General features: G+C 43.8%; 3 protein-coding genes across 4 annotated transcripts; 1 reads left to right on the top strand and 2 right to left on the bottom strand.

Annotated features, from left to right (window-relative positions):
* The first annotated feature begins 30,103 nt into the window (after nt 1-30,103).
* Nucleotides 30,104-92,377, top strand: angpt4 (angiopoietin 4). Its single transcript, XM_066664395.1, has 9 exons — nt 30,104-30,688; nt 76,051-76,206; nt 77,293-77,414; nt 82,218-82,450; nt 83,238-83,356; nt 84,736-84,837; nt 87,132-87,298; nt 88,529-88,659; nt 91,175-92,377. The coding sequence occupies exons 1-9, from the start codon at nt 30,377-30,379 to the stop codon at nt 91,333-91,335; spliced, it is 1,503 nt and encodes a 500-aa protein (XP_066520492.1). The 5' UTR covers nt 30,104-30,376; the 3' UTR covers nt 91,336-92,377.
* A 4,567-nt stretch (nt 92,378-96,944) lies between these two features.
* On the bottom strand, nt 96,945-106,014 carry LOC136692621 (uncharacterized). The gene is made up of 5 exons (XM_066666176.1): nt 105,975-106,014; nt 105,841-105,872; nt 105,119-105,263; nt 101,970-102,140; nt 96,945-99,764 (listed from the first exon to the last, which is right to left on the bottom strand). Exons 1-5 carry the CDS (start codon nt 105,984-105,986, stop codon nt 99,075-99,077), a joined length of 1,050 nt encoding a protein of 349 aa, XP_066522273.1. The 5' UTR covers nt 105,987-106,014; the 3' UTR covers nt 96,945-99,074.
* A 3,951-nt stretch (nt 106,015-109,965) lies between these two features.
* On the bottom strand, nt 109,966-123,162 carry LOC136692787 (uncharacterized). 2 transcript variants are annotated; one of them, XM_066666463.1, is made up of 6 exons: nt 123,024-123,162; nt 118,776-118,832; nt 118,475-118,512; nt 112,524-112,912; nt 112,094-112,228; nt 109,966-111,707 (listed from the first exon to the last, which is right to left on the bottom strand). In XM_066666463.1, exons 2-6 carry the CDS (start codon nt 118,811-118,813, stop codon nt 111,696-111,698), a joined length of 612 nt encoding a protein of 203 aa, XP_066522560.1. In that variant the 5' UTR covers nt 118,814-118,832; nt 123,024-123,162; the 3' UTR covers nt 109,966-111,695. The 2 variants fall into 2 exon arrangements, with proteins under 2 accessions (XP_066522560.1, XP_066522559.1); XM_066666462.1 differs by having other exon boundaries at nt 109,966-111,711; nt 123,024-123,158.
* Between the last annotated feature and the right edge of the window lie 21,017 nt (nt 123,163-144,179).

The raw sequence follows: 144,179 nt of genomic DNA on the forward strand, positions 1-144,179 counted from the left end.
TTAAATATTCCCCCAAAATTTGGATGAATCCATTTTTATTATTCGGCTGTAACATGGATTTGTTAAAACAGTTTGATTTAGATTTTTACCCAACTGTGAATTTCCTCTGATTTAGTGGCTTTTCTATCCTTTACAATGTTTATAACTCTTTCTTTGACCAGTCAGAGCTGTTTTTCTTTAATTATCCTCAGTAAATAATATATAATTACATTTTAGAATCCAACTCTTTGGAGATTTAATATATCTGCTTTTCAGTAAGAAGCTCAATGTAAACACACAAGTGGAACAAGATGTCTTCAGTTAGTCCATGGCGGCTTTACATTTTTAAAATATTTGATGGTAGACTTTGTTTTTTTTCAGCACGTGGTCCTAAAATGCCATTGTAAATAAATATATCTGCAATACATCACATTCAAGTACTTTGTCTTTTTTTTATTTTACATATTTAGCAGTTGAACAATCTTGAAAAGCAGGACTCACACACACACACACACACACACACACACACACAGACACACACACACAGACACTTAATAATGCATTTCAGTTCAAAAGTTTGTAGTCAGTGAATTATGCAAATATTTGCGTACAGAGATTATGATCATTTTTTACAGGGTTCAGATAATTATTTGGATTCTAGAAAGTTATAAATAATAAAAAAGAGAGGTTGGACTTGTTTTGGATGATGAACAGGCTAAAGAAGTTTTTAAATTGACAAAAAAGGAGTGAATAAAAAGTATAACAGTGTATTTCCTGAAGAAAACGCACCGTGAGTGATTCTCGGGAGTTGCTCCTGCGCCTTAAGCAGCCGCATGGATGTTGTTACACGATACTAATGTGAAATAATTATTGCTAAGTGGTTGCTATGGATTTCAGGTGTTTGCTAAGGTGTCCCAGATGGTTGCTAATATATTTTAGGTGTTTGCCAAGATGTTCCAAGTCATTGCTCTGGAGGTTGCTATGGTATTTCAGGCGCCATAGTTTGTTTCACAGTTCGTTCCCCAGTTACAGGGCCAGGGCTATGTACAAACACCAGACATATTTCCAGAGCAGAATGCAGGGAATTATTATTGCATTAAAAACATTGCCATTAAGGAATATAAGGTTTATAAAATATAATTGTAAATAGGTAATTAATGTATTAAATATCATATTGTTTGCAGAGAATTAATGAAGTATTTAACTAACCCCCTATAAATTACTTTTATTAAATACAAAACAGTTATTAAAATTTATATTGATTATAAAAGAATATAACACACGAATATCCCTGAATATTTGGATGATTATTGAAGTTATGTAATAACATATGTCTGGAAGTAGGACCACGCCTGGCTCCTCCCCTCAGCCTTATATACACCCTGCGAACTCACGTCATTTCCGTGTCGGAAAAAACTCGCTCCCAGCTCCATCCCGTCTCCACCCTTTTTATTGTATTCATCTCCAATGGTGGGTTTGGCTTCATACGCATTCCGAAACCACTCTGAACTCCTCCCCAAAAATAGCTGAGTTCACCTCCCTGTTTAACCCTTTATGGGCATGGTCTGTACGAGTAAATGTGTCATTTATGTTGTGCACTCCTCTGCTGGATTGTTATGTTGTAAGATTAAATACAGTGCAGTGGTTTGAAGAAGCTGTTTCTCTCTGAGCTGGATGCAGACAGACAGTGTGTCGTGCCCCATGCTGCACATCTGTGTTTGATGGATAATGTCTTCATTCTCTCAGTGTGCGGTTGAGATGATTCTCTGTTGTCTCGACCCTGGACTCAAGTGTCTTCTTCAGGAGAGTATCTGAATCACAGAACTAAAGACCTCCAGACATGAAGAAAAGGTCATAGAGTTCAACATCGTTTACTCAACTTTATCCTCACATCTTACAGGCAGCTTTTCCCCCTCAGTCTCCGACCTAGAGGACACACCAAAGTGTGTGATGTAAAGGTACACAGGCCTTGAACTGATCCAATGGTGTCGTGTGAGATATTAGCGGAACAAAAATTACATCAAGGACAAAGAGAAAAGCAGAAAGCCTGCACAAAATAAACAAAAACATAACACTGAAAATCACTGTGAATGAACGTCTGTGTGTGAGTGAATGGCTCCGGTTTCCTCCCACGCTCCAAAAAGACACATTGGTAGGTGGATTGGAGACTCAAAAGTGTCCGTAGGTGTGAATGTGTGAGTGTGTGTCGCCCTGTGAAGGACTGACGCCCCCTTGTGCCTTGTGCCCATTGATTGCAGGTAGGCTCTGGACCCACCAGCATCCTGAACTGGATAAGGATTACAGACAATGAATGAATGAATGATATGATTGTGACACTCTTCCACTCTTTTGTCATTTTCTGGTGACTGTGTGTTATATTAAAATTACAGTCATCATTTTATTCAACAAAAATTTCCTAAAAATGAAGCTGTGTGCAAAGTGAAGAGTTTATTGGGCACTGCATTCGTTCTGAACTCCATCAGGAAAAAGCTGCAGAAGACTGTGATGGGTTTGTTCTGTTCTTGAGGATAATACCAAAAAAGTGTAAAAAAAAAAATAATAATAATACCAAAAAAGTGTCCAAACGTCCGTGTGAGTGTGGGTTTAGAAGATTTGAGGATGTGATTTCACCGTTAGTGTGAAGTTAATACTTCATATTTAGGTTATTTTTACTTTTTAAAATGAGAATTGTGATTTTTAACACTGCACTGTGTCTGTCTGTCTGTTTCTGTTTCTGTCTCTCTGTCTCTGTCTGTCTGTCTGACTTTGTCTGTCTGTCTGTCAGTCCCTGTCTCCACTTTTCCAGAGACAGGGTAGTGCTCCTGAGTTGTACAGTAGTCCTCAGTGATGCCTGAGCATCCAAGGTCAGGGGCCCAGGAGAGCGCTGTTGTCCTTCATGTGTCTGGGTGGGTTCACTAAAAAGAATCAACTTTGAATGGACATTTTTAAGCCAACAGGTTGCATCAAATTAAATCCTCTACATCCAGAGATATACTCTGAGTATTAAAACACTCTTTTTCATTTCGTTAATTGTAATAAGGGCCTCCCTAACACACCAGAGTCTTTGTTTCTTCTTTTGTGTCTGTTCTTCTCACAATAGAAATATGGGCACAGGCAGCTGTTTCTACAGTTGAAGCATGTGCTGCTCCCTGTGCGGCCGCTAGGTGACAGCAGATCCCTTCAAAACCCAAGTCCCATCTGGAGCTGGAGGAACCTTTCTATGACGAATTACAAACTGTAGTTTCCACCTTAAATCAGGTGTTACTTTATTAATCCCCTTGGGAAAATCACTGCATCACACACATACACCCACACACACAGTTTTTCTGCAGCCAAGGATACTGAGGGTGCAGAAAACACTGATCCATCACCCCCCACTCCCCTGTTTTTCCTGATGTTCCCTGGGGTTAAAACAGAGGCCTTTCAGGTCCCAAGCCCCCCACTCTCTAACCTTAAGCCTATGACGGCGTGAGAATGTTCTACAATTCCACAGTCTGATGACGCACTCCGTCCTCTGTGTGTTGTCTCAGTGAGCACTTAGAGGAGCATCACTCTTCAGGGCTTGGTCAGAACTTTATGTTCTCTGTCTTCTGCTTTTACTCCTGAGTATCTGGCTGATGGGCTCCGTCCATTCCGGAAAGTGTTAATATTGCTGCAGTAGCAGCGTGTGTTTCATGCTCATTTGGAAGTAGATTCAGACAGGATTAAATATCCAAAGGGTCCTGGGGTAACCTCTTATTTAGCAGAAGCCCCCCCTGTAGTTCCATTTGGATCAGCCATGCTGGTGTTCTCTGTCCTCCCCTGAGAAAATGACAGGTTGAAATACTCACCACACACTGCACTCGTCGGTTACTGCTGTGATAATCTGTTTTGGGGGGAGGATGAAGGGAGAGCTTGGGCGCTGCGAGCGCTACGGTCCGAGGGGAAATCTCCTATAATAACATTAATCTGGGCGATAACTGCCACAGGCAAAGAGTACCATCCATATCGGTATAAGAAGTGTTCATTATTTATAATATATATAATATGTAATATAATATAATATAATAATAATAATAATAATAATAATAATAATAAACATTTCACAGTTGCAAGAAAAAGCATATGAACCTTTTGGAATTTCATGGTTTTCTGCATAAATTTGTGATCGAATCTTCATCAAAATCAAGGGTATTGACAAATATAATGAGTCTAAAATAATAACCCCAAAAAACTCTGATCATTCAGGTCTTCATTGAGAACAACCATAAAAACCTCACAGTGCTACTGGATAAAGTGTGTGAACCCTTGGGTTAATGACCTCAAAAAGCTAATTGGAGTCAGGTATTAGCAAACCTGGAGAGGAGGTGTGGACTAGGTGTTGACTGATAAAAAACACTCCAATTGTTTGAGTTTGCTCTGCACAAGGAGGACACGCAAAAAGAGCTTTAAGAGGAGCTATGATCAAAAATTGTTGATTTATATGAAGCTGGGAAAGGGTTACAAAGTAATTTCAAAAGCTTTAGAAATTCAGCAGTCTACAGTAAGACAAACAACCCACAAATGGAGACAGTTTGGCTACTCTGCCAAGAAGTGGGCACCCAGTCAAATTGACCCCAAGAGCAGAACGGAGACTCATCAATGAGGTAAAGAAACGACCCAGAGTGACAGCCAAGGATTTGAAAGCACCATTGGTACAGGCTCACATCTGTGTTCACGAGTCTACAGTCCGTAAAACCTTGAACAAGCAGGGTGTCTGTGGCAGGACGCCACGAGGGAAGCCGATGCTTAATAAAAAGAACATTGCTGCACGCCTGACGTTTGCGAAAGACCACACAATGATACTGGCAAAATGTTTTGTGGACAGATGAAACTAAGACTGAACGATTTGGAAAGAACGTGCAGCGCTACATCTGGCGTAAAACTGCACATCACCATGAAACTATCAACCCAACCGTAAAGTACCGGGAAGGGAACATCATGACTTGGGCCTGATGTGCTGCATCAAGTCTGGGCCAGCTAACAACCACTGAGGGGAAGAGGAATTCCCAAATGTGTCACAAACTCTACAGGATAATGTGAGAGTGTCTGTACGTCCGATGAAACTCTGTAGAAGTTGGTCGATGCAACAGGATAATGACCCAAAACACTGGAGCAAATCTACAGCAGAATGGCTTATGAATGACAAAATCCACCTCTTGGAGCGGCCAAGTCAGAGCCCAGATCTCAATCCTATAGAGATGCTCTGGATTCATTTGAAGAGAGCCATACACATGAGGCGTCTGAGGAATATGACAGAGCTAAAGCAGTTCTGCCAGGAAGAATGGGGTTAAATCTCCTCCCGAACGATCCACAGCTACAGGAAGCGTCTAGTTGAGGTTATTGCTGCCAAGGGAGGGTCAACCAGGGTCAATTCCAAGGGTTCACTTATGAGTGTGTTTAATAAAGACTTGAAAGATCATGTTTTTCTTTGGGTTATTATTTTAGGCTCATTATATTTGTCAATAGCCTTGATTTGGATGAAGAGCAGATCACATTTGATAACAAATATATGCAGAAAACCATGAAAGTCCAAAAGGTTCAAATACTTTTTCTTGCAACTGTATATAACCACTACACACTGAAGAAGTCGCATTAACAATAAAGGTGTGGCACGAATGAGTAAATGAATGAATGAATGAACACTCACAAACACTCTCAACCACACTGGATAATATAGCATACTATTATTGATATAAATATATGTTATTATTGATACTATTATTGGCATTATTAGTATTATTACCATTAATAAATCAATCAATTATTTTTAAATATTTTTTAAAAATCATTCATTTTCATTCCAATCAATTGTAATAAAATCGTTATTTATTTATTTTAATATTATACTAAATGTAATAATAATAATGTATATATTATTTCATATTGCTATTATTAACTTTAATGAACAATAAATATATAACTATCACATTCATTACATTTATAGGAATATAAGGATTACAAATAATAACTAATAAGATGGTTGTTATATATTTTATTAATTTTTTTTTTCATTACGTTGTTGTGGACATTAAGCAGTATATCCACTAGAGGGCGCAGTTGTGAGTTAAAATTAAACCTCTGTTGTTTATAATCTGTTCCACCAGCAGAGGGCTTGGTTCCTCCAGCTTCGAGGGAGCTTTATCTACAGCTGTCGCCTTCGGCAGCTCACCCCAGGTTAATACTTTAGATGTTTGCTTTAATCCTCTTTCACCTGAGTCAAAGGTCTCTGACAACAGCAAACATGGCGAGGCTGGAGGAGGCCCTTGAATACATTGCATCATGTGGATGAATTGTGGATGATTGTGGACGTTTCCAACAAAACCTGCTCCGCCAGGTGTCCCCCCGACATCAAGCCTGAGAACTAGCACAGAGAATGAGGTGCGAGCAATTGGCTGCAGTGGCACTAGCTTTCAGAAAACACAAAAAACACAACGTAAATGACCAGAGTCCGGACAGAAGCTTCATCCGGATCCACACACAGCAGAAATGAGTCTTAATGGAGCTCAGACGTGAGCGAGCGTGGGTTTGTGTTCACAGGTCGTTTACACAGGTGTGGGACTGACAGTAGGGTAATAATCTGATCTCTTCTGGAAGCTTTAACCTCTGCCTGGTCCTCGCCTCCCTCTCCACAGCCTCTGCTCTATTAATGGATCTTAATTAAAGGAGCATGGTGGAGCTGTTTGTTCCTCGCTGCACACAGCGTTCCCCAACATTTATTTGAGAAATAAAAGAGAATGGCTGACGGGGTTAAAACCAATAAACAGGAGACCCACAGCAGAGACACCGTCAGCGGCTCAGCACCAGGGCTTTATTAACTCAGACAGATTGGCTCAGAGGTGGAGGGGGAAGAGCTTGAGTTACACAGCAGCGTTTACTCCTGACAAACCTAGTTGAGCACTGTACTGCTGTAGGTGAAAAAGTGTTTCCATCATAATCACATGCAGCTGTTTATAATTCTGAGTGCGTATAAACGACATTGATTTGTCGAGCAGTTTCCCCAAAACAACCTACTGTTTAACAATTATTTCCCCACAGAAAAAAACTTAAAACAGACCGGTAACACCCAACCTACCACACCAGGCACCACAGTAACCATTTAACACCCTAGCAACCACCTGGGACACCCAACATGAAATGTTCTAGTAACACCATAGCACTCATTTTGCAACAGCCCAGCAATCGCCTACAACGACTTAGCAATCGACTGACATACATAGCTAGCTAACACTTACAAATGCCTCATGCCAAATCATAGCAACCAATCGTAACACCTCAGCAACCACCTGAAATGCCATAGGAACCACACTCCAAACAACAAAAATAAGAATAGCAATGAACACCATATAATCCACCTAGAAAAATCTTATGCACAATCATAGCACCTACTTAGCAGCTACATGAAATGACATAGCAACCACCCTAGCAACCAATTCCATAACAACAACCAAGAGACACTTTATTAACACCATAGCAATCACCTGAAATGCCATTGAAATGCCAGTGACAAGCCTGGAATTCCATAGTCACCCTTACAAAGGGTTGTTTGAGTGATGCCACAGAAGAACTACTTTTGGTTCCATAAAGAACCATTCATTCATTCATTCATGGTCTGTAACCCTTATCCGGTTCAGGGCGGCGGTGGGTCCGGAGTCTACCCGGAACCACTAGGCGCAAGGCAGGAACACACCCTGGAGGGGGCGCCAGTCCTTCTCAGGGCGGCACACACTCACACATTCACTCGCACACTCACACCTACCAACGTGTGTTTTTGTAGCATGGGAGGAAACCGGAGCCATAAAGAACCATTTTTGCTGAAATGTTTAAATGGCTAAAGAACCTTAAAATCGAGTGATGGATTTTTAAACCTTTACAAGCTTCTTCACTCTCACACATTGCTTAAAGACACATGGTTCTTTATGGAACTAAAAGTGGTTCTTCTATGGCATCGCTCAATGAACCCTTTGCAGCACCTTTATTTTTAGGAGTGTAGGAATCACTTCAGCCTGCAGCAGAAATGCGCCACCTTCAGGAGATGCACTGTCCGAGCTGTGGAGCTGTTCACTCATTCACTCAGAAACTGTCATCTGACCAGGAGTGTCCACACGTGTGCGGACGACGGTACAGGGTCAGGGAGTGCGATGATAATCACAGAATAAAGGCAATAAAGTGCATTTTCGCACTGTAGAGTGTCGAGTGATGACAGATGTTGGGGAAAACATTGAAAACCCAAAGTGAGTGTGCTTTGATTGGCTTCTGATTGAAAAAAGATGGCTGTATTCTGCCCTTGTGCTGAGTTTATGGGAAAGATGCCTCTTTGTCGTCAGAAGTGTAAGTGTGAAACGACCTCGCTGGGACCATCTTAACTGGACCCTGAACACATATCAGCTGCATGGGACTTCTTGGATGTGTGTGTGTGTGTGTTAAAAGGGTAAAAGTTGGAGGGGGGGTGCTGTAATTTATGCACAAATAGCCTTGTACTCCATAAATTACAGCTCCCTTGAGAATGGTGTCGTTAGCTGCAGGAAGTTTCCTACTCTGAGGACGATTAATGGGGGAAGTTTGAACACTACACAGACCCCTATGTCCTACACACACACACACACACACACACACACACACATGTACACAACACACTAACCCCTAAGCTTCACTCTGGGTCTACGTCCACGAGAACGCTGCACCACCGCCAAACTCAACTGATATCAGTTGAAATCAGTGGTGAACAAAGTACACACTCCTCAAGCAGGAACACAATCATTCATTCAATCATATGCTCTTACCACTGCATGCCTGAACAGGGCTTCACACACTCACCCAGTCATTTGTTCACTCACACACTCACTCACACACTCACACTTGTGGACACTTTCACACACTCACCCAGTCACTCACACACTCACATCTGTGGACAGTTTCACACACTCACCAAGTCACTCACACACACACACATCTGTAGACACTTTCACCCACTCACCCAGACACTCACACACTCACACAGTCACTCACACACTCAAATTTGTGGACAGTTTCACACACTCACCCAGAGACTCACACACTCACACTTGTGGGCACTTTCACACACTCACCCAGTCACTCATACACTCACATCTGTGGACAGTTTCACACACTCACCCAGACACTCACACACTCACCAAGTCACTCACACACTCACCCAGTCACTCACACACACATCTGTAGACACTTTCACACACTCACCCAGACACTCACACACTCACCAAGTCACTCACACACTCACCCAGTCACTCTCACACACACATATGTAGACACTTTCACACACTCACCCAGACACTCACACCTGTGGACACTTTCACACACTCACCCAGTCACTCACACACTCATCCAGTCACTCACACACTCACCCAGTCACTCACACACACACTCACCCAGTCACTCGTACACTCACACCTGTGTACAGTTTCACACACTCACCCAGTCACTCACACACTCACCCAGTCACACACACACTCACTCAGTCACTCACACACTCACCCAGTCACACACACACTCACCCAGTCACTCACACACTCATCCAGTCACTCACACACTCACCCAGACACTCACACAGTCACTCACACATTCACCCAGACACTCACACCTGTGGACATTTTCAGACATGCAACCACTCTTTTGTTCACTCACCCAGTCACACACACTCATACCTCGGGACAGTTTCACACACTCACCCAGACACTCACACACTCATCCAGTCACTCACACACTCACCCAGTCACTCACACCTGTGGACAGTTTCACACACTCACCCAGTCACTCACACACTCACCCAGCCACTCACACACTCACTCAGTCACTCACACAGTCACTCACACACTCACCCAGACACTCACACAGTCACTCACACACTCACCCAGTCACTCACACACTCACACCTGTGGACATTTTCAGACATGCAACCACTCTTTTGTTCACTAACCCAGTCACACACACTCACACCTCGGGACAGTTTTACACACTCACCCAGTCACTCTCACACTCACCCAGTCACTCACACACTCACACCTCTGGACACTTTCACACATTCACCCAGTCACTCACACACTCACACACACACAAACACTTATGAGTTATTTGGGAGCATCTGAACACAACTGTGTCAGAGTGTCTTTTGTCTGATGCAGTTTCTCCTGAGGAGAAGTGTCAGGAGAGACAGAGTTAAGTCTCCTGAGCCACTGGCGAGAAATACTGAGCAAGGACATTGTTCTCAGGGTGGAGGCGTCGGAAGGAAGAACTAATGTAACGAATCTCAGGGGAAAATCTTTCTTTAACACAAATGTAAACAAAAAACCTGGGACGAGAAGGATTTGAGAATCCAGAGAGTCATCTGGCTCCTGGAGACAAGGTCAGGACTCAGAAAAAAGAGGAACAGGTGCTGCCTACTGGCCCTGATTCACTGAAGAGGAGCTCTGTCTCCCCCTGGTGGACACAATATATTACGCAGTTAATAATAAAGGCATCATCAGGTGGATCACTCCCAGTCTCTGGTCATATCTGATCTGAGCAGTGCGACAGTGGGTGTCATTCCCACTCAGCTGCAGGGGCTCGGGGGTCCTGGGTGGGATCCTCTCTTTGGGTCACTGTCTGTGAGGAGTGTGGTGTGTTCTCCCTGTGTCTGTGTGGGTTTCCTCCGGGTCACTGTCTGTGAGGAGTGTGGTGTGTTCTCTCTGTGTCTGCGTGGGTTTCCTCCGGGTGACTGTCTGTGAGGAGTGTGGTGTCTTCTCCCTGTGTCTGCGTGGGTTTCCTCCGGGTCACTGTCTGTGAGGAGTGTGGTGTGTTCTCCCTTTGTCTGTGTGGGTTTCCTCCGGGTGACTGTTTGTGAGGAGTGTGGTGTGTTCTCTCTGTGTCTGCGTGGGTTTCCTCTGGGTGTCTGTCTGTGAGGAGTGTGGTGTGTTCTCCCTGTGTCCGCGTGGGTTTCCTCCAGGTGACTGTGAGGAGTGTGGGGTGTTCTCCCTGTATCTTTGTGGGTTTCCTCCAGGTGACTGTCTGTGAGTAGTGTGGTGTGTTCTCCCTGTGTCTGCGTGGGTTTCCTCCGGGTGTGTGAGTGACCGAGTGAGTGACTGGGTGAGTGTGTGAGTGACTGGGTGAGTGTGTAAGTGACTGGGTGAGTATGTGAGTGACTGGGTGAGTGTATGAGTGACCAAGTGAGTGTGTGAGTGGTTAAGTGAGTGTGTGAGTGACTGGGTGAGTGTGTGAGTGACTGAGTGAATGTGTGTGAGTGACTGTGTGATAGTGTGAGTGTTTGTGTGAGTGACTGGGTGAGTGTGTGAGTGTCTGGGTGAGTGACTGGGTGAGTGTGTGAGTGACTGGGTAAGTTTGTGAGTGGCTGGGTGAGTGTGTGAGTGACTAAGTGAAGTGTGAGGGGTGTGGTGTGTTCTCCCTGTGTCTGCGTGGGTTTTCTCCGGATGTGTGAGTGACTGAGTGAGTGTGTGAGTGTCTGGGTGAGTGACTGGGTGAGTGTGTGAGTGGCTGGGTGAGTGTGTGAGTGACTGTGTGAGTGTTTGTGTGAGTGACTGGGTGAGTGTGTGAGTGTCTGGGTGAGTGACTGGGTGAGTGTGTGAGTGGCTGGGTGAGTGTGTGAGTGACTGGGTGAGTGTGTGAGTGACTGAGTGAGTGTGTGTTAGTGATTGGATCAGTTTGTTAGTGGCTGGGTAAGTGTGTGGGTGACTGAGTGAGTGTGTGTGAGTGAATGGGTGAGTGTGTGTGCGTGACTAAGTGAGTGACTGTGTGAGTGTGTGAGTGTCTAGGTGAGTGTGTGAGTGGTTGTGTGAGTGTGTGCATGACTGTGTGAGTGTGTGAGTGACTGCGTGAGTGACTGGGTGAGTGTGTGAGTGACTGGGTGAGTTTGTGAGTGGCTGGGCGAGTGTGTGAGTGGTTGTGTGAGTGTGTGAGTGACTAAGTGAGTGTGTGTGAGTGACCGAGTGAGTGTGTGAGTGACTGGATGAGTGTGTGAGTAACTGGGTAAGTGTGTAAGTGACTGGGTGAGTGTATGAGTGACCGAGTGAGTGTGTGAGTGGTTAAGTGAGTGTGTAAGTGACTGGGTGAGTGTGTGAGTGTCTGGGTGAGTGACTGGGTGAGTGTGTGAGTGACTGGGTAAGTGTGTGAGTGGCTGGGTGAGTGTGTGAGTGACTAAGTGAAGTGTGAGGGGTGTGGTGTGTTCTCCCTGTGTCTGCGTGGGTTTTCTCCGTATGTGTGAGTGACTGAGTGAGTGTGTGAGTGTCTGGGTGAGTGACTGGGTGAGTGGCTGGGTGAGTGTGTGAGTGACTGTGTGAGTGTGTGAGTGTTTGTGTCAGTGACTGGGTGAGTGTGTGAGTGTCTGGGTGAGTGACTGGGTGAGTGTGTGAATGGCTGGGTGAGTGTGTGAGTGACTGGGTGAGTGTGTGAGTGACTGAGTGAGTGTGTGTGTCACACTCACTGAGTGAGTGTGAGTGTGTGTGTTAGTGATTGGATCAGTTTATTAGTGGCTGGGTGAGTGTGTGGGTGACTGAGTGAGTGTGTGTGAGTGACTGGGTGAGTGTGTGTGCGTGACTAAGTGAGTGACTGGGTGAGTGTGTGAGTGGCTAGGTGAGTGTGTGAGTGGTTGTGTGAGTGTGTGCATGACTGTGTGAGTGTGTGAGTGACTGGGTGAGTTTGTGAGTGGCTGGGCGAGTGTGTGAGTGGTTGTGTGAGTGTGTGAGTGACTAAGTGAGTGTGTGTGAGTGACTGGGTGAGTGTGTGAGTGACTGAGTGAGTGTGTGTGGGTGACTGGGTGAGTGTGTGAGTGACTGGGTGAGTGACTGGATGAGTGTGTGAGGGGCTGTGTGAGTGTGTGTGTGTGTGTGTGTGTGTGTGTTCGTGTGTGTGTGTGTGTGTTCGTGTGTGTGTGTGTGTGTGTGTATGTGTGTGTCTGAAACTGTCCACAGGTCTAAGGAAATAAACAGATGGATTGAGACGTTCGATTCCACTCCACACCACTGCACAGAAATCCTTAATTTCATATAAACAACCTTTCTGTGCCTTTGTTTACGTCTGAAACTCTGAAATATGCAGAACGTGTAGATTTCCCTCTTAAAGCAGTGTTTAGCTTTGGTTAGACACAGTTCTGTCTTCTAAACCCCTACAAACTCACAGTAAACTCCGTACATGTGTGTGAGAGCACGTTTGGCGCCTGGACGTGACTCCTGCTGCTTGTTTTGAAAGCGCTTAAGCCCTGTTCTCCATCAGAAGGGGCCAGGAAACTCTCAGGAGAACGCCAATCAGAGCGAGATCACACTCTAAGATACACAGCCGAGAATTACACCTCAGAAACATACTGGGATTTAATGTGGCAAACAATGCGCTGCAGAAACAATGTCCTAGCCAAAGAAATCTGAACAGTGACTCTAATATTTCTCCTTCTGGGATTGGTACAGGCTCATTCACCTGTTTTACACAGATATAATGTGGAGTGTCTTATTCCACTGGGAGTCCACTAGAAGGAATATATTAATTTTCACTCATATATTCACTCATTTGCTCTCTGATCCTCCCGCCTGATTATGCACTTATGGTGACAGAGCTTTTAGTGTTGCAGGCCCAAAGTTATTGAACTCTATCCTGCATTTCATCTCTGTCTGTCACTCTCCACTTTTTAAAAACTTTTCTTTTTCATTCATTCATTCATTGTCTGTAGCCCTTATCCAGTTCAGGGCGGCGATGGGTCCAGAGCCTACCCATAATCACTGGGTACAAGGCGGGAACACACGCTGAAGGGGGCACCAGTCCTTCACAGGGTGACACACACTCACACATTCACTCACACACTCACACCTATGGACACTTTTGAGTCTCCAATGGTGTGGTGTGGAAGAACACACCACACTCCTCACAGACAGTCACCCGGAGCAAACCCACACAGACACAGCGAGAACACACCACACTCCTCACAGACAGTCACCCGGAGCAAACCCACACAGACACAGCGAGAACACACCGCACTCCTCACAGACAGTCACCTGGAGGAAACCCACACAGACACAGGGAGAACACACCACACTCCTCACAGACAGTGACCCGGAGGAAACCCACACAGGCACAGGGAGAACACCCCACACTCCTCACAGACAGTCACCCGGAGGAAACCCACACAGACACAGCAAGAACACACCACACTCCTCACAGACAGTCACCCGGAGTGGGACTCGAACCCACAACCTCCAGGTCCCTGGAGCTGTGAAAGAGACACGATCTGCTGCAGCACTGTGCCTCCACTTCAGAGTTTAATCAGCGTTGTAAGTTCTCTATTTTCTAACTGTCCACTTATGTTTTTATCTATAATTGTAATTTTCACTGATTTATTTTATTATTGTTGATTTGTTTGTGAAGGACTGGCGGCCCCTCCAGGGTGTATTCCCGCCTTGTGTCCAATAATTCCAGGTAGACCCTGGACCCACCACAACTCTGAACTGGATAAAGGTTACAGATAATGAATGAATGAATGAATGAATGAATGAATGAATGCACTGTAAATTGTCCTTGAGTATCCTGAAAGGTGCTTATAAATAACATTTATTATTCTTTCATTCATTCATTGTCTGAACTGTGAGTTTAATTAAAGATGAGAGGGTGAGTATCAGTGCAGGCGATGTCTCTCATCCTTGATCTGACAGGAAATAACTGTTAAATACCATTCATTCATTCATTTTCTGTAGCATCTTCCTCATTTACCCGGTTGCAGTGGAAATCGATGCCCTGTGGTGGACTGGCGCCCTCTCCAGGACGCGGGCTCAGGACTCACTGTGACCCTGACCGGTATGAAGCAGTTACAGAAATGAAATGAACGAATGACAGATGTTTTTACTTATTTATTTATTTATTTATTTTTTATTTATTTATTTATTTATTTAATGCAGCTGTTCGTAAGTGAAGCAGTAATATCGCTGCTTTGGTGATTTATGAGCAGATTTTAAAAGAAGCACTTACTGTGCTATAGAACAAATCAGACTCTTTAAGATAATGTCAGAAATTACAAGATTGATCACCTTTTCTACGAAAAACATGTTTACATTTTCTCCTATTCCCCCGGCCACTCTGAATATCTTTGGGCGCTCACTCCCTCGCCCTCGAAACGCAGCTCTAGCTGGCCTAATTTTGGGGATTTTGCAAAGAGAGCCAAGTGCAACAAGGCTCGTAGTGGCTGTGTTTACGAGAGCAGCTGATATCATAGGAACCAGCTCCAATCTGGTTAGAAAAACACAGATAAGATAGGACTTAAGCAGGGCCTAAAACCACAGCCAGCGCAGAACGTGGCAATGATCCAGAGCCGTTTATAATGAAAAGAAAAAAAAAAAACACCCCAAACAAGCTGACCGCAATAATACACTGATCACAGATATAAATTATACATTATAAAAGAACGCACAGCAGATACTGATGTCTCAGCAAGTGAAAGCTACCTACATTCACTCAATATCTCTACTATATTTTATTCTGAGATTGTTACATTATTATTATTTGATTCTGCACCTGTGTCCAGACTATGTCTCTATATTGAAGGGAGATATTATTAAAAAAACAAACAAACAAACAAAAACGTATTCAGTGCCTGTGCACATTAAAATAAGGATCTGGAGCCCACCAACCCACACACTGTTAAACAAGTCAGAAACACAGGATAAAACAAGTCGCTCTGATTCTGCTCCGCTTCTGACGTCAAGTGCAAAGACTTTAGAATGGCCCCGCCCCCTCGTCTGAGTCTGTCCAATAACAGCGCTGTGTACATGTGTGTGTCTCTCTCTCAGGGACTCCTGGGGAGTGGCTTTGGAATGATAAATATTAGATTTACTGGCTGTGATGTTTCCACCGCTACATAGTCAAAAACTGGGGGTCTTTATATCCCTCTGACCCATGCTTGGCACTGGGCATGATGTGCCTAGGCTCATGTGCAGCTGCTCTAATGTGTTTCTCAGGGTTTTTCTGTGTTGACTGTACAAGCTGTTGCTGTAAATGATAAAAATCAGTGGCTAATTTAAACACTAGGTGTCCTTCAGCATTAGCTGTAATTTGATGGCTTTTAGTATCTGAGAGGTTTACAGAGCCATGGTGATGGGCTGGGGATGTTTAGACTGGGGGGTCTCAAACTGTTTAATACCAGGAAACACAGAGCTGACCCTCAGCCCGCACCCTGGAAACCACCTCTCAGATTACACCGTGAAAAATAACAAATGTTCATTTAATCTTAATAAAGGAGACGTAGTATGATTAAATCCCTTGTTCAGTGCCTATTCACATTAAAGTGTGAACCTGGAGCCTACCAACCCACACACTGTGAAACAAGACTCACCCAGTCAGTTTTCTATGTGCTGTCTAAAAAAGGGAACACAGGATAAAACACGGAGAAAAAAGAGAACAGAGTGAAAATGGCTAAAAACCAGAGCTTCTGCTCCTCGCTCCTCACTGCTGTGCGCTCGGGGTCGGGGTGAACAGCGAGCGGCTCATTATCATTTAAAGGAGCAGGTGCTGGGGTTTCATTAAGAAACAGAACTGTGTTCCCTCATGGAAAATTGGTAGAATGCTCTATGTCCCCTTTAAAAATAGCTGGATCTATCCATATAAAGAGATGTCTACATATCAGTGCACTATTCCTCTCTGAGGTTGTGCTGTTGTTTTTCTTGTGGGAAAGGAAGCAGCAGTGTGAATTTATCTTGCATTTCTGCTGTTTTCATTCACATTTGTCTACGTTTGGACCCAAGCGACTAACCCTCGGTTCAGTCCAAACTGAAGGCCATTCACCTCAAGGACAGGAAACTTCACAGCCTCTGTCCCCTGCCTCTTATCCTCCTCAATCTCAGCAAGGCATCCGTCTACTGTGCTTCATCTCATAGTCTCCCTCCTTCTCTGGGTCCCACAGACCCTGCTTTCACACCTCAGCCAAACCAGGCGTGTCTGTTCAGCCTATTTTCCGTGTCAGCGAAGGAGGGGCCCTCCCGGTGAGAGTGGATCCCTTGATATAGATCACATCCACAGTGATAATAAACACACAAACACGCATTTATTTGTGGACTCTAAACTTAGTGAGTGTTAAAGTTGAGAGAGTGCTGCAGTGACATGGTGGAGGTGGAACTGGCTCCACTTCGGATGGAGTGAAAATGCAGAAGGAAAGGGAAAAGACGGTGAGGCAGAAGATGAACGATTCACAGCTATTTTTTATCTCTGGAGAAACCTTTAAAGTTTCCTTATTTCCTAATTTCATATTTGACTTTTCATTTCTACCTTAACACTAGAAACATTGCCCCTCTCTGGCCCACTGAGACCTGGAAGCACAGAGAGTAGCTGGTTTGCTGCTGAGGGTGACTCTGAGTGCCACTGACCTCCCTCCAACATTAAAACCAACACAGCACTCAGAGTAAAGTCAGACACAGCCACTCAGCGCTTCTAGGGTTAAATGTGTCACTAGTCAAGGCTGATGTTATCTTCCTTATCGATTTTCTCCTGTCCACCTTAAATGTCATTTTACAAATCTGATGTTTGCTGCTTATTCTTTATTTTCAAATCAAATCAAATTTATTTATATAGCGCTTTTCACAACTGATGTTGTCACAAAGCAGCTTCACAGAATTCCAGTAAGACAAGATTTGACATGAAATGTAAAGACAAATGTAAAACCCTCAAGTGAGCAAGCCAGGGGCGACAGTGGCAAGGAAAAACTCCCCCAGCTGAGGAAGAAACCTTGGGAGGAACCAAGGCTCACAAGGGGTGACCCATCCTCCTCTGGTCAATCTACTGGTGATGATAGTTAGTAGTCCATGAGAACTTCATATTGGATATTTTCATATCCAAACATTCATTTCCACCTTAAATGGGTCAGTTTTTGAGGCTAATACTGATATTATTGACCTTTCTGTTCCACCTTAAAAAGTTGAAAACCACACAGACCACAGACTTTACACCACTTTAATCCACACATATGGGTCTGTACTTCACTGAGGTACTGGAATCCTAACACAAAGGTGGATTTAACAAAAGGTTGAAAGGGGGCTTAGAAGAATAAGGTGAATTCTGTCTCTTGGAGATGAACAGCAGACACAGGAGGAATTGTGGGAAGGGTAGGGGCACAAGGTTTGAAAAGAGATCTGGTAGCATCTGGTGCAGATCTAATATTATCCTGTGCCCAGCTGATAGTACCTGGTACTGACCCAAAGGTTCTGGGTGCTGGTCAAATAGTAACTGGACCAAACTGTATCTGGAACTCACTTGATATCTAGTGCTCAGTGAAGATCATCTGGTGCTAACCAAATATCATGTAGTGTTCACTTAATGATCTCTTGGCCCGGTTCCATTTCATGGTGTCTACTCTGCTTTCCCACTCCTCCACCAGGTAAATCAGGTCCTAGTTCTGGAAGCGGGTTCTTGTTTAGTGGCTGTTCTCTCGTGGTTCAGAGTGAGTCGAGTAGGGACTAAACTGTGGCGTGTAAACCTTGCAGAGCGCTGATTGTCCAGAGAGAGTCGTCACTCTACGCCACGCAACGCAGACGACCAGCACCAACTCTCCATCTGTAAAATCTCCAGCTGCAGCAGAGATCACGTTTGTTTTTATCCGACTCACGACGGCAGCTCGTAAAATTACGCCGTGGTCTTTTGAAGAGGTTCAAACGCTCCTTGGATCAGTGGCCGACGAAAGAATCCAGCGAGAGCTGGATGCTGCAACAAGGAAGGAACAAACTCTACTGATCTGTCTGAACTGATGACGGAGCTGTGTTCAGTCCCAAACAACAACAACAACAACACGCCAATACACCATGAGTAAACACCGCTTAACGTTACCGCTGCCGTTGTTGTGGTTTCCAAAGCTCACTGTTCCCCTTAGAGACGGGGTTAGATACGACACTGATATATTTCTGGGTGGTGCTGTGGAAGTGGAAAACCCACCAGGGACCAATCAGAGAGTAGAGTCCAGTAGAGTAGGGACTAGTAGGGATCATGCTGTGGAAAAGCACCATATCATGAAATGAATGAGGAGTGTGTTTCTCGTCACTGCAGGAGCAGGCTCTTTACACCATATGTTACAACACTGCTGTGAGAATTTGATGGCAGCCATGGTGGCATTAGTGAGGTCAGGTATATTTGGCATGCCTACGTCCCCTGAAATGTGGAAGCTGTTTATAAAGGTCCACAGATTAAAGCTGACTCCTCATTTTCTTCTCAGGCTGATTGCTCCATTTCAAAATCCAACAACAGTTGCATCCCAGTCCAATTACTCATGGCCCGTGCTGTGTGTGTGTATTTGTGTGTGTGTGTGTGTGTGTGTGTGTGTGTTCACAGAGGAGCTCCAGATACAGTCACTGCCAGCAGTAAACACGCAGAGTGTCACTAACGGACTCTGAAGCCGATCTCGGAGTGTCTGAACTCTGCAGTTTTCACAGATATTGGAGGGAGTGCAGATGTTGGACCACTTCTCCTTCCTCGTCCCTCTGCGATCCCCCGTCAGAGTTTATCAGAGTCCTTTTACGGGAGTGTGTGTGTGTTGTGGGTGTGTGTGGGGGGCGGAGGTGGTGTGAGAACACATCTAACTCTCTCCTCTCATTTTAATGTTCCTATAATCACCGGCTCAAACAGTGAGCTCACAGCAATGGGACGTACACCTCAAGAGGCCTCAAGACCTGGATATGTTTAAGGGGTCATTACTTTAGAATAAAACAGTTAATATGTCTTAACGTTCAGCAAGGAGCAAGTATATGACACGACTAAGTATCGTGCTAAGTATCCAAATGCGTGTCTCTGTGTGTGTGTGTGTGATCATTATTTTGAAACATCTACAAAAACTTACAGAGCTTCCAGTAGGATGAAATCCCTAGTCACTTTGCTCTTTACTGAATCGGAAACTCCATAAAGCTGCTGCTCAGTTGTGTACTCACTAGATTTTACATTTGTAGTATGTGGTGTAGGTAAAATTTCAAAGCTGAGTGCCTAAGTCCACTAAACATACTTCACAGTGGTCAGTTTTTTACCACAATTTTCATGTGGTTGGATTGGGACATACACACTCACACATTGACTCACACACTCACACCTACGGACATTTGTGAGTCACCAATCCACCTACCAACGTGTGTTTTTGGAACGTGGGAGGAAAATGGAGCACCCGGAGGAAACCCACGCAGACACAGGGAGAACACACCACACTCCTCACAGACAGTCACCCGGAGGATACCCACGCAGACACAGGGAGAACACACCACACTCCTCACAGATAGTCAACCGGAGGAAACCCATGCAGACACAGGGAGAACACACCACACTCCTCACAGACAGTCACCCAGAGGAAACCCACGCAGACACAGGGAGAACACACCACACTCCTCACAGATAGTCAACCGGAGGAAACCCATGCAGACACAGGGAGAACAAACCACACTCCTCACAGACAGTCACCCAGAGGAAACCCATGCAGACACAGGGAGAACACACCACACTCCTCACAGATAGTCAACTGGAGGAAACCCTTGCAGACACAGGGAGAACACACCACACTCCTCACAGACAGTCACCCAGAGGAAACCCATGCAAACACAGGGAGAACACACCACACTCCTCACAGACAGTCATCCGGAGGAAACCCACGCAGACACAGGGAGAACACACCACACTCCTCACAGATAGTCAACCGGAGGAAACCCATGCAGACACAGGGAGAACAAACCACACTCCTCACAGACAGTCACCCAGAGGAAACCCATGCAGACACAGGGAGAACACACCACACTCCTCACAGATAGTCAACTGGAGGAAACCCTTGCAGACACAGGGAGAACACACCACACTCCTCACAGACAGTCACCCAGAGGAAACCCATGCAGACACAGGGAGAACACACCACACTCCTCACAGACAGTCATCCGGAGGAATCCCACTCAGACACAGGGAGAACACACCACACTCCTCACAGGCAGTCACCCGGAGGAAACCCACGCAGACACAGGGAGAACACACCACACTCCTCACAGACAGTCACCCGGAGAAAACCCACGCAGACACAGGGAGAACACACCACACTCCTCACAGACAGTCACCCGGAGGAAACCCACGCAGACACAGGGAGAACACACCACACTCCTCACAGACAGTCACCCGGAGCAGGACTCGAACCCACAACCTCCAGGTCCCTGGAGCTGTGACAGAGACACTACCTGCTGCTCCACTGTGCCTCCCCTGACAGAAAATTAGACAATTCTGCGGCAGAAAAGACAATCACAGCCTTGAAAACCCAGCCAACATTTAAATAATGAAAAGTTAGAATGCACTCAGCTTTGAGATTTTACATGCACTGCATACTACACACTCGAACACACTGAACACAACTGAGATGCAGCGTTATAGAGCTGCTGCTTCAGTAAAGAGCAAAGTGTCTAGGGATGAGTCCACTTTTTTCATACCGCTGTACCGTGTGAACATTGTCGATATCCAATCAAAAACATGTATCTCCATTTTTAGTTTTCTACATCATTTGAGCACAGCAGCTATACTTCACTCTGTGTGAAAATGTCACGATTAATGAACCAATAGAAACGCTCCAAAATCATATTTACATTCGCTTCCATTGAAAGTTAAGAAGGTATTTTCCATCTCCTGTAAAGTTACTACTTTTGGAGACAATCATTTTCAACTGGACAGTGACGATATATTAACACAGTATATGGTGTTACTGTGCTGTGGGGTGGGGGTCCAGGGGCGGACACGGTCTGTTGACATCACACACTGTGTTCCAGCGAACTGAGGCTCAAAGCGCACACCTTTAAAGGATAAAGCCTCTTATCTCTCAGCGCAAATCGACTGAAATGTATTGAGTTCCCAAACCCCCCCTTTTCAGATTGTGACTTCACCAGTCAGTGAGCTCCCACACTGCCCCCTCCCTGTGGCTCCCTTAAATGAACATGAATGAATGATTTTGCCATGTATTAATCAAACAGATGCTGGACACACCAGGACATGAAATCATTTTGAAATACCGTCCTCATTTTTAAATTCTGCAGTATACATTATCACCGTTAAACTTCCCAAACTTAACAGTGACCATGTGCACTATGTTGTCCTCGCCTCATTCTCAATGCAAAGGCCACCAGCAAATCAAATGCATGAATTTAAACTGAATGCTAATGCTAACGCTAAAGCAGTGTTTTCCCATATGAGGGGCTACTGGGTGACCACTGGGGTCCGGACATTAATCTTCTTTATCATCACACTCTGACGGCACAAACTGAGAGGACGACACAGAGACCGCACTCTTATTTTTGCAGGGTGTCAAGTTGCATCTGTTTGTGGTTAGGAGACTCCCCTTGTGTGTGTGTGTGTGTGTGTGTGTGTGTGTGTGTGTGTGTGTGTGTGTGTGTGTGTGTGTGTGTGTCTGTTTGTGCAGGTGGAGAACATTACTGAAAGTGTGAGACTTGGTGCTAAGAAAAGAGGGAGTGAAAAAAAAGGAGGAGAGAATTCAGCTGACAGCACCTTCTCAATCTTAGAGGCACATATTCAATCAAACGACGTGCTATTTTTTTAACTGACCAGTCAGAATATTTGTTATATAAACATAGGAATTTATGACTTTATAGACACCTGCTCATCTAACACAGGCTCTGAAATGAAGGACATTTATCAGGGGTTTGCAGATGTAGGGGAACATTGCTGTGAGAATTTGATGGCATTCAGGTGTTGAAGATGAATGATTAGTTCTGGGTCACACACACTACTACAGATCATCCCAAAGCAACTCCATCATTCCAGAGAACACAGTTCCACTGTTTCACAGACAAAACTGGGGTTACACTCTTGTAGGCTTTAGGCTCATGTCCTGTGTCACTGATGAAGGACTAGAGGACGATCGACACACACTGTGCAGTGACAGATGAGCTACTGTCTCTGACTTTACAACTACAAGGTGGACCAACGAGGGAGGAGTTTTTCACAGAGTGGACAGAGAGTCGACACAGGGTTTAAAAACTCCATCAGCACTGCTGTGTCTGATCCACTCACACCAGCACAACACACACTAACATTGTCTGTTAGGGCGTCGGTGGGTCCAGTGCCTACCGGAAATTACTGGGCGCAAGGTGGGAACACACCCTGGAGGGGGCGCCAGTCCTTCACAGGGTGACACACACTCACACATTCACTCACACACTCACACCTATGGACACATTTGAGTCTCCAATCCACCTACAAACGTGTGTTTTTGGAGCGTGGGAGGAAACCGGAGCACCCGGAGGAAACCCACACAGACACAGGGAGAACACACCACACTCCTCATAGACAGTCACCTGGAGGAAACCCACACAGACACAGGGAGAACACACCACACTCCTCACAGACAGTCACCCGGAGGAAACCCACGCAGACACAGGGAGAACACACCACTCACCTCACAGACAGTCACCTGGAGGAAACCCACACAGACACAGGGAGAACACACCACACTCCTCACAGACAGTCACCCGGAGGAAACCCACGCAGACACAGGGAGAACACACCACACTCCTCACAGACAGTCACCTGGAGGAAACCCACACAGACACAGGGAGAACACACCACACTCCTCATAGATAGTCACCCGGAGGAAACCCACGCAGACACAGAGAGAACACACCACACTCCTCACAGACAGTCACCCGGAGGAAACCCACGCAGACACAGGGAGAACACACCACATTCCTCACAGACAGTCTCCTGGAGCAGGACTCAAACCCACAACCTCCAGGACCCTGGAGCTGTGACAGAGACACTACCTACTGCTCCACCGTGACACCATTATTCTGTAAACAAAAGTCAGAAATCACGAGTCGGAACAACGTCTACTTTTGGAAATTCAGGTTCTTTCTTTGAGAGCATGTCTCTACCCCCACATTGTGAAGGTCTACAGAACCTGGCTTTAAAGGAACAATAGGTAAGATTTGGTGTTTTTGCTCATGGGCTCCCCCTAGAGTTGCAGAGTGTAATTCACTTTTACGGCACTGTGTTGAAATCAAGGGAGAAGGGGAAAGAATTGGAAGTTGTGTTCTACCCTCTTGTAAAAGTTACATAGTTATGTTTCTGCAGTGCTGAGCCCGGAGTAGCAACCACAGAAGCTCTGTTCTCCCTTTTACAGCTCAGTGGATGATCACAGTGATATTTAAGGTAAAAATACTAAAGCATCTCCTCATGTTTTTCCTTGTGCACAGAATTATTTGGTTATTTGGCCACCTGAACCAGTACAAAGAACAGACTTTGAGAGACTTGAGAGATTTAAGAACAAAATCCGATTGGCCCTGAAGTGTCAACAAAGCCGCATTTGCCCATGCTCTCTTCTCATAATCCTCCTTAATACTCCAGTCATGGCTCAGTGGCCACAGCCCAAACTGGAGATGAAACAACTGTGGGTCCATATTTAACCCAAGAGGTTCTTCAAGAGGTTCTCCTCCTAAAAAGCCTTTTACCACCATCATGGAACCGGTTCAGTTCTCGTTCTCAAACCTAGTTTGGTACATTTCCATGAAAATAAATAAGCTGGCGCAGCAGGTAGTGTCATAGTCACACAGCTCCAGGGACCTGGAGGTTGTGTTTTCGATTCCTGCTCCAGGTGACTGTCAGTGAGGAGTTGGTGTGTTCTCCCTGTGTCCATGTGGGTTTCCTGCGGGTGACTGTCTGTGAGGAGTTGGTGTGTTCTCCCTGTGTCCGCGTGGGTTTCCTCCGGGTGACTGTCTGGAGTGGGGTGTGTTCTCCCTGTGTCCGCGTGGGTTTCCTAAAGGTGACTGTCTGTGAGGAGTTGGTGTGTTCTCCCTGTGTCCGCGTGGGGTTCCTCCGGGTGACTGTCTGTGAGGAGTGTGGTGTGTTCTCCCTGTGTCCGTGTGGGTTTCCTCCGGGTGACTGTCTGTGAGGAGTGTGGTGTGTTCTCCCTGTGTCCGCGCGGGTTTGCTCCGGGTGCTCCCGTTTCCTCCCACAGTCCAAAAACACATGTTTTTAGGTTGATTGGCGACTCAAAAGTGTCCGTAGGTGTGAGTGAATGTGTGTCGCCCTGTGAAGGACTGGCGCCCCCTCTAGGGTGTGTTCCCGCCTTGCGCCCAATGATTCCAGCTAGGCTCTGGACCCACCGCGACCCTGAATTGGATAAGCGGTTACAGGTAATGAATGGATGGATGGATAATAATAATAATGCATTATAATTATATAGCAGTTTTCAAGATCTCAAAGTCGCTCACATGTTTTCAAAATACAAGAAAACAGTAAAGACAGACATGAAAACACAATCACAGAATCATAACATCATAGTACGACTTGGCTGGCTTAAGGTTGTGAACAGTTATCAGTGGTTAGAACTGTTTTATAAATGTGAATAAGTTCATTCACAGCTGGAAACAATGAACAGTCTGTTCTTCAGCAGGAACTGTTATGTGTCCGTGGATGAGTCAAGATAAAAAAGCTCCAGAGCCTCAAATAAAGTGGTACCGCACAGTGGTCATTTACAGAGTGTTACATCGTCCTCAGTAGGGTTCTGGGTAAAGACTAGAGAACCAGACGGGTTAGATCAGGTCTCTTTCTTCTCCGTTCTCACTCAGTGCTCTTATTTCTCTGCACTCGTTGTGTCTGTTTTGCTGCGTTTAACCTCGTCTTTGCGCTCTCACATGAACACGGGTCCAGTGCTGTGATTGGACAATATCAAATTAATTTTGTTTCATAATAAGTGTCCTTTCAAATAATAGCTTATGGCATTACAAGTCTGGTGTCTGGTAGGTTCTGACTGAACCAAGACTGTTCTTCACAGTAGATGGAGTACGTGCCAAAACCTTGATCCATGTAAAACCACTCAAAGGCTTCTTCTTGAAGGAGTCTCGTGAGCAATGGGTGAAAATGTACAGAGGATCAATCAAACTGAAGCATTCCCACAGGAAAGGTGAACACATTCGGTTACATTTCACTCAGAAAAGGGAAGAGAAAAGAGATCTCAGTGAAAATAGCAGAGAGAAAACTCTGGCGTTGGTTCCCTCTCTCTCCCACGTTTCCCATGAGAATAATCTCAGCTCGGGCAAGAAGTCACCAAGCTCGACCTCCTTCCCCGAGGAGCAGAGCCACGCCACCAACTCAACCCAAAATAAGTATTATGTAAAAATAAACAAATGGGCAAGGGGCACAGTGCATTCAAAAGTCTCATGAAAAGGAAGGAGAGGGATATCCGTCTCCACAGAAAGCACAGGCTTAAACTCCTTTAATGTGACTTCACTGTGAAATGTAATTTTACTCAGTTGTGCTTTCAACAGTCTTTTAAAGTGTTTTAAATTGTGTTCAATTCTTCACTCCTAAAAATCTAAGAGGTATAAAAGGTTCTTGCACTGGAAACTGCTCTAATGTGTTTACGAAGCCCCAGTGTCTGTAAATTAAAGAAAAAAACAAGCTTTCTAGGCCTGGTATGCTAGGCTCTCTCTCTCTCTCTCTCTCTCTCTCTCTCTCTCTCTCTCTCTCTCTCTCTGAGGCATCTGAAGTTGTTTTACTCCAAACGCTGAAAAGCACAAACCGAGATGAGGACGTTGCTCTATTCCTGCTCCATAGGGGGGTAACCCTGACTTATTTTTGCTGTTACAGTTACATTACTTAAGGTGGAAATGTCTCCAAACTCAGGAGACAGCTAACTGCATTAGCGACAGTGCTACAAAATTAAACAGCTTGAGTTACACGAGTTTCTATAGGAATTCAAGACAATTTACACTTCAGACAAACTACAGTCAGTTTCCTCTCAAACACAGAGCTCCACCTTAAAAGACACTGAGCTTAAAGTTGCATTGCCCCACAGTCTTAGGTGCAAAAGTGGTTCATCTATGACACTGCTCAAAGAACCTATTGTAACACCTTTATTTAGGTGCTACAAGTGTTTTATTATTTTTTCCCTGATGAAGCTTTACATATCGTCACTTACAGAAGCAAGCAGAACAGAAGGAAATAAACGTCATTTCAGTGTAATTAATGTAAAGATATACTCTTCCTTGTTCATTAAACACTTCATCCTGGTCACGGTCACAGAGGGTTACACACTCACTCAGTAACTTACACACACACTTGTGGACACCTGCTTGTAAAATCTGACCTATAAACACCACCAGCAAAAAACACTGAATGAATAAACTAGTTACTAGATACGTTCTACCATCTTGGAGTCAGGACAGAGACGAGTAGTGATGCTTGTCTTCCTTATTATTATTACGTTTTTGTTTTGTAACACTGTAGCCCTGTGGTGGACCAGTGCCCCTTCCAGGTTGAGTTCCTGCCTTGTGCCCTGTGACTCCAGGTGGGATCCAGACCCTGAACTGGATTAGTGGTTATAGCAATGAATGGACGAATGAATAAATGAATGAATGCCCAGTCTTGAATATTACTATATTTTCACTTCCTCTCACATCGCCAAGCACAACCCAGTGACCTGCGGTGCTGCAGTAACATTAGACACACTTACTCTTCTGCACTGCTGTAATTTCTGTATTGTTTCTCAGGCCCTGTTAGCTCTGCCCCTAGACGCTGTGTGGAATTCCAGCAGCAGGGAGATACTACATTATTGAAAGTTATAAGGGTGTGTAAAAAGTTACAATCCTATTTTCTAATCTCTGGGCCTCCACTAAATTACAGAAAGCCATTGTCTCCAAACGGAGAAAACTTGGAACCGAGGTTAATCTTCCCAGAAGTGTCCATCCTTTACACATTCCTTCAAACACACTCATCCAGGTCACAAAAAAACAGACATGCTTCTTAGGAACTGCAGACATCATTCTTTCAGATAAGGATAAGGTCAGCATTTATGGGTCCACTGTTAGAAAGTGATTTGGCAAAAATGATAACCATGGGGGACTTATCTTTCATTCGCCCAAAAGCAATGAAGACCCTCAAACCTGTTGGGATAGTAATCTGTGGCCTGATGAGCCCAGAGAAAAACTCTGAAGCCATATTGTACCTGAACACATTCAACAAACAGTGTTTATTGAAGAAGTTCATGTTCAGTTTACATGTAACCAACATGAAGGTGAGCGGTGTAAAGCCTTGGTGGTGGTAGGGAGAATAGTGTGGGGATGTCAGTCTGCGTCAGGCCTGGATGAAGTGTCAGGAATGAAAAAACTGTGACTTCTACTCTCTACCAGAAAACTCTGCAGGAGAAAGTGTGTCAAACTCTGTAACTCTCTGCTACTCAGGCCTGATTTTAGTCAATATTCTCAGTGCATTTGAGTCTGTTCCTCCGGGTGACTGTCTGTGAGGAGTGTGGTGTGTTCTCTCTGTGTCTGCGTGGGTTTCCTCCGGGTGACTGTCTGTGAGGAGTGTGGTGTGTTCTCCCTGTGTCTGCGTGGGTTTCCTCCGGGTGACTGTCTGTGAGGAGTGTGGTGTGTTCTCCCTGTGTCTGCGTGGGTTTCCTCCGGGTGACTGTCTGTGAGGAGTGTGGTGTGTTCTCCCTGTGTCTGCGTGGGTTTCCTCCGGATGACTGTCTGTGAGGTGTGTTCTCCCTGTGTCTGCGTGGGTTTCCTCTGGGTGACCGTCTGTGAGGAGTGTGGTGTGTTCTCCCTGTGTCTGCGTGGGTTTCCTCCGGGTGACTGTCTGTGAGTAGTGTGGTGTGTTCTCTCTGTGTCTGCGTGAGTTTCCTCCGTGTGACTGTCTGTGAGGAGTGTGGTGTGTTCTCCCTGTGTCTGCGTGGGTTTCCTCCGTGTGACTGTCTGTGAGGAGTGTGGTGTGTTCTCCCTGTGTCTGCGTGGGTTTCCTCCGGGTGACTGTCTGTGAGGAGTGTGGTGTGTTCTCCCTGTGACTGCGTGGGTTTCCTTCGGGTGACTGTCTGTGAGGAGTGTGGTGTGTTCTCCCTGTGTCTGTGTGGGTTTCCTCCGGGTGACTGTCTGTGAGGAGTGTGGTGTGTTCTCCCTGTGTCTGCGTGGGTTTCCTCCGGGTGACTGTCTGTGAGGAGTGTGGTGTGTTCTCCCTGTGTCTGCGTGGGTTTCCTCCAGGTGACTGTCTGTGAGGAGTGTGGTGTGTTCTCCCTGTGTCTGGGGGGTTTCCTCCAGGTGCTTCGGTTTCCTCCCACGCTCCAAAAACACACGTTGGTAGGTGGACTGTAGACTCAAAAGTGTCAAAGTAGGTGTGAGTGTTTGAGTGAATGTGTGAATGTGTGTCGCCCTGTGAAGGACTGGTGCCCCCTCCAGGGTATGTTCCCCCGTTGCCCCCAGTGATTCTGGTTAGGGTCCGGACCCACCCCCGCCCTGAACTGGATAAGGGTTACAGACAATGAATGACAACAGTATTTACAGATTAGTCCATATCTCCCATGTCCATCTCATACACTTTCAGGGTAAAATGTATGGCAGAAGTACATTATTGTCACTAAAGGTACAAACAATGTACCTTTAAAGGTGCAACCGTGTTTTCCCTAAAGGTTCATTACATTCTCTTCTCCAGAAGGAGAGGGGGATCTCTGTAACCGGTTGTTATAGAACTGTGTCCTGGAGAAGAATCGGGGCGAATGGGATCAACCATAGAATACGGTACAGTTATGTTCCCTAATTAAAGGTACTGAATATGTTCCCTTGAGGGTACCACCACTGTGAAGGTTTTTCTGACCGTGTACAAGGCTCAGGACACACTGTTGAACACTGTTGAGATGCTGTAGCAGGAAATTAACAAATAGTAGTTGATCGTTTAAAGCCCTGCAGTGTGGCTAAACTCGGCTGGTTTTGTTAAAACAGTTGGACTTATTTCCCACTACTTAGCATTCCAGAGATATTCTGTTGTATTTTATATTTCATGCCAGTGTAGTTTTCATAAAGTCATCCAGAAAAATTATCTAGTACCTGGTTAATGCGGTTCAGGACTGAGTCCTGAGTCTGTAAAAGAATGCATTAAGGAAACTCTCTGTCCTTCAGGCGAGCGACATGAGGAAATGCTTCAGTGAAGAGCAGAGAACAGAGCGTGTGCTAATAGACCTCCCTCAGCCTCTCTCTCTCTCTCTCTCTCTCTCTCTCTCTCTCCCTCTGCGTCTCTCTCCTCTCCTCCCCCACATGCTCCCTGGTTCCCAGATAAGAGGGCAGAACTGCCTCTTTCCTGGTCATTGCAGACAGCGCTTTGGGAGAGGAAGGAAAGTCCTTTCTCAAAGTTAAGTTTGACTTTTCTTGTTCTGAGTCTCAGCCTCTGTCTTTCTTCAAGGGCAAAGTTGAAAGGAAACCGGATCTGTGGAACCCCTTCACAGCCAAATCACAAACAGAGAAACAGCGAAAAAGAAGGAAACTGCAGAACAGCCGCCTGGGAGCATGTCCACTTTCATCTCCCCAGCTGTGTCCAGGCTTTGTGGCTGAGACAGAGATCGGAGGGCGACTTGGCATCAGCCCTTTAGCTGCAGGTGGCTCTTTCAGCCATGAAGCTGAGTCTCAAATGGAGTCTAGCACTGCTCCTGTTGGCCTTGATTGGTCCAGCCACTTCTGGAAGTGGGAGCGGGCAGAAACGAGGGCCAGGGGAGAAGAGAAGGAAAGTCCATCGGGTCCAGCACGGACAGTGCAGCTACACCTTCATCCTGCCCGAGATGGAGAGCTGTAAAAGAGGGTCGTCTCATTACGGAGGCAGCAACGTGGTCCAGAGGGACGCAGCTCCTGGAGAAGGAGACTGGTCGGTCCACAGGCTTCAGCATCTGGAGACGGCCATGGAGAACAACACCCAGTGGCTTCAGAAGGTAAGAACTACAGCCCCCTGCCAGATTTGGAAAGGTTAGAGCAGTCAAAATACCCCTGTGTGCTCTCAGAGTTCAAGGCATTGTACAGGTACATTACTGTCACTAAAGCTACAAACAGTGTAATGTTCAAAGATACAGCAGTGGTGTAAAAGTCCAGTTGTGTTCCCCCATTACAATGTTAAAATCTACAATTATAATATAATAATTTACAATTATGTTCGGTAATTAAAGGTATAGTATATGTTTCCTTGAGGGTATCACCACAGAGACACAGAGTTTTTTTCTGACAGTGTACATTTCCTCAATCCTGGAGGAAAGTGTGGGCAGTGTACATCAAAGGCACAGTGTATATCTACCTTTATATAAGATGTAAATATACATTTTAAAGTGTTTTATTGTGATGTAAAATTCAGAATTCACACATTCTCCAGCTCTTTGTAATTTTATGGTCACTGTTGTGTCGTATTAAATATGACAATTTTTACTTTATTCAACAAATAAACCCAAACAATTAAGTATTAATACGTTACATTCACAAACTGCTTCATTTTTAAGTTATTTTTAAATAAAATAATGACTGTGATGCAGGTGCAATGGGATACAATACAGTTCTGTTCCCAAACTTAAGACCCTTGAGGTACCACCACTGTAGCAGTGTCTGAGAGCGTAGAACAGGGTCCAGAGGAGTCAAATCAGTGAGTCAAATCAGCACATGTTTCTCTGTCCATTCCTCTTTTAACGAGGGGTCATCAGTGTCCCCTATTCATTCTTTGCATGGAGCCGTGTTAAAGACCCTGCTTTAGTGAATGAATGAAACTGTCCACAGGTGTCAGCCTGTGAGTGACTGGGTGAGTGTGGGATATTGTCCTCAGGAGGGTCCAAACCCTGGGCACCAGGGCTTACAACTCTCCTGCATTTTAAAATCAAGGCTTTCCACAGGGTTCCTACAGAAACGCTTGGTTCCACACAGAACACTTCAACACTCTTCACACACTGTTCTTTCAGAAACAGTTTAAATGCATGACTTTAATAATATGCTGCCACTATGATAAACTACATGAACCTTTAAAGACCATCTACGTTAGGATTGGTCTGAGATCCATACATCAACAACCATCACATTTACGGTTTAATGTGGATCCCCACTGCTGTGTTTTCCCCTGTATTCATCATTTGGAAACTTCTGAATCTTGTGATGAAGGGACCAATAGAAATGCTCCAAAATAACAATAATGTTTTGTAACATTATTTGGAGATACAAGGTTTTACCCTTAAGAACACCACTGTTTGAAGGCTGCAGTGTAAGTGTGTGAGTACACAGACTGTCTAAATAGTTGCTGTGGACACTATTCATTATTCTCAGTGCTTCTAGGGAAGAAAAATACTTTGAAAATATGTAGAAAAACTATGAATTGTTTAAAAGTTTCACCCTGAAATATTTCATAAATTTTTGATGGTATTTTGGTGAATTCAGTGTTCCACTGTGGAATTTCTCCTGTGAAACTAAACTTGGTCGACAGGTTTACTCTGAAGTTTGACTTCTTAAACTGTAAATAAATCTGAGCCTGGATCTGAAGTGGGAATTGTGACGGGAATGAAAGTGGAGCTCAAAATGAGTGTTGGCAAACATGAGCCGAGAAAACAAGTGCAGAGTGAGTCGACCAGACGAATGAGCTGAAAGTCGTGTGAAGGATGTCCAGAAGCAGTTGAATGGCTGCTAGTGATCATTCAGGAGATTAAATATTCTTTGATAGCATTTGGACCTACATCTGTCTTTTTTGCAGTTTGCATTTTTGGCCGTAAACACAGCAGTTCACATCAAGACGTATTGAAAAATGGGCTTTGCTGAATCAGCTAGGTTGTGCTTTCTCTTTGGTGATGATCTGGGTATTTTCTGGTCAGGTTGCTGGTTTAGAAATGAGACGAGGGAGCGGTCGGTTCATTCAGCCGACAATAGAGTGATTTATTACCACGGCCTCATTCAAACCCGGCCCTCATTCAACCACGAGCCTTCAATACTGCTCTGAGGAATTGATATGCTAAGTGTTTTGGATTCAGGTGATGAATAGATGAATATGTGTGTGTGTGTGTGTATGTGTGTGTGTGTGTGTGTGTGTGTGTGTGTGTGTGTGTGTGTGTGTGTTTGTGTGTGTGTGTGTGTGAGTGCTTTGAAGAAACAATCATGTCAACAAATGAAGTTCAAGAAGTAGGTCAAAAATGACGACACTTGATTTGTCTCAAAAGAAAACTCACAATCAGCGAGGATCCAATACAATTACACACTCAGGAGACAGTACGGGGTGTGACTGGGGCAGTGTTTCAGATCATTAATGTGGTGTGGAGTAGTGCAGTACTATATTGTGATTACTTTAAAGGGGCCATATTAAGGTACAAATAAGTTTAAAAGGTAAAGGTACAAATTAAGTATTAAAGTGATATTCTGTAGTGTATAACTGTAATTCATTCTCCAGCTCTTTTGTCATGTTATGGTCACTGTTGTGTCTTATTAAAAATGGCAATTCTCATTTTATTAAAAAAGAATAACCATAAAATAATGAAGTATTAATATGTTATGTTCACAATCTCTAACACTGAAATCCCCAACTGAAACTCGTCTAAACCCAAAATCCCATGTACAATATTATCCCCAAGAACAGGACAATTCCATCAGTCTTCTGCAGCGCTTTTTCCTGATGGAGCTCGTAACAAATGCAGCACCAAATAAACTCCTATCTCACTGTTTTCACACTGCTGAGTAAAATTGAGTGGTGAGATTACATTTCTGGGAAAGTGCAGTAAGAAATCTCATTCCATTCTGAGAGTATTAATGAGTAATGTGTAATGGATTACTTTGTAATGTACTTTGTAATGTTATTGTCCATCAATGTAAGAGACAAGTCTTTGTTCTCTCTATTTAAATGTAAAAATCTAAATATCATCAGATAAACAGCCAAGTCTTTGATCAACATATAAGTATATGACATCAGTGTTTAAATGTTGGGAAGGATCCCTGAAGCTAAATGTGGTAGGAATGAAACTTGGCAGTTTTCAAGTAAGACTTAATATGTGGCAATTTAATAATTGTGGACTTTCCCAATAAAGATGTCACAAATCTTTGTAATTTGTTTTGGTTTAGGGCAGGAGTTCTTGATCTGAGGGTCATGACCTCCTTGGGGGTTTCAGTGTGCTCCCCAGAGGGTCCTGAGAGAGGTTTTACAAAAATATACCAAAGCAAAACAATGTGCAGCCCTCCTGGAGCGGGGGCGGATAGAGGTATTGTTTGATACCATGACATACATGATTATTTATGCTGTGCAGACTCACAGACCAATCATCATCCTTCACTAAACCCACCAACCAATCATCATACTTCAGTAAACCCACTACCCAATCATCAGCCTTCACTAAACCTACTGACCAATCATCAGCCCTCACTAAACCTACCAACCAATCATCATCCTTCACTAAACCCACCGACCAATCATCAACCCTCACTAAACCCACCAACCAATCATCATCCCTCACTTAACCCACCAACCAATCATCATCCCTTACTAAACCCCCAAACAATCACCATACATCACTAAACCCACTACCCAATCATCAGCCCTCACTAAACCTACCGACCAATCATCATCCCTCACTAAACCCACCAACCAATCATCATCCCTCACTAAACCCACCAACCAATCATCAGCCCTCATTAAACCTACCGACCAATCATCATCCCTCACTAAACCCACCAACCAATCATCATCCCTCACTAAATCCCTTGACCAATCATCATCCCTCACTAAACCCACTGTCTCCGCCCATTTCTCCAGCAGGGATAACCAATGGAAAAGTGGAACTAAACTCTAAGGAGCGATGCTTGTTCCCGCTTCTGCATGCGCTCTGTACTCCATAAACACTGAAGAGTTTGTGTGGATCAATCTGTATTGGTTATAGTTTAGAAACTACTGGATGTTATAGGAAAATTCAACGAGCGGTTCCTAAATTGGGAGCTCAGTTCTGATTGGCTCTGCTGGACATTATAGGAAGGGTCAGTAGGTGGTTCCTAAATCAGGAGCCCATGTCTGATCTCCGCTGGGAGGATTCATCAGAGTCAACCTTTACTAAATTGAGAGATTGTGTGTGATTGGCTCTGATGGATATTATGGGAGGATTCATCAGCAGGATGGTTCCTATTGGCTCCGCTGTCCGAAATGGGTGGAGTAAGTGGGTGGTTCCTAAATCTGATTGGCGGTAGAGATTTCTCCTGACTGCAGGGCTCATACAGACTGATCTACTGTTGATGATGTCATCAGATTCCCCTGCACAGTTTCTGGTGTCAGAATCACTCTGACTGAGCCCTGGGAACAATGCCCTTCCGGTTTGCAGGAGGTTTCCTGTGCCACAGCTCCAATAAAATCTGTGTGATGTGGTCAGCTACTGACCAGTCTACTGCCTTACACACAACTGCCCTAGGGGTGGGGGTGGGGGGTTGTGAAATATTTGTGAGCCCAGAAAGCATTCTCAGTCTGTAAATGGTTAAAATCTCCATGTACTGCTGGTTTTCTGGTGTTTAGATCATTCTCAGGTCCTTTGTAGATATTCCCTCAAAGTGCTGACTCATGTTTTAGGTTCTTCAAGAGTTGGAGCACATCTGTAACACACACATCTGTAAGCAGCTGCTTACAGAGTCAAGCTATCAGGCTTCATGGGATACTTTCCTCATCATCTGGTGGGTTTTCTTTTGATGTGGCACTCACCAACATTTACCTGATAGACTACAAACAACAGAAAACAATCTGCATTCCTTAGAGAGAGGGGGAGGGGAGGCACAGAGAGAACAGAGAAGAAAGAAAGAGAGAAAGTAAAGAGAGAGTAGAGAAGAGGGATTAGTGAGGGAGAGATAGAGAGAGAGCGAGAAAGAGAGGAAGTAAGACAAAACAGAAAGAGGAGAAATTGATAGGGAATGGAAGAGAGTGGTAGAATAAGAGAGGAAAATTAAGAAGAGATAAAAGAGAAAAAGAAGAAAGAATAGAGTGGATAGTGAGTAGAGAATTAGAAGATGGAGTGGTGGAAAGAAAGAAAGAAAGAAAGAAAGAAAATGTTAGGAGAATCATAGTGGAATGGAAGGAGGGAGAAGAGAGAAAGAGAGAGAATTGAGAAATGGAGAAAGAGAGGTGAGAGAGTGTGAGAGGCCAAGAGGAAACAATGAGAGAGAGAGAGAGAGAGAGACAGACAGACAGACACAGTAAGAGAGAGAAAGAGAGAGAGAGAGAGAGAGACAGACAGAGTAAGAGAGAGAGAGAGAGAGAGAGAGAGAGACAGACAGACAGACACAGTAAGAGAGAGAAAGAGAGAGAGAGAGAGAGAGACAGACAGAGTAAGAGAGAGAGAGAGAGAGAGAGAGAGAGAGAGAGAGACAGACAGACAGATAGAGTAAGAGAGAGAGAGAGAGAGAGACAGACAGAGTAAGAGAGAGAGAGAGAGACAGACAGAGTAAGAGAGAGAGAGAGAGAGAGAGAGAGAGAGAGAGAGAGAGAGAGAGAGGTGGAAATGGAATGCAAAAGAGAGCCATTTGAAGTCTTTGCTTATGTTTGGGGTAATGGCCATAGACCAAAGATCTCTCTGGAAAAAGAGCCCCTCCATCATCAAAGAGCGGGGGTCGGTGATTGTACGTCTCATTTACAACAGTTTCAGATATGGCAGAGCCCCCCGGACCATAGGAGAGAAGCTCCACTGGAGGTAAAGGGACATTAAAGAGGAGCTTGTTTGGATACGCCACTCCACCTCGGCCTAAAGCATGCAACAGATTTTTAAAGCAACAATCAGCTATTTGACGTCTCCAGAGGGGACACAGGAACAGTCCTGATCTCTTTCTGTCTGGAGAAACATCGGAGAAGCAGGAGATATAAGATAGTATCCACTCTCTCTCTCCATCTGACCTCAGTGTTGTCCAGGAAACGCTAGAGAGGTATTATTCTTTGTTCGGTGCGTGTTCACATTAATGTGTGAATCTGGAGCCCACCAACCCGCACACTGTGAAACAAGACCCCAGTCATCTTTAAGGAGGAGCTAGAGATATATTAATGGATCAATCATGCTTACCTCTATACCTTAGGAAATCTGACTATGCTCCACGAAGTGGGTCTCTCACAAGGGGATGACCATTTTAAAAATAGGTTTAGAGCAGGCCCCTAGGTGTCAGTGTCAGTGTAATTACTCTTTTATAGTGTGAACTGACTGATTGCACCTATAAAGGTAAGATTTAGGTTCTTGTTCCTGGGGCTCTAACCAAAATATAATTCACATTTACAGCACTGTACTAAAATCAGTGGGAAGAGGGGTGGTTTGCTACCATCCTTCATAACAAGTTACATAGTGCAGCTTCTGCAGTGCTAAGCCCAGAGTAGCAACAGCAGAGACGCTATTCTCTCTTTTACAGCTCAGTGGAGCATCACAATGATTTTGAAGCTGTTATTTTAAGGTAGAGCATTTATGTAGTGTTCCTTTAAAGTATTTCAGTTCTGACAAACTAAATCAGTGGTGCATTTCTGTAAGAACATTTATCTGATGTGATTTTTAAGCCAATCTTTCTGCCTCTGGACAGCTTTCTGAGACTCTGTTTAGTTTACACTTGTTGTGCTTCAAAGCAAAACCGCTGCTCCACTGAGACTCGGACACTGAGGACATTATTTGCTTTACAGCAGATGTAGCTTTAAACTCCAGAGAGCAGCAATCATTTCTTCAGTGCTCTTCTCAAAAAAATGGGGGGTCAATAGAGTTCATGTCACAGATCTGTACACACCTTTATAATAAAGGAATTAATCTGCTTTAAAGTTCATTCACAGACTACATTCACTTCTGGGGAAAAGCATGGAATGAAACAGGATTCTCTGAAGCAGCTGCCCATGAGCCTGAGTCTAGATGGCTCTAAAGCCCCTCACCATTGTACTGGGAAGCACTGGACCTGTGCTGGAGAGCCATTGCAGCTCCAGCTCATACCCAGACTTCACTGATGTTAATGTGCTCAGATGCCATCAGATCTTCACAGCAAAAGTCTGACATGTCATCTAGGGTCTTTCCAGAAGAGGAAGCTGCTGTGATTTCCCTGTAAATCTGTCTGAGTGTGACAGGAAACACATTCATGAACTAAATGGACTTAACACACCGTGTTCCTCCTAAAGCTACAAGGCATTTACAGCCCCCCAGGGTTCAGTGCAGTGGGCTCTTATCTCCACTCCATTTCTGCCTTCACTCCTCCACTGGGATCAGAAGGAGAATGGATGGAGTGAGAGATCGGAGGAGAGAGGCTGGAAAGCATTTACGATGTCCTCATGTTGTCTTTTAAAGTCCGCAGATATGTGGTCCCACTGGGGTCCTCTAGGGGCCGTAATTACTGCCCTCATCAAACCGTCAAATCTGAGGAACACGGCCAAAAACCTCTGCCATGAACGATCATTCCAAGACTGAAATAAACAGAGGGAAGAGGGTTGATTGATGAGCTCTGGCTGATTGCTGTGGTGTGGATAGTGTTTGTAAGTTAACACTTTGTTGGTATTCAATAATTGGTATTTGAAAATGATGATAATGGTGATGTTGGTGGTGATGTTGCTACTGATGATGAAGATGATCTTGATGATGATGTTGATGATGATGATGATGATGCTTATGATGATGATAATGAAGATGATGGTGGTGATGATGCTGATGAAGATAATGGTAATGATGATGATAATGAAGATGATGATGATGATGTTGGTGATGATGATGATGGTGGTGGTGGTATTAGTGATGATGATGTTGTTAATTATGATAATGATGGTGATGATGATGATGATGATGGTAATGATGGTGATAGTTATGATGATGATGATGATGATGGTAATGATGGTGATAGTTATGATGATGATGATGATGATGATGATGATTATGATGATGGTGGTGATGGTGATATCGATGGTGATGGTGATGATAATGATGATCTTGATGATGGTGATTGTGATGATGATGATAATAGTGATGATGATGATGATGATGATGATGGTTATAGTGATGATGATAGTGATGTTGATGGTGATTATCTTGATGATAGTGATTGTTATCATGGTGATAGCGATGATGATGGCGATGATGATGATGATGATGATGATGATGGTGGTGATGAAGATGATGATGATAGCGATGGTGATGATGATAATGATGATGATGATGATGATGATGATGATGATGATGATGGTGGTGATGAAGATGATGGTGATAGCGATGGTGATGATGATAATGATGATGATTATGATAATGGTTGGAATGATGATGATGATGATGATAGCGATGGTGACAATAATGATGATCTTGATGGTGGTGATTGTGGTGATGATGATGATGATGATGATGATAGTGATGTTGATGGTGATTATCTTGATGATAGCGATGGTGATGATGATGATTATGATAAAAACAATGATCATGTTGATAGTGATGATGGTGATTGTGATTATGGTGATACAGATGGTGATGATGATGATGATGATGATGATGATGATGATGATGATAAAAACAATGATCATGTTGATAGTGATGATGGTGATTGTGATTATGGTGATACAGATGGTGATGATGATGATGAAGATGATGATGATGATGATAATGGTGTTGATGGTGATTATCTTGATGATGGTGATTGTGATGATGATGATGATGATGATGATGATAGTGATGGTGATGATAATGATGATCTTGATGGTGGTGATTGTGATGATGATAATAGTGATGGTGATGATGATGGTTATAGTGATGATGATGATGATGATGATGATAAAATAACGACGATCATGTTGATAGTGGTGATGGTGATTGTGATGATGATGATGATGATGATGGTGATTGTATTGATGATTTGATGAAGGTGATAGACCTGAGTGGTCTCTCTCTAATTTGCTGAGATTTTTCTGATTGTTCTTCTGTGGCTCGTGTTTGTTAGTTAACCTTCTCCCAAGATTCTTCTACAGAAGCTTTGGATTTGCTACATTTCCGAACCCTGTTTACCCTTGTTCCCCTGTCCTTCCTGTTGCTGCAATCTCCCGGACCCCCACAGAAGCCCCTCCCTCCAGTGTTGACCCCAGGGTACCACCCTCACTGTGATGTGACGTGAAGTGTGCCCTGGGTTTGGCCCTGATCACAGCAGAGGGCTGCGGTTTGTTAAACAAACACTTTGCTGGTGTTTATCATTCCCAGGGAAGTGTCTCGGAGAGCTCAGAGGCTGGTGGGCTTCACCGTGGGGGGGATGTCAGTGTGGTTGAGGTCAATGTTCCTGCCCCTCGACATCAGTCTGGATTAACGGACTCAGCCACGACTCCTCCACAGTGATAACACTCACTCTTCCATACGGATAAGTTTAACCTCTCTGCCCCAATGACCTCACCATGAAAAAGGAACAAAGTATCCAGATATAATTGTGCAGCATCTGTACCTGACCTGCCTAACTCTCTCCGGCCTGAGAGCCATCAAATCCTCACAGCAATGTTCCAGTATATAGTGTAAAGCCTTCTCAGGAGAGTAGAAACTGTCACTGCAGTGAAGAGGACGCCAACTCTGATACGTGGCTGTGATCTCAGAGCACACAAATCTTTATCCAGACAGTGTACAGTGTACACTTTGACTTTCAGAGTTGACAGCTGTAGTCTTCACACTGCATCACCAGTTTACTTTAATGACAAATATTTAAAGGTTAAGCACCACTTAATGGACCTCCATGAATATTTCACATTATTGTAGTTACTGACATATATAAGTATGAATTAAAATGAAAATAGCTGCTTAATTTGCTTTAAAACTGACAATTTTATTAAATTGATGGAAAAACCCGAGCTCGCTACAGAAACTCTTGAACACAACTGTGACATCACTGGTGGACAAACAGCTGAACAACGCCGCAGTAAAACACAGTTATGTCTGACTTGGACTGTGAATTTTCTAGTGCTGGTTCTTCAGATTCCAATTATATTTCTGACTTTGATGAAGAACATGAATCTGAAGTGAGAGTGGGGGTGAGTGGGTATTATAACAACAAAATTAAACCATTTAGTAGCGTTAAATCCCTCAAACCCAGCATCTTCCACTCCCGGACTCTCCACAGGTACAGCAGTCTCCATACTCTCTAAAGTAGAATCTACTGCTTTGCAAACTGTGTTGGGCTGTGACTCTCTTGAAAGAGCCTGTAAAGTAAGGAAATAGACCACGATAACCAACATTATTCATGAACATAGCCTAGCAATAAGCTAAACTTAAATTTAAAGGTACTTATTATTGTTATTGTTGTAAATGTGATCAAAGTCGAACTCGAATTCATCCGACACTATAAACCTCCGTAATGCAGCTACATAGCCTAGTATAATCTGAGCCACCAAGTTTAGCAAGTCAAGCTAACGTTAATTAACACCAACTAAAACAGGCGAATTAAGTGTACTTACCCTGTTTACCTCCATGTTACAGAGGCTCTTGAACACCCTTCGTTGGTTTCCTTACATGCCCATATTGTTGGAAAAGCGCCAGTGAAATGAGCACTACAGATAACGGAGTGAACGGATGGTCCTTTCCAAAGTGCCCATTTAAAGTCGACAAATCTAGTCCATTTTCTGGATACTTTGGGATCTTTGGGCCATTTGTGCACAGATGTCCCACTGTACATTGAATTATTGCAGCCGTCATTTTGCATTAAGTGCGACTTCTAGAGTTGTTGTCCACCATCTACGTCACAGGCAAGACGCCAATTAGAGTTTCTGAACACCATTGGGGGGGGGGGGACAACGGTCTTTTAAACCTTATTCCTTAAATTAGTAAGAAATAACATGTTTTCTGACTATCAATAAACACAAGTTAGGAACTCAAATTCCACTGTGTTTATTTGTTTGACACTTTCATAGGGCTGGTGCTTAGCCTTTAAGTGTTTTCAGTTTGTGCTGGAGGCCTGCATTTCATGCCTCTCATTCATGTCTCTAATTAATGTGGGCAGTTAACCAGACTGCACTTACAAAGGTTTATAAATGGTTTAAAAGCCTGTTTATTCCATGTTATTAATTATGTTGTTAATGTATGAATTGTCATTAATAATCTGTTAAACACACAAAAAGGGCAAGCTATGCCCTATTAACTATATATTGCATTATTTTTGGGTTCCTCCGTTTTGTTTGAGTGTTTGAAAACCTAGTGAAGAATTTTCAGTGCACTCAAACAATCCCACAATGCACCGCAAAAGTTGGTGTACAACCCACGTACACTAGCTCATACTAGTGAATAGCAGATACCCATAATGCACTGTGTTGTTTGGTAAAAATCTGCACAAGTTTGTGTCCGAAATTGTTCACTACCCTCCTGAATTCAGTTCACTATAATACTGCACTGTGTAATGAGTGATATGGAGAATAGTGAATAGGCAGCCATTTCAAACACAGTGCAAGAGTGACCTGTTGTTTGCCAAATAGTGAACCCACATCCATCTACACTGCTAAACCTCAGGTCTTGCAAAATGAATGACTTTGTCTTCTCCATCAGTCAACATTAGGCCTGTAAGATTCATCACATATTTGTTAATAAGTTTAATCATTTAAGAAATTACCCTCCAATAGTGTGTCTTTTCATAGAGTAGTGATGATGTGCTGTGTACATTACATTGTGAAATGATCAAAATCACGTTCTTAGTGCTGAGCTTATTCTTTACCTTGATATTTTCAGTTAGTTCAGACATTTCAGTATTCGACAAAAAAGAAGTCACTGTCACACTTCTTATGTCTGTGTTACAAATGATTATTAATGATCTTTAAGGTTTTTACAACCTGATTAATTACATAGAATACACAGGCTTTTAAAATATTTATTAACATTTATAAGTATAGTCTTATTTTAAAGTGGTACCAAATAGTCTTAATATGCATAATTAACATAAGAGACAACAGCTAAACAATCAATAAATGTCTAAAAACTCACAGCGTTCAGGATTCATCTGGCAAAGGTTTATTTATAGATTAAGTATTTGTTGAATTTACTTTTTGAATCATTATTTGTTAAATTTGTGTTGGATTTTGTCCACTGCATATTTTTATACATAGGTGTATGTTTTTTTTTTTACCAATCGTACTGGCTGTGGAGCAATGGAGAAGTGGGCAGGAGTTTGGAAGCGCCTCAGCCAGATGCAGAAATTAAAAACGATAAATCTTTCTGTTTTAATCTCTGTGCTGACAGGATTATTTTTTACCACGGAACATCAGTCATGTTTATAGGGGATTCGCACTGGATGAGAAATCTTTGTGAAAATAACAGAGATGGGAGCAGCCACTCCATTCACGCACTGCTGTCACACAGTGGATCAGACACAGCAGAGCTACTGGAGGTTTTAGACTGTCTACTGTTCTGAAAGAAAAAAAGAAAAAACCTCCCACCAAAAATACCCAGCCCCCATCCACCTTATCTTCTAGTCGTAAACCTTCACACACTGATTATAACAGCTGTTATAAACAGCTAATGGCAGGTCATTACTGAGTAGCTCTTAATTCCTGAAGATTTAAGTGTGGTGTCATTTAAAACCACATACTTCTACGACTCTGATACGACTATTCAGTCTGAATAGGGCTTTAAATCGAGCTTCTCTGAGGTAGCCTTTCCTCTGAACGTCCGGAGAGAAAACAACATTAAACACTTTCAGTCGTCCTCAAGATGAACGTCACACTGACCTGCCTCAGCGACAGAGGAAGTGCCTGGTGCACTTTAAATTCATGTCAGTATACGGCTCATGACGTGACCTGCTGCCTTTGTGGAGACAGCGCTACAGTTTGGGACAGAGCCCGTGATTCATTCATTAGTGAGCTACTCTTCCCTCAGATTTTCTGAGTCATTGTCTGGGAAGTGTTCAGCTGTTATTTTTATGCGGCAGTATTCCTCTATCCCACTCTTCTGTACAGAAATACTTTCCAACACCTCAGACCCTTGAGGTCATGGGTCTGATCCCAGCGGACGTCCACTGACCTTCTGACCTCATTTGATCTGAAATTACTCCAGCCTCGACCTTGTGGGTTAAAGTGGGAAGCTGCTTAGTGCAAGATATCAGAGTAAAGTAAGAGTTGAGTTACCAGAATGACACCCCCTTGAGTTCTAGATATTAACTGGTGAGTTCTATATATTATCTGTGTAAGTGAGAGGTAAAACCTCTGCAGGGGAATAGGGAAACGCTAATAAGTCCCAAGACTAAACTGCTCAGTTACACAGAAATGCAGTTTTCAGAAGATTTTCACATGTGATGATGTGTCTTTCCAAACAGAGTCCAGACTTGTCCAGATCATGGTCTTTTCTGTGAAAGCAGGACAGTAAATAAAAGTGAGACAGGAAGAACATCAATGCCTTTGAACTTTGGTGCTGGAGAATACTTCTAAGAGTACTTTGGTCTGCAGCAAAAGACAAACAAATGGATCCTGGACCCAATCAAGCCTCACCCTTCACTAGAAGCCCAGATAACAAACTAAAGCTCGACTATTCTGGACACATTCTGAGAAGAACCAGGTCCTTGGAGAAGACTGTCACGCTTGGATTTGGCTCACTCTGTTTCACAGAGAACTACCTTCTACACATTTCAATACACTCTTAATTTGCTGTATATGTATGTGTGTGTGTGTGTGTGTATTGTTCTTCATTTCATGGAATCATTCCTATCAACTGAATCTGAATCAGAATCTGAATTTGAATCCGAATCACTGGTTGTGTCCCCTTACACTTTATTAACTTCATAACTTTTGTTACATCCTACAAAATAAACTAAGGATTAAAAATACGATGCCACCAAAGGGAATTAAAGCTACGGTGAAGTCAGTGGAGTCCAGATTGTCTTTGTGTAAGTGTCGTATGTAAAATATTGTATGTAATGGGTTTTAATATGTTCTTGTGCAAAATTCTTTTGTTGAAGCTCTGCTGTTGAGACTCATTACAGGCTTAACGCAGCGCTACCTGACAGTGCAACAGGAAACAGTGTTCCCATCCATTCTGACTGAAGATTTGAGCCAGTGATGAGCTTGTAATGAGCCTATAATGAGCCTGCAACAAACAGCAAAGGTTTTGTGTCTGTGTTGATAACTTTTGAAACACAAGAGGTATTGCAAACCTGATTTCGGTCTGAAGTCTGGTGTTCTTTGATGTGCTACATGACCAGCTTCCCATTGACAAAACTTGCCCTCTATTCAAAATGGTGGCTTTCAAGATGGTGGCCACATAACAGACACAGCCTAAAAGATAGACCCCTCACCTGTTACTCGCTGGGATATTCAGATATGTCATTTTTCCTTTCTTTTCTGAAATAAAAGACTGTCCTGCAAATCGACTCACCCTGAAATCTCCATACTTCATGTCTTGACATACCAATGTACTGTTGCCCAATGCAGTGTTGTGACCACATTGGCAAGAAGCTGAATTCTGCTGAACTTCCCCACATGTGGCGAGGCTGTGCTCACCGCTCTGCAACTCGTCCTGCACCACAGCTCCATTAAAATGAATAGGATGCAGTGGAGTGAAGTAACAAAAGGACACACATCATCAGGCTTTATTCCTTGAGTCTGTTTCTACGCACAAGGAATCTGTCTTTGGCTGCACAGTCACTCACAGTGGAGGAGCATGTGGCAACCTGCGGCTCCCGAGTGGCACAAGTCTTACCAGCACCTTGGCCCTATCTCCGGGACATCACAGGTTTGAATGCAGTTAATGCCTCGGTCTGAGGCCAGGAGTCCTACAGCCTCGGTCTCTGGGTGGATGGGCAGATAGAACCTCCCACCATCTCTCTGCTCATAGTGCTAGCTAGCACAGGCATCTCTCGACGGGTGTGACAGATCTGGTCAGTTTGCATTCTCCTCTAGTGCGTTAAGTCGTTGAGACTTTGCATTAACCACAGTTTGAAAAGAAGCTCTGGGTTGGCTTCACATACCTTGGAAGAAAGGGGGCATTATATAGACTTCCATTCATTTTGTAGAGACTTACCATTAACATTTGCATGAGTACTTCAAGCTTAAACCTTCCCTTAAAACATGCTTCCACCTTAAAATGTAATGATTACATTGTGGGGGCCAGCTGGGGGTCCCTTTAATGTGATATATTCCGGGTGCTCCAGTTAAGCTGAGGGATATGCTGTGAATAATGACCAGAGTGGGTGGAGTGGGAGTGAAGGGCTTTATTGTGGGGTTTGATCTTTGTCACTGACATAAGCCCAGAGTCAAGCGTAAGACTACCTTCACCCCCGGTTTAAGGGTGTTTTCACACCTGTGCTCCGTTTCCCTTGGTCCGGACCAAATAAGAAAATGTAACATTGTTTTAGTTCTGGTTTCTATCGAGTTCACACTGACACTTTTACAATCGAACAAAAGTAAGGTAAAAGCTGGTATGTGATGCACGTATGACTTTTATTTTGCGAGCCAGTCCTCAGAGTCATAAGCTGTGTTTAATGCAGGTTTGTGAATGTTTACCCGGAGGTAGTTTTACAAACTGGAGGCGCTAAGATCCCACCACTGCCTGAACAAGAGCAGCTCTGCTACAGAGAGAAGACCTTAGGAAGTTGGTCCTCTGCACATTGACACACTCTGATGTCTGGGACATCACTTCATGTGTTTGGAACATTTTGATGCCTTTGGTTCATATTGCATTCGCACTTAAATCAAACCGCACCAGAGTCAATTTAGAAATGGACGGAGATCTCCTGCCCGTGTGGTGCACACCAGAGTTTGAAAGAGAGCATTCACACTGACTCTAACGACCTTCATTAACAGAGCAGTCAAACCAGGGTTGCTTTAAATGAACCACCGCTGACAAATCTGAATCCACCCTTAAGTCTGAACTCTTTAAGCTCCTTCCTTCCTGAGGAACTGTGCCACCGTCTCTCAGCACTGGAGCTGAAGTGTAGACTGCTCTGTTCTCTTGATTGTGGATCGCAAAAGCTGAAGCACCCATGATTGAGGGGAAAGCCCCTCATTTCTCCAGAGTAAACGTACCACACCACTCCAGCTCTCAGCTCGTTTGGAGCTAATCTAGCAGTATTTGTCCTGGCGTCAACACAAGTAGAAGCGCTGTGGTGAAATTTAAGGGAGCACATCAGACGTGACCTCAAACATCTGGCCATTTTCCACAAAGTGCCAAGAGCCGATCCTAATCTGATCCTGGAGCAGTGGCTCTGCGGCTCTGTTTTCACTGTCTTTCTCAGATTAGAGAGATTAACGAGCTTAGACCTGATTTTGAGCACTGTTATTATCCTTTACTGGGCAAAGTGCTCTCGCTTTGGCTTCAGTTAAAGCTCATATTAAACACCTCAGTACTGTTTGAGCCCTGGATCAGACTCATATCTGGACATGTATCGTCAATGATATCTCACAGACTTGTACATACAGCACTGTGCAAAAGACGTAGGAACACGAGATTACATCTTCTCAGTAAGTGTGAGGCTTGTATACAATTATATATAATTACAATTAAGATAAAAACAGAAACACAGTAAAGAGATATTTGTTCTAAAAAGTAAACGCTGTGTTTAGAGCGAGTGAAGGACAGAGTGTGTTTCCAGATGTTTCTCAGGATCGTAAGGATTTTGTTAAATCTACAGCACACTTCATTTAACAGAAGAATTTATTAACGTTTAAAACTAGAAACTGGATGATAACCTCAAATAACACTGGACTGTCAGCAGGAGAGGTGTGGAAAGGGTTAAACCAACACATTCTCTCTCTCTCTCTCTCTCTCACACACACACACACACACAGCATCACACTCACTGGAACAATAGGATAGGCTCAGATACATGCTCATTTCCTCAGGTGAATAAACGCAGTACTGTATTTTAGTGAACAAGGCACTGAGGATATTTCTCATATTTGTATGTGTTGCTCCCAAAGACGACACAGTGGTGCAGCAGGCAGTGTCTCTCTCACAGCTCCAGGGACCTGGAGGTTGTGGGTTCGAGTCCTGCTCCAGGTGAGGAGTGAGGAGTGTAGTGTGTTCTCCCTGTGTCTGTGTGGGTTTCCTCCGGGTGACTGTCTGTGAGGAGTGTGGTGTGTTTTCCCTGTGTCTGTGTGGGTTTCCTCCGGGTGACCGTCTGTGAGGAGTGTGTTCTCTCTGTGTCTGCGTGGGTTTCCTCCGGGTGACTGTCTGTGAGGAGTGTGTTCTCCCTGTGTCTGCATGATTTTGCTCAGGGTGACTGTCTGTGAGGAGTGTGGTGTGTTCTCCCTGTGTCTGTGTGGGTTTCCTCCGGGTGACTGTCTGTGAGGAGTGTGGTGTGTTCTCCCTGTGTCTGTGTGGGTTTCTTCCGGGTGCCTCGGTTTCCTCCCACGCTCAAAAAACACACGTTGGTAGGTGGATTGGAGACTCAAACGTGTCCGTAGGTGTGAGTGTGTGAGTGAATGTGTGAGTATGTGTCACCCTGTGAAGGACTGGCTCCCCCTCCAGGGTGTGTTCCTGTCTTGTGCCCAGTGATTCCGGGTAGGCTCCGGACCAACAGCCACCCTGAACTGGATGAATGAATGAAAGTAAGCTCTCATCCACTAGTGGTGCTGTTTCACTAAATACACTCTAAATTTCTTATTTACAAAAAAGAGCTGATTTTAACGATAGCATTAAACAAGCACAGCACACTACCCTCTCTAATATTTTAGAATTGATTGTTAGTGACAGGATTTAACAAGATCAAACAAAGGCTGTGTTAACTACTGGGTTTAGGGTCAAGTTTCCTGGATTAGGTTTAGGTTTAGGTTTATAATTACATAACGATATTAGTGATAGCATTTAAGCCCAAAACCTCTCAACTTCTATTATTTTGGAGTTCGTTTTTGGGTTTAGGATTATGTTTAGACTTTTGGATTATGTGAGGGTCAGGGTTAGGTTTAGTGTTAGCATTAAATAAGCAAAAATAAGCAAAACACTGCCATTTCTAAACTTTGGGAGTTTAGCATCAGGTTTGTTTAAATTAATGCTGAGATTAGGATTATGTTAACTGGACTATAGCTTTCTTTCATTGGAAAATCAGTTCTTGGTGTTGGCTTTAAGTTGAAAGCTGCTACAGAAATAGGAGTGTCGTTGTTATTAAGAGACCCAGCTTTAAATACAGTGCTTGAAACACATAGAGGCAGGAATTCACACGAATTCTCTAGTCCCTAATACAGAGCCCATTAGTCTGGAAAGCATTGCTCAAGCTTGGGACCATCTGCTGCTTTGTGTTAATTTTCCAGATTTATTTCATCAGTCGTCTCCTCTGTGTCAAAGACCTTATATTCCTCGCCTGATTACAGGCAGAAAAAAGGCTCTGAATCCTGCGGAAATCTTGGCCGGGATCTCAGGCTCACGCCCGTGCGGTACGCTGGGATTTGGGATATGGGTTTTCATAAGCACAGCAGATGGGAATCTTGCTCTGGACGACATCTTCAAATCACAAAAGCAGCTCCAGCCACGGCTCATCAATTGATTATTGATTACCACTAGCTCCGCTGCTGATGACTTTTCCAGCGCGAGTGTTTGGACGTCCAGATGATGAGACCCACAGCTCCCATCAGCACAGAGTGTCTCGTCAGTCAGTGTGAGAAAAATGGACATCATTAAAAAGGTGTTTGTGACTGTGCACGCTCCTGAAGACTGTGGGACTGATGCACTACACCGTTTACTGCAGCTAATAGCCAGCCACAAGATTAAAATCCACTCACCTGGAGTGAATAGCACAGATTTGGTTACAATAATAATAGCATTCATTCATTCATTGTCTGTAACCCTTATCCACTTCAGGGTGGTGGTGGGTCCAGAGCCTACCCAGAATCACTGGGTGCAAGGCGGGAACACACTGGAGGGGGCGCCAGTTCTTCACAGGGCAACACACACACATTCACTCACACACTCACACCTATGGACACTTTTGCGTCTCCAGTCCAACTACCAACATGTGTTTTTGGAGCGTGGGAGGAAACCGGAGCACCCGGAGGAATCCCACACAGACACAGGTAGAACACACCACACTCCTCACAGACAGTGACCAGGAGGAAACCCACGCAGACACAGGGAGAACACACCACACTCCTCACAGACAGTCACCCGGAGGAAACCCACGCAGACACAAGGAGAACACACCACACTCCTCACAGACCGTCACCTGGAGGAAACCCACGCAGACACAAGGAGAACACACCACACTCCTCACAGACAGTCACCCGGAGGAAACCCACGCAGACACAGGGAGAACACACCACACTCCTCACAGACAGTCACCCGGAGGAAACCCACGCAGACACAGGGAGAACACACCACACTCCCCACAGACAGTCACCCGGAGGAAACCCACGCAGACACAGAGAGAACACACCACACTCCTCACAGACAGTCACCCGGAGGAAACCCACGCAGACACAGAGAGAACACACCACACTCCTCACAGACAGTCACCCGGAGGAAACCCACGCAGACACAGGGAGAACACACCACACTCCTCACAGACAGTCACCCGGAGGAAACCCATGCAGACACAGGGAGAACACACCACACTCCTCACAGACAGTCACCTGGAGGAAACCTACGCAGACACAAGGAGAACACACCACAATCCCCACAGACAGTCACCCGGAGGAAACCCACGCAGACACAGAGAGAACACACCACACTCCTCACAGACAGTCACCCGGAGGAAACCCACGCAGACACAGAGAGAACACACCACACTCCTCACAGACAGTCACCCGGAGGAAACCCACGCAGACACAGGGAGAACACACCACACTCCTCACAGACAGTCACCCGGAGGAAACCCACGTGTATTTGTCTGTAATGTGAACATGCGCACACTGATGGGATTATGAATGTCCCCTCCGTCACCAACAAAAAAAAACATTTGTGAGTCGACTCATTGCTTTAAAACTGAAATAGATTCAGTAGGAGCTCATGTGTATAATAAGTTGCTCAGGAGGACTGCACACAAACTCTATGTTTGACTTAGAAACATAGATTCAGATATCTGTAAAGTTAACCCTTTGAAGTGTGGTCTCCAGTCTCGCTGGTTCAGGTCACATTTTGGATAAATTTGAGACAAATCTGTGGTGAAAAACAGGCTTTAAACCGAATGACTCTATGATGTACCATGATCTACTGAACTCTCCCTCATGGAGGCTGGAAAACTGTGGCCAATCAGGAGTCTCCTATCAGTGTTTATTTAAAAACAGTCTGCATTAATGTCACTAGCGCTCCAGAGCTGTTATCTGCTCTCGGGGAAAGGGTCAATCACTCGGGTCAGAGTTTATTACCATCTTGACGTTTCCAAGAAAAAAGCCAGACGCCACATTAAAAACATCTGACCAGTAAAACTCCTTGGATTCTTTGAATATTAATGAGAATTTGTCTCTAATCATCCGCTCGCTGCTGAACGTCTCACTGGGATTTAACTTCACTCTGATTAATACATGATTAAAACATTTAGCACAGTTCCTTAAAGACTTACCTTTTTAATGTTTTTTAATAGCACATGTATTTATAGATACAACATAAATTAGTAGTATTAGAAACAATAATAATAATAGTAATAATAATAATATTAACAGTCACTTAATTACATCTGCAATCAATGTGACAAACTATTCACTATTAAAAAATTCTGATGTGTCATTACACTGTAGAAATCTTGATGTTAAAAGAGGGATGAGGACATTTATGTTGTAAGTAAGTTCGCAAAATAACTACCGTCCCACATTTGGCATTGAGCGTAGTGAGCCTGGGCTCATGTGCAGCTGCTTCAGAGACATCATTTCATATATTGTAATTATACAAACCCTGTAAAGGACTGGCATCCCCTCCAGGGTGTGTTCCCGCCTTGTCACCCACTGATTCCGGGTAGGCTCCGGATCCACCACTGCCCTGAACTGGATAATTGCTTAAAGACAATGAATGAATGAAGGAATGAATGAATGAATGAATGAACAATTAAAAAAAAAACTGTGTGTTCAGTGTGTGAACTATAAACAGCACAACTGTGGGTATGGAGCTGGATGTGGAGTTGAACGTGGATGTGGAGCTGGATGTGGATGTGGAGCTGAATGTGGATGTGTAGTCTGGATATTCCGGGCTGGATGTGGAGCTGGATGTGGTTGTGGAGCTGTATGTGGATGTGGAGCTGGGTGTAGATGTGAATGTGGATGTGGAGCTGGATGTGGATGTGGAGCTGGGTGTGGATGTGGAGCTGGGTGTGGATGTGGAGCCATATGTGTATGTGGAGCTGTATGTGGATATGGAGCTGGATGTGAATGTGGATGTGGATGTGGAGCTGGTTGTGGATGTGGAGCTGTATGTGTATGTGGAGCTGGGTGTGGATGTGTAGTCTGGATATTCGGGGCTGGATGCAGGGGCTTGATGTGGAGCTGGACATTGGGCGGACTGTTAACTCCTCAGACAGCTGTCTGTGTTGACAGTGGGCAGTGCCCAGGAACTGAGACACACTCACAGCATAAATATCTTATGCACATAGAATGATGATGGGCTGAGTCATAGTTGAGTGTAACTGTGTTTAAGAACCGAGTCAGGCACCATGTCTTAGCGGCTGTGACGCTGTAAAGAAATGACTGGATGAGATCTGACACCTGTCATTCAAAACAATGACTTTTTATGATTAAAAACAAACACAAAATCCAGGCAGATGCTGGGTCACTGCGGACCCCAAAGGCTCAGCGCAGCAGCTCCCCGCATGGCTTCCTGTCTTCAGTCTGGACTCCGGCGGTCAGGACTGCTGAGTATGAGCGCTAGCCTCCAGTTTATTTGTTTACTTTAGCAGAGAGAGGAATCTGACCTGAGCAGCACAGCTGGACTCTGCCTCCTCCAGAGGGTCAGGCTCTGATTGGCCGAACTGCAGAGTAAACACGCAGGGAGCAGCGGGTTTGATAAGTATAATTAATGCAGGAATCTGACTCAATCAAATATGGTCTTAACCCCGGCACCTCCGCTTTTCAAGGGGGGAAATACAGAGTCTGACATACGATTACAGTCCTGGGTAAATGTATGGTGGAGGTCTGTGTGGGCGGGGCTTGGTCAGATTTTACATTTTGTGGATTTTTTTTTACCTGAAAATAAGTTGTGAACACATCTTTAACACAGAACACACAACACAATCATTATCATCATTATCTTCCTTTAGTCAGTGGAAAGCCAAAAAGACACCCCTGACCTTCTCTAGCTCTTCTTGGGTGTAGCATTCCCAGACCATCCGGGAGATATAATCCCTCCAGCTTGTTCTGGGACTACTCCGGTGGCTCCTGCCACTTGGCTGAGCCTGGTACACCATCACTCTTTAGAACCAAAGATGGCAAATTCAGGTCCATGTTTTAATTTAGATTGCCCTGCCCTCACTGAGGCTGACGGTTGATAGATTTGAATATGGGTGCCTCGTGCTGAGCGCTTCAATCCTACCTTTGCTGTGGAGGGACACACTGCCCCCTGCTGGTGTGATAATCTAGGGAGCCATCGCATGCACCAATTGGTCACCTCTAGTGGTGATACGAGAGACAGTAATAGGTCAGAGATATGTGCAGGACGCAGGGCATCACATGGCAGAGACTCACACTGGTATTTTTCAGCAGGATAATGCTCGTCCACACTGCAAGAGTTTCTATGGGATGTTTCCGCCAGATTGCAATACTCCCTTGGCCTTTGTTGCCAGATTGATCACCAAACAAGCATTTATGGGACGCATGCTTCTGCAACCTAAGACTGTGCAGGATCTACAGGCCCAGCTGCACCATCTGTGCTTCAGCTGTATCTCTTATATCTAGGCTAGAGGTCCAACAAGGAACTAGATTCTCTAATGTTGTAATTACTTGCATATGTCATCATTACATTCACATATCTTTGCTGTTTGATTCCAAAAAGATAACTTTTCAGGAGCAGGAACAGACTGTATTTCTCTGAGGGTCACATTAAAAATAAACCACAGATAACACCATTTACACCCAGTACAGCTCAGAAACGTATAAAGATCTTTATTGGGAGAATGTCCAAAATATTAATGTGTAAAACGGTCTTGTGTCTGTTGCACACAGTAAATATTATCAAACGTGGATTTGTTTTAGTGGATTCCAGAGAGTCACGTCCACCTCCATGTGACCACAGCCCCGCAGCGTATTCTCCTCCAACACTGGCCCCCCGCTGTGAATCAGTGTTTCAGCAAAAGCAGAGTGTATCAGTGATTATAGCCGCCGCCATCGTTAACCACAGCTCGGACACTCAGACAGTGCCGGGAGGGGGGAGATACGTGGTTTTGATGGACAGCTCTAGCAGCCAATGAGATCATTGTTAAAGAAACTGATCTTTCAACTTTTCATTGGTCAGTTTGATATTAGCTGCTGTGAACAAACAGAGATCAATGCCCACATTTAAGAAGTGACTCCTAGTTCCACGGGTTTGAAGAACCAGAGATTACAGGTTTGGATATGGACTTTCCCTAAATACAGAAACAGGTGTCGGAAATGTGGGAATGTTTCCTGTGAGGACAGCTATAAGAAGAATAAATGACAGAAAGTGGACTAACAAATAATGCAACAAGAAGGAATTGTGTTGTATCTCTATTGTTAGCAGTTTAGATTTTTCTCCACGTGTTAAAAGGCTCATTATTTCACAGGAACCAGCTCCAGAGCAGCACTGAAAAGTGGTTCAGTGGTTCTTCTTCTTCTTCTTCTTCTTCTTCTTCTTCTTCTTTTCCTCCTCCTCCTTCTGAGACTCAGTTCCTCTCAGCGGTTCTTCCACTCGTTCTGAGTCCTGGTTCTTCTCTCTGGTGCTTCTACTCACTCTGAGGAGTTTATCCTTTTGTTTGGAGCGAGCCTGTGGAACTCTGGAAAATTGTTTCGTTAAAACAGTTCTAAAAAGCAAATAAAAAATATATATATTTTTTAATAAATGAATTTATTTTCATAGATTTGGGGTTTTATTAAAAACGTGTGATACATCTTTCTTCTATGAGTTTTATTGAGATGATTTTACAGTGCTTTTCTAAACACAAAAATACATTCACTGTCTCTCTTTCTCTCTCCCCCTCACTCTCTCTCTCTCTGTCTGTAGCTCTATTTCTCTCTTGCTCTGTTTCTCTGTCTCTCTCTGTGTCCCTCCCTTGCTCTCTTCATTTTCTCTGTTTCTGTCCCTCTCTCTCTTCTCTCTCAGTCTGTCTCTTGCTCTTGCTCTTTTTCTCTCTCTATCACTCATCGGATCTGTCTGTCTGTCTCTCTCTTTCTCACTGAATCGCTCTCTTTCTCTCTCTCTCTCTCTCTCTCTCTCTCTCTCTCTCTCTCTCTCTCTCTCCCCCTGTCTCTCTCTCTCTCTCTGAAGTGGACTGTTACGGTCGTCTGCTGTTTGTTTGTACGTCTGCGTTCATTTTTTAGTGGAAGGAAGTCTGACGTCTGACAGGAACCACATGTGAGAAGCAGAGTGGGGCGGCGACCACCCACAGTCGCCCGGACCCTGCGCTCAGAGCGAACAGAGAGGACACCTGCTCGTCCAAACATTCCAGGAGTGTGTCCCTCTCTGCCCTTCAGGGAGGGCTTTATACAAAGGTAGTGGAACATTGCTGTGAGAAATTGATTGTAATCAGCCATCAGTCAGAGTCAGGAGCTGGTATTAGGGATTAGTTCTGGATCAAACTTACCACTCCAACTCATCCCAGAGGAACCCCATCACTCCAGAGAACACGGTTCCACTGTTTCACTCACCAGAGGAACCCCATCACTCCAGAGAACACAGTTCCACTGTTCTACACACCAGAGGAACCCCATCACTCCAGAGAACACAGTTCCACTGTTCCACACACCAGAGGAACTCCATCACTCCAGAGAACACAGTTCCACTGTTCCACTCTTCCACACACCAGAGGAACTCCATCACTCCAGAGAACACAGTTCCACTGTTCCACACACCAGAGGAACTCCATCACTCCAGAGAACACAGTTCCACTGTTCCACTCTTCCACACACCAGAGGAACCCCATCACTCCAGAAAACACAGTTCCACTGTTCCACTGTTCCACACACTAGAGGAACTCCATCACCCCAGAGAACACAGTTCCACTGTTCCACACACTAGAGGAACTCCATCACTCCAGAGAACACAGTTCCACTGTTCCACACACTAGAGGAACCCCATCACTCCAGAGAACACAGTTCCACTGTTCCACTGTTCCACACACTAGAGGAACTCCATCACTCCAGAGAACACAGTTCCACTGTTCCACACACTAGAGGAACTCCATCACTCCAGAGAACACAGTTCCACTGTTCCACACACTAGAGGAACTCCATCACTCCAGAGAACACAGTTCCACTGTTCCACACACTAGAGGAACTCCATCACTCCAGAGAACACAGTTCCACTGTTCTTTCCTATGCTTTCTCTGTTGTTATTTGGTGTGTTCTTGGAGACGTGAGAGCGGCTGACTCCCGGGAGATCAGTCCTGACCCAGAGAGGGTGATGTATCGGTCAGTGACTGGCTCTCGGACGGTGCGTGGACCTCCCTAAAGGAAACAAACCCCGTACATCGCTGTGATAAGGAGGCGTTTGATGGATTACAGCATGGAGTAATGAATGGCTGAACATGAAATTAAGACAGGGTTTAATTCCACGGCCCCAGACACGTGAAAGCGATGCATATTTCTGAGACAGTTCTAATGCCTCCAGAGCAAACCCAGCCCTCCGCAGTTTACACACACACTGCACTGTGAGCCATCACACACTCTTCATGTTCCTGTCACTCACACACACACACACACACACACACAAACACACACACACAGACACACACATCACAAGACTCATGCCTTTGGCCTGTGTTTCACGTGAATGAATGCAGAGCGAGCTCACACTCTGAAAACAAAACAACAGAGAATAGTAAAAGAAGAAAAAAAAAAAAAAAGAGTAAAATAAGATCCTGTGCGGGGGGGCATTGGGTCCGAATCCAACCCGGAATCACTGGGCACATGTTGGGATCACCCAATCACTTACACACTCACACAGTCACTCACAAACTCCCCCAGTCATTCACACACTCCCCCAGTCATTCACACACTCACACAGTCACTCACACACTCCCCCAGTCATTCACACATTCACCCAGTCATTCATACACTCACCCAGTCATTCACACACTCACCCAGTCACTCATACACTCCCCCAGTCATTCACACATTCACCCAGTCACTCACACACTCACACAATCACTCACACACTCCCCCAGTCATTCACACATTCACCCAGTCATTCACACAATCACCCAGTCACTCATACACTCCCCCAGTCACTTACACACTCACCCAGTCATTCACACACTCACCCAGTCACTCTCACACTCATCCAGTAACTCACACATTTATCCAATCACTCTCACATTCACCCAGTCATTCTTACACTCACCCAGTCAGTCAAACACTCACCCAGTCACTCTCACACTCACCCAGTCATTCACACACTCACCCAGTCACTCTCGCACTAACTCAGTCACTCACACACTCACCCAGTCACTCTCGCACTCACCCAGTCGCTCACACACTCACCCAGTCACTCACACACTCACCCAGTCACTCAAACACTCACACAGTCACTCACACACTCACCCAGTCATTCACACACTCACCGAGTCACTCACACACTCACCCAATCATCCACACACTCATTCAGTCACTCACACACTCCCCCATTCACTCACACACTCCCCCAGTCACTCAAACACTCACCCAGTCACTCTCACACTCACCCAGTAACTCTCACATTCACCCAGTGATTCTCACACTCACCCAGTCACTCTCACACTCACCCTGTCATTCAAACACCCACCCAGTCACTCTCACACTCACCCAGTCATTTACACATTCACCCAGTCACTTACACACTCACCCAGTCACTCACACACTCACCTAGTCACTCAAACACTCAGCAAGTAACTCACATTATCACTCTCATATTTAGCCAGTCACTCACACACTCACCCAGTCACTCACACACTCACCTGGTCACTCTCACACTCATACATTCACTCACATCTATGCACAGTCACTCCGTCTAACAGTCTCTGTGTGTGTGTGTGTGTGTGTGTTTGTACTGTGGGAGGAAAGCGGAGCACCTGAAGGAAACCCACACAGACACAGAGAGAACACACCACACTCCTCACAGACAGTCACCCGGAGGAAACCCACACTGACACAGGGAGAACACACCACACTCCTCCCACACAGTGACCCGAGGTGGGCCTCAAACCCCAGGACTCTGGAGCTTTGTGAGAGTGAGGCCCAAAAAATAATATGGAAAAAGACATGTAGAGGCCAATACCCATGACTTCTCAGACTCGCTCCACTTGAGCCGATGGTTTTGTCGTCTGCGCAGCTCCTGGGAGTTTGTCTGGCTTCAAAGGATGTGCAGCAGGTCGTTTAGAGACATGTAAAATCCAGATGTTTGAGGAAAGATATAGTGCATATGATGGTCTGTCATCTCCAATGTAAACGCTGGAGGTTGACGTGAGAATACGATCCCACCGCAGAGACTGGAGGACGGGGAGGTTCTCCACCACAGCTCCGTGTGAGACCCTCACCTCCTGTTAATATCAATTATATCCGAGTGCTTTTCGACGTCTCAGGGCTGTGGAGTGACTCTGAGGTACAGTCACTGCAGAGAGAGACTGTGATGCTAAGGAATATATTGGAGTTTAAACAGCTTCAAATGAACCCAGATCAGGGGAAAAGTGAAGGTGAAACCAAAGGTAGAGCTGAAAGCATCCCACCCCATTTCTCTCTCTCAATTTCTGCATTAGATACATAAAAAAACCACCCAGACTGTTCAGGCTGTGGACCGTTCAGAGTGTGGACTGTTCAGACTGTGGGCTGTTCAGAGTATGGACTGTTCAGAGTGTGGACTGTTCAGACTGTGGGCTGTTCAGAGTATGGACTGTTCAGAGTGTGGACTGTTCAGACTGTGGGCTGTTCAGAGTATGGGCTGTTCAGAGTATGGACTGTTCAGAGTGTGGACTGTTCAGACTGTGGACCGTTCAGGCTGTGGACTGTTGAGACTGTGGGCTGTTCAGAGTATGGACTGTTCAGAGTGTGGACTGTTTAGACTGTGGACCGTTCAGGCTGTGGACTGTTGAGACTGTGGGCTGTTCAGAGTATGGACTGTTCAGAGTGTGGACTGTTTAGACTGTGGACCGTTCAGGCTGTGGACTGTTCAGACTGTGGGCTGTTCAGAGTATGGACTGTTCAGAGTGTGGACTGTTTAGACTGTGGACCGTTCAGGCTGTGGACTGTTCAGACTGTGGGCTGTTCAGAGTATGGACTGTTCGGAGTGTGGACTGTTCAGACTGTGGACTGTTCAGACTGTGGACCGTTCAGGCTGTGGACTGTTCAGACTGTGGGCTGTTCAGAGTATGGACTGTTCAGAGTGTGGACTGTTCAAACTGTGGACTGTTCAGAGTGTGGACTGTTCAGACTGTGGACTGTTCAGGCTGTGGACTGTTCAGACTGTGGGCTGTTCAGAGTGTGGACTGTTCAGACTGTGGACTGTTCAGACTGTGGACTGTTCAGAGTTTGGACAGTTCAGACTGGACTTTTCAGACTGTGGGCAGTTCAGAGAGTGGGCTTTTCAGACTGTGGACTATTCCGAGTGTGGACTGTTCAGGCTGTGGACTTTTCAGACTGTGGGCTGTTCAGAGTGTGGACTGTTCAGACTGTGGACTGTTCAGACTGTGAGCTGTTCAGAGTATAGACTGTTCAGACTGTGAGCTGTTCAGAGTATGGACTGTTCAGACTGTGGACTGTTCAGACTGTGGACTGTTCAGACTGTGGACTGTGACAGTGAATGGAACCAGACATCTCCAAGGGTTCAACACACACTCAGGCTTTTACTTGCTCCAGTGAGCTCCACCCATCTAAAGAGCTTAATGTGGAGTGATTATGGCGATGATGATGATGATGTTGGAATGTAGTGGAAACCTCAACTCAATAATACCATCAAATTCTCACTGCAATGTTTCCAAATCTGGTCTGAAGCCTTCCCCAGAAGAGACGAGAGTGTAACTGTGGTGAAGAGGAACTTACTTCTGGTTGATTCTCTTCAGTTCAGAAGAAATGTTGGAAACAAGAAAATCACAATGACTTCCCTGATGAGTGTGACATCATTTACAAAACAGCACTAGGTCATGGTTTTACCTTAAAATTACATCTTCAAACTCATTGTGATATTCCACTGAGGTGTAATATGGAGAAGAGAGCTCCTGTCATTGCTACTTCGGGCTCAGCACTGCAGAAAATGTAACTTTGGGAGGAGGGTAGGATGTTACACCCAACACAGAGGCTTAATACAATCAGACAACATTGAATTAACTTGAAATTCACTTGAAAATGTTACATACCTCCAGCGCTCAGTGAAAAAAAACATTTTCAGAACCTCATCCACACTTCTCACTTGTGGATGTTTTTATTTATTTACTTAGTGTGTGAGTGACCGTGTGAGTGTGTGAGTGACTGGATGAGTGAGTGTGTGAGTGACCGGGTGAGTGTGTGAGTGACTGGATGAGTGTGTGAGTGACTGGATGAGTGAGCGTCGGCTCCATGAGTTGTTTCTGAGCACGTCGCACTCTTTCTGCTCTAAAACCCTCCCTTAGAAGGTGCTGCAGGCGTCCATTTCAGAAAGAGTGGCCTCTGGCGGGGTTCCACTTTATAAATCGTGTTTTGTGCTGTTTTCCTTTAAACACGGGTCTCAGAGGATTCACAAATCACCGCTCTCTGTTTCTAAAGCTCGTTTGTATCTCCTCCTGGAGAACATTTGGAACATGTCTGATACTTTTACGTTCGTCTGTCATTGATCTCATGGAAGGACTCTGGGTCACACCATTAGCACGCAGCTAAAACTCTGTACCATTTTTCTGGAGTGTGGCTGAGTGTCATGGGGGTCTTCAGAGGAAAAGACAGTGATGTCCTTCTTTTTTTTTTGTCTCTGAGTCCTCTGCAGTGGGACGGCTGTCCATCGCCATGGAGACAGGCTTGGAAATGTGAGGGAGGAAGGGGAGAGTTATTTTGAATGTGTTTGTTGCGAGGGTGGGGGTCCTTAATGTGTGCATGTGTGTGTGTATGTACTCTGAGATAATGTGTGTTTGTGTATATATGTGTGTGAGACCGGAGGAGTGTATACTCACTGCTGAAGGGTGTGTGGTTTCTTGTAAACTCATTTGAAAAGGGAGAAGTGTTTATAGTGTGTTTAGTGTGGTGTTGATGTTCCTGGCAACACATGCACACACACACACACACACACACACACACACACACACACACACACACACAGAGTTCCTCAAGTTTCACATCTTCTTCACCTCGTATCGTGCCACAGGACTGAAGCGAAGAGGTGGAAATCATCCCTTTGTTCCTTTTTACAATATGAAAGGCTGATTTTTGAGGCTAAAACATTGCTGCAAGCATTTGATTGCAGCTGGGACAAATGAGTGAAAATAGGTGCTGATATTGGATTTTGTTCTGGCACTCTAAGAGCACTTTTCCACTATATGCTCCCTACTCCCTGAAATGTATCGAGTGTCGTCTCTAACCCCATCTCTAATGGGAAAAGTGGTCTTTGGAAACCACAACAACGGCGGCGGTAACGTTAAGTGGTGTTTACTCATGGTGTATTGGCGTGTTGTTGTTGTTTGGGACTGAACACAGCTCCGTCATCATTTCTGACAGATCAGTAGAGTTTGTTCCTTCCTTGTTGCAGCGTCCAGCTCTCGCTGGATTCTTTCGTCGGCCACCGATCCAAGGAGTGATTGAACCTCTTCAAAAGACCATCCGTCGTGAGTCGGATAAAAACAAACGTGATCTCAGCTGCACAGTTGTGGCCAAAAGTTTTGAGAATGGCACAGTTATTATTTTTTTTTTTTTACAGTTTTTGAGGTGGCAGTTTGAATTAACTCTAGATTGTAAATAGTGATTAGATGAATTTCAATTAATTGAAAAGTCATTCCCTGTCATAAAAATTACTGCATTTCCGCCCGACACAACGTCCTGCTAACATCATTCCAGTGATGGTCTCGTCAACTCAGGAGGAAAGGTTACTGAGGACCAGACTGATATCGCTGTGTTATGTTGATTAGAAGAGCAGACTGATTGCTTTAAAAGGGTTGTGGTGCTTTAAATGTTTCTTTGGTTAACCATGGTTGCCTCCAAGAAAACACGAGCAGTCATCATAGCATTGCATCAAAAGGGTTTCACCAGCGAGGACATTGCTGCTTGTAAGAGAGCATCCCAATCATCCATTTATTGAATCATCAAGAACTTCAAGGAAAGTGGGTCAGTGTCAGTGGAGAAGGCTTCAGAGCGCCCAAGAAAGTCAAACGAGTGCAGAGTGCAGAGACCGGGTCACCATCAGCACAGAGACCGGGTCACCACCAGCGCAGAGACCGGGTCACCATAAGTGCAGAGACCGGGTCACTACCAGCGCGGAGACCGGGTCACCACCAGCGCAGAGACCGGGTCACCATCAGTGCAGAGTCCGGGTCAGCACCAGTGCGGAGACTGGGTCACAATCAGTGCAGAGTCTGGGTCACTACCAGTGCAGAGGCCGGGTCACCATCAGTGCAGAGTCCGGGTCACCATCAGTGCAGAGTCCGGGTCACCAACAGCGCAGAGACCGGGTCACATAAGTGCAGAGACCGGGTCACCATAAGTGCAGAGACCGGGTCACCACCAGCACAGAGACCGGGTCATCACCAGTGCAGAAACCGGGTCACTACCAGCGCGGAGACCGGGTCACCACCAGCGCAGAGACCGGGTCACCATCAGTGCAGAGTCCGGGTCACCACCAGTGCAGAGGCTGGGTCACCATCAGTGCAGAGTCCGGGTCACCATCAGTGCAGAGTCCGGGTCACCAACAGCGCAGAGACCGGGTCACCAACAGCGCAGAGACCGGGTCACCATAAGTGCAGAGACCGGGTCACCACCAGTGCAGAGACCGGGTCACCATCAGTGCAGAGTCCGGGTCACCACCAGCGCAGAGACCGGGTCACCATCAGTGCAGAGTCCGGGTCAGCACCAGTGCGTAGACTGGGTCACAATCAGTGCAGAGTCCGGGTCACCACCAGTGCAGAGGCTGGGTCACCATCAGTGCAGAGTCTGGGTCACCATCAGTGCAGAGTCCGGGTCACCAACAGCGCAGAGACCGGGTCACATAAGTGCAGAGACCGGGTCACCACCAGTGCAGAGACCAGGTCACCATCAGTGCAGAGACCGGGTCATCACCAGCGCGGAGACCGGGTCACCACCAGCGCAGAGACCGGGTCACCATCAGTGCAGAGTCCGGGTCACCACCAGTGCAGAGGCTGGGTCACCATCAGTGCAGAGTCCGGGTCACCATCAGTGCAGAGTCCGGGTCACCAACAGCGCAGAGACCGGGTCACTATAAGTGCAGAGACCGGGTCACCACCAGTGCAGAGACCGGGTCACCATCAGTGCAGAGTCCGGGTCACCACCAGCACAGAGACCGGGTCACCATAAGTGCAGAGACCGGGTCACCACCAGCACAGAGACCGGGTCATCACCAGTGCAGAGACCGGGTCACCATCAGTGCAGAGACCGGGTCACCACCAGCGCAGAGACCGGGTCACCATCAGTGCAGAGACCGGGTCACCATAAGTGCAGAGACTTGGTCACCATCAGCGCAGAGACTGGGTCACCACCAGCGCAGAGACCGGGTCACCATAAGTGCAGAGACCGGGTCACCATCAGTGCAGAGACCGGGTCACCACCAGTGCAGAGACTGGGTCACCATCAGTGCAGAGACCGGGTCACCACCAGCGCAGAGACCGGGTCACCATCAGTGCAGAGACCGGGTCACCACCAGTGCAGAGACCGGGTCACCACCAGTGCAGAAACTGGGTCACCATAAGTGCAGAGACCGGGTCACCACCAGCGCAGAGACCGGGTCATCATAAGTGCAGAGACCGGGTCACCACCAGCGCAGAGACCGGGTCACCATAAGTGCAGAGACCGGGTCACCACCAGCGCAGAGACCCGGTCACCACAAGTGCAGAGGCCGGGTCACCACCAGTGCAGAGACCGGGTCACCACCAGCGCAGAGACCGGGTCACCATAAATGCAGAGACCGGGTCACCACCAGTGCAGAGACTGGGTCACTACCAGCGCAGAGACCGGGTCACCATAAGTGCAGAGACCAGGTCACCATAAATGCAGAGACCGGGTCACCACCAGCGCAGAGACTGGGTCACCATAAGTGCAGAGATCGGGTCACCACCAGCGCAGAGACCGGGTCACCATAAGTGCAGAGACCGGGTCACCACCAGTGCAGAGACCGGGTCACCATCAGTGCAGAGACCGGGTCACCACCAGTGCAGAGACTGGGTCACCATCTTTGCAGAGACCGGGTCACCACCAGCGCAGAGACCGGGCCACCATCAGTGCAGAGACCGGGTCACCACCAGTGCAGAGACCGGGTCACCACCAGTGCAGAAACCGGGTCACCACCAGCGCAGAGACCGGGTCACCATAAGTGCAGAGACCGGGTCACCACCAGCGCAGAGACCGGGTCACCATAAGTGCAGAGACCGGGTCACCACCAGCGCAGAGACCGGGTCACCATAAGTGCAGAGACCGGGTCACCACCAGCGCAGAGACCGGGTCACCACAAGTGCAGAGGCCGGGTCACCACCAGTGCAGAGACCGGGTCACCACCAGCGCAGAGACCGGGTCACCACCAGCGCAGAGACCGGGTCACCATAAGTGCAGAGACCGGGTCACCACCAGCGCAGAGACCGGGTCACCATAAGTGCAGAGACCGGGTCACCACCAGCGCAGAGACCGGGTCACCATCAGTGCAGAGACCGGGTCACCACCAGTGCAGAGACCAATGCAGAGCTTGCTCAGAAATGGCAGAGGGCAGGTGTGAGTGCATCTGAACGCACAGTGAGTTGCAGGCTTTTGGAAGAAGGGCAGCCAAGAATCCATTCTTTCCCAGAAGAATTTTAAGGACAGACTGACATTCTGCAGGAGGAATAGGGGATGCACTGCGGAGCACGAGGGTAAAGTTATTTTCTGATGGAGCCCCCTTCAGACTGTTTGGAACATCTAGAAGAATAAATGTCTGGAGAAGACAAGGTGAGCGCCACCATGAGTCCTGTGTCATGCCGACAGTGAAGCATCCTCAGACGTTTCATGTGTGGGGTTGCTTCTCATCCAGAGAAGTGAGTTTGCCTGAGAGCACTGCCATGAAAAAGGAATGGTATCAAAGCATCCTCCACGAGCAACTTCTCCCAAAGATCCAGGAGCAATCTGGAGACGAACAAAGGTTTTTCCAGAACGACGGCGCACCATCATAAGGCAAATGTGATAACCATGGTCCATGGCCAGGAAACTCCCCAGATCTTAATCCCATTGAGAACCTGTAGTCAGTCCTCAAACAGAGGGTCGACAAAAACCCAGAAACTCTGATCAACTCCACGCACTGAACAGGAAAGAATGGGTTGCCATCACTAAGGATTTTGCCCAGAAGCTGATACCCAGCATATTGCGGTGAACTGCAGGAGTCTTAAAAAGAAGGGTCATCAGTGGAAGTATTAATTCTTTGTTTAAACTGAATGCATTTGTCAATAAAAACTTTAAAAAGTGAATGGAATGCTTATAATTGTACTTCATTATGACATTTAAACATCTGACAAAAGGTTCTAAAAAAAACCTGAGGCAGCAAACCTTGTGAAAACTAAAATTTGTGTCAGTCTCAAGACTTTTCTCCACACTGAGTCCAGGAGGTGAATCCTCTAATAAACTTTGGATCCGTTGTTGTGTAATCTTAAGGAATTCTGCATCGTATTTATTCATCCATCTGCTTTTAAATATTCATACACTGAAACAGACATATTTTTAGACATGTTTTTACATAAAAACAATCAAAATATTAAACAACTTGGGTCTTTTCCGACAGCAACGACATGTTTGTGAACTTTTCAGGAACATCCCAAAGCACACGCGCTGCTTTAATCCCCATTTCCCAAAGACTTTGTCATTTTAAGGTAAAAATACAACCTAGAGCTGCTTTAAAGCCTCAGTGCTGCTGGCCCCTGGCTCTGACGGACAGATGGAAGGACTGTGGCAGGGCTACTTTGTCATGAGTCAGAGACAGTGGGCAGTAAATGAAAGCAGAGAGGAGATAAATAGACTGCTCTCAGAATAGAGGAGGAAAGGGGGGGCGCTGAAAAGAAAAGACAGCGTGGGCTTGGGGAAGGGGGCTCGGTTGTTGATGTTGCCCATCTGGACTTCATTTGAGTGGGGAATGAGTGAGATGTTTGCTGCCAGGATTTGCAGGAGTTGACACCCCCCTTAGACTTCTCAGCTCAGACAGAATGTGTTCCACTCAATGCAATTTTGCTGCTTTAAAAAACCTGACCCCTTTCTATTTCTATCCTCTTCTAACCAGTGACTTCAGCGTCTTTACGCTGCACAAACTGTGTATAATTTCTATTAAAAAAGCATGACATTTAATGAGATTGTCTTGAGCAGCTGCACATGAGTATAAGGGCACCATGTCCAATCATCTGTCTGCAAAGTCTCACTGTTTTAGCGTTTGCAGAATGAGGCCTGGCATTGTCCGGAAAAGACGTCACCTTGATGGCACTGTAAGCCTCTTCTTATATATTCTTATATATAATTAAGAGAGTGAGTGAGAGAGAGAGAGAGAGAGAGAGAGAGAGAGAGAGAGAGAGAGAGAGACAGCAGAAGTAGTTTTTATTTAACAAAATATATAGCCTCACACACTTTAGCACAGGTCTTTTATCTGACTCTGTGTTTAGAGAAATCTGCTCCTGCCTCTGAAGTGCAGAGACTTTAGAATGGCCCCACCCCCTCGTCTGAGTCTGTCCAATCACAGCGCTGGACCCATATTTATGTGAGAGCACAAAGACGAGGTTAAACTCAGCAAAACAGACACAACGAGCGCGGAGAAATAAGAGCACTGAGTAAAAACGGAGAAGAAAGAGAACAGAGTGAAAACGGCTAAAAACCAGAGCTTCTGCTCCTCACTCCTCACTGCTGTGCGCTCGGGGTCGGGGTGAACAGCGAGCGGCTCATTATCATTTAAAGGAACAGGTGCTGAAAGCGGGCGTTCTGAACAGGGCTGTTTACACAGGGGGAGAACACTGCTGTGGGGACCTCAGAACGGGGTAAACTTCTGCAGGGAAGAATATGTCCCCTTTAAACTTTAAATGTTTAACTTGGAGAACAGTGCTGTCGTCTCCTCGTATCACTCAGAGCTCACTCTACTAAAAACATGAGTTCCGTAAAGATTGTTCCTGTACACGCAGCAGCATGTGTTTTATAAATAACAGCCTTGGCTCTGTACTTGGGTCGGCGCTGGATACTAATGGCTGTATAAAGCAGTAGGTGGGGAACTGTGTTCCAGACGTCGTATGAATAGACACGTCTACAAGGGGTTTGGTTCATTTTTATCAACACTTTTTTCCACTTTGTCCTTGTCTACCCCCGCTGTTTCTAAAGTGCACCCCCCCACACTAACCGTGCCCCGGCCAAATGTTTCGGGACACCTGTTTGTGAAGAATATGTGGAAGGAGTGTGTTCCTCTTCTGCTCAGGGAAGGCTTTACTTTAGATTATGTTACATTTCTATGAGGATTTGTTGACAAACCATTACAAATACAATATGGAGGACAGGTCGATGTTAGAGGATCACTTCCTAACACCATTAGTGATCTACCTTGTTTACACATTCACAAGATTTTTGGATGTTTTGAAAAAAAAAAAAAATTTTAGAACAACACAGAAAAAAAGCAGTTCTACTTTTTCCCCAAGTTACTTTCACCTTCAAGGTGTATCATCAGAAGGTGCCTTTCTTATTTTACGAGAGATGACTACACCACTGCAGAAGGAGAGACATCCTAGAAACCACCTAGCAACCTCCTAGCAACCACTTGGAACACATCAGCAACAGTTTAGCAGCTACTTAGGATACCAAAGCAACCGCCATGAAGTAAACTATATACAGTATATAAATTACAACTGGAATATCATTGCAACCACCAAGCATCAACCTAGAATACACATAGAACACCATAGCAACTACTTAGCAACCACAGAGAGAACCATAAACCAGCTAAAATACCAGCAATGCCTTAGCAATCACATAGTTACCACTTGTAATATTACAGTTCAGCATAGTAACCATGGAGGATACATAGAGCAAACACCTAGCAACATACTAGTAACTTAAACACCTAGCAGGCAACCCTAGTAACCAACCAACAGGGAACCATAGCAACCAATTAGAAACACCTCTTCAAGCACCTGGGATACCATAGCAACCATGCAGCAATGGTTTACCAATCACCATGCATGAAGCACCATGTCTACACCCTATATACAACAGCCTAGCAACCATAAAAGCAACCATCGAGCAACACCTTAGCAACCATGTAGATCACCAAGCAATACCCTAGCAACCACCTAGAAAAACCCTTGTGACCAGTGGTCACAATATCACAATGTCCCTGATTGAAAACAAACCAAGGGCTCCTTTAATGGAAACAGATTATTGCCAAAACTAAATTTTAAACATCAAACAAATCAATAATTTGAGAGAGAAAATGTCACTGAAGCAAAAGAGAGTCTCAAATATAAAATGTGTAACTTACAAAGAAGATGTTTTCCACCAATATTTTAAACTCATTGTGTGTTGCGGTGATGGGTGGGCGGAGCTAAGTGAGGTGACAAGAACCAAAACAACACAGAGCACAAAGCACATGACAGACGAGGAAACACACTACAGAGCAGTAACATGTGAAACAGGGCAACAGTGTGACACCTGGCTAATGAGTTTTGAGTGACAGGTCCGTGCCCCGGATTAAATATGCACCGAACAACACCTGGGATTCAAGGAGGCCAAACATGACAATCAGGGAGCACACATAACGTACTGTAACATATAATAATATATCTTTAATTATATTATTACATTTTTACATTTGAGGCATGTTTAACTTCATTGAGTTCTTATTTTTCTCTCAAATTCTTATTTTTGTTCAATGATTTTTTGATATTTTTTGGCACAAATCTGATTCCACACGCTTTAAAGCAGACCGTAGACTCTCTGCCAAAAACACACTCTCAGTGAAACTGATACGTCTGTGACATTAAGGAATAAACAGCCTGCGATTAGAAAAACGTGTTGAGAATAAAGCTGGGAAAGCTGTGGAATTTAAAACAACCTGTCGGTTCTGCTGCTGCGGAGGAAACCGTCCGAGGAGGAAACCCTCGGGTCACACTCCTGTTTTTCTGTGGGTTTTCTACTCAGCCGTGTTCAGTCTGTTCGATTACAGAGGGGTGTTTCCGTCTCAGCGCGCACGCCCGAGTACAGCCGGGTATATACCGTTACAGGAAAGAGCTTAAAGACCGAGGAAACCCAGGGCAGTGTGTTATTAACATCTGTTCACCATTATAACTGTGTTATTAACAGTGGGTCATTTGGCTGACATTAAAATCAGGAGTATTTCACATGTTCTACATGGCAGTTTGTGTATGTGACTGGGTGAGTGTGTGCGTGACTGAGTGAGTGTGTGAGTGACTGAGTGAGAGTGTGTGTGAGTGACTGGGTGAGTGTGTGTGTGACTGGGTGAGTGTGTGAGTGATTGGGTGAGTGTGTGAGTGACTGGGTGAGTGTGTGTGTGTGACAGGGTGAGTGATTCCAGCTAGTCTGCATATCCACTTTGACGAAAATCAGGATTTAGATAGAGACAGAGAGAGAGAGAGAGAGAGAGAGAGAGAGAGAGAGAGAGAGAGACGAGAGACAGATAGAGAGAGGGAGGGAGAGAGAGAGACAGAGAGAGAGAGAAAGAAAGAGAGAGAGATAGAGAGAGTGACAGACGGAGACCAGACGCCCTGTTGCTCATCTGTCTCACCCCTCAGTAAACTCTACTCTCAGTTTTACGTCTGAATCTCTCTCCGTCCCCCGTCTCACACCCGCCACATGCTGTCCACCACAGTCAAAACAAAAAGCCTTTCTCCTTCCTCTGAATCCCATCCAGCAGAACTATTGAGAGTGAAACAGATTTAATCCTCGTCTGTCCGTCTCTAGAAGCATGTCCAGACCTGCCTCGGCCAATTGTTGACAGTGAGGGTTTGACAGGAGCATTAATTATGCAAATTAGAACCTTTAAAAATGTATACAATACTTTATAATGGTCATAATAATGACCCTCCCTATTTATCTGGGCTTTGGGACCAGTGCAACAACACAATGTATTCCTGTCGCTAGGTACACACACTCACACACTCACTCACACACTCACACCTACGGACACTTTTGAGTCTCCAATCCACAGAGAGAACACACCACACTCCTCACAGACATTCACCTGGAGGAAACCCACACAGACACAGAGAGAACACACCACACTCCTCACAGACAGTCACCTGGAGGAAACCCACGCAGATACAGGGAGAACACACCACACTCCTCACAGACGGTTTCCTCTCCATGTGCTGCTCTGCAGTCGGTTTGCGCTGGAAACCGCTCTAATGTGTTTATGAAGCCCCAGTGTAAAACAAAGTGTCTGGGTCCGGTGCTAGGCTTTCTCTCTCTCTGCTCAGGACAGAGAAACGCCATCTGGAGGTTTTTAGACAACGGAGAAACTCCAAATGCTGAAAAGCACCAACCGAGATGAGCACTAACCCTAACATTTTTCTCCTCAAACACACCATTCCACCTTAAAAGACACAGCGCTTCTGAACACAAACAAACCAGAGAGAACTTTCCCACCATGTATGAGTGTATGAGTAAGAAGCGACTGTATCTTTTAACGTGGAGCGGTGTGTGTGAGTAAGAAGCGACTGTATCTTTTAAGGTGGAGCGGTGTGTGTGAGTAAGAAGCGACTGTATCTTTTAAGGTGGAGCGGTGTGTGTGAGTAAGAAGCGACTGTATCTTGTTGGTGTCTGAAGTGTAAATTGTCTGTAAGATTTTGTCCACTGTTTGAATTCCCACAGAAACTCATTTGTAACTCGAGCTGTTTAGTTTTGAAGCACTTTCTTGGAAAGTTAGAGAAAGTTAAAATTGAGAGAGAGAGAGAGAGAGAGAGAGAGAGAGAGAGAGAGAGGGGGGGGGGGGTTATTAATGCTTTATTTTGAATAGTTTTCCTGGAACAAAGTCTAAGAGGTCATTCACAAACAAGTATCTCTCTCTCTCTCCAGACATGTTTCTGAACTGCTCCGAGCATCACTCATTCCAGAGTCATTCCTCAGATTCCTGGGATAATTTATTCTTTACTGTTGTCTCATTAAGAGCTCATGAGTTGAGAAACACTACTACTGTTCTCCGCCTGATGACAGGAGACACCAGCAGTCTTTTGGCTCCCAAACAGAGGGAGTTAAGACAGGGTTTATGTCCCCCAGGTGTTGATGATGGAGGAGTATCTAGATCACACACTATTCCACATCCCCATACTGGGGAGATTTACACCTGTCTGGCCCAGGCAGAGTGACCTTACGCTCATGTGCAGCTTCTCCTGTTTGACTGGTCAAAGCTGTTCTAAATATAAAACATTAATTAATTCATTCATTCATTCATTATATGTAACACTTATCCAGTTCAGGGCCGCGGTGGGTCCAGGGTCTACCTGGAATCATTGGGGACAAGGCGGGAACGCACCCTGGAGGGGGCGCCAGTCCTTCACAGAGCAACAAACATACACACATTCACTCACACCTACGGACACGTTTGAGTCTCCAATCCACCTACCAACGTGTGTTTTTGGAGCATGGGAGGAAACCGGAGCACCCGGAGGAAACCCACGCAGACACAGGGAGAACACACCACACTCTTCACAGACAGTCACCCGGAGCGGAAATAGAACCCACGACCTTCATGTCCCTGGAGATGTGTGATTGCGACACTACCTGCTGCGTCACCATGCCTTGCATTAATTATAAAACAGCACAAACAAAATTTTGAGCCAATCAGAGGTTAGTGTTCTCCTCTGAGCGTGTTGAGTCTGATGAACAGAGGTTAGTGTTCTCCTCCGAGCGTGTTGAGTCTGATGAACAGAGGTTAGTGTTCTCCTCCGAGCGTGTTGAGTCTGATGAACAGAGGTTAGTGTTCTCCTCTGAGCGTGTTGAGTCTGATGAACAGAGGTTAGTGTTCTCCTCCGAGCGTGTTGAGTCTGATGAACAGAGGTTAGTGTTCTCCTCCGAGCGTGTTGAGTCTGATGAACAGAGGTTAGCGTTCTCCTCTGAGCGTGTTGAGTCTGATGAACAGAGGTTAGTGTTCTCCTCCGAGCGTGTTGAGTCTGATGAACAGAGGTTAGCGTTCTCCTCTGAGCGTGTTGAGTCTGATGAACAGAGGGTAGTGTTCTCCTCCGAGCGTGTTGAGTCTGATGAACAGAGGTTAGCGTTCTCCTCTGAGCGTGTTGAGTCTGATGAACAGAGGTTAGTGTTCTCCTCCACGCGTGTTGAGTCTGATGAACAGAGGTTAGCGTTCTCCTCTGAGCGTGTTGAGTCTGATGAACAGAGGTTAGTGTTCTCCTCCGAGCGTGTTGAGTCTGATGAACAGAGGTTAGTGTTCTCCTCTGAGCGTGTTGAGTCTGATGAACAGAGGTTAGTGTTCTCCTCCACGCGTGTTGAGTCTGATGAACAGAGGTTAGCGTTCTCCTCTGAGCGTGTTGAGTCTGATGAACAGAGGTTAGTGTTCTCCTCCGAGCGTGTTGAGTCTGATGAACAGAGGTTAGTGTTCTCCTCCGAGCGTGTTGAGTCTGATGAACAGAGGTTAGTGTTCTCCTCCGAGCGTGTTGAGTCTGATGAACAGAGGTTAGCGTTCTCCTCTGAGCGTGTTGAGTCTGATGAACAGAGGGTAGTGTTCTCCTCCGAGCGTGTTGAGTCTGATGAACAGAGGTTAGCGTTCTCCTCTGAGCGTGTTGAGTCTGATGAACAGAGGTTAGTGTTCTCCTCCACGCGTGTTGAGTCTGATGAACAGAGGTTAGCGTTCTCCTCTGAGCGTGTTGAGTCTGATGAACAGAGGTTAGTGTTCTCCTCCGAGCGTGTTGAGTCTGATGAACAGAGGTTAGTGTTCTCCTCTGAGCGTGTTGAGTCTGATGAACAGAGGTTAGTGTTCTCCTCCACGCGTGTTGAGTCTGATGAACAGAGGTTAGCGTTCTCCTCTGAGCGTGTTGAGTCTGATGAACAGAGGTTAGTGTTCTCCTCCGAGCGTGTTGAGTCTGATGAACAGAGATTAGTGTTCTCCTCTGAGCGTGTTGAGTCTGATGAACAGAGGTTAGTGTTCTCCTCTGAGCGTGTTGAGTTTGATGAACAGAGGTTAGTGTTCTCCTCCACGCGTGTTGAGTCTGATGAACAGAGGTTAGCGTTCTCCTCTGAGCGTGTTGAGTCTGATGAACAGAGGTTAGTGTTCTCCTCCGAGCGTGTTGAGTCTGATGAACAGAGATTAGTGTTCTCCTCTGAGCGTGTTGAGTCTGATGAACAGAGGTTAGTGTTCTCCTCTGAGCGTGTTGAGTTTGATGAACAGAGGTTAGTGTTCTCCTCCACGCGTGTTGAGTCTGATGAACAGAGGTTAACGTTCTCCTCCAAGCGTGTTGATCTGTAGAGCCCAGTGGAAAAATCTGAACTTCTTTCTGATTAAAAACGCTCAGGGTTCTGTTGCGTCTGTTCTGACCCTTCCCTCTCAGTGCTGAGACACAGCTGTGGTTTCTCCTGGTGATGTCCTCTTCTGATTTCTGTTGCATAACCCTGTTTCTTCTGTGTTAGAGCAGTCCAGCCAGGAAATGAGTAGAGCTATGGCAGCAAATGCTAGCAGTTCATCAGTGCCGTTCCTGAGCAGTTGTACCAAGATCTGTTAAACGTCATGTAAACATTGCGTTCACTGTATTGTTCTGATAAAAACACAGTGAAGTGATCACCGTTTTACAGCCGCTGATGCTGTAACTTCCAGGCAGCGCTGGACTCGAAATGAGAGCAAGGCGAGACATCTGGATGATGTTAGGGCTGGTTTAAGAGCCCAGACTGAGCCCAGAACTGTGTTCCCAAGCTCAGATGCTGGACGTGTCTTGTGTGATTTTAATCCAAGGCCGGAAGCTGGGGTCAATTAACCGGTCAGAGCAAGAGAACGTCTTGCGGGAGTCAGCAGCAACATGAGAAACACTGACCTCCTGCTTTTAACGTTGATCTCAATTAATTACTACAACTCAACCATCATGTGCTCCAACAGAGAAAAGCTCAGGCCTCTCTCTTCACTCTGTCCCCTCCATGTCCGGAAAATCTGGACATTTGGTAAAGCATTGTCTCTGATCAACTGAACTGTACTTTGTTGTAAATATAAACACCTCTTTTTATTATTGTGTGCCTTGCTCTACCTCTGCTGCTGTAACACTGTACATATCCCTCTACGTATAGGACTATTAAAGGATTATCTTATCTTACATTTAGAATCTGTCACCTATGACTCACTCAAGAAAAGTTGGAACAGAGACGAAATAAGAGCAAATAGTTTATTGAATATTCCAGTTCCACAGCCTTAAAGCATTCTACTATAAACAGGAAAATGTAAAAGGGTTAAAGGAACATCCACCAAAGGGTCAGTCTCTGCAGCAGAAAGGGGGTGTGGTTACCACTTTGGGCCAAATTCTCACCATCTACTGTCCACAACACTGTGGAAGTCTCAGGAGAAATGATTAAGACACTGCTGAATGAACCTGACCTTCCAGCCCTCAGACGGCTCTGCAGGGGAAACCCTCACCACACTGTGTTAAATATAAACACATGGGCTCAGGAGGACTTCGGAAAAACCACTGTCACTGAACACAGTCCACCACTGCATCAAGTTTTATCCCGCAGCAGATAATAAGACTTGTTTTTTAAAATATTTCTAGACATAAGCTCAATTTTCTCATTTAAAATATATTTAAAACATTGTTGAAGTAATTTCATAACATAAAGTATTAAATATACTGAATAGATTTTTAATAGTGTCACTTTATAACTGACCCCTTTTTTGAAATCTCTTTCTCAGTGCTGAAGTAGTTTGAGCTGCTAGAGTTGTACTCCTTAGTTCTACTTCAATATTGTCATTATTTTTGTGGATGTGGGGTTCTCTAGTTCACTGTACCCTGAACTCCCGGACCTTCTGGACTGTGGCAGTGATGGACAGCTTCAGGAAAAAGTTCTCATCTCAACCGACCGAGAGGTTACAGCTGTTTGTTGCGATTGTGATAAATTTATCTTTCATTAGTTCCTTCTCTGGAGCATCTGGGGGAAGCCGTATTTGTTTTGGAAGTCCAAGTACCCTAGGACTAAGAGGGTCACCGCGGTCCACCTTCGGCTGGCACTGGACCCATGTCTCCCCTGGGGATCAGAGACACTTGGCCTTGGATCAAGGCTTTGTTTGATAATAAACATCTTGGTTCCTAGCCATCGCTGCTTTACAGCGTCACAGCCAACATCAGGCCGGGTTTAGTTCAGGTTCTCTGAGCAGAAACGGTTCGCTTAAGACTCTGAAAGACTGCAGCCAGACTCCGCCCCTTCATTACTGACCCCGCTAACAGACGAGCCTCGGGGGGCCTTCAGAAAACTGCTGATCCACAGTGACAACGAATACTTCTCTGGCACTAATACCAAACATGCTTTTGTGCTGTTTTTGATGTTTGCTGAACGTCCAGAACCGGGACAATCCCCCCCAGCAGTGGACTCCCACTCACACCACTGTGGTGTTTTTGCTAAAGCTCTGAAATATCATGAGTAGAACAATAAATAAACAAGCTGTCTGCTACTTTAGAGAGATAGGTCTTTAGCCTCAAAATCAGTGTGATGCTCCTCTGAGCTGAATATCACAGGTGGGGACACTAATAAGAAAGAGGGACAAAGGCAGAGACAGAGGAAGAGACAAGAATAAAGCATAACAGAGCCATGTGTTAAAGGAAGAACTTCAGAAAGGACAAAGACAGACGAGGAACAACAAAACATCCCTGAGGAAAACCTGTGGTATAAGGTTCTTTAATGACACTTAAAATAATTTTTTTATCATTACAAACCATCAACCCTTTATTTGTGTGTGTGTGTGTGTGTGTGTGTGTTTGTTTGAGAGAGATGTGATTATTCTGTGCTGAAAGGCTTGAAGCAAATAGTGAGAAATAAACTTTCTCGAAAGCTCCATCCATGAAGACAACCATTGGCTCAGGAGCTGTTAAATGCTTTTCTCATATTGTCTCTGTTTACACATCTGCCTGGATTCAGACTGTAAATTATAGGTAAATGAGTAGATACTTGTTTCTACACTTCTAATATTGAAGAATAAAGATCTGTGTGTTCTCTCTCTCTCTCTCTCAGCTGGAGAACTATATCCAGGAGAATATAAAGTCTGAGATGGTCCACATCCAGGCGAATGCAGTCCACAACCAGACAGCCACCATGCTGGAGATCGGCACCTCTCTCCTCTCTCAAACGGCCGAACAAACCAGGAAACTCAGCGGCGTGGAGGCCAAGGTAACCAGCGTTAGCATAAATCGACATCATTTGTATAAATCACTGAGGTTAGCATAAATCTGCTGTTCCAAAAATAATGTGTTGTGAATCGGCATGGCGCCCAGTCTTTGTTTTCTCTCATAACCCTTGGGTGTTTCCCAGATTTTAAAGATGGAATTATTAAATCCCCAGTCCACTGACCTGAGAAAGACGTGTGTGTACACTCTGGCGCCCCCTGCTCTATTTCTGAACTATGGCACCCCGCTGTTGCTCTGATAAACAAAGTGAACAGGATCTTCCCCATTTCAGTTGATTTCTGACTGGTCAGTAATTGATTAATGCTTGGGGTTTGTACATTGTAGATGTACAGCAACATGCCTCACTGCACCACCATGTCACTTTTCCATGGGGCTAACATCGGCTAAGCGTAAATAAGTGACTGTAGAGTGCGTGTTGACATCACTGGAGCGACGAGTGAAGGGTCAGTTCTTGAAGCCTATGTTGGAGGTAGGAGAAATGGTCAGCGTAGGGATCTGAGGGACACATTGTGATGGTCAAAAGGTTTTGTGGGGTGTCCCTGGTAAATAGTGGTCAGTACCGACCTAAAGTGGTCAGGGGGAGAGTGAGCATTGAGCGAAGACAGGGTCCTGGGCCTGAGTCTCACTGATAGTGGAGACCTTGTTGCAGCGTCCAGCTCTTGCTGGATTCTTTCGTCGGCCACCGATCCAAGGAGCGTTTGAACCTCTTCAAAAGACCATGGCGTAATTTTACGAGCTGCCGTCGTGAGTCGGATAAAAACAAACGTGATCTCTGCTGCAGCTGGAGATTTTACAAATGGTATTAAAGTTGGTGCTGGATGTCTGCGTTGTGTGGCATAAAGTGATGACTCTCTCTGGACAGTCTCTGCAAGGGGGACCTAGATGATGTTAGGCAGGAGCTTTACTGCTGTGACTGATGGACGTATGTGAGTCCCCCAGAACTAGTGAGGTTGCTGATGAAAGAGTGAAAGGGTGGGTGTGTGAAAGGATGAGTGTAAGGCTGGGTGGGGCGGTGTGTGAAACAGCTGTAGTTATAATGTACTGTGTGTTGGGATGATGTTTGTTGAAGGTCATGAACCAGACGTCGAGGCTGGAGATCCAGCTCCTGAAGAACTCCTTATCAACAGATAAACTGGAGAAAGAGCTTCAGTTGCAGACATCGGAGATCTCCAGACTGCGGGACAAGAACAGGTACTGTGTCTATGTGTGTGTGTGTGTGAGAGAGAGAGAGAGAGAGAGAGAGAGAGAGAGAGAGAGAGAGAGAGAGAGAGAGAAAGAGAGAGAGAGAGAGAGAGAGAGAGTTCTGAGAATGTTCTGAGTGCATTGTGAGAGTTGTGAGAGAGCTGTGAGAGTTATGAGAGAGCTGTGAGAGTTGAGAGGTTTTAGAGCTGTGTGAGAGTTGTGCGAGTTTTTAGAGCTGAGTTGTGAGAGTTTTTAGAGGGCTGTGTGAGAGTTGTGAGAATTTTTAGAGCTGTGTGAGAGTTGAGACTTTTTAAAGCTGTGTGAGAGTTTTTAGAGCCATGTGAGAGCTGTAAGAGTTTTTAAATGAGAGTTTTTACAGTTGTGCAAGGGTTTATAGAGCTGAGTTGTGAGAGTTCTTAGTGCTGTGTGAGAGTTGTGAGAGTTTATAGAGCTGTGTGAGAGCTGTAAGAGTTTTTAGAGCTGTGTGAGAGTTGCGATAGTTTTAGAGAGCTATGTGATAGTTTTTAGAGATGTGTGAGAGTGGAGATAATTTTTAGAAAACTGTGTGAGAGTTGGGAGAATTTTAGAGCTGTGTGAGAGTTGTGAGAGGGCTGTGAGAGTTGAGAGTTTTTAGAGCTGTGTGAGAGTTGCAATAGTTTTTAGAGAGCTGTGTGAGAGTGGTGATAGTTTTTAGAGAGCTGTGTGAGAGTTGTTAGAGCTGTGTGAGAGTTTTTAGAGCTGTGTGAGAGTTGCGATAGTTTTTAGAGAGCTGTGTGAGAGTTTTTAGAGCTGTCTGAGAGTTTTTAGAGCTGTGTGAGAGTGGTGATAGTTTTTAGAGAGCTGTGTGAGAGTGTTTAGAGCTGTGTGAGATTGGTGATAGTTATTAGAGAGCTGTGTGAGAGTTGTTAGAGAGTTGTGAGAGTTTTTAGAGAGCTGTGTGAGAGTTGTGAGAGTTTTTAGAGAGCTGTGTGAGAGTTTTTAGAGCTGTGTGAGGGTTGTCATAGTTTTCAGAGCAATGTGAGTTTTTAGAGAGCTGTGTGGGAGTTGTGAGAGTTTTTTAGGGCTGTGTGAGTTTTTAGAGCTGTGTGAGAGTTGTGAGAGTTTTTAGAGAGCTATGTGACAGTTGTGAGAGTTTGTAGAGAGCTATGTGAGAGTTGTGAGAGTTTTTTAGAGAGCTATGTGTGAGTTGTGAGTTTTAGAGCTGTTTGAGAGTTGTGATAGATTTTAGGGAGCTATGTGAGAGTTGTGAGAGTTTTTAGAGAGCTGTGTGAGAGTTGCAATAGTTTTTAGAGAGCTGTGTGAGAGTGGTGATAGTTTTTAGAGAGCTGTGTGAGAGTTGTTAGAGCTGTGTGAGAGTTTTTAGAGCTGTGTGAGAGTTGCGATAGTTTTTAGAGAGCTGTGTGAGAGTTTTTAGAGCTGTCTGAGAGTTTTTAGAGCTGTGTGAGAGTGGTGATAGTTTTTAGAGAGCTGTGTGAGAGTGTTTAGAGCTGTGTGAGATTGGTGATAGTTATTAGAGAGCTGTGTGAGAGTTGTTAGAGAGTTGTGAGAGTTTTTAGAGAGCTGTGTGAGAGTTGTGAGAGTTTTTAGAGAGCTGTGTGAGAGTTTTTAGAGCTGTGTGAGGGTTGTCATAGTTTTCAGAGCAATGTGAGTTTTTAGAGAGCTGTGTGGGAGTTGTGAGAGTTTTTTAGGGCTGTGTGAGTTTTTAGAGCTGTGTGAGAGTTGTGAGAGTTTTTAGAGAGCTATGTGACAGTTGTGAGAGTTTGTAGAGAGCTATGTGAGAGTTGTGAGAGTTTTTTAGAGAGCTATGTGTGAGTTGTGAGTTTTAGAGCTGTTTGAGAGTTGTGATAGATTTTAGGGAGCTATGTGAGAGTTGTGAGAGTTTTTAGAGAGCTGTGTGTGAGATGTGAGTTTTAGAGCTGTTTGAGAGTTGTGATAGTTTTTAGAGAGCTAAGTGATAGTTGTGAGAGTTTTTAGAGAGCTATGTGAGAGTTGTGAAAGTTTTTTAGAGAGCTATGTGAGAGTTGTGAGAGTTTTTTAGAGAGCTATGTGAGAGTTGTGAGAGTTTTTAGAGAGCTGTGTGTGAGTTGTGAGTTTTTAGAGCTGTGTGTGTGTTGTGAGTTTTAAGAGCTGTTTGAGAGTTGTGAGTTTTAGAGCTGTTTGAGAGTTGTGAGTTTTAGAGCTGTGTGAGTGTTGTGATAGTTTTTAGAGAGCTATGTGACAGTTGTGAGAGTTTTTAGAGATCTATGTGAGAGTTGTGAGAGTTTTTTAGAGAGCTATATGAGAGTTGTGAGAGTTTTTAGAGAGCTGTGTGTGAGTTGTGAGTTTTTAGAGCTGTGTGTGTGTTGTGAGTTTTTAGAGCTGTTTGAGAGTTGTGATAGTTTTTAGAGCTGTGTAAGAGTTGTGAGGGTTTTTATAGCTGTGTGAGAATTGTGAGAGTTTTTAGAGAGCTGTGTGAGAGTTGTGAGGGTTTTTATAGCTGTGTGAGAGTTGTGAGAGTTTTTAGAGAGCTGTGTGAGAGTTGTGAGAGCAGATGTTAAAGGTTTGTTGCAGTGGGAAATAATCAGGAGTTTAATTGATTGTTTGTAATGGTGAATAACTACAGAGTAAACAGACATTTGCACCCCAGGCATGTATGTGTGCATGTGTCTGTGTGTGTGTGTGTGTGTGTGTGTGTGTGTGTTTACTGGGGGAGGGGGAGGGCTGAGGGTTTCCCAGAAGGTTTTCTACTCCACTTTCTCCAGATTAAACACATATTATCTGATGTAATTCATCTTTGAGTACCAGCTCAATGTTGTTGTTATCACTATTGTGGTCTCTCTCTCTCTCTGTCTTTCTCTCTCTCTCTCTCTCTCTCTCTCTCTCTCTCTCTCTCTATCTCTCTCTCTCTCTCTCTCTCTCTCACACACACACACGCACACATGTACAGTCTAAAGAGGAGCTTACTGATACAAATGACAAGTTTACAGGCTTGTCATTACTACAGCTCTGAATATTCTGTGGTTTTTATGGACTTCAGAAATACAGGTCAAACTGGAACACGTCTGATTTTTGGAAAATAGTGAGGGTTTTGCCATTTCCTCATTCACAGCAGGAACAGATCTATCTAACATTTATGTATCGAGACGGAGCATGCACTAGCTTTTACACTACAACTCCCTGTTATAAGTCATTTGTAACATTTTTATATCTCTGTAATTACTTCAGCTCTGATTAGTCTGAATTTTCTGTGTCAGACAGAAATGCAGCTCTGTTTTCGAATGCTATGAGGGTTCTGTAGGAAAACTTGCAGATCTCATCAGGTTTCACGGCTGGTTTAGTTCAAGATGGGCTTGAGTCAACTTCACTTCACCGCTATTTTCAGCCCTGGAGTAGCACAGTGCTTACTTAATCACTCTCTCTCTCTCTCTCTCTCTCTCTCTCTCTCTCTCTCTCTCTCTTTGTTTTCCCTCGTCCCTTCTCTCTTTCCATCTGCTGCTGGTGTTAGTGATTAGTTGTGGATTGCAAACACCTCTCCAGCTCATCCCAAATGAATTGGATGGAACTGCATCACCACAGAAAACACAGTTCCATTGCTCCACAGGGTCTTTAACTTTAACAGCATCACAGTCTTAAGAGCTTAAGCTGGAAATGGAACTGGATGTGGAGCTGGACGTGGGGCTGGGTGTGGAGCTGGACGTGGGGCTGAGTGTGGACCTGGACGTGGGGCTGAGTGTGGACCTGGACGTTGGGCTGAGTGTGGAGATGGACGTAGAGCTGGATGATTTTTTTAATGCTCATGGTGTAAACAGCTGCCAGCAGTGAATTCAGACCAAGAATTATGAAACATGAAATACTTTCTCAGGGCAGAACTGGACCAGAGCCACACTCCAGCAAACTCAGGGGAACCACAGTTTTATTGGTGGGGCTCCACCGTTTTCATATTTAGAGCACTAAGAATGTGTTTAACCAGGGGTCCTCGATTAGCGGCATCTCAAACATCCTCCAAGGATTCTTTCAGGGACAGCATCCTTGGGTCCATGGCCGAGGAAAATCTCCATCCGAACGTGCGACAAGGAAAACTGATCTGTGAGAACTCTGGGCGGAGCTGTGTTAAGTCCAAATCGCCTGAGTTGTTGTTGTTGTTTTTAAAGCCCACAGGTTCTTGTTAGAGACAGGGTTTTTGTGATGTCAATGCCTATATTTCACAGGGCAGCTGTGCTAGTGGAACGCAACCTGCTAAAAGCATGTCAAGCCAAGTCGAGTCGAGCAGATCCCATGCAGCGGAAAAGCACCAAAAGTAACATTAGGTTTTACACCCTACACCCACAGCCCCCACAGAACTGAGCATAATACAACACTCCCTCCTCACAGACCCCACAATCAGATCAGCTTTCTATTCCACCTTAAATAACGGGGAAGGTTCACACTGGAACCTGCTGTACCATTTAATGTGGAAAGGGTTACTGGTGAGTTAAAAGCTGACTCCAGCCTTGTGCAGTGGTGAGAAGTGAGCGTGTGTTGAACAAGATTGTGTTGGTGCTGTGTCTGCACTGATAACAAAACACAACTCCAACAAGATGTTTCTGAGGAAGCTGCCTCAGTTTTGTCCTGAACACAAAAAAAGTTCTTGTAAGCCAGTGTTGTTCTTCATGTAAATTTACTCAACAATTGAACTGATGTAGACCTCTCGTAAACTGAACAAAACCACAGCATTTTTACAGCTGTGATAGAGCTCCCTGTGTGTAACATCACTTCCTGCCTCTGTCCGCAGTTCACACAGTAACGTGACCTCATTTGCAAACAACCTCTGATGATGAACCTCTTTTCCCGCAGTCGTTTGGAGAGTAAGGTTCTGGTTCTGGAGACCCAGCAGAGGTCCGAGCTGGAGGAGGTGCGGAAGGAGAAGGAGAGGCTGAAGGATCTGGTGGGGAAACAGTCCTCCGCCATCACGGCTCTGGAGAAACAACTGAGAGCCGCGAGCAGCAACAACTCAGCTTTACACCGACAACAGCAGCAGCTCCTGAAGTCTGTCCACGCCCTCATTACTCTGGTGTCACCGGAGACAGGTACACACACACACACACACACACAACAGGTGCACTGTGTAGTTCTACAAGTAAAGACTGAGGTCTATGACACTGACGTGGTGGTGGTGTGTTAGTGTGTGTTGTGCTGGTGCGAGTGGATCAGACACAGCAGTGCTGCTGGAGTTTTTAAACCCCTCTGTGTCACTGCTGAGAATAGTCCACCGACCAAAAACATCCTAGAGGACAACCGACACACACTGTGCAGCGACAGAGGAGCTACTGTCTCTGACTTTACATCTACAAGGTGGACCAATGAGGGAGGAGTGTCTCACAGAGTGGACACTTCAATCTCACTCCCTAAACACCTCAGAACCAAGAGAAAATGTCTTTGACTCAATGGAACCAGATGTCCTCCTCTAAAAGCTCCTCACAGGAACTGATTACAGGAGACGGTGGTGAACACACTGCTGACTCCTGACACGTTCTTTTATGAGAGTTTAGAGAAATTAAAAAATTCCAGAGAAGTACACAAGGGATGGTGAGAGGCAAAATAAAATACTCTCTAAAGCCATGTAGTGAGATGAGACTTCTACTATTTTCCATCTGCATCATCGTCACTGTTCCATATAGAGCTAGATTTAGACATGGGGAGTTCACTGGAGGTGATGACGGAGAGGGGGTATGATGCTGGCTGTGTGTTAGAGACGTGGAGACGCCTGGTTCCATTCACCATCTCTAAAGTTTTGTTTAATATCAGGAAAAAGCTGTGGTACAACATTTTTATTAACATTCCTCTTCTTTTTCTTGTTATTCTTCTCCTCTCCAGTGTCTGACTCAGTGCCGAGTGAGGGGAGGTTTCGAGACTGTGCTGAGATCTACAAAACTGGACTCAACACCAGTGGAGTCTATCAAATTTACACTGGAGACAACACTGAGCCCACCAAGGTATCAATCAGCTGCATTTCCATACCAGTCCACTAGGGGACCATAGTAGGTCTTAAAGACAGACATTAAAACACCATGAAGCATGAGAGAAACGGAGGTTTAATCCCAAACTCCATCCTCCCACTGTAGTGCACTACACACGTCCTGAAACGACATTGCAGTATATATTTTCTCATCTGATAGTATCTGGTACTCACTTGATAGTATCTGGTCTTCACTTGATAGTATCTGGTACTCACCTGATAGTATCAGGTACTCACTTGATAGTATCTGATACTCACCTGATAGTATCTGGTCTTCACTTGATAGTATCTGGTACTTACTTGATAGTATCTGGTACTCACTTGATAGTATCTGGTACTCACTCGATAGTATCTGGTACTCACCTGATAGTAGCTGGTATTCACCTGTTAGTATCTGGTACTCACTTTATAGCATCTGGTACTCACATGATAGTATCTGATACTCACCTGATAGCATCTGGTACTCACATGATAGTATCTATTCCCCACCTGATACCATCTGGTACTCACCTTGTAGCATCTAGTACTCATCTGATAGTATCTGTTCCTTTTGTTACAGCAGCTGATGCTCATAAATAGGTCCAGGACACGTGTTTAAATTAATTGGTTTAAATCAATATATACATTTTATTTGTGAATAAATGTCTTTAGGCAAATGAGCCATAAATGAATATAGTGATTAATTAAGCAGTAATGCACATGACAGGCCACAGGCCGAGTCCAGGACACCAGTCACCAGTGGCAGTGTCTCACCTTACAGCACCAACCTGAAGTGTCAGAGACTCTGCTCTGTTTCCCTTGTCTGTCATGTGCTGCTTTAGTTCTGTTTTTGTTAATTTCTTGTCTCTTCCTTTGTCACTGGTGTTCACCCCTGTGCCTTGTTTGTGGTGCTGCCCATTGTCTCTCCCAGGTGTTCATTGTCTGAGCTCCTGTGTATATACTGCTTTGGTTTCAGCATTCCTCTTTTTGGTCTTGTGTGTGTGTGTGTTTTTTTTACTTACTCCCCACCTCTGTTCCTGGTTGTTTTTTGTTAGTTTTTGTATGGATTTGTCTTTGGTTATTTCTATGTTGTGTGTTGTTTTTGGTGTTGTTCTTTATCTTAATGAAATCACTGGATGCTGTCGTTGATCCACCTTGTAGATGTAAAGTCAGAGACAGTAGCTCATCTGTCGCTGCACAGTGTGTGTCGCTCATCCTCTAGTCCTTCATCAGTGACACAGGATGCTGTCAGCTGGATGTTTTTGGTCGGTGGACTATTCTCAGGGGTTTAAAAATTCAAGGGGCACTGCTGTGTCAGATGCACTTTTACCAGCAGAACAATGAATGAATTAATGAATAAATAATTAATTATTGCAGGTGTTCTGTGATATGGAGACCAGTGGCGGAGGCTGGACACTGATTCAGCGCAGAATCAACGGCAGCGTGGACTTTCAGAGAGGCTGGAAAGAGTACAAGACCGTGAGTAAACACACACACACACAAACACACACACTGAAGTCTTGGCAGTCACAGCACTGAGATGTTTCCCAGGCAACTCTGGATCTGGCTCAGTGTCCATTCCTCTACTGAGACATTACATTCTTCATATCAGAGCTGAGGACACTCTGTCCTCGCTTTACGCTGCTGCATGAGACAAAGGCAGGATAATATTTATTTACTGTAGAGACACTGCTCCAGAAAAGCTGGGACAGTGGGCGAAATGAAAATAAAACAGAAAGCAGTGATTTTTAACATCTACTCTGACCTGTGTTTAAACAAACACAGTGCAACAGCTCGATTTATAACGTTTTAAATCATTTTCAATGTTTTTGTAAACACAAACTCTCCAAATGTGAAGCCTGCAACACGTTCCAGAAAAAGGCTGGGACTAGATACACTGCAGGAAAAAAAAGCTCCAAAAACAGAGCCAGGTGATTTAGTGAAGCTTGGGAAGGTTTACTCAGGGAACATGGACAGAGCAAAGACGTCCAAACATGTCTGTTACGGGGTCAGTTTGCACAACGTGAGTAAATACTTAAAAAAAAAAAAAAAAAAAAAAAAAACATTGTTAGCCCAGTTCTTATGTAAATCTAGTCATCTTTCCAACACCCAATAAAGATGTGATCTCTGTGACTGTAAACGAGGGATTTCCACATGTTTTAAATAAACTTTTTTTTTCATGAAAAAACATATTAAAAGCTTTCCTCTGTCCAAAGTTAATACGTGTCATCGATGTCCCCAAAGTCCACTATTTCATATTTTTTAAATGTCTTCGTCCTCAGTGAGTTGTCTTTTGTGAGTGAGGGGTGGGTCAAGGATCAACACTTTCACAGAAAATCCTCTAAACTCAAACACAAAACTAAAACACAAAAAGTGTGATAAACTGTCAAAATATTTTAGAAGATGAAAGAAACAGAATAAATTAAAGATGCAGTGAGGTGTGGTGGTGTGTGGGGGTTCACTGTCTTGAAGAAGGGGGTCGTCTTCAGGTGTGTGGTGCCCCTTAATTTTTCGACACACCAAACAAGACTGCTGCTTGTTCCCTTGCTTCCTTTTTTCTGGGCCCTTTTAAGTGTTTAACAAAGGTTGCTTAAAAGTGAGCAAAGGCTCTGTCTCATTTCTCCAACTCTGGTGACACCACAATATTACTATAATCTCATCACAATGTACAACAAAAATCATTTGAACAGTCTGAAGCTATGCACTGGATTATTGCACAGACACCACTTTGTGTCATGCCCCACACATCTGCGCCCCAGTCTTACGTCTTTGTGTCCACAAGCAGAGCCCAGAATGTTCTCGTAATTAAACAGAATCTATTAATCGCTGTGCTCTGCTTTTTCTAGCGTTTCACACACGGTGCCAAAACGAAGGACAGCGAGCGAATGTTTTTTTTTTACGTATTCAGCTGAAGACATGATGAAGAGTTTGGCTTCATTCTGAAGACATGAGCTAACATAACACTCACAGAATGAAAAACGGAGAATAAAACGGCCTCAGACAGCGTGGCGTCACTGCCAGCGTTTGTAGTGTTTTTATTAAAACTGGTGCGTTCGCTGTGTGAGGGTCTTAAAATAGCCACGTTATAAAACACTGAATTTTTCAGAGAGTCTAAGCCAGGTCCTCAAAACTTCTCTGATATGAAGGTCATTAATCAGAGTTGGTTCCTCTCCTGCTTCTGCGATTACATTTCTGTGCATGAAAGACGTGCTGTGAGGATCTGATAGCATCAGGCCCTGAGAGCATTAGTGAGGTTAAGTGCTGGATGATTAGCTCTGGATGGAGCTTCATCACAACAGAACAGAACAAAATCTACCATAGAGTATGGAGACCTTAGGCTCAAGTTCAGCTTGTAAATGTGATTCCCATGTGGTCTACTGCTGTGAGGATTTGATTGCACTCAGAGACACAGGAGTATTAATGAGCTCAGGTTACACTGTTGGATTTTCCATTGATGTGCTCCTTGACGATGCTGAATTCACTCATAATAAGGCAGGGGTGTCAAACCAAATCCACGGAGGGCCGTGTGGGTGCAGGTGTTCTTTTCAACCACGCAAAAGCCCCACACTACTGAAAGTCAAGATCTATTGATTATATCCAATGATTAAAAACAGGTGGAATGAGGTGTGGCTTCTGCATGGTTGGAAAGAAAACCTGCACCCACATGGCCCTCCGTGGATTTGGTTTGACACCCCTGTAATAAGGAATGCCAGTGTTTGTAGGTCATACAGCATATAACTGAGGTGTTTCACTGTTGTTTCTGTTGTCCTCAGGGTTTCGGGGACCCTGGTGGAGAGCACTGGTTGGGCAATGAGGCTGTGCACCTGATCACCAGTCGAGCCCAGTACTCCCTCAGAGTGGAGCTGAGAGACTGGGAGGGAAACGCTCCACACTCCCTGTATGAGAAGTTTCAGCTGGCTGGAGAAAAACAGCAGTACAGGTGGGTACAGGTAACCATCAAGAGAACACCTTCATTTTCATGTGTCTGGGAACACTGTGGGATTCTACTTTAACTCTGTTCTACTTAATGCTATACAAATGAGAGCTAATATCTTGGCAAACTTTTACTGAAGGAGCAGAACTGGATTAGAAACTACAGCAGGATGAATAACATATCCTAACATGGGCAGGAAGAACATGCTGTAACAATATGTACATGGAAATATATGTAACAGTAAATGACTGTAGTGAGACTCCTAAGTACAAATGCCCACCTGAGTACATTTATTTAAAGCAACACTAGGTAACAGTTTTACCTTGAAATTACAGCTTCAAAATCATTGTGAATCTCCAATGACCCATAACAGGGAGAACAGAACCTCGTTCATTGCTATTCCAGGGTCAGCACTGCAGAAACCATACTATGTAACTCTGGGAGGAGGGTAGAAAATCTGTTTTTTCCACTGCATGGTTCCTACACCCACAGCTCCTGCCCTAAATGTATCGTGTGTCGTCTCAAAGCCCCGTCTCTAAGGGGAACAGCGGGCTTTGGAAACCACAACAAAGGTGTGTTGTTGTTGTTTGGGACTGAACACAGCTCCGTCATCAGTTCAGACAGATCAGTAGAGTTTGTTCCTTCCTTGTTGCAGTGTCCAGCTCTTGCTGGATTCTTTCGTCTGCCACCGATCCAAGGAGCACTTGAACCTCTTCAAAAGACCACGCCGTAATTTTATGAGCTGTCGTCGTGAGTCGGATAAAAACAAACGTGATCTCTGCTGCAGCTGGAGATTTTACAGATGGAGAGTTGGTGCTGGTCGTCTGCGTTGCGTGGCGTAAAGTGACGACTCTCTCTGGACAATCAGCGCTCTGCAAGGTTTACACGCCATGGTTTAGTCCCTACTCGACTCGCTCTGAACCACGAGAGAACAGCCACTAAACAAGAACCCGCTTCCAGAACCAGGACCAGGACCTGATATAACTGGTGGAGGAGTGGGAAAGAGTCAGGAGCCTGCAGTGGAAAAGCACCAGAAAAAGTGAAAAAGTTCATATAAATGAGTTACAGTGTGATTTAGCTTTGACAATTCCAACCTGACCAAGCTCATGAAACAAACGTGGGGGCCATGAATGATTTGTTGCCCTTTAGAGGGGACCTAGAGTTAGAGTATATGCTCAAAGTCACAATGTTCTTCTAGATCCATATTGATGTGTCTGTTGTTTTCCTGGTGTCCAGGCTCCTGCTGAGAGGATACAGTGGGACGGCTGGACTCCAGAGCAGTTTGGCGTCTCACGGCACCAGCTTCAGCACCAGAGACTCGGACAATGACAACTGCCTCTGCAAGTGTGCGCTAATGCTAACAGGAGGTGAGGACTTAAGAGACTCAGAGGAGATGTGTGGCGGTTGTGTCCAAGATGACACTGTTATCTCCGGCATTAGGTGACGTAGGTGACTCTGAGCGCTGCTGAGAAACAGTGGAGCTCTGTCTGTAGTTTAGCTACTGTTAAACAGGAGTGTTATTATCTCAGCACTGAGCCCCCAGTGAGACACCACTGAGACTCCAGAGGAGACACAGGGGACATTTCCAGACTCTTTTCTTAGGAGAGGCATCTGAGCAGCAGGGGACCCCAGCACTTCTCCAAGAATTCCCACCTGTTTCTGGATGTTTTGACTTGTTTTAACTGATTTAATCCAGAGAGGAATATAAATATAAAAATAATCACTGAATAAAAACATTTAAAACAAGTAAAAAAGGTCTGGAAGTAGATGCCTGAATAATCGGAATCTTAATTTAATAATGGTTTAAAACGCTCTCAGGGAGAGGAATATTAGACTCTGTCACTAGATTTAAGACCATTTAACTCCTAAGTCATATTTTTTTTGCCGAGTTAAAGATGGCGCAGACTTACTCCAACACGTCCAATCTAAACACAGCTCAGAGCAGAGAGATCTTAACTTAATCACGTTCAGATCCATGGGGTCTGGCAGAGGAGGCTGCTCCGGCGCTTCAGAGGAATCACAGTTTTCTTTAAAGAGTTACAGGATACTTCATCCACAGCAGGGCCCCGGATCCTTCACAACATAGAAGAGTCGAGAGAGAGAGAGAGAGAGAGAGAGAGAGAGAGAGAGAGATGCATGGAGAGAGCGAGATGCATGGAGAGAGGGAGAATGAGAGACAGAGGTAGAGAGAGAGAGACAGAGGTGGAGAGAGAGGGAGAGAGACAGAGGTAGAGAGAGAGGGAGAGAGACAGAGGTAGAGAGAGAGGGAGAGACAGGGAGAGGGAGGCAGAGAGAGAGGGAGAGAGAGAGGGAGCGAGAAAGTGGGAGAGACAGAGAGAAACAGACAGAGAGAGAGACAGACAGACAGAGGTAGAGAGAGAGGGGGAGAGAGAGAGAGAAAGTGGGAGAGACAGAGAGAAACAGAGAGAGAGAGAGAGAGAGAGAGAGAGAGAGAGAGAGAGAGACAGACAGAGGTAGAGAGAAAGAGAGAGACAGGTAAAGAGACAGACAGACAGAGAGAGACAGACAGAGAGAGAGAGACAGGGAGAAAAACAGAAAAAGAGAGAAACAGACAGAGTGAGACAGAGAGAGAGAGGGACACAAAGTGAGAGAGAGAGAGAGAAACAGACAGACAGAGAATGTTAGAGAGAGACGGAGAAGGACAGAGAGAGAAAGGGGGGAGAGAAAGACAGGCAGAGAGATGGAGAAAGAGACAGAGAGAAACAGAGCGAGAGAGACACGGGGGATTGGGCAGAGCGAGAGAGAGATGATATTCCTTTTCAGAAATGTGTGTTTTCACTTTTTACTCTTCACATTTGTTTAGTATTCAGTTTGATAAAACCATCATTAATACATTCATTCACTCATTTGTTCATTTACGTGGAATCATTGGGCACAGTGTAGTATCACACCCTTCATCACACACTCTCACACACAGCCCCGTGGACCATGACGGCCACTCAGGATTCAGGAGATGATGCCCTCTGGTGGTCAGGGTGGGCAGGTGCAGCTGTCAGTTCTAATTCAGCTGTTCCACTGGAGACACATCCGTCACTAAACCTACATCCTGCTGATTATAGGGGACCTGTAGCTGACTCTGGACCCTCAGTGTCTCCTTTTATTTATTTATTTATTTTATTATTATTATTGCAGTGATACTGATGTTTACTTTTATTATATTTCCAAATATTTAAAGGCACTTTGTTGGATTTTTTAACTAATGTCTAGGATCAAATTTATGAGAGAAAATGGCAGTTCAGAGTCTTGTATAAGTTCCCTGAGTGCTAAAGTATTGTGGCATTAGTTGGAATGGGCTTCTGAAGTAAGAGGGTGAGGAGATGGCTGTCAGTGTTTGGTTTGTTTAGGATTCATTCACTGTCTGTGACTGTTATCCAGTTCAGGGTGGCGGTGGGTCCAGAGCCTACCCAGAATCACTGGGCACAAGGCAGGAACACACCCTGAAGGGGGCGCCAGTCAATTCTGAGTCACCAATCCAACCACCTGTGTGTGTTTCTCTCTCTCTCTCTGTCTCTCTCTCTCTCTCTCTCTCTCTCTCTCTCTCTCTCTCACTCACTCACTCTCCTCTCTCTCTCTCTCTCTTTCTCACTCTCTGTCTCTCTCTCTCCCTCTGTCACTCTCACTCACTCTCCTCTCTCTCTCTGTCACTCTCACTCACTCTCCTCTCTCTCTCTCTCTTTCTCACTCTCTCTCTCTCTCTCCCTCTGTCACTCTCACTCACTCTCCTCTCTCTGTCTCTCTCTCCCTCTGTCACTCTCACTCACTCTCCTCTCTCTCTCTCTCACTCACTCTCCTCTCTCTCTCTCTCTCTCTCTCTCTCTCCTCTCTCTCTCTCTCTCTCTCTCTCTCTCTCTCTCTTTGCAGGTTGGTGGTTTGATGCCTGTGGCCTGTCAAACCTGAATGGCATGTACTACACTTTGGGCCAAAACATCCGGAAACTCAACGGCATCAAGTGGCACCACTTCAGAGGCCCCAGCTACTCCCTGAAGTCCACCGCTATGATGCTCCGCCCGGCCGACTTCTGAGAGCCCTGTCTGGGGGGAGGGGGGTGTCATTAACTTAGAGCAGGGTCCTAAGACTGTGGAGGGACAACCCCCTGATCAAGACCCTGCCGAGAGAAACACAGCCCAGAGAGACGCACTGTGAGGAGGAGGTCTCTCTTAACACACATTCAGACGGTTATTTACAGGACGAGTGACTTTCTCTAAAGACCTCCACCAGCAAAGGCCATTGTTATCACACTCAACTAGCTCTGCTCTCTCTCACTCTCTCTCTCTCACACACACTCAGCTCTTACTCTACTCTCTATTTCTCTCACACCATCGCTCTCTGCTCGTCCTGGTCTCTCTCTCTCTCTCTCCCTCCCTCTCTTTCAGCTCTGACTCAGCTGTCTCTCTCTGCTCCATTTTCTTGTTCTCTAATATCTCCTCTCCCTCTTTCCTCACTAACTTGTGTTGCTCTCTCTCTCTCTCTTTGATGACCTCACCTGAAATGTACTGTGTACTCTCTGTTTCTGCTCATGAGCTCAGAAGCAGTCAGCGTTATCACAGCTTCAGATCTCTAATGAGGACTCGTTCTGAGCTGTGGACGTCTCTAAAGCCACGTGTGCCAAGCTGAAGACAGCGGAGGAGACGGAGGACACCGTCTTCAGATCTTAGTGTGGACACCATGTGGTCTAAAGTGCTCTGACACCTCCTCATCCAGGAGTGTGTTCCTCTTTGCTCCAGGGACAGCCTCGGCTCTTCTGGGGAGGTTTTCTACCGGATGTTGGATTTTACACTTTGTTGCAGTGAGGATTTGATGGCGAACAGCCACAGGAACCTTACCGAGGTCAGAGGCTGGTGTTGGAGGAGGAGTCCTGGATCACAAACTCTACACCAGCTCCATCGTTCCAGAGAACACCGTTCCCCTGCTCCACAGACCAAAAAATAATGGGTGTTGAACCCCTCCAACCCTTCATTTTCTACAGAGATTATTAAAGCTGTGCTGCGATGTTTAACCACAGATAATTGTAGCTGGATGTGTGTCTCCTTCTATAATTGTCCTTATATGGTCATGCTTTTTTAATTAAAGGATTAGATAATTAATCACCTGCTTCATATTAAACAGGGTCTATTACAGTGGTGTGCAGCTCAGTCTGCCACTGGTCCAGTGAGGGGTCTTGTTGATTTTCATAGTGAAAATATGTTCTACACACACACACACACACACAGTGTCATTGGGCAATATGGAACATTATACTTTTTTTCCCAGAGTAGTAAACATTTCATTGTTGAGATAGTGCCGCCTAGTGGCACATTGAAGCAATAATACACCAGAGGGAGCTCTGCATTCAGTGTCAGTCAACATCACTGATGTATTTATTTTGAGTGTTCACCATCACAGCACTCAACTAATGATATTTCCATGCAAACACACTTTTATATTCATTGAGACAGAGCAAAAACAGTTTATTTTGAACACAGACAATCCAGGACAGGCTTGGGATTCATTTACAGCAGGTGTCACTAATGAGAACGATTCATTGAGGCTTTGGGTAATGAACCTTTTGGCGAATGTTTGGCTGAAAAGCCCCACTGGTTCATGAAGCATCTTGCCATCATTAAAGGCAGGAAACCCTACTGTGGTGAAATATGTACACGGTGTACATTTACAAACAGATCTCTAGATCTCAAAACCAAAAGGCAGCCAACTCATAGCCAACGTCAAGAGACACAGAATTCAAGATTGACAACAACAGAGTCACAGAAAACAGAGAGCACAAACACACCTGACTGGCAGCGTTCACACCGGCGTCTTTATGATTCCAGGGGAGGGGACACACAGGAAGCAGTAACACAGACACAGAACACATGAGCTGTGTCCAAAATGGCTCCCTATTCACTATCCTCCATATCACCCATTACACAGTGCACTGTTGTAGAGAACTGAATTCAGGAGTGTAGTGAACGATTACGGACACAAACTCATGCAGGTTTTTACCAAACAACACAGTGCATTATGGGTATCTGCTTTCCACCAGTGTCAGCTGCACAGCAAATTCACCAGTGTTAAATCAACACCATTAATATAAACTTGTCTACACTCTCAGTGTTAATTTATCACTACTAGTGTTGACTTGTTGACACTGGTGAATTTGAGGTGTAGGGTACATTGGTTTTACACTACTTATTGCAGTGCATTGTGGGATTGTTTAAGTGCACTGAAAATTCTGCACTAGGTTTTTTGACACTCAAACAAAATGGCGGCACCCAAAAATAGTGCACTATATAGTGAATAGGGTGCAGGAACACACCCTGGAGGGGGCGCCAGGGGACTGGAGTGGACTGGAGTATGGACAGAACTCGCAGATGAGCAAAAACAAAGACAGGTGTAAACTGCAGAACCTAGAAACTGACAGAGATAGAGAGAGAAAACACACACAGCGCAACAATTTATAAAACAAATTTAGGAAATACTTTTACATATAGATACACTGTCTGTCAAAATTTCAGGGAAATCTAGGTTTACACAGTAATAGTAATGGCCTCATACCAACTTTATAATGTATTTGTCATATACACAGTGAAGTATTTCTGCTGTTCAAATCACATATAGGACCACAGTCATTAAAGGGTCACATATTGTAAACTCAATGTTCATTTGGTCAGTAATTTGTGGATATCTCAGTGTCTGCATTCCCACGGGTTTTTGGTTGTGTCTGAGTCAGTAATCATGGGATAAAATCATCTGTTCTGATTGTTCTCCATATCTATAGTAACTTCCCACATATGCAGCTCATAGCTTCAGTGGGCACTGATGCTTCCCCTAACCATAACCACATGGTGGCTTTTGCACTGTTCAGTTTTCATTACATTTCACATTTACATTCACCTTCGTAATGTGGAATGTTTAAAACGGATTCAACTTGAATACACCAACTGTGAGTGTGTTACAGGCTACAAATTTAAAATATTGTTTATATTTAACAATTATAATCAAGGAGGTCAGCCACAACATTGGAAATGTTTCCTTAGTTCTTTTGTCAGGTACAAACTTTTAAGAGAACTGATAAACCAGAGAGACTTGTTTGTTTTGCATAAAAAAATGTAAACTTTCTGGAAACATTCCTTCTGAAATCTTGTGATTATAATTATACACAGAATAAGACGTAAAATATATTATGCCAATCCATTAGAGCTTCACATAGGGCCCAGTCCACTCTCTTCCTACCTGCAGCTACAAAATTCCTGTTGAATCCTACACCTCAACACTAAGGATGCTGTGGATTTATGATCCAGTCAGCAACCAGCGACCCTTAACAACTCCAGTTACTCACTGAGCCCAGCCCATGAACACACACCACCCACTGTATCAGTAGCTTTTCACAGGGGTCATCAGGTCGGCACTTCCTCTCATCTGTGTTTCACTGAATTAAGATCACGACACCTCCAGAAGGCTCAACAGTGAAGTCTGGCATCCCAGACCCACCCCCCTCCAAGTTCACTTTACAGTCCTACCTTACCCTTAACCACCAACAACTGTAAATCCACACAGTGCCCTCCCTGGTGACTAAGGCTGTACCTAGCCCCACTGGCCCCTTTAATGCATGCTCAGTGCCACCAGTTCCATGTGATCTTTGCATGCTACATCACCAGCCACCACAACAGCACCTCTAAAGTGCATTTCCCCAACTAGGCTGCACTCTTCTTATCCACAGCCACTGAATAAAACAGTATTTCTATGTTAAGTAACTGAAAGTTTGTAATTAATATACCTAAGTTCTTCTGTACATGTCCTGTCATGCCTCTTCTGGGCCAATCACCTCAGGCGTGGTGAAAAGGTTCAGTCATTGCTCTAACATAAAGTTGTTATTCTTCCTTACCAGCTCCAAAATTCAGTTTTCAGGGATCTCCAGTACTGCATCACCCACAGGGGGAGACATTCATCAACACTGAGCAAAAGAGCAGACAGATGAGGGCCTCCTCTGTAGAAAAAAATGACTAAACTTCTATCTTCAAGTTGTTGTTCTTTACTGTCAGTGTCCAGAAAAGAGACAGAGAAGTGAGAAGCACTCCCAGGTCTACACTTAGATGACTGCTGGTATCCAGGAACAGCAGCTGCACCACAGGGTGGAAAATGCATTGGTCCCCAGTAGGAGCGCTTCGCCTTAGTCTTTCCAGATCGTCCTGTGGATAGATGGAACGTGATGTGGAATGCTGATGTGGTGTGTTCATTGACCACGCCCGAGGTGATACTGATCATGGGCATCATATTACCTACTGGTTGGAGACATTGGTGGGGGCAATGTATTCAAATAACTCGCATTGTAGGGAGGAGGAGTCTCTAATTCCCCCTTTGTGTGTGTAGAGTCATGTTTCCTGTCTACAATGTGTGTAGGTGGGGTCCCTGTCTCTGGGCCATGCTTGGTGTTCTGCACTTCCTGATTTTGTTCACTTGCCTCAGTGCCTGCTGCTGTTGAGTCAGTATTAGGAGTGGTATGTGTGATTATAACAAACAAATTGCCATTGTAAGCACATTTCACCCTTTTCAACTTAATCAAATCCCCTTCTGCCTGATCACTCTTACTTTTAGCCTTCTTTTATGTAAAATACCCGCCTTCTCCAGCTTCTCTTTAGCCTCTTCCACTGCTTTCTTTCTCACAACCATCATTTCATTGAAGATTCTCCCCAGTGATATTTTTTCCTCCCATTTTCCTGTGGTAAATTCTTTCACTGCCTCATTCAAATCCCCCATTACCTCATTCTCTAGATCTTCCCTCTTTTTAACGTTGGGTTCCAATCCTTTCACTATTTTAGCGAGCAGTTCACATTGTTCTTTGACTGATTTCCATTGCCACTTCCCCTTTCCAAATCGAGAATTTAGTTCTTCCTCCAAAAATCTCTTATCTTGGTCTGCCATACTGATCAAAGACTGGACTTACCCCTCAAATTCTTCCAGTGGGATCTTCACTCCTACTTTCTCACTCAACAGTGCTTCGTTATCACCATTAGGTGTCCACACGGGAGGAGGATTCAGAGAACACGGTTCCTCTTTACCTTGGTCCAGACTCAAGGACCTCGGTCCCTGACACGAGGCTTTTCCTAGCCTTACTAAACTTCAGGCTTTTTCCTGGTCCCAGACGCAGGCCCCAGTCCCAGACTTGGGGTTTAGGGAAGTCCACTCCCAAGGAGACCCAGTCTCCTAGTCTTTAGTCTGAGTGCTTGTCAGTGGCTCAGAGGGGTCCACCACCACCCAGCCAAAACACAGAAAAATACTTATTAAGACAACACAATACAGACCTCACTCGGAACTCACTCTTCTATATTTCTATAGTATGTTTTAAATTGTTCACTCCCACTCCTCATCTACAAGGGATTACCTACCATACCCCACCATTCATTTTTAGCTGTGTTCAATTCGCAGAATTTTATCTTAATTAGTTTCTGCTTACCTTTCAGTGGGGCCCCGGATGAGTGCTGAAGTATCTCGGTCCCTCTGATATCTCTCAGCTCCTTTGCATCATGTCGGGGTCACCAAATTGTGGACAAATCTGTCCTGCATGTTTGTTGATGCAAATAATTGGAACAGAAGAGATTGACACAGAGTTTGAGTGAACAATCAAAACAGTTTTTATTATACGGAATTCCGGAGAGAACAGTACATTCATTAACATCCTAGCCTTTACCTCCTGTTCTCTGAAGACCTTGCTTTCTGACTCTTAAGCGAGGTGTCTGTTTGTGATTGGACCTCAGTTTGTGCACATCAGCGTTGCTAGGCAGTTGCTATGTGTGTACAACTGTCATTTTATTCCTCTCTGTCTGGGTAGGTATGTGTTATGAACATTCTGTTCTGCATCAGCTGATTAGCCAGCTTAAATGGTGGTGTAGTCTGGAAGGTAAGGCGTTGGCCCTCTCTACATTATAACTATAAGTTGATTTTGTAAGTTTCCTTACAAATACACATTAATCAGATACCAATAATTGTTCACTGAACCAAGGGAACATTTCTTGACAATCTTTTGCAAGATTCTGGTCTGTTTTGCTTTGTCTAGAAATAGTTAATCACATGTAATGACCACATTTTGTCGCAATTAAAGTAATTTAATATTGTTATAGAAATAATAATAATAATAATAAATTTTTATTTGAAAGCACCTTACAAGTAACCCAAGGACACTGTACAATAGATAATAAAAGTAAAAATAAAAGGTAAATAAAAAGGTGAATACACATACATACATACATAAACACATACATAACCATAAACACATACACATAATATCATCCATATGCTAGTTTAAAAAGATGAGTTTTGGTGCTTAGCTTAAAATGTGGGACCTCAAGCAAATGGAGGCTTGAGGACTGAAGAGTACGCACTGGAGAGTATGATTGAAGTAAACTACTTAGATAAGAAGGGGCAAGGTCATGCAAGATTTAAACACCAACACAAGCAAGTTGTACTGTATACGAAACTTCACTGGAAGCCAATGAAGACGACTTAGGACTGGAGTAATATGCTCCCATGATCTTGTATGGGTCAGCACCCTAGCAGCAGAATTCTGCACATACAGCAGTCTGCTCAAAGCCTGAGCAGGGAGGCCACACAACAGAGTATTGCAGTAGTCGAGTCTGGAAGTTACAAATGCATGGACTATGGTCTCAGCAGCAGTGAAAGAGAGAAAAGGGTGAATCCTTTTATTTTTAACATGGTAGAAGGATGTGCTACATGTGTTGTTAATATTTGATTCAAATGATAATGTAGAAACAAAAATTTCTCCAAGATTTCTCACTAGTGTTGAGGTAGAGACAACAAAACCAGGGATACAAACAGCAGTGTCACTAAACCTCCTGACTGTTGCAGGAGAAGCAATTATCATTATTTAGTCTCAGGAAGTTCTCCATCATCCAAGCCCTCACATTGGCTAAGCAATTCAGCAAGGCACTAGGCGGCAAGCTGTGAGAAGGTTTTGTACAAATGTATATCTGGACATCATCAGCAAAACAATGAAACTGCAGCCCATGATGTCTAACGATGTCACCAATAGGAAAGATGTACAAAATAAAAAGCAGGGGCCCAAGAACAGAGCCCTGGGGGACACCATGTGACAAGGAACATATGTCAGATCAAAAGCTTCACATTGAAACAAACTGCTGCCTACCAGAAAGATACGATTGAAACCAAGCTAATGCAGTACCAGTTATGCCAAACATGTTTTTGAGCCGAGTTAGTAAAAGGCTAGGACACACTGTATCAAATGCTGCAGTAAGGTCCAATAGGACAAGAAGACTCGGTAGTCCTTGGTCAGCTGACATCAGCAAATCATTGACAACCCTAACAAGAGCAGTTTCAGTGCTGTGATTCCTCCTAAATCCTGATTGGAAGACCTCAAACAGATCACATGATTCAATATGTCCTGTTAACTGAGCAGCTAATGTTCGCTCCAACAGTTTGGCAAGGAAAGGGAGAATAGACATGGGTCTATAATTTGTGAGATTCTCAGGATCTAAGCCAGGCTTCTTGAGAACTGGAGTAATAGCTGCCAGTTTCAAAGAAGCTGGGACCATTCCTGAACTAAGTGAAGCATTGATAACCTTGGTAATAAGAGGACAGATAAATGGAGAACAGGCTTTCACCTGCTGTGTTGGCAAAGGGTCTAATTGACAAGACGTTGCCCTTGAGAAATTGATAATCTGTGAAATATACTGTTGGTTTACAGTACGGAAGGTAGAAAAATATTGTGGTGAATACATGCACTATCATGATTCAGTGAACTCTCTATATATTAAAAACAGGGTGTGCTCCTACAGCAATCGCTTACTACCATTTGGGATGGTGTATAAAAGTCAAACTTGTCATTAGTAACCGTAATGTCAACCGTTCTAAGGTTTTTTATCAGCCGAGCTTTGGTTAAATTTTTGAGTTTCTCTAACCTTTCCTCTGTATGATTCTCGATCACTGCATTCTCATGCAGGTATGGACTAATCATGAGGAGTTTGCTCAGGCACTCTGTCTCAGCACAGTTTCCATAGGGATGATCTGCTTTTTGTGGGTCCGCATTTTTTAGATTAAACAGTTTACCACAGTTTGAACATGGACTTTTCTCTTTGTATTCATTCCTGTTCCAGTCCCGAAAATATGCTTGACATTGCAATGACTCTGGGAATGTTATACCTTCACCAGAATCGGCTGACTCTGTAAATGACATGACTGCATGAGAAACATATTCGTGCCATGTTTTGAGACATGACAGATCAATCAGAATGATTTTGGCAACTCCTTTTCTGCAGCAAATTGATGCTCCATAATATTTATGAGAGTCTAAATGTGAACACACACAGATAACTGTAGATTCTAGTGTGTAATACTGCTCAGTCTTTGAGCCTGGACTTTGAAGAGGGTTTGGAAAATTCAGCTTCTTCAGCAGATGCAGAAGTTCTTTTTTGATGTTTTCAGTAGAATAAAGTATTTCCATCTAAAACACAAAAAAAGCATTAATGAAACATGGAAAAATGGCAGTTCTGATACACACTGAAAGTCTTAAAATACCAGTCATTTAAAAAAAAAGCGGCACGGTGGCACAGCAGGTAGTGTCGCAGTCACACAGCTCCAGGGACCTGGAGGTTGTGGGTTCGATTCCCGCTCTGGGTGACTGTCTGTGAGGAGTTGGTGTGTTCTCCCCGTGTCCGCATAGGTTTCCTCCGGGTGCCTCCTATGGTCCAAAAACACACGTTGGTAGGTGGAATGGCAACACCAAAGTGTCCGTAGGTGTGAATGTGTGTGTGTGTCTGTGTTGCCTTGTGAAGGACTGGCGCCCCCTCCAGGGTGTATTCCTGCCTTGCGCCCAATGATTCCAGGTAGGCTCTGGAGCCACCGCGACCCTGAATTGGATAAGCGGTTACAGATAATGAATGAATGAAAAAAGATGTTACATTCTAAGAGGAATGTGAAATTCTAACCAATTCCCTTATTCTCTTACGCCTAAATTTGAAAAAAATCGAATTAGCTTGAATATCTCTATCTCTGCAAAACAAAACAAGTTATTAATAGTAAACTCAGACACAGTCGCAATCTTCAAATCTAGGCTAAAAACTCATTAGCTTAGTTTATCTTTTGGTAGTTAATGCTTCCTATAGATAAAGGCAGCAGATCTAGGGGGTCCATGGACACAGAGAATTATAGTAAACTGAGTTTGCCGCTCCATGCGATCACTCAGGTTTGTTGACTGTGGAGCCGAGGGATGCCAGTGTTTCAGGAAGCTCCTGCATCTGTGTGTCCTTCTGGTTCCTCTCCTTTTAGTTAAAGCTGTCATAGTCAGATCTGCCGGAGTCATTAGCCATACTCTGGAAATCTTCACATTCTCTGCTTTTCATTCCCCCAAACAGATCAAAACTAACTCCATCCCTCTACCTTTTTCTGAGTAAATGACCCCCCCACTGTCCATCCGCTCCTGCTCCACGCTTCAGACCAGCTGCCCATGCTCCAGCCACCATCAAGTGCCTTGGAGCTGCTCCTACAGTGAAGTTCTCATGGACTCCTAACTATTATCACCAGTAGATTAACCAGAGGAGGGTAACCCCCCCCCCCCCCCCCACCCCCGTGTGAGCCTAGGTTTCTTTCTCAGCTCTGAGGGAGTTTCTCTGTGACACTGTCGCTCTTGGCTTCGCTCACCAGGAGATTTTTACATCTTTACATTTTTATATTTCATGTTAAAACTTTGTCTTTACTGGAATTCTATGAAGCCGCTTTGTGACAAATTTGATTTGATTTGATTAATACCAGAATGTTATCAATCCTGATCTCTTAATTATTTGTGTAATGTTTTATGGCTCCACATAGCAAGACTGGTCTAGACAAAAATAATAAACTTGTGATTAAAACTTAACAAAGATGAAGTATATGAACATTAGCAGACTACTTAACATAAGTTGAAATACTGTGACGCAGGTATCAGGATCCTTCAGAAGACCCGCACTACAAGTAACCAATGGTGTGTGGCACCCAAACTTTGTCTTGAGGGTTTAGACAATATGCCAGACACTGTGCCATTACAGCAAACCAATAGAAAATGCAAGAATGAAGAGATGGTTTGTAAAACAACATGAAAAGGATCCTGATGTAAATTATTAGCACATTTTCAATTTGTGAAAACTCGAACAATTTTACCACAGATTAACATCAATAATACCAAGTATGTGACTTGGCAGAAATGTTGGGGGATGTATGAGTTGTAACAGGCATGATGACGTTTATAGATATCATTGTGAATGTTAGCATCTCCAACAATATACTGAATGATTATTTCCCCTCAAGATATTTGGCAGGAAAAGTGTTTCACCATGAGACTTAACTTATACATACATTGGAAATCACATGCTTAAACAGTTTAAAAATATAATAAGGTGAAAAACATCACCTGGCAAATTATACTGCGCAAGCTAAACACACTAGGACATATATATGTTGTTGCTATCCAAAGAAAAACATGAATCTCTAAAATAGCAACTTTACAGGAGAAGGAAAAAATTCAGTGGAAGTCAATGTAAACATTGACATTTCTATTGGTCCATGCATCATGACATTTTCACACTATAGACAGCTGCTGTATATAAATGATCCACACAAATCCACCATGCATGTTTTTCTTTTGTCAGTGATGATATGTAACCTTTGCCCTCACCATGTCGAGTAGAATGGAAAATGGTGTCCGCGTTGGCAGGTCTTTGCTGTATCTCTTAAATGGCTCTGGAAACTTATTTCTCAATTTTTCAATGGTTGAAGTAGAGATAAAATCATTGGGAGTTAGTCTGTCTTTATGGATGTATCCCAGGAAGAAAATGCTGTGAAGCATCTGTTACACAAACAAATAAACATTTAACAAACAGTTGCATTCAATAAGTGACAGTCTACACATCTGTGACTTTGTCCTGCATTTTAGTGTCACACATACACTATATTGCCTAAAGTATTTACTCACCCATCCAAATAATTAAATTCAGGTGATCCAGTTACTTCTATGGCCACAGGTGAATAAAACCAAGCACTTACACAGCTAATAGGGAATGTTCCCACGTTGGCTAGCATTACCCAAAAGTTCTAATAAGATTTTAAAGAAAACATTTCAGTCTCAAGTTTATAAACACTTTAATGATGTCTGTCATTTTAAATAAAATGTTATTTAAATATTAGATTTCCTTGCATTTGTGAAAGTATGGGTCGTTCTCAGGAGCTCAGTGATTTCAGGTCCAGCCCTGAAATTTACTCACTGCTAAATGTTCCACAATCAACAGTCAGTGTATTATAACAAAGGATGCTACTGGGAACAACAGCAACTCAGCCACGAAGCGGTAGGCCACGTACATTGACAACACAGAGTCAGCATATGCTTAGGCACATAGTGCACAACGGTTGCCAACTTTTTGCTACAGACCTTCAAACTTCATGGCCTTCAGATTCACTCAATCTTTGTGAAATGGGTTTCCACAGCAGAGCAGCTGCATCCAAGCCTTACATCACCAAGCACAATCCAGTGTCGGATTTGCAGTGGTGTAAAGCACACCAACACTGCACTCTAGAGCAATGTAGACGTGTTCTCTGGGGTGACAAATCACACGTCTCCATCTGGTGATCCCATGGGTGAGTCTGGGTTTGGCGGTTGCCAGGAGAATTGTACTTGTCTGATTGCTTTGTGCCAAGTGTAAAATTTGGTGGAGGGGGATAATGGTGTGGTGTTGTTTTTCAGGAGTTGGCCTCAGCCCTTAGTTCCAGTGAATGAAATTCTTAATGCACACCAAGATATTTTGGACAATTCCATTCTCCCAAATTTGTGGGAACAGTTTGGGGACGGCCCCTTTCTGTTCCAACCTGACTGTGCACCAGTGCACAAAGCAAGGTCCATAAAGACATGGATGCGTGGGTTTGGTGTGAAAGAAACTTTGCCCTGCACAAAGTCCTGTCCTCAACCCAATAGAACATCTTTGGATAAATTAGCGCAAAGACTGTGAGCCGGGCCTCTTCCAACATCAATGTCTGAGCTCAAAAATGCACTTCTGGAGGAATGGTCATAATTCCCATAAAAACACCCCTAAACATTTTGTAAAGCCTTTCCGGAAGAGTAGAAACTGTTATAGCTGTAAAGGGTGGGCAGACATCACATTAAACCCTATGGATTAAGAATGGGATGTCACTCAAGTTCATAACCAAGCGAATACTTTGCCAATATAATTTATGTAAGAAATTAGAGCATGGACCCAAATGTGACTCGCTTACCTCGCTGCAATCAAGAATATTAATATCATAACAAATGTTCCAAACCAGTGTGTCTTCCTAGAGATAGGTTGACCATTTGACTTATTTAGCATATGAACAGGCAAAGCAGGAAGAGCCACAACAGCTCTCACTGTGGGACCAGAAGACCTAATCAATATCAAAGGAAGTTTATTACTGAGTAATCAACAACCATCACAGACAAAGTGAACTAGTCTAAACATGAAGGTGACAGAACTCAATTTCCACTGAGTCAGAACTTGAGTGGTATTTGCACATGGACTGTATTCAGACACAACTGACATCACATCCTTCAGGAGGAGCTTAGGGGAGGCGGTATTGTCCATTTATATAAGCTGTGTTTTTCTACTACTCAATGTTCAATCCAGCTCCGCTGAATCCACGACACATTATTGTATCTCGCAACTGCTTGCTGTAATAAAGGTTTTGCAGTTTTCATTAATTTTGAGAGACGTCCAATTTTTCCTACATTTATATACTACACCAGGAATACTCAAATAGAAATGATTAGGGGCCACAATTTTTTTTTCAATGACTCAAGGGGCCATTTATTGGGACCATTTATGATAACGTATCATAACAATATACAACATTTGTAACATTTCCTTTTTATTCAAAACAAAAATATTACCTAAAATAAAAATATAATTTGCATTTGGGCATAAATTTAAATTAATAACTAAATAAAACCAAACATAACCATGTTCAAGATCCAAAGCAAATATCCTTCAGGCAGCCCATTTCTTGTGCTTTGTTTAACAGACTATGTATCGTTGTGTCAAGAACTATTTCACATTTCTCAGCTTAATGTTCACATTGCACATTTTTATTGCCGTGACAGTTTCTTGACATATTAAGCACATAGGGCGAGTACTGGACGGTGGTAGAAAGAACGCAAATCTTTCTGTCCATTCTGGCTGAAACTGGCGGTTTTCGCTGTCCAGTTTTCTTTTTGGGGCAAATTTCGGGCATGTCATTATTGCTCCGGTCGGTAAACGTGTTGCTGCTGCTGAGCGAGAGAGTGACTGTCTCGTTTCCGAGGGCTTTACTGCTATCTGTTTATTGTTGCCATGGAGGCAATCCCCAGCCTCGTCTTGAGATCGCTGTGCGCGATTTCAAAATAAGAGCGGACAGCGCGATTGAAAAAAAATTGTAATTAAAAAAAAAACTTTTCAAAACAGTTCGCGGGCCAGAAACAGATGCCCAAAGGGCCTAAAAAGGCCAGGAGGCCGCTATTTGAGTATGGGGGTACAACACAGTCAATCCAGTCCAGGTTTTGTTGATTTGTTCTTAGTAGAAATGGGTTCAGTTAAAAACACATCCTCCGCAGGAGACATACACACTCTATCATTTAAACATGTTGAGGGAAAAGGCACATAACACAAAAAATATATAAAACATTTGTCAAGTTCACATTTTATGTTTGATATTTTATTCTAAATGTTTAACAACTTGGATGAAAACATGGACATTCTGACATTAGTTTTATATACGTTTTTATCGTGTGGTACTTTAAACACAGAGAATTCATCTCTGTCCTACCTCATCCATGTATTCACCAAGTTTCCTGTTGCTTCCTTGTTGTTGTAGTGTGATTATCATCATTGTGTTGATTAGCAACATGCCACATGTTTTCAAGCTCTCTTTGATATTTTCAGATGCTTTTACAAAATTTGGTTTAATTTTCCTGCAGAAGATTAGATGTATTAGATAAGAATGCATTCTTCCAACAGTTTGACAGAAAAGAGAATCAAACTGAGGCAGAACCCTATGAATCTCCCTGAGAATGATTAGGCAACAGGAACAAATCCAATGTAAAAAGAAAAGAATATCTTGTTAAGTAATGAGGCTGTGCTTTATATTTGCATTAAAAGTTACATTGTAACTGCATTAATATTGAAATGTTGGAGATTATTACTACTATTTATTCATTGATTACACACTTGAAAAACACATTGATGAGAACAAGGAATAAATATTAATACTATTATGTTGTTAAATATCATTTCTAATTTCCTTGTTTAATGTGCTATTCTGTTCTTGTAAAACGACCTTGGGTATTAGAAAGGTGCTATATAAATCTAACTTATTATTATTGTAAATAAAATAATATAGAACAGATGAGTTACTACGTCAATAAAACAGATGCAGATTTAATACTTTAGAGTCTGTGTTGCAACTGTTTTCCCAATAAATTTGTATAAGATTCAATCAATTAAAATACAGTTGTAGTAAAAATAATACCACACTAAAATTGAACTCACCTCTTGTTGCAGTTCATGTTCCTTTGGTTGGGCTACAAATAAAAAGATAATACAAAATCTTTTAGTTTCACTTTATATTAGATACATATGAAGAAATAATCCTGTAGCAGACATGCTGTGAATGAAACACTTACCAACCGATTCATATTTCAGGACACTGTTCAACAAGAATATCAGTAGAGAAAGATTGCTAGTAGTAGTCTTGGTGCTCTCTCTCTCAGTGATCACTGCCGCTTTAAAAATACCACACCACACCTTTGTGCACATTTTATGTTTCGTTTCCTGAGAAGTGAGTCAATCCAACAGCCATTTGGCTCACAGCAATGAAACTGACTGATGTCATCTTTTTAAAATCTGTTTAGAAATTATGTTCTAAAATGTTGTAGCTATCGGTTACAGCAGTATATATAGAGTTAGGGTGTAAGTATATGATATAGGTTTGCTATAAAACATTTTATATGTTGTAAAAAGAATAAAGGACATATATAAACTAGAATGCTGACAGATGTGCTCAGGGTAAGTTTGTCAGGACATTTAGAATAATTATAAGAACCACACCTGTTGAGTTTCTCAAAGCTTATTTTTTTAAATGCTGCTCTTTATTTAATTAATATATTGTTTTTATTTATTGTGGGTTTTTGTAGAAAATTTGATTAAATGCTTATACTTCATGTGAAATGGATTCTACTCTTATACAGTGATGTGTTTAAACAGCCAAAATAAAATATCAGTGATGGTATAAGAAAATTGTATTTGCACCAGAAATTTCATGGCACATTATTTCCAGAGCATTCCAGTCTTTTAAGGATAAAATTTTCATTCAAAAATCTTTAATTTCTGTCAACTATCATGAAACAATATTTGTCATGACATTAATTCAACTGATTTTCTCCAGGTCTGGGATTCCAGAAACTACCTCCTATTTTAACTAACGTAGAGATGTTTTTTTTTATCTTTTTTGTGAACATCTATTTTACATTTATTTCCTCTTCAGAATAGAAATACTCCTCAGAAATCTTGGATTTATGTTTCTGTAAATTCACATACCGGGTGGTACTGTGCTGAAACAGATACAGTTGCAGTCACACAGCTCTAGAGACCTGGAGGTTGAGGGATTGAGTCCCGCTCCAGGTAACTGTCTGTGAGGAGTGTGGTATGTTCTCGCTGTGTCTGCATGGGATTCCTCCGGATGACTGTCTGTGAGGAGTGTGGTGTGTTCTCCCTGTGTCTGCGTGGGTTTCCTCCGGATGACTGTCTGTGAGGAGTGTGGTGTGTTCTCCCTCTGTCTGCGTGGGTTTCCTCCGGATGACTGTCTGTGAGGAGTGTGGTGTGTTCTCCCTCTGTCTGCGTGGGTTTCCTCCGGGGGACTGTCTGTGTGGTGTGTTCTCTCTGTGTCTCCGTGGGTTTCCTCTGGGTGACTGTCTGTAATGAATGTGGTGTGTTCTCCCTCTGTCTGCGTGGGTTTCCTCCAGTGGACTGTCTGTGAGGTGTGTTCTCTCTGTGCCTTCTTGGGTTTCATCCGGGTGACTGTCTGTGAGGAGTGTGGTGTGTAGTCCCTGTGTCTGCGTGGGTTTCCTCCGGGTGACTGTCTGTGAGGAGTGTGGTGTGTACTCCCTGTGTCTGCGTGGGTTTCCTCCGGGTGACTGTCTGTGAGGAGTGTGGTGTGTTCTCTCCGTGTCTGCGTGGGTTTCCTCCGGGTGACTGTCTGTAAGGAGTGTGGTGTGTTCTCCCTTTGTCTGTGCGGGTTTCTTCCGAGTGACTGTCTGTGAGGAGTGTGGTGTGTTCTCTCTGTGCCTGCGTGGGTTTCCTCCGGGTGACTGTCATTGAGGAGTGTGGTGTGTTCTCTCTGTGCCTGCGTGGGTTTCCTCTGGGTGAATGTCTTTGAGGAGTGTGGTGTGTTCTCTCTGTGTCTGCGTGGGTTTCATCCGGGTGACTGTCATTGAGGAGTGTGGTGTGTTATCCCTGTGCCTGCGTGGGTTTCCTCCGGGTGACTGTCTGTGAGGAGTGTGGTGTGTTATCCCTGTGTCTGCGTGGGTTTCCTCCAGGTGACTGTCTGTGAGGAGTGTGGTGTGTACTCCCTGTGTCTGCGTGGGTTTCCTCCGGGTGACTGTCTGTGAGGAGTGTGGTGTGTTCTCTCCGTGTCTGCGTGGGTTTCCTCCGGGTGACTGTCTGAGAGGAGTGTGGTGTGTTCTCCCTGTGTCTGCGTGGGTTTCCTCCGGGTGACTGTCTGTGAGGAGTGTGGTGTGTTCTCTCTGTGTCTGCGTGGGTTTCCTCCGGGTGACTGTCTGTGAAGAGTGTGGTGTGTTCTCGCTGTGTCTGCGTGGGTTTCCTCCGGGTGACTGTCTGTAAGGAGTGTGGTGTGATCTCCCTTTGTCTGCGTGGGTTTCTTCCAAGTGACTGTCTGTGAGGAGTGTGGTGTGTTCTCTCCGTGTCTGTGTGGGTTTCCTCCGGGTGACTGTCTGTAAGGAGTGTGGTGTGTTCTCTCTGTGTCTGCGTGGGTTTCCTCCGGGTGACTGTCTGTGAAGAGTGTGGTGTGTTCTCGCTGTGTCTGCGTGGGTTTCCTCCGGGTGACTGTCTGTAAGGAGTGTGGTGTGATCTCCCTTTGTCTGCGTGGGTTTCTTCCAAGTGACTGTCTGTGAGGAGTGTGGTGTGTTCTCTCCGTGTCTGTGTGGGTTTCTTCCAAGTGACTGTCTGTGAGGAGTGTGGTGTGTTCTCTCCGTGTCTGTGCGGGTTTCTTCCGGGTGACTGTCTGTGAGGAGTGTGGTGTGTTCTCTCTGTGCCTGCGTGGGTTTCCTCCGGGTGACTGTCATTGAGGAGTGTGGTGTGTTCTCTCTGTGCCTGCGTGGGTTTCCTCCGGGTGACTGTCTGTGAGGAGTGTGGCGTGTTCTCCCTGTGTCTGTGTGGGTTACCTCCAGGTGCTCCGGTTTCCTCCCACAGTCCGAAGTTGGTAGGTGGATTAGATATACTAAAGTGTGTGAGTGAATGGGTGTGTGAACACAATTACACACAAGATATCAAATGAAATCTTCTCAACATTTGCAGGCCATTTCTATGGAGGGCCAAAAATGATATTACTATAAACAAACAAATGTATAAATAAATGCATAATTTATTAAAAAAATACTTTAATTTATAAATTAATAAATGAATAGATTTCTGCAGTGAAAGGACATTTACTTGCATATTTATTAATATAATAAGTAATCAATTTGTACATTTATTGACTTATAGATGTTATTTTTGGTCCTCCATAATTTCATTGTACAAAATGTTAATAATTATGATTTGGGATCACGTTAATATAATAATATAAAGTAATTGTCTTGATTATTTAATGTCTATCTCTGAGAACTGAGAAAATGCAAGCCCATGCTAAATAGTTATTAAAATGGTTCAATTTAAAATTAAACCTGATCTCAAATGACAGGATAAAGGAACGGTACCATGCATATCTGCAGTGTTGAATTGTTGACTGTAAACAGTGAAACTGAAATCTTGGTGGTATACACACTTTGTGTGTTTGATTTCAATTAAGTATGAGATATAGGTCTATAATCACAGCACAGGCTTTTTAGATGCAGTAAATCCACACTCATTGTAGATCCAGTGAAAGACATTCAGTGATGTATGGCATCTCCAATTCTGAGGCTTAATCAGGTATTTGTAGGCAGCTGACTAAATTAAATATGTTGTTCTCATGGCTATGCCTTAAGGTAACTGCATAATGACTATTTCTCTAATCCATCAATTCTGTTGAATTGATGACTGAACAATGCAATGATGTGTATAAATCAAGTTTAACTGCATGGAATGGGCCTCGCCGGGCAGAACTGAGCACTGGGGAATTCCACACTCTTCCCAATATATTAGACATATAGAATATACACAAACCAGGTGTGCAATTATTTCAGTACCTTTTTGTAGATGCAAATAGACGCATGATATACAATAAATCAAGGTACAAACATATGAAGAATCTAAAAACTAAAAATAAATTGCCTAATAAACTAAAATATTCTTAATATATGTAGTGCAACAAACCCAGATATTTATTATTGATTTATTTTATTCAATCAAAAAGACACAAATCATAAACTTTGTTTTAATCAAGTTTAATAAGATAGTTAATGTAACTACCTTCCCCTTAACAAAAAAGATAACAGTATTACAATTAAAAAAGTAATAATAATGATAATTTTTACTTAAAAAACACAAAAAAAAATATGTATATAAGAATCTGATCTTTTTCTAAAGTGCAAATGAATGCTATTAACTTGAATTGATGAATTGATTATATAAACAGAACAGAATAATTACAAAGTCAACACCTCATCACAAGCTCCTCAGTGTAGTTCTGCACAGTTTCACCTCACTTTTCTCAGCAGTTTCCAGATTGTTTTCAGATCGTCAGGTAATATACACATACATTCATCAGACCTTGAATGTGGTAAAGTAATTTATAAACATTTTGAAGATCCATGGGTACCCTGATTGTGTGTGTGTGTTCATTTGCCTTGCCATAGCATGGTAAGAAAGACATAGTCCATGGCATGGACACACATGGAATGATACCCTGGTTCGGTTTTGTGTTAAGTGAAAAATTATGAAGTGTATGATAACTGTACAGGGTGGTTCATTTATACGGAACCACCTTAATATAATGGGAATGGTTGGTGATATTAACTTCCTGTTTGTGGCACATTAGTATATGGGAGGGGGGAACGTTTCAAGATGGGTGGTGACTTTCATGAGTTATTTACAAGTTTCTGACCACTTATAAAGTGTGAAATGCGAGCACAGGCTTCCAGTATCCGTAGTTTCAGGTGCTGCACATCTCGTATCTTCACAGCATAGACGATTGCCTTCAGATGACCCCAAAGATAAAAGTCTAAGGGGGTCAGATCGGGAGACCTTAGGGGCCATTTAACTGGCCCACGATGACCAATCCACTTTCCAGAAAACTGTTCATCTAGGTATGCTTGGACCTGACACCCAGGCTTCCAGTATCCATAGTTTCAGGTGCTGCACATCTTGATGGTATGGTGTGGTACATGTGGTACAAAGACAGTGGGGCCATTCTTCACCAATGGAAACCTCGAGCACACTGGATATGCGAAATTGCTACATGATGATGTATTTTCCTCTTTAAGCACTGAAGCTGGCACGTTCCCTGAGTTTTTCCAGCAAGATTATGGGTGTCAGGTCCAAGCATTCCTAGATAAACAGTTTCCTGGAAAGTGGATTGGTCATTGTGGGCCAGTTGAATGGCCCCTAAGGTCTCCCAATCTGACCCCCTTAGACTTTTATCTGAAGGCAACAGTCGATGCTGTGAAGATATGAGATGTGCAGCCCCTGAAACTACAGATACGGGAAGACTGTGCTAGCATTTCTCCTGCGGTGTTGCTCTCAGTGTGTGAAGAGTGGGAGAAGATGGTTGCATTGACAATCCAACACAATGGGCAGCACTTTGAACAAATTTTATAAGTGGTCAGAAACTTGTAACTCATGAAACTCATGAAAGAATAAAGTTATGTTAAAACCATGCACACCATTGTTTTTCTTGTGAAAAGTTTTCCCCCTCCCGTATACTAATGTGCCACAAACAGGAAGTTAATATCACCAACCATTCCCATTTTATTAAGGTGTATCCATATGTACAACTGTACAAGGAAATCTGATCTCTGCAGTTAACATACCCATGCCAGGGGAACATTTTGGGGCTTAGGTGCCTTGCTCAAGTGCACTTCAAGCATGGACGATCGTTCCAGTTATAGGCATCGAACGGTTTTTCAGACCCAAGTCCGCTCTTCTAACACAACCCCCTGTGGTGGTGGTGTACGACACAATACTGTCCTCTACTTTCTTTTCTGTCTGAAAAATCAGTTCAAACAAGAACAACAAACACATTGAATAAACTCTTAAAAATAAAGGCGCTAAAAGGGGTTCTTTGAGTGATGCCATAGAAGAACCACTTTTTGTTCTATAAAGAAACATATGTGTTAAAGAGATGTGTGAGTGTCAAGAACCTTTTAAATGTTTAAAAACTTATAACTCAATCTTAAGGTTCTTTACCCCTTTAAAATTATTAGCAAAAATGTTTCTGAATGGAACCAAAAGTGGTTCCTCTATGGCATCGCTCAAATAACCTTTTGTAGCACCTTTATTTTTAAGAGCGTAAGTGCAAAAACGTGTTATTGAAAGGAGTGGGAATTGTTCTATTTCCATTCTTAAAAACTGAGTATTTAAAATATACCTTCAATTGTTTGTCATCAAATTCCTTTAGGGCCTTCAGAAGATCACTCTCCAAGGAATCACGAAACTGTTGGTGCTTTTCTTTCATTTCCTTAATTTCACTGAATTCCATCATTTCATTGTATTCATCTTCTGTCTGAGAAAACAAGGGGATAAAGTCAAGTTTCTAGCAGTGTTTTCCAACTGTGGTCTTGGAAATCTCTCCTGCTGCACGTTTTGATGTTTCACCTGCACTCACAGCCACTCCAGCTCAGAGAGACTTGAGCTGATTGACTGAACCTTGTGCATTAGAGCAGGGTACACACTAATGAGCAGGTCAGAGGATTACCCAGAACCAGAGTTTAAATAAAAGAACAGCTCTAGATGGATCAGACTGGTTCTCACTAAAAGAGCACAGCTTTAACATTGAACAGTAAAATATAAAAACTTACATATTCCTCAAAACATTCCCCAAAGTTATAGACTTCTTTTCCAGGAAAGATCACCCCACTGTCAAACAGTGCCTCTAAACTCTCAGCCACAACATGCAGAACTTCATCTTCATAGGCGTAAACCCTTTTATCTTCACACAGCAAGAGAACCAACTGGCGGCCGAACGCCTCACACGAGAAATCATCAATCGCTCCGATCACCTGCATCTTCTTCCTCTCTGAAAGGTAGTGATCTTCCCAGGAGTCCAGCTGATCATCATTTCCAGCGTAAACCGTGTCTTCCTGTCCACACACTCTCAGATTATAGCTCTTCGGTTTCACAAGAGGAATTTGTGTACCAGAGTTGTCATTTACAATACCAGCAACTTTACCAAAGTCCACACCACCATCTACAAAGAAAGATTAACAAAGAATGAGCCAGGGCCTGTGTGTGAATCAGACATGTACATGTCTATCTATGAATAAAACTGTCACACATTTATTTAAAAGTAAAGTTCCTAAATGGTTCTGGGATTTGAAAAGAAAATTCTATATACAATTTTTGCTGGCTAAATTAAGCCATATTGTATGACTGTTAATACTTATATAATATTATAATATTTAGCTTCCCTAAATAAGAAAAAGTAAATTTAAATATACATTTGTTGGTTTTTTTATTTTTATTTAAATAAATAACCATACACTGAAACAGGCTTTAGAAAACCCTGGGGGTTCTTGTGTCAGTGCTCAAAAAAAAAAAAAACCTTTATGCTCAACATCAAGCAATCAATCAAATTGTATTTATATAATACTTTTCACAACAAAAAGTCGTCACAAAGCAGCTTTACAGAGCTCCGGGTCCAAGACGCAAACCAGGGGCAACAGTGACAAGGAAAAACTCCCTCAGCATACAAGGAAGAAACCTTGGAAGGAACCAAAACTCATACGAGGAACCCATACTCCTCCAGAAAGCTAACTAAAAGAGCTGTAGCTATGGTAGTATGACAGGGTTAATAGAGAGCAGTGATAATATGAAAACCAGCTCGAACACTAATAGAGAAGGAATAATCTGAGAGTGAGTGATTACCTATAAGATTGTTTGAAAAGGTAGGTTTTTAATCTAGATTTAAAGATTGAGAGTGTGTCTGAGCCCCAAACAGTAACCGGAGGCTATTCCAGAGTTGAGGAGCTTTGTGAGAAAAGGCTCTTCCTCCTCTTCCTCCTGCAGTATTTTCTAAGAGAAAACTGGCGTCCTGTGAACGAAGTGTACGTGACGGGTGATAAAGTAGGAGAAGTTCAAGTAAGATACTGCAGGCCTAAACCATTTAGAGATTTATAAGCTAAGAGGTGTATTTTATAGTCAATGCGATTTTAACAGGTAGCCAGTGTAGGGAAAAGAGAACTGGGGTAATATGGTTGAATTTTCATTTCATTTCATTCAACTTTGTCATTGCACATGTCGCAAGTACAAAGCAACGAAATGCAGTTTGCATCCACCCAGAATTGCTTAGCAGTAAAAAAATAAACATATAAATATGTATATTACAAATGTACAGTAAATTGTTTGGGTATGGTGTAAATAAATATAAGTATGTACAGGTTATGAATGTGCAGACTATGAGCAGGTTATAAATATGAATGTGAAGGTGTATAAACAGAGTATAATAAATAATATATAAGTGTGTACTTATGGACAATGTAGGTTATTTACACAGTATGTACAATAGTGGGCAATATATACAACAGATGAGAGAGACGGTAAGTGGAGTTTAAGTCCATGTGTTATTAGCGTGTGTTAGGATACAGTTCGTCATTATTGTTCAGATATCGGGAGGCAGAGTTCAGGAGTGTGACAGCTGTGGGAAAGAAGCTGTTCCGGTACCTGGTGGTCTTAGTCCGAAGGCTCCTGTAGCGCCTCCCAGAGGGCAAGAGGATGAAGAGTCTGTACGCTGGGTGATTGGAATCTTTGATGATTTTCCCAGTCCTTTTCAGACACTGCTTCCTATAGATGTCCTCTATGGCAGGAAGTGGTGCTCTGATGATGCGTTGGGGCGGCTTTCACCACCCTCTGCAGTGCCTTCCGGTCTGAGACAGAGCAGCACCCGAACCATACTGTGATGCAGTTGGTCAAGATGCTCTCAATGGTGCAGCGATAAATGTTCACCAGGATGTCTGAGGACAGGTGGTCCTTCCTCAGAGTTCTCAGAAAAACGAGGCGCTGGTGAGCTTTCTTGATCAGGTGAGATCCTCGGAGATGTAGACACCTAAGAATCTGTAGCTGTTCACATGCTCCACTGCCGTCCACTTGATGTAAATCGGTGGATGTGAATCAGCATTCCTTCTGAAGTCCATGATGAACTCCTTAGTCTTATCAGCGTTGAGCAGAAGGTTGTTATTGTCGCGGTATGCAAATTGGTGGGGGTCCAGGGTGGGGGAAAGACAGGATTTGAGGTGTGCTAGGACCAGCCGCTCGAAGCACTTTGTGATGATGGGGGTGAGGGCTACCGGGCGGTAGTCCTTAAGTCTTGATGGGTTGGAGTTTTTGGGTATTGGCACGATGGAGGTGGTTTTGAAGCAGCTCGGCACCACAGCACAGGCCAAGGACAAGTTGAATACATCCGTCAGCACCCCTGCCAACTCTCCAGAACACGCTCTGAGAACACGTCCAGGTATGCCATCAGGACCCGCAGACTTATAGACTTTGATATTTCTCAGCACCACTCTTACATCGGTGGGAAAAAGAAAAAATAGTTAAGCTCATTGTGGAAGGAGACATCAGAGGAAGTGGGGGAAGGGTTGGTAGACCTGTAATCTGTAATGATCTGGAGTCCTCGCCACATACGTTGGGGGTTGGAATTGGAGAAGTGTTCTCTTACCTTCCCCTTGTAGTGGTGTTTGGCCTTTTTGATGCCCCTCTTCAGCTCAGACCTGGCTATATTGTAGGCCTGTGCGTCCCCCAACCTGAAGGCTAAGTTGTGAGCCTTCAGCAGGAGACAGACATCCTGATTCATCCAAGGCTTTTGGTTGGGGTACATGGTGATCTGTTTCTGGGTGGTGACGTGGTTCAGTACAGATGAGGCGTGCTGATCCAAGTCTGTGTGAGTGAACATATTCCTGAACCGGTCCTGGAGCACAGCGTCTATCCTCTCTGGCCAAACTTTAATTGTCCTTACGATGGGTTTCACACGGTGGATGAGCGGTGAGTACCGAGGTGTGAGGAAAAGGGAGAGATGGTCAGATTGTCCAATGTGGAGGAGGGGTGTTGCTTTGTATGCTCCAGCCAGGTTGGAATAAACATGGTCCAGAATCTTGTCTCCTCTGGTGTGGCAGGAGACATATTGTCTTCAAGTTGGCATGGTTGAAGTTACCAGCAACAATAAAAGCAGCCTCAGGGTGTTTGATCTGATGTTTGCTAATGGCTGCATAAAGTTCTTTCATAGCCAACTTACCATTAGCATCCGGAGGGATAAACACTGCAGTTAGTATGATGGAAGTGAGTTCTCTGGGGAGATAAAAAGGTCTGCATTTGACCATTATAAACTCCACATTAGATGAGCAATGCCTCTCGGTATTAGCGGAGTCTGTGCACCAAGCTTTGTTAATATAAATGCACAAACCTCCGCCTCTGGTCTTGCCGGAGTCCTCTGCTATCCTGTCGGCTCGGTGTGTATGATGTCCTGCTAACTCAATAGCGTTGTCCGGACAGCTGTTGTTTAGCCATGTTTCAGTGAAAATAGCTAGTGATCAAGAGCTGTATTTCATCCATTTTGTCATTGGACATTGGCGAGGAAAATGCTGGGTAAAGGCAGCCGGTGTGGCGTAAGCTTTAGCTCATAGCCCTTCGCGTCTACCCCGCCTTTGTTTACGTTCTCGACACCGCCCGCGTGCACTTCCGCCCGGCCGGGAAGAGTGTGTAACCTCCGGTGTTCTGGAGATCTCTGGAATGAGTAGGAGATCGGTGATAAAACTGTCTGAGATATGAGTTTTGATGTCCAGAAGCTCCTGTCTGCTGAATAGTCCGAGCAGCATTTCTGAGTGAATGTTTCTGAGTATCTGTGCCTAGGAACATGACCTCGGTTTTATTAGAATTTATCATGAGAAAAATTTTGCATCATCCAGTCCAACATCATTTGGACATTCTGTTATTTTACGTAGACAAGCAACATCATTAGGTTTGGCTGATATATACAGCTGTATGTCATCAGCGTAACAGTGGAATTGAATACCATGCTTACGGATTAGTCTACCCAGTGGCAGCATGTAGAGTGTGAATAATACAGAGCCAAGCACTGACCCTTGTGGAACACCATATTTAATTAAAGTATGATTAGAGGATTTATTATTCAGATAAACAAATTGATAACCGTCAGATAAACAAGATCTGAACCAACAGAGGGCATATCTTTTTATTCCTATCACATTTTCAGCCTATCAAGAAGCATCACATGATCTATGATATCAAATGCTGCACTAAGGTCAAGCAGCACCAGAATAGAGATATAGCCCTTATCAAGTCAAAGGAGTAAGTCATAAGTTACTCTTGTTAGAGCTGTGTCTGTACTGTGATTTGGTCTAAATCCAGACTGAAAAATGTCATGAATGTCATTGTTTTGTAGGTAAGAGCACAACTGCTGTGACACGACTTTTTCTAGAATCTTAGCAATAAAAGGGAGGTTTGATATTGGCCTGTAGTTTGCAAGCGCATGATGGTCAAGATTGGGTTTTTTAATAATTGGTTTGATTACCACTAGTTTCAGAGGTTTAGGTACATATCCAATGTTGAGGGATGAATTTATTATTGTGAGCAGTGGTCTAATGACTTGTTTAAATAATTGTGTTGGTATAGGATCCAGTAAGCATGAAGATGATTTAGATGAGCTAATTAAACTAAGCAAGTCATTTTCATTAATAGAATTGAAATAGTCTAACTATACCTCAGAGTTGGCGGGGGGTTCATCTACAAGAGCCGATGTGACTTTGGACTGGTTTTGGATTTTGAGTCGAATGCAATCAATTTTATCATTAAAAAACCTCATAAAGTCATTGCTACAGAAATCAGAGGGGACAATGGAGATGATTTCCTTTTTGTTGCCAATTAGATTTGACACAGTGCTAAAAATGAATCTAGGGTTGTCTTTGTTGTTTTCTATAAGAGAAGAAATGTACAGTTATTTGGCTTTAGATAAGGCATGTTTGTAGTCGGTGAGGCTGTGCTGCCATGCAATTCGAAAACATTCTAGTTATGTGTGTCTCCATTTACGATCATGGTTACGAGCAGCCAGTTTTAAGGCACGCATGCTATCACTGTAACATGGAACTAGCCTTTTCTCTCTAAGTTGTTTGGTTTTGACTGGTGCAACATTATCTAGGTCTGTCAATCAATCAACAGTGGCAAGGAAAAACTCCCTCAGCGCACGAGGAAGAAATCTTGAAAGGAACCAACGGGGAACCCATTCTCCACGGGTCGACACCGGAGGCACAACAGAGAACAGAACAGATTTGTACACACTTTGTACACAGTAAAGTTTGTAGGTTGTTTGTAATGAGCTCGAGGTCATTAGGGTGAGTTGGAAAAAAAATGGTGGTAAGGTCTGGAAGGTTATTGATAAAATCACTAACTGTTGAGGTTGTTATAGTGCACTTTCTAATACCGCGTGGCTGTGGACAGATATCATAGTTTAAAGCAATTTCATATATGATTAGATGGTGATCAGAGATGGTCTCATATAGCGAGAGATTGGATAGAGAGTAAAAAATAATACAATTCTGACATTGGTGAAAATGTGTTTGATTGAACCTGTTCTAGTTTAATAGAAAAGCAGAGATATTTTTAAATATATACACACCTGTAGCCCCAATTAATTTGGATAGAGAGTAAAAAATAATACAATTCTGACATTGGTGAAAATGTGTTTGATTGAACCTGTTCTAGTTTAATAGAAAAGCAGAGATATTTTTAAATATATACATACCTGTAGCCCCAATTAATCCCAAAATAACTGTATTGCATCTAAAAATGTAAGATAAACAATATTCATTAACTTAACAAATAAATAAAAAATGAAAACACAGAAATGTAATATTAATTTTTAAAAACAATTTGAAAATATTTCAAGTCAAATAATTAAAGAAGCCTATATAACATATATACATTGTGTTATACATTAGTTTCAACATTCTAGTGTATGAGGGGGTAAAATTTTATAAAAGAGAATCAAATGGGGAGAGTTCTTTTTAATTACATTAAAAATAATAATACAAACTTATTTTTACCTTGTTTCCACGTGTGATGAAGTGCTTGACATAATCATTTGATCAGGGTGTAAAGCCCTGCAAACAGCAAAGTGTTAGAAAAGATGTTTTTTCCCCTTTAATTCATTAAGGAAATATTGTATTTACAAAAAAATTTAAACTCCAAATGAGTTTGAAAATAACAAACTGAAAATAAAAACTTACTAAATTAAAAATGGCTTATTCTTTTTTTATCAGTTTGTACTTCCAAACTGGTAAAAATTTGAATTCCACCAAATTGAATTCAAATAATTTAATCACACTGGAATAATTTATTTTAAACAATTTATTCAAAATTCAATCGCAAAGAGTCTAAATTAATTTAATCAAAACAATCTGTTTAAATTTTCCTATTTAGCTTTAATTGAAAGATATTTCAGTACACTTAATTCCACCTTAGTATTTCAGCCTAATAAAATGTAGTTAGGGAAAATTCACCCTAATACATCTGGGACCCATACAAAAAGCAGCAGAGCAATGAGGGCACAGAAAAGAGGATTTCATTACAGATCCGAATTTTAGTAAAGCTTTCACAAATTAACCAAGAGTTTGAGTATGTTTAAGTGCGTACTGGGTTCACTCAGCAATGTAATGTTTCAGAAGCCAGTTAATGTTACTTTAACATTCTATTAAACACATTTTTGGGATATCAGTCACTTTGTTAGCAACAATAAATGAGTAAAATAATGTTTGTCTAAAGACAAATTTCTGTGAAATCTGAAAAACGGTATCATATCTTATAGAAATTAAGATTTTAATTTACCTTATGATTTCTTTGATGTTGCTATAAGGAAGTGTGACAAACATTGTGGTTTGGCTGGTTTAAACATATCTCACCCTGCTCTTTCTCACGTTACACTCAGAGGCCAAGTCAATCTGCTCATTTAAGTGCATAGACAAGTCAGTTGAGAAACCAGGGTCAACACTTTTTTTAAACACACATTCATTTTCTGTAACAGCTTCAACCAGTTTGGGGTCACGAGCCTATGAACATTTGAATAACAAATTCAGCAACATGAGTTTATGAACTCATATTACGCTTGTGTTGCCTGCCTCACCAGGTTGAAAGTCCCTAAAACAAATACAGTCTTTGTTCTATCTTCATTTCAATCAGCTGCAGCCAACGACTGGAATTAACTGCAAAAATTAACTAGACTGGTTAAATTTCTGCCTTTAAACTTCTGCTGCTAATATTTTAAACAATAAATGCAACTGTTGTGCTACTAATGTACACTGATACTGTCTTAGTTTTGTTCCTGTCTGTTCTTAGTTTTTTGTTTTGTCTTGTTCTCACTTTCTTAACATTTTGTTCTTATGTTTGTGTGTTTCCAAGAGGCTTTGCCTTTTCTTAATTTACTTTGCAGGTTAAATAAAGTTTAAATGATCAGTGAACTCCTCAGACCTCCCCTACTGGGTGCCAAAACATTAATAACCTTTCAGAAGAACAAAGAGCAATAAAGGTTTAACATAATTAAAAAAAAAAAAAAACATACACTAAGACCCATCATTACCATTTAGATTTTTACAAACTGTTCATTTGATCTAATATAGAGCCATTTGACTTTATTTATTGTAATGTCACCGGTGGCAGAGAAATGAGACTGAGCCATTACTGCTAAAAGCAACTTTTATTTAGGGCCCTTAAAAGGGCACTAAGCAGAGAGGACCATGTGAACAGGCAGCAATCTTTCCTCCACCCAAACTCCCGGAGAGTGAATTACGTAGTGCCAGCGGAAACCTGCGCCCCCACCACACACACACCCACCCACAAAAATTATTAAATAACCTCAAAACAGCCCGAGCTAAACAAAAGTGTGGCAAAAAGCATGCTGGGAAATCCCTGTGAGCTTCTCTCACAATCAGTGCCACTTTACTTTCAGCCATGTGTTCTTTTCAATTGAACGTAATAAGTAGCACTCAAATATACTTGGGCAGGATTTTTTTATTGGATTGATGATTATTAATGAGACTTAAGAAATAATTTGACTTGGCATTACGTAGGGCCTCTCTGTAGGCAGACAGATGTTGTGAAAAGTGAGATTTGATTTCTTACAGAGTCATTCCAGGTGGCGGCCAATGTGCTTCATGGGAAGGGAAGTGGAAAAAGACAGTTTTGGTTTTTAGAGGGACTAGTGTATTTAGAGACACAGAAGAATGTATTAAGCATTGTAGCATGATCTTCAGGAGAAGAAAGAGCAGCAACTGGGAAGGCAGAAGAGATAAACTGGTTAAGAAGAAGAGGGTCCACAATCTAATCAGAGTGGTGTACAGTTCTGTTGCGGTACTGTATCAAACCCTGATGTACATAGCAACAGCGGCACAATAAACCAGCTCTACTGGCTTTTCTGGCAGTGGCTGTGGGGAGGCGGTAGGAACCATTGAAATTATGTAGTTCAGCAGCCATATAAGATGAGAAAAAAAAATAAAAATAATACTGATGTTGTAACATCAACCGGCGTGTAGAGCAGAGTAGCCACAGCACAAGGACTGGGTTCAATCGGCGTGTAGAACAGAGTAGCCACAGCACAAGGACTGGGTTCAATCGGCGTGTAGAGCAGAGTAGCCACAGCACAGGAACCGGGTTCAATCGGCGTGTAGAACAGAGTAGCCACAGCACAGGAACCGGGTTCAATCGGCGTGTAGAACAGAGTAGCCACAGCACAGGAACCGGGTTCAATCGGTTTGTAGAGCAGAGTAGCCACAGCACAGGGACTGGGTTCAATCGGCATGTAGAGCAGAGTAGCAGCAGCGTGTGGAGCACGGGTGTCTAGAAAGGCACGATAACGATAAATACATAAATAATTTTAAAAAAAAAGAATTCTAGGGTCTGTTACTGACAGGGGAACCAAAGAGACTTTACCAAAGCCCAGAAAAACACCGAACGTAAACGGCGTGGCGTGTGCGGCAAGCCCAGGTTTCCTGCAGACAGTGCGTTGGCACACCACCAGTCCCCAGACCTCTGGCTGAATGTCCACTGTGGAAGCATTATCGTCCATATAGCCCCTGGAACTGGTTCGGTTCCCGTTCGAAAACCTAATTTGGAACTCTTCAACACATTTCCACCAACACAAACAGTAGTGTTTTCAGCATGAACTGTGAGGACATCTGTGGGTGGGTCTAGTTACAGGAGCAAGGAGCGATGGTGAAACCCACAAGGAGCACACAGTGTAGTCTTCTTATCGCCAAAAGATGATCCATGTTTGCTTTTTGGATAAAAACAAATGTCTGTAACAACAGCACAAATGCTCACAAGTCGTCTACATACTCCACCATCTTCTCACTTCTGTTTACTGCTGCAGTGCAGCGACCCCTGTTGATGACGAATTCTGCGACGAATCCTCGGTTCCACTAAAACTGGTGTAAACGTGGTTGGTTCACTGAAAAGCACTAAGGTTCTTATACACCCGAATGGAACCAGTTCAAGAACCAGAATACTGTTCTTTCAAAAAGTCCTAAGAGGGCCAATCGTTTCTATTGTTTTAGATCGAAAAACAAAAACATTTTCTCCTGTATTATTATAATATCATAATATTATTATATTATCATTTTAAAAAAAATTATTACACTCAAATTTGTCTGGTTTATTTGACCCAGTGAAAGGACAGCACGGCTAAGAAAATTTTACATTCTCACAAAGTTTGTAAAAAGCCACATAATTTTTCAATTTTTATCATCACAAAATTTTTAACCAAATGGGTTTGTCACAAGGTGGTCATCTAAGTGCAGATAGAAATTTCTGAAATCACAATGTATTTATACATTGTTTTTATTATTTACAATTTATTTGAAACTTATATTTGTATATTTATATATCTGTATATATAGAGTTAGGGTTAGTACGTATATATTAATTATGTTTTTTATTATTTACTGGCACTGTAATTTCGTTTTTAAATGATTATTCCTAATATGTTGTAACATGATTTTACGAAAGTCATTTGAAAATGTATTGTTCTTCATTCATTTCTGTTTATTTATATTTAGAGGTCCTTCTCGAAGGACCAGCACTGAATACAGGATCTGCTATAGGCGAGGCTGATAAAAAACACACTCGCCTTCCGTGCTAGGCCACACAGCACTGTACTGGACATTCTCGCTGCTGCGCTCGAATAACTCGACGTAACACACACACAACTCGCTATATTATTCCCCACATTATCAAGTAAAGCTTGAAGCATATCATGGAGTAACGTATATTCGACTTACAGAGAAATAAAGGCGTAAACATACCTTGTCCCGAACGTATGAACTAACTGCCAGGAACAGAGCTGACACGTTTCTGTTTACAGTCTGCGATTGCGCAGTTAGTTAAGAGCTCCAAATCCGCCTTCTACAGGCTTCTAACATGAACTGACATACGCGTAGTAGTAATGTGTCGTTCGCAATGTTTAGTAGTGAATCAGAAGAGCCGACTCCCGTTGAATGAGAGCTGGCTCCCGATTTCTCATTAGCTATGCTCACAAACCTGAGGACAGGGGCAGAAGAACTGATGAAGGTGATGGACTGTGTATTGTGGCAACATCAGTCCCTTCTGAAAGAATATTAACAGATAGAAGGAATCGCATCAGCTCACCCAAACTGGGACATCTTATTTTCTTGAATGCCAAATGGACAAATGCACAAAATAAAGCAGTTTATCATAAAAAGACTGAAGGCAAAAGGGCTTCTCAGCACAAAAGAGAGCCGTTTAGGAGCCGAAAGATCCGGCTCTTCTTTGGGAGTCGAGTCTGAAGAACCACATCTCAACACTAACGCCTAAAGGGATTTCTCTACATTTACATAGCTATTTATTATATATTTTTGTTGGAACTTTTTTTTTTCTAAATTTCTTGTTCTTTATTCATTTATAGTGTGCGAGTTTACAACACTTGTTTTCCTGTTACCCTGGGTATGTTGTCAGGTAACAACCTGTATGTAGGCCATGTATGTGTAATATACTTTTGTGTATTTTATATTTAGATAAACTAGACATATTGTGCTGCTGTACTTAATCATATTTCCGAATCGATCATTTCTGTGTTTGTAAAAAGAAATTATGTTTTCATGTTTTTATGTTGTCTTTGTTATGTTGTCTGTGCATTGCTACATTACCTGTAATGTATAAACATTATTATTATTATTATTATTATTATTATTATTATTATTGTGGGCGGAGCTTGGGTGGTGGCAAAAACCTACAGTAGAGCACAGTGGTGTTCAGTGTAGGAAAATGGGGATATGGATCATCCAAACACCCCCTCCAGTTATTTTAACAGCTTTCAAGAAAAACACATATTAGTGTCCTACACTAATAACCTGATCTCAGCAGCTTTTTACTGCTTTCTGAGGAGAGTTAATTTGTAGCTTAACTGTTAACTCTGAGCTGTATTTACATGAATGTAAATTAAAAGCTAATAACTAAATTAATTAAAACAAAGACAATGAATTACTAAAAGATATTAATTAAAAGCTGTAGTTTAGATTTTCACCCGATTCAGTCCTGAACACATTCTGTTCACTTAGTTTTAATTTTTATTATTATTTTTTTTTTTTTAATTCAGTGCGAACAGCTTGGCAAGATTACACAAAATCGTGTCCAAGGTAAACAATCACAAGCCACAGTCTCATATCACTCTGTTTACAGGGCAGAGCTCACCCTGAGCTCGTGTGTTTAACAGATTCATGGAGGATATGTTTTATTGTTTACATAGTCCATACAGTTTTATCTAAATTAGTTTTCACAGAAAAGCAGTTACAGATAATGAATGAATGACTGAATGAATATTCTGCTTTGACTTTAAGTGAGCTCTTGTCTGACAGTGTGAGCTAAAGGCTGCATTTTAGACATCTCCATTTACCCTTTGTATGCACAGTGTAGGTGAGACATAAAATATGTTTCTAATGCTGTTCGGGAAAAATAGCTGCCAGACACTGACAGTGACAGTGTATTGTGGGTGAAGCCTGTGGGTAGCGTAAGACAAAATGGCTGACAGCACATGTAAGATAGGAAGGGCAACCACAAATGGAACAAGTTTTAATGCCGAAGAAGTGTCATTAGCGCAGAATTCAAAATGGGAGCCGCTGGATGATGATAGGAAAAATTAATCTTATGTCCTTTTCACAGCCCACAAAACAAAACCACACAGGGGAAAAAAAATGTTAAAGAATAGTCTCCTGAGCTCCCCCTACCTGCTGCTGAGTGTAATTTAGGCATGAAATTAAGTCTCACCCATCTCTCTGCTCTCCCTTATTCTCTGTTCGCTGTCTGCTCTCCAATCCCTCTCTCTCTCTCTCAGCTCTGACTCAGCTGTCTCTCTCTGCTCCATTTACTTGCTCTCTTTTATCTCCTCTCCCTCTTTCCTCACTATCTTGTGTTGCTCTCTCTCTCTCTCTTTGATGACCTCACCTCAAATGTACTGTGTACTCTCTGTCTCTGCTCGTGAGCTCAGAATTCAGAGTTACCACAGCTTCAGATCTCTAACGAGGACTCGTTCTGAGCTGTGGACGTCTCTAAAGCCACGTGTGCCAAGCTGAAGACAGCGGAGGGGACGGAGGGCAGTGTCTTCAGATCTCAGTGTGGACACCATGTGGTCTAAAGTGCTCTGACACCTCCTCGTCCAGGAGCGTGTTCCTCTTTGCTCCAGGGACAGCCTCGGCTCTTCTGGGGAGGTTTTCTACCGGATGTTGGATTTTACGGCGAACAGCCACAGGAACCTTACTGGGGTCAGGGGCCGGTGTTTGAGGAGGAGTCCTGGATCACAAACTCTACACCAGCTCCATCGCTCCAGAGAACACCGTTCCACTGCTCCACAGACGAAAAAAATAATGGGTGTTGAACCCCTCCAACCCTTCATTTTCTACAGAGATTATTAAAACTGTGCTGCGATGTTTAACCACAGTTAATTGTAGCTGGATGTGTGTCTCCTTCTATTATCGTCCTTATAATTATAATTATAATTATTCGCCTGTTTCATATTTGGCACGGTGGCTTGGTGGTTAGCACGTTCGCCTCCCAGCACTGGGATCTTGGGTTCAAGTCCCATCTGGGTGGAGTTTCCATGTTCTCCCCGTGTCTGCGTGGGTTTCCTCCGGGGTCTCCGGTTTCCTCCCACAGTCCAAAAACATGGAGGGTAGGTGAATTGGCTTCTGTAATAACTGTCCTGGTTAATGAGTGTGTATGTGTGAGTGAATGTGTGTGTGCCCAGATATGGATTGGCGCTCTGTCCTGGGTGAAATCCTAGTGCCCGATGCAGTCCTCCAGGTGGACGGTCGTTTCTGGTTGAGAGTACGCTGTGCGCGTTTGGCTGCCGCTTCTCGCCTGTGTGTGTGTGAATTGAGTGTTCTGAGCAGTGTAGATTGTAAAGCGTCCTTGGGTATCTAGAAAGGCGTTATATAAGTGTAACGATAATAATATTTAACAGGGTCTATTACAGTGGTGTGCAGTTCAGTCTACCACTGGTCCAGTGAGGGGTCTTGTTGATTTTCATAGTGAAAATAAGTTCTAGAGTCATACACAAACACACACACACACACACAGACACATAAACAGATTAGTAAACATTACATACATTGTCTGTTGAGATAGTGTCGCCTAGTGGCACATTGAAGCAATAATACACAAGAGGGAGCTCTGCATTCAGTGTCAGTCAACATCACTGATGTATTTATTTTGAGTGTTCACCATCACAGCACTCATTTAATGATATTTCCATGCAAACACACTTTTATATTCATTGAGACAAAGTAAAAACAGTTTATTTTGAATCCAGGACAGGCTCAGGATTCATTTACAGCAGGTGTCACTAATGAGAACAATTCAATGAGGCTTTGAGTAATGAACCTTTTGGCAAATGTTTGGCTGGAAAGCCCCACTGGTTCAAGAAGCCTCTTGCCATCATTAAAGGCAGGAAACCCTACTGTGGTGAAATATGTACACTGTGTACATTTACAAACAGATCTCTAGATCTCAAAACCAAAAGGAGCAAACAAACTCACAGGCAATGTCAAGAGACACAGAATTCAAGATTAACAACAACAGAGTCACAGAAAACACAGAGAGCACAAACACACCTGACTGGCAGCGTTCACACCGGCGTCTTTATGATTCCAGGGGAATATCGCAGTGCATTGTGGGATTATTTAAGTGCACTGAAAATTCTGCACTAGGTTTTTCGACACTCAAACAAAATGGCGGCACCCAAAAAGTAGTGCACTATATAGTGGATAGGGTGCAGGAACACACCCTGGAAGGGGTGCCAGGGGACTGGAGTGGACTGGAGTATGGACGGAACTCACAGATGAGAAAAAACAAAGACAGGTGTAAACTGCAGAACCTAGAAACTGACAGAGACAGAGATAGAGAAAACACATACAGCGCAGTGTAACAATTTATAAAACAAATTTAGGAAATACTTTTACATATAGATACACTGTCAAAAGTTCAAGGAAATCTATGTTTACACAGTAATAGTAATAGCCTCATACCGACTTTATAATGTATTTGTCATATACACAGTGAAGTATTTCTGCAGTTCAAATCACATACAGGACCACAGTCATTAAAGGGTCACATATTGTAAACTCAATGTTCATTTGGTCAGTAATTTGTGGATATCCCAGTGTCTGCCTTCCTACAGGTTTTTGGTTGTGTCTGAGTCTATAATCATGGCATAAAGTCATCTGTTCTGATTGTTCTCCATATCTATAGTAATTTCCCACATATGTTTTCATTACATTTATATTCAACTTATTAATGTGGAATGTTTCAAACAAATTCAACTTGTATACACCAACTGTGAGTGTTACAGGCCACAAATTTAAAATATTGTTTATATTTAACAATTATAATCAAGGAGGTCAGCCACAACATTGGAAATGTTTTTAGTTCTTTTGTCAGTTAGAAACTTAAGAGAACTGATAAATCAGAGAGACTTGTTTGTTTTGCATAAAAAAAATGTAAACTTTCTGGAAACATTCCTTCTGGAATCTTGTGATTATAATTATACACAGAATAAGACGTAAAATATATTGTGCCAATCCATTAGAGCTTCACATAGGGCCCAGTCCACTCTCTTCCTACCTGCAGCTACAAAATTCCTGTTGAATCCTACACCTCAACACTAAGGATGCTGTGGATTTATGATTCAGTCAGCAACCAGCGACCCTTAACAACTCCAGTTACTCACTGAGCCCAGCCCATGAACCCACACCACCCACTGTATCAGTAGCTCATCACAGGGGTCATCAGGTCACCTCCAGAAGGCTCAACAGTGAAGTCTGCCGTCCCAGACCCACCCCCCTCCAAGTTCACTTTACAGTCCTACCTTACCCTTAACCACCAACAACTGTAAATCCACACAGTGCCCTCCCTGGTGACTAAGGCTGTACCTAGTCCCACTGGCACCTTTAATGTATGCTCAGAGCCACCAGTTCCATGTGATCTTTGCATGCTACATCACCAGCCACCACAACAGCACCTCTACAGTGCATTTCCCCAACTAGGCTGCACTCTTATCCACAGCCACTGAATAAAACAGTATTTCTATGTTAAGTAACTGAAAGGTTGTAATTAAAATATCTAAGTTCTTCTGTACATGTCCTGTCATGCCTGTTCTGGGCCAATCACCTCAGGCGTGGTGAAAAGGTTCAGTCATTGCTCTAACATAAAGTTGTTATTCTTCCTTACTGTCACGTGGTGGTATGTAGGGGAGGTCAAAAAGCAATGAACAGGGAGGAGGTAATTGCAAGAGACTTAATTAACACAAAAAGGGAACTAAACAGAGACAAGGGAACTAGACAAAGACTACTAAACTCACTTAGCAAGACTAATTTAACTTATAGAACAAAAACAATACAAAGATCTTGAAACAAAAACAAAGAACAATAAACAAGGCTAGACACTAAACACAAAGGGACTAATACTAAACAAGACTAAAAACAGAAAGTAAACAAGAACCAAACAGAACAGGCTAAACACTAAACAGATGAACACAAAACAGAGGCTAAACTATAAACAACAAGGCTAAACACAAAGGCTAGGACATTAAACACAAGGGCTGAACACTGGGCTAAACACTAAACAAGAACAGATCTAAAGGGGCAAGCCACTAAACCATACGATAAACGTCAAACAACACCAAAACTTAGAATCTTGCACACAGACATGAACCACAAACATACATGCAATCACAATATCCAACAACCAGGAAACACTGACATGGACTATAAAAAGACTACACAAACAAGAAACACCTGGGACAGATAACGAGGGGGCAGGAACACAAAGGAGGCACAAGAGGGAGGAGCAAAGGCAGAGACAAATGAGACAGACAGCAGGAACACACTAGACTGGGCTATACATGACACTTACCAGCTCCAAAATGCAGTGTTCAGGGATCTCCAGTACTGCATCACCCACAGGGGGAGACATTCACCAACACTGAGCAAAGGAGCAGACAGATGAGTGCTTCCTCTGTAGAAAAAAATGACTAAACTTCCATCTTCAAGTTGATGTTCTTTACTGTCACTTTACTGGCAACCCGTTTGGCTGTTCCTGTACCCGTTTAGAAGAAGCTGTTTTGATCGCTCGGGTTTTCCTGTTTACTCGTTTCTACTGTTATTTCTGTATTTATATCTGTTTTTATAACCTACTAACCATCCATAGATTTATCTTTTAGATTGTTTCTGCAGGAATATTTATTAAAGAGGCACTAAAACTGCCACCGGACCCTGGAGTAACGTTGTTGGTGTAAGTTACTAAAATCCACTAAAAGCGGTAAGTACCTGCAATTCCATGGCTACTACTGGCTGTTTTGCCTGCTCAGAGTGTGGCATGTTTAGTTTAACCCCCTTTTCCACCTCTAGCGACAAAGATAGTGGTTGTGTTTGTACTAAGTGTCAGCTAGTTAGCTCTCTGGTGGATAAAGTGGACCAGCTAGAAGTGCGCATCCGGAGCTTGTGCCAAATTATTGTCAAGGGATAAACAGCGAGATTCAGTGTTAGCAACTCCGGGTGCCTTAGGGAGAGTTAGCACCCCCACGACTCCGGTGTTAGAGCCCTCACAGCGGGGTGAATGGGTGATGTCTCGGCGTCATAGCCGGAAAGCTAAGGCTGATGCTAACGCTGAGGACAAAGCTTGCCCACCGGGACACCAGGCTCCTCCGATTTGCGTGTCAAACAGGTTTGCCCCGCTCAGCGAAGCACCCACTGAGGAGCCTGTTAAGAGTGCTCTGGTTATAGGAGACTCTATTGTTCGACACGTGAAATTAGCTACTCCTTTAGGGGCGCCGGCAGTAACAGCTGTTTATCGGGAGCCAGAGCGCTGGATATTAGTGGCAACCTTAGACTGTTAGCTAATAGGAGATATTCGAGGGTAGTCGTTCATGTAGGGGCCAATGATATTCGTCTGTGGCAGTCTGAGGTAACTAAGGGTAATATTACAGAGGTGATTAAACTGGCCCAGACGATGTCCAATGCCGTAATCTGCTCTGGTCCCATACCAATGCGGAGTGGCGACGACGCTTACAGCAGACTTTGGGCGTTAAACTGCTGGATGTCCAAGTGGTGTTCCAAAAATCAAGTGGGCTTTATAGACAATTGGTTACGTTTCGAGGGCAAGCCTGGTCTTATAGGTAGGGATGGTATCCACCCCACGCGGGAGGGTGCTGCCTTACTTTCTTGCAGCATAGCAAATAGTCTTTTAGTTAGTCAGCAGAGTAGTGTAGACAGCTGCTGACAATCCAGAGCCGGGACCAGGCCGCAGACAGGCAGGCTAAACCGACCGTCTGCGAACTGTCTTGAGGCGTCACCCAGGTTCAACTGTATTGAGATGTATTATAATATCATCGTAAATGATATTATAAGTGTATATAATATAAATTTATAATCATAAATTCAATGTTTTCTGTCTCACGGAAACGTGAGTTAGACCAAATGAATATTCAGCACTAAATGAAGCCACCCCCCTAGGCTATAATTATGCACATAACCCAAGATTATCAGGCAAAGGAGGCGGAGTATGTGTAATTTACCAAAATACCCTAGAAATTAGTCTTAAACAATGTGACACCTTCTCTTCTTTTGAGGTTCTCTCCACTATTATTACAAATCCGGTCACAAAAAAGGACGCATTTTTATTATGCAACATTTACAGACCACCAGGGCCTTACTTAGAATTTCAGAAAGAATTCAGCGATTTTGCTACAAACCTAGCGGTGTGCAATTATAAAGTTATAATTGTAGGAGATTTCAATATCCATTTTGAGAAGGAAAGTGACCCACTAAAAAAGGCATTTACCTCAATCTTAGACTCTATTGGTATTACTCAAAATGTAACAGGGCCTACACACTACTGCAGTCACACTTTAGACTTAGTTCTGACACTAGGTCTTAACATTGACAAAATTAATATCTTACCGCAATCCTCAGCAATCTCTGACCATTACTTAATTTCATATGAGCTACGTCTTAGCCATAATATATGTAAGAACCCTCGTTATTCTACAAGGCGTATAATAAAACCATCTACCGCCGTACAATTTATAGAAAACCTCCCAGAACTATCAACACCAGTTCCAACTCCATCAGACCCAATGGACCTAGATGTACTAACTGATTACCTAGAAAATACCTGTCGATCTACTTTAGAAAAGGTAGCACCACTTAAACATAAAAGTATAAGACAGAAAAAGCTCACACCATGGTATAATGATAAGACCCGTACTTTAAAACAAACATTACGAAAACTAGAGCAGAAATGGCGATCAACCAAGCTTGAAGTGTTCCATTCTGCCTGGAAGGACAGCCTTATAGAGTATAGAAATGCCCTCATTTCTATATCATAATCCGAGAGCACTGTTTAGTGTGTTTTCTAGAATTACAAAAAATCAAGCAGAATCCGAACAACTAATTCCAGCAACTTTCAACAGTAAAGATTTTATGGACTTTTTTAATAATAAAATTGAGAATATTAGACAACAAACTCAAGCCACAGGATTAAATCCATCCTGGCTGCCACCCGATGTAAATGATATAAAATATAATGTAACTGTAAAAGAAAGACTTGAAACCTTTTACCCACTCCCACAATTAGAACTAGAGAAGATTATCATTTCCGCAAACTGTACAACTTGCACACTTAATGCAATTCCCACAAAATTGCTCAAAGAAGTACTACCAGCTATTATCGATCCTTTTTTTAACTATAGTAAACTCATCCCTTAGCCTGGACCATGTACCCAAAGCTTTTAAACTAGCAGTTATTTAACCTATGATCAAGAAACCAAATCTTGATGCTAGTACACTGTCTAATTACAGGCCTATTTTAAATTTGCCATTTCTGTCCAAGATCTTAGGAAAAGCCGTGGCCCAACAACTTAGTTCATATCTACATAAGAATCATATATATGAAAAATTCCAATCTGGATTCAGGCAACATCATAGTACAGAGACAGCTCTAGTCAAGATAACAAATGATCTTGCCTCTGATCAAGGCCACGTATCCCTGTTGGTGCTTCTTGACCTAAGCACAGCCTTCGATACAATAGACCACAATATTCTCCTAGAAAGGTTAGAAAACATGGTTGGAATCACAGGGACAGCCCTTTTATGGTTCAAATCTTACTTAACGGAACGTTACCAATTCGTAAAAGTAAACAACCAAAATTCAAATTATTCTAAAGTAAGATTTGGAATTCCACAAGGCTCTATTTTAGGACCATTGTTGTTTACATTATACATTAGGGCTGCAACAACTAATCGATTAAATCGATTAAAATCGATTGTTAAAATAGTTGGCAACTAATTTGATAATCGATTAGTTGGGTCTAAGTTATTATACACATAGGTAGAGTTGCTACATGTGACGAACTCTGGAAGAAGGGTTTGAAAAATGGCGGATGCGGTCACAGCAGAGGATAATGTTAGCACAATCAGAGAGAAAAATGTACGACCCAAGTCATCAGAAGTATGGGAACACTTTACATTAACGCCTTCAAGGAACAGTGTTAGGTGCAAAATGTGCACAGCTGATCTCGCATGGCACGGCAGCACAACATCACTGCATGAGCATCTGAAAATGAAGCCTGTTGGAGCTATGTGTGAGAGATTAAGTATAGTAAGTTAATTCTACTTTTTCTCTCACTCAATGTTACTAGAGCCTGCTAAAGTTAAACAGCATTTGTTTTTCTTAGTACATTGATATTACACTCGCGGTTAGCGAACAAGCCTTAGCATCCCCCCGAGTTTACTCTTCCACCTTAAATGTGTCAGCTCGACCAGCAGTTCCAAAACAAGCCGTAGTTTTAGTCAAGCTAACGTAAGCAACGTTAGTTTTTCTCTCACTCAATGTCTCTAGAGCCTGCTAGAGTAGTTAAACAAGATGTCTCATTTTTAGTAAATTTATATCACTCTTGTATTTAGCGAGTTTTCTGTTCCACCTTAAATGTGGCGGCAGTTACATTCAGAGTTAAAAAAAAATCCAAACATTTTAAAAAATAATATATTTAAAGCCTTTTTCAAGGTCTTTTCTGACTGGCATTGCGTGTTAGTGTTTGAGTATCAGAGCCAAGTGTATATTACATTATAAGTGTATATTACATTACATACACTGTTAAATATTGATAAATATAAAATTAATGTAACGGTTGGGTTACTTCTTCATGTAAACGCTAATTTTTAATAATGGTAGGTTGTGTTTTCCTTATACAATTACAACATTAGTTCTCTAAAATCTTAAATATCTTAACAATATCTGATCATTTGTTAGTTGAATTTCCCTTTTATTCTCAGCACATGGCAGCATCACCCAATATCCATTTATGTAATTTCAATTTGCCTGCATTGTTGTCTGCATTTTAGATCAGTAGTTATTAACTTAAAAAAGGTGTATGACCATATCTACACTTTCTTTCTCACCTCAGATAAAAACAGCCCAGCATTGCTGACTATGTTTTGAAGAAGATCTGCACACTACAGCAAGCAGCTGTTCTCACTGATGGTATCCTGAATATACTAGTAACAGACAGGAAACCAAATTTGGCATGTCTTCCTTTTTATCCGATTAATAATCGATTAATCGAAAAAATAATCGACAGATTAATCAATTATCAAAATAATCATTACTTGCAGCCCTATTATACATGTTACCGCTAGGCACAGTTATAAGAAACCATGACATTAACTTAGGCTCCTCCTTGGATCACCACCTTAACGTGGTGGAGGGGTTTGCGTGCCTGCGTGAGCCTAGGAGCTATGTTGTCGGGGGCAATAGCCCCTGGTAGGGTCTCCCAAGGCAAATTGGTCCTAGGTGATGGGCCAGACAAAGAGTGATCCATAAAGACACGAATGAAAAAGATAATAACGAGGACACAGCCTCCCTTGCCCGGAGCAGGGTTACCGGGGCCTCACCCTGGAGCCAGGCCTGGGAGAGGGGCTCCTTGGCGAGCGCCTGGTGGCCGGACTTTCACCTATGGAGTCCGGCCGGGCTTAGCCCGAAGGGGATACATGGGTCCACTCTCCCATGGGCCCACCACCTGTGGGAGAGGTAGTAATCCGGGTCTGGTGCATTGTGGATCGGGTGGTGGTCAGGGTCGGGGGCCCTGGCGTTCCGATCCTCGGTTACTGAAACTGGCTTTTGGAACATGGAACGTAACCTCTCTGGTGGGAAAAGAGCCTGAGCTGGTGCACGAGGTTGAGAGGTACCGACTAGATATAGTTGGGCTCACCTCGACACACAGTATGGGCTCTGGAACCAATCTCCTCGAGAGGGGCTGGATGCTCTTTCACTCTGGAGTTGCCCAGGGTTAGAGGCGTAAGGCAGGTGTGGGCTTACTCATAGCCCCCCGGCTTAGCGCCTCTACGTTGGGGTTTACCCCAGTGGATGAGAGGGTAATTTCCCTGCGCCTTCGGGTTGGGGAAAGGGCTCTGACTGTTGTTTGTGCTTATGCACCGAACAGCAGTTCAGAGTACCATGCCTTCTTGGGGACCCTAGAGGGAGTGCTGGAGAACACTCATTCTGGGGACTCCATTGTTCTGCTGGGGGACTTCAACGCTCACGTGGGTAATGACAGTGAGACCTGGAGGGGTGTGATTGGGAGGAACGGCCCCGCTGATCTGAACCCGAGTGGTGTTCAGTTATTGGATTTCTGTGCTCGTCACAGTTTGTCCATTACGAACACCATGTTCGAACATAAGGGTGTCCACAAGTACACCTGGCATCAGGACACCCTAGGCCGCATTTCGATGATCGATTTTATAGTCGTATCATCTGACTTGCGGCCATATGTTCTGGACACTCGGGTGAAGAGAGGCGCTGAGCTGTCAACTGATCACCACCTTGTGGTGTGTTGGATCAGATGGCGGGGGAGGATGCCGGACAGACCTGGCAGGCCCAAACGTGTGCTGAGGGTTTGCTGGGAACGTTTGGCAGAGAAACCTGTCAGAAAGATCTTCAACTCCCACATCCGGCAGAGCTTCAACTGCATCCCGGGGGAGGCCGGTGACATTGAGTCCGAGTGGGCCATGTTCCGGACCTCCATTGTTGAGGCGGCTGAACGGAGCTGTGGCTGCAAGGTTGTCGGTGCCTGTCGGGGTGGCAATCCCCGCACTCGGTGGTGGACACCCCGGGTGAGGGGGGTTGTCAAGCTGAAGAAAGAGTCCTACCGAGCCTGGTTGGCTCAGGGGACTCCGGAGGCAGCCGACAGGTACCGAGGAGCCAAGCGGCTCGCAGCCTCGGCAGTCGCTGAGGCAAAAACTCGGGTGTGGGAGGAGTTCGGTGAGAACATGGAAAACGACTTTCGGTCGGCTCCGAGAAGTTTCTGGCAAACCGTCAGGCGACTCAGGAGGGGAAAGCAGTTTTCCACCAACACTGTATATGGTGGGGGTGGGGAACTGTTGACCTCGACTGGGGACGTCACCAGACGGTGGAAGGAATACTTCGAGGATCTTCTTAATCCCACCAGCACGTCTTCCACAGAGGAAGCAGCGCTTGGGGACCCCGGGGGGGGCTCGTCTATCACTGGGGCTGAAGTGGCCAAGGTGGTAGTGAAACTCCTTGGCGGTAGGGCCCCGGGGGTGGATGAGGTTCACCCCGGTTTCCTCAAGGCTCTGGATGTTGTGGGGCTGTCCTGGTTGACACGTCTTTGCAACATCGCGTGGACATCGGGGGCAGTGCCTCTGGACTGGCAGACTGGGGTGGTGGTTCCCCTTTTTAAAAAGGGGGATCGGAGGGTGTGTTCCAACTATAGGGGGATCACACTCCTCAGCCTCCCCGGTAAGGTCTATGCGGGGGTACTGGAGAAGAGAGTCCGATCGATAGTTGAACCTCGGATCCAGGAGGAACAATGCGGATTCCGCCCCGGTCGTGGAACACAGGACCAGCTCTTTACCCTCGCTAGGATCCTGGAGGGTACATGGGAGTATGCTCAACCAGTCTACATGTGTTTTGTGGATCTGGAGAAGGCATTCGACTGTGTCCCTCGGGGTATTCTGTGGGGGGTGCTCAGGGAGTATGGGGTACTGGGCTCTTTGTTACGAGCTATCCAGTCCCTGTACAAACAGAGCAGGAGTCTGGTTCGTATGGCTGGCAGTAAGTCCGACTGGTTTCCAGTCGGAGTTGGACTCCGTCATGGCTGCCCGTTGTCACCGGTTCTGTTCACAATTTTTATGGACAGAATTTCTCAGCGTAGCCAAGTGGCGGAGGGTGTCCGGTTTGGTGGTCTCAGGATCCCATGTCTGCTTTTTGCAGATGATGTGGTCTTGTTGGCTTCATCGAGCCAGGACCTGCAGCTCTTGCTGGACCAGTTTGCAGCCGAGTGTGAAGCGGTAGGGATGAGGATCAGTACCTCCAAGTCCGAGTCCATGGTACTCAGTCGGAAAAGGGTGGAGTGCTCTCTCCAGGTTGGAAGTGAGATCCTGCCTCAAGTGGAGGAGTTTAAATACCTCGGGGTCTTGTTCACGAGTGAGGGAAAGATGGAGCGTGAGATTGACAGGCGGATCGGTGCAGCGTCAGCAGTAATGCGGGCTCTGTACCGGTCCGTTGTGGTGAAGAAAGAGCTGAGCAGAAAAGCAAAGCTCTCGATTTACCGTTCAATCTACGTCCCAACCCTCACCTATGGTCACGAGCTTTGGGTAGTGACCGAAAAGAACGAGATCGCGGGTACAAGCGGCTGAAATGAGTTTTCTCCGCAGGATGTCTGGACTCTCCCTTAGAGACAGGGTTAGGAGCTCGGACATCCGGGAGAGACTCGGAGTGGAGCCGCTGCTCCTCCACGTCGAGAGGAGTCAGTTGAGGTGGTTCGGGCATCTGGTTCGGATGACTCCTGGACGCCTTCCTGGAGAGGTGTTCCGGGCATGTCCAACGGGGAGGAGGCCCCGGGGAAGACCAAGAACACGCTGGAGAGACTATATGTCTCGACTGGCCTGGGAACGCCTCGGTATACCCCCGGAGGAGCTGGCGTCGGTGGCTGGGGAGAGGGAGGTCTGGGTTTCTTTGCTCCGACTGCTTCCCCCGCGATGGCGGTGGATAATGGATGGATGGATGGACATTAACTTTCACTGTTACGCAGACGACACGCAATTGTATATTTCAGCCAAGCCCGATGACAAACACAGATTAAAGAAAATAGAGGACGGTGTAAAAGACGTGAAAGGCTGGATGTTGCGTAACTTCCTCCTTCTAAACAGCAACAAAACAGAGGACCTGCTTTTGGGCCCAAAAGTGGCAAGAAATAAATTATCAGATTTAATTTTAAATCTCGCTGACTTTCTAGTTAAACCTGGTTCAGCAGCAAAAAATCTTGGTGTCATAATTGACCCGGATTTATCATTTGATCAACACATAGGCAGTATCACTAGGACAGCTTTTTTACATCTTCGCAATATTGCTAAGATTAGAAATGTCTTATCCCCTCAGGATGCAGAAACATTAGTACATGCCTTTATTACTTCAAGGCTTGACTACTGTAACGCACTACTGTCAGGATGCACCTGCAGCAATTTAAGAAAACTTCAACTAGTTAAAAATGCTGCAGCCAGGGTCCTCACTAAAACTAGAAAATTTGAATATATTAGCCCAGTTCTATCATCACTTCATTGGCTGCCTGTTAAATTCTGCATTGACTACAAAGTTTTGTTATTAACATATAAAGCTCTACATGGGCTTGCTCCTGAATACCTTCAAGATACAATTTCCTATTATGAGCCTCCACGTTCACTCAGATCATAGATTACTGGATTTTTAATTGTTCCCAGAGTTCAGAAGGCCTCAGCTGGGGGAAGAGCCTTTTCTTATAAAGCCCCCCAACTCTGGAATGATCTTCCAGAAAATGTTCGGGACTCAGACACAGTCGCAATCTTCAAATGTAGGCTAAAAACTCATTTGTTTAGTTTATCATTTGGTAGCTAATGCTCTCCCATAGATAAAGGCGGCAGATCCGGGGGGTGCATGGACACAGGGAATTATAGTAAACTGAGGCGCAGTCATCCCGCTGCTTCTCGCGATCACTCAGGTTTGTTGATGGTGGAGCGGAGGGATGTCAGTGTTTCAGGATGCTCCCGTGTCTGTGTGTCCTTCTGGTTCTCTCCTTTTAGTTACAGCTGTCATAGTCAGATCTGCCGGAGTCATTAGCCACACTCTGGAAATTTTCATATTTTCTACTTTACAAACACAAAACAGTTGAAAACTAATTCCATCCCTTTATATCTTTCTGAGTAAACGACTGCCCACCTGTCTGTCTGGACACTGATGGATGACTGTCGAGATCCTCCTCCACGCTTCAGATCAGCTGCCCACGCTCCTGCAACCACCAAGTGCCTTGAAGCTGCCCCTACACTGAAGTTCTCACGGACTACTAACTATTATTACCAGTAGATTGACCAGAGGAGGATGGGTCACTCCTTGTGAGCCTTGGTTCCTCCCAAGGTTTCTTCCTCAGCTGGGGGAGTTTTTCCTTGCCACTGTCGCTCCTGGCTTGCTCACTTGAGGGTTTTACATTTTGTTTTTACATTTCATGTCAAATCTTGTCTTACTGGAATTCTGTGAAGCTGCTTTGTGACAACATAGTTGTGAAAAGCGCTATATAAATAAATTTGATTTGATTTACTGTCAGTGTCCAGAAGGGAGACAGAGAAGTGAGAAGCACTCCCAGGTCTACACTCAGATGACTGCTGGTATCCAGGAACAGCAGCTGCAACACAGGGTGGAAAATGCATCTGGGTTTTCTTTGATTGAAACAAATATAAATAAACCAGAAAAAAAAATAAAAATGATGTCATCCCACCTCCAGAGGGAGACCATGCTCCAGGATGTCTAGTAATCAGCCCAAGTGATAACAGCTGGTGTTGACACTTCATAAGTCCTCCACACGGCTCTCTCAGTGTGGAGTCTTGTGTTTGTGCTGAACCAGACCATGCCGGTAATTTGGTATTTTCCTTCAAAAGGAATCTTTCTGGTTCCTTTTGAATTTGCTACCCTTGAGTGAAATCAACTCACAAGCCATTTTTCTCTCATTTCTCCAGCAGTCTGGATAGAATTTCCCTGTTGGGACTTTGGTCTCATTGCCTTGCTTTCTCCTTTGTCGTTAGAAAGAAAAATCTATTTGTTTCTTGTCTTTATTAGGCTCTCTTCTTCACCCCCTTTTGTTGTGAATGCAGCTGTAAGGTTCCGGGTGGTGCAATGGTTTTGTCAGCTGGTTCTGATGTAATTGTTACCCAATTTAATTTTGGTTTGAGTTTTATTCTTTCTTTACTACTTTTCATCTTTTGTCAGTTTGTTCCCTTTGATTTTTGTTCCCGAGAAACTTGTATATTATTGTGTATTTTTGGAGTTTGTCTCCTCTCTAGATTTAAAACGTACTGTCACAAGCACCATTACCTTCTGCGTCGTACATTCACCACTTTTCATGCAAATGACCCTGTTTCGATTCCCACCGCGTGGAAAGCATTCTTATCTGCACTTGAGTCTTTCCTCTTGGTAAACTTTACAGCACTAATTTCAGAGTCTCGCCTGTACACAGCCGTCCTGTTACAAATGGTGTTTTGTAGAATTGTTCTCATTTCTGCATCTGGATTTCACCATTAGTTTTCTTTATCTCTGTAGTCTATAAATACGTAGGAGTCTTTTACTCAAGTAAATTACAAAACAATTCAGTTAACACTGACATATTTTGAGCTTGTGAAGATGATCATTAATGTTAGAGACTGAGACTCTGTCCCAAACAACACACTGTGAAGCTTTACAGAAACACTGCTAAGGGTGGTGTGTGTGTATATACAGGGGTTGGACAATGAGAGTGAAACCTGGTTTTAGACCACAGTAAATTTATTAGTACAGTGTAGGGCCTCCTTTTGCGGCCAATAGTGTCAATTCGTTTTGGGAATGACATATACAAGTCCTGCACAGTGGTCAGAGGGATTTAAAGCCATTCTTCTTGCAGTGCAGTGGCCAGGTCACTACATGATGCTGGTGGAGGAAAACATTTCCTGACTCGCTCCTCCAAAACACCCCGAAGTGGCTCAATAATATTTAGATCTGGTGACTGTGCAGGCCATGGGAGATGTTCAACTTCACTTTCATGTTCATCAAACCAATCTTTCACCAGTCTTGCTGTGAGTATTGGTGCATTGTCATCCTGATACACGGCATCGCCTTCAGGATACAATGTTTGAACCATTGGATGCACATGATCCTCCAGAATAGTTCGGTAGTCCTTGGCAGAGACGCATCCATCTAGCACAAGTATTGGGCAAAGGGAATGCCATGATATGGCAGCCCAAACCATCACTGATCCACCCCCATGCTTCACTCTGGGTATGCAACAGTCTGGGTGGTATGCTTCTTTGGGGCTTCTCCACACCGTAACTCTCCCGGATGTGGGGAAACTGTAAAGGTGGACTCATCAGAGAACAATACATGTTTCACATTGTCCTCAGCCCAAGATCTGCACTCCTTGCACCATTGACACCGACTTTTGGCATTGGCATGAGTGACCAAAAGTTTGGCTATAGCAGCCCAGCCGTGTATATTGACCCTGTGGAGCTCCCGACGGACAGTTCTGGTGCGTCTACAGTTAATCCTGTTGGATATGTTTCGTCTTTCTTGGTAGTATGCTGACATTACCCTGGATACCATGACAGGTGTTTCAGTTCCATTGTGTAACCCCTGTATATTCACGCACTACTCAGTGCAGTTTGGGACACAGCCAGAGACTAACGTTAACTTGCTGCATGTTTAGAGCTCTTTCTCACGCCCTGAACACAGCTGATATTAACATTCACTAACTCTCAGATCCTCCTCTGTTTCCCTAACAGTTAAATACAAGCCTCTTTTATAACTGTAATTATCCGTCTACTATCTGTTGTGCTCTCGTCACTGACCTCAGGCCAGAGCTGGTCAACACTAACTTTATAAACCAGACTCTCTGATGAGGCAAAGCTGATTAGAGCAGCTTTATATTTGAACAGGCTCCTTATCGAAGGCTGAAAGATTAAGTTAAGTTTCTCCAGGTCTGGTTTAGTCAGAGAATCTCTGATCTTACTGATGTTCTTAAGATGGTAAAATGCTGATCTAGTAACTGCTTTAATATGAGACTGAAACTGAGATCTGAGTCCATTAATACACCAAGGTTGTGAGAAAGTTCTTTAGATTTGAGGGCTCTCGAGTCCAGATACTCAGCCAATCTGTGTCTCTCATTGCTGTTCCCAAATAGAATAATCTGTTTTATTTTTATTCAGCTGCAGAAAGTTGTGTTCCATCCAGTTAATGATGTGTTCAAGGCACTTACAAAATGAGTCTCTGGACCAGTCTTATTTTAAAGTGCTACTAATTTCAATATAGGGTGTCACGTTAGCGCAGCAGGTAGTGTCCCTGGAGTTTGTGGGTTCAAGTCCCACTCTGGGTGACTGTCTGTGAGGAGTGTGGTGTGTTTTCCCTGTGGGTTTCCTCTGGGTGACTGTCTGTGAGGAGCGTGGTGTGTTAATAATAATAATAATAATAATACGTTTTATTTGTAATGCACTTTACATTTTAAGGAAATCTCAAAGTGCTACAGGAAAATCAGTAGCAATAAAAATCCATTAAAAGCAAGTAAATAAAACAAGATCAAATAAAAAAATATCTAAACTACAGTAAGCCTTTTTGAATAAAAAAGTTTAGTTTTTTAACAGACTCCATGCTCTGTGGTGCCCTCAGAGAATCTGGGAGTGAATTCCAACAGCTTTCAACAGTGGGCAACAGCTTGAAAAGCCCGGCCTCCCATAGTAGAAAGCTTGGTCTGGGGCTGCTGAAGGTGAGAGGCATTGGTGGAACGGAGAGGTATCGTGCGGGGTAAGGAGCTTTTTGAGGTACAGCGGGGTGTTTCCATAGAGACATTGGTGAGTGAGAGAACCGATTTTGTACTGGATTCTGTAGTGGATGGGTAGCCAGTGTAGAGATTTTAGAATCGCTATAATGTGCTCATATTTGCGCTTCCACGTAATTATCCTGGCAGCACAGTTCTGAATCCGCTGGAGCTTCTGCATGCTCCTGCAGAGATACCAATGTGGAGGGCATTGCAATAGTCCTGCCTGGAGGAGACAAATGCATGGACCAATTTTTCAGCATCCGGTTGGGGTGGTAAGGACGGAGTTTTGCTATATTTTTGAGATAGAGGAAAGTGACTTTGGATAGATGGTGAATGTGATTGTCAAATGATAAATGTGGGTCCAGTTTGACACCTAGATTTGTAACAGAAGAGGTGAGGGGAATGCTATGACCAGAGACTATAATGTGACTGATAGAAGATGCCTTAATCTGATGTGGAGTACAGGATGATTTCTGTTTTACTGCTGTTTAACTGAAGAAAGTTCTCAGACAACCACGCCTTTGTCTCTTCCAGACATGCTGCGAGAGCTGGTGGGATGGCTGAAGTGGAGGGAGCATATAGACAGTAAACAGAGTTGGTCCAAGCACTGACCCCTGAGGAACCCCACAGGTGACAGTGTGGGGAGATGACTTCACCTCCCCCAGGGCAATATACTGAACTCTGCTGGTGAGGTATGACTGGAACCATTGGATGATGGTCCCAGAGAGTCCAGCTGTAGTGTGGAGTCGATGCAGGAGGATGTTATGGTCCACAGTATCGAAGGCGGCTCAGAGATGTAGGAGTATGAGAAGTGACAGGGAGCCCTGGTCAGCAGCCATCAACAAATCATTGGTAACTCTGACAAGGGCTGTCTCTGTACTGTGTGCAGAGCGGAACCCAGATTGAAAAGTCTCATACAAACTGTGTGTATGGAGGTGGTGATGGAGTCATGCTGCTACAACTTTTTCCAAAACCTTGGAGAGAAATGGTAGAGTGGAGATGGGTCTATAATTTCCCAGGTTTTCAGGATTTAATGAGGGTTTTTTCAGGTGAGGACAAATAAGAGCAGTTTTTAAGACTGAAGGGACTTGGCAAGTTTGCAGTGATGAGTGGGCTAATGACTGAGTTGCTTGCTTTTATCAATGATGTTGGAAAAGTATCGAGTGAGCATGTGGAGGGCCTCATTTTCTGAATATATCCCTCCACCTAGACACCTGTTCTCTCTGTGTCTGTGTGGGTTTCCTCCGGGTGACTGTCTGTGAGGAGTGTGGTGTGTTCTCCCTGTGTCTGCATGGATTTCCTCAGCGTGCTCCGGTTTCCTCCCATGCTCCAAAAACACACGTTGGTAGGTGGATTGGTGTCTCAAAAGTGTCTAAGTGTGTGTGCGCCTCACCGTGTGAAGGACTGGCACCCCCTCCAGTGTGTTACTGCCTTGTGCCCAGTGATTCCAGGTAAGCACCGGACACACCACCGCCCTGAACTGGATAAGGGTCACAGAAAATGAATGTATGAATGATTTCAGTATTTTGTGAAATCATTTATTTATCCATGCACGATCATGATTCAGTGATTGTTTCACACACTATAAGTAGGATGTGCTCCTATATCAATGGCTCCTACATTCCTTACATTTGAGGTTGTGTATAAAGGCTAAATTATATCTTCTAAAGATGTAAAACAATAGATTTTTCTATCAGTTGATCTTTTGTTGATGTTCTGAGTTCCTCTAACCTTTCCTCTGTAAGATTCTTGATCGCTGTATTCTCATGCATGTATGGACTATTTATGAAGAGTTTGCTCAGGGCCACTTCGCCAGACTCTTAACCACTTTGCACATGGTCTTTTCTCTGTGTTCATTCCCCTCCCGAATATAGGTTCGCTATTTCAGTGACACTGGGAATGTTATACCACCACCAGAATCTGGTAAATATCTAAATGACATGACTGTAAGAGGAACCAACCCGACATCACGTCAGAAACATAAACAGTGTACTAAAAGACCATATCTACTAGAACGTATTCATTTGTACGTAGTTGTTGCCGTGCGCCCCCGGGATATGTTGACAGCATG

Source organism: Hoplias malabaricus, chromosome 3 (assembly GCF_029633855.1).
Source record: "Hoplias malabaricus isolate fHopMal1 chromosome 3, fHopMal1.hap1, whole genome shotgun sequence".
NCBI lineage: Eukaryota > Metazoa > Chordata > Actinopteri > Characiformes > Erythrinidae > Hoplias > Hoplias malabaricus.

Excerpts from the sequence above, each read along its gene's own strand:
- LOC136692621 (XM_066666176.1), bottom strand. Across the intron at positions 105,264-105,840 it reads AACATGAACTGCAACAAGAG|GAAAATTAAACCAAATTTTG; the intron begins GTGAGTTCAATT and ends AATCTTCTGCAG. Across the intron at positions 102,141-105,118 it reads TTGGTGAATACATGGATGAG|ATGCTTCACAGCATTTTCTT; the intron begins GTAGGACAGAGA and ends TTTGTGTAACAG.
- LOC136692787 (XM_066666462.1), bottom strand. The coding sequence starts at position 118,813 with ATGATTATGTCAAGCACTTCATCACACGTGGAAACAAG. Across the intron at positions 112,913-118,474 it reads GGGATTAATTGGGGCTACAG|ATGGTGGTGTGGACTTTGGT; the intron begins GTATGTATATAT and ends CTTTCTTTGTAG. Across the intron at positions 112,229-112,523 it reads GGGAATGTTTTGAGGAATAT|ACAGAAGATGAATACAATGA; the intron begins GTAAGTTTTTAT and ends TTGTTTTCTCAG.
- angpt4 (XM_066664395.1), top strand. The coding sequence starts at position 30,377 with ATGAAGCTGAGTCTCAAATGGAGTCTAGCACTGCTCCTGTTGGCCTTG. Across the intron at positions 77,415-82,217 it reads AGACTGCGGGACAAGAACAG|TCGTTTGGAGAGTAAGGTTC; the intron begins GTACTGTGTCTA and ends CTTTTCCCGCAG. Across the intron at positions 82,451-83,237 it reads TCTGGTGTCACCGGAGACAG|TGTCTGACTCAGTGCCGAGT; the intron begins GTACACACACAC and ends TCTCCTCTCCAG.